General features: G+C 49.5%; 1 protein-coding gene and 1 long non-coding RNA gene across 20 annotated transcripts; one reads left to right on the top strand and one right to left on the bottom strand.

Moving 5' to 3' along the window:
• Positions 1-3,793: 3,793 nt before the first annotated feature.
• Positions 3,794-4,914, top strand: LOC122457083. Its single transcript, XR_006276404.1, has 2 exons — positions 3,794-3,955; positions 4,852-4,914. It is a non-coding gene; the product is annotated as an uncharacterized LOC122457083 (long non-coding RNA).
• Positions 4,915-33,385: 28,471 nt separating this feature from the next.
• ZNF362 (zinc finger protein 362) lies at positions 33,386-90,842 on the bottom strand. 19 transcript variants are annotated; one of them, XM_043500087.1, is made up of 10 exons: positions 90,181-90,228; positions 88,030-88,114; positions 82,322-82,540; positions 44,140-44,299; positions 43,171-43,417; positions 42,276-42,591; positions 41,100-41,324; positions 37,952-38,030; positions 37,263-37,421; positions 33,386-36,711 (listed from the first exon to the last, which is right to left on the bottom strand). In XM_043500087.1, the coding sequence occupies exons 4-10, from the start codon at positions 44,296-44,298 to the stop codon at positions 36,595-36,597; spliced, it is 1,302 nt and encodes a 433-aa protein (XP_043356022.1). In that variant the 5' UTR covers position 44,299; positions 82,322-82,540; positions 88,030-88,114; positions 90,181-90,228; the 3' UTR covers positions 33,386-36,594. The 19 variants fall into 19 exon arrangements, with proteins under 19 accessions (XP_043356022.1, XP_043356028.1, XP_043356020.1 ...); XM_043500093.1 differs by lacking the exons at positions 88,030-88,114; positions 90,181-90,228 and adding an exon at positions 90,824-90,842; XM_043500085.1 differs by lacking the exons at positions 82,322-82,540; positions 90,181-90,228 and adding an exon at positions 90,340-90,576.
• Positions 90,843-144,179: the final 53,337 nt, after the last annotated feature.

Here is a 144,179-nt window from a genome sequence, read left to right as displayed (position 1 = left end):
CCTCACTCAGGTGCTAATCACCCCGTGTTCAGGCATGCCTCTGGGAGCTGGAAAACCCCAGTTTAAGGCCCTGGAACAATAACTGGGAGCCAAGCACTCTGGGGCCCCTCTCCCTGATTCCAACCCAAAGGGTCTTCCTGGGAAAAGGTTAATCAAAACTGACATATTGCCCCAAAAAGTTTTGGTTTCAATGAAGCTGTGTTTCCCAGTGAAAAAGCTTTCCTCTGCAATTCCCAGCCAGCTCTCCTCTTTTTGCTGCCTGGCTCTGCCATGCAGAAGCCACTGAGGGAGGAACATTCTCCTGTCACAAGAGGCCTGAGAAGTTCTTTTCTGAGCCCTGCCAGAGATGTGGGTGACGGGCTCCCTCCCAGGGTTCGTAGTTGCTCTGTGCAGGTTTCTGTTCCAGCTGAGGGTGGGGGCAGGGGGTGGGGGCAGTCTGACATCCTGTAGCACTGAGGGAAGATGAGAACGTGGTAGATGCAGGAGTTCAGCACAGACCCAGAGTGTTGGAACAAGCAGCTCTCCCCCCCCTCTACAGAAACTGCGGGAACCTGGCCTAGCCTGGCTTCCACTGGCACAGAGGTGGTTGTTATAGTGAGGTAATTCACAGTGAGAATTCTCCTAAGTGGAGACAAGGCATTCCAGCAATAGCCAGGAGGATTTGAACCTGGCTCTGTGAGCGGGCAGCAGCAGTTCCACCCCACCTCCAGGCAGCCTTGGCTGAGCTGCGGTCAGTGCACTATACGGCACGGGAGACCAATCACTGCGGGCCGTCCTGCCCACGGTACAGCTGACGGGCAGCTCCTTCTGTGACCTCCAATTGGCTTATGCCTACTATTTAAGCCTGGAGCAAGAACTGGGATGTTTTCTATGTGTAACACTTCTGCCCTTCAGAGTTGGCAGCAAGAAGGGCCGGGTTCAGTATCTAAGGTTTCTGTTCCAATAACACAATGCAAAACTGGCTCGAGCTCCCACCCAGTGACCTGGGACAAATATATACCACCCCCTCCTGGGCGCCTCCAAGAGGCAATACTTCCCCTCTCGCAAGCACAGAGTCTGAGTGTAGCAAAAGCCTTTTAATAACAGAGAGAAACAATGTGGCATTATGTTGAGGAAACATCACCAACAGGATTCATAACGCAAACTATGAGCAAAAACCCACCCCAAGCAAACTGGGCCGTGTCCTTTCCCTTTGGTTCTTGAGTCCAGCAACCCAAAAGTCTCTGTGTCTGTCCTTAGTGAATCCAGAATTCAAAAATTCATCTGCAGAATAATCTTCATTCATCTCCCCCCCCAGCCTGTGTGGAAATGGGGGGGGGAGTAAAGGGGCACCTTACAGGCTCCGACAGCCAACTGCCCCGCCTCTCCATGGGTTTCTGCTGCAGCCTTCACCGTGAGCCGCTCCTCTCCACCAGTTGCTCCTCTCCAGTAGCCGTCCTGTGAGCTGCTCTGCCAGCTGCTCCTCCCAGGTAGCCATCCTGTGAGCTGCTCACCAACATATCTTCAGACCCCCTACTACTTAACACAGTACTCAGTGATTTCAGCTCTTTAGTAATTTCAGCTCATAGTAGGTGTCAAGGTTCCTTCCCCACTCTGAACTCTAGGGCACAGATGTGGGGACCTGCATGAAAGACCCCCCAAGCTTATTCTTACCAGCTTAGGTTAAAAACTTCCTCAAGGTACAAACTTTGCTTGTCCTTGAACCCTATGCTGCCACCACCAAGCGTATTAAACAAAGAACAGGGAAAGAGCCCACTTGGAGACATTTTCCGCCCAAAATATGCCCCCAAGCTCTACATCCCCTTTCCTGGGGAAGGCTTGATAAAAATCCTCACCAATTTGCATAGGTGAACACAGACACAAACCCTTGGATCTTAAGAACAACGAAAAAGCAATCAAGTTCTTAAAAGAAGAATTTTAATTAAAGAAAAAAGTAAAAGAATCACCTCTGTAAAATCAGGACGGTAAATACCTTACAGGGTAGGTACCAGATTCAAAACATAGAGAATCCCTCTAGGCAAAACCTTAAGTTACAAAAAGACACAAAAACAGGAATATACAGTCCATTCAGCACAGCTTATTTTACCAGCCATTAAACAAAAGGAAATCTAACGCATTTCTAGCTAGATTACTTACTAACTTAAGGAGTTATGAAGAGCATTTCTGATCTGTTCCCGGCAAAAGCATCACACAGACAGAAAGAATGACCCCCTGTTCCCTCCCCCCCCCAGCTTTGAAAGTATCTTGTCTCCTCATTGGTCATTTTGGTCAGGTGCCAGCGAGTTATCTTAGCTTCTTAACCCTTTACAGGTGAAAATGTTTTGCCTCTGGCCAGGAGGGATTTTATAGTTCTGTATACAAAAAGGTGGTTACCCTTCCCTTTATATTTATGACAGTAGGGGAGCCTGCTTCATGCACTGTCTGGCATGCCTGACCCCACCTTCCTTTCTCCCAGCATGCACCTACCGCCATCTGGTTTCAAAGTCACCCCCCACTCCATATGGGGCAACGGTCCCATGCAACCTTGTCTCCATTTTTGCATCCACAATTCATGTCATTTTGAGGCCCCACAAAGCTGTTACTCCAACATCTGAATGGTCTAAACTGCACAAACAATGACTAGTGGTGCAGAAATGGCAAGTGGCGTTTGAAAATCTGGCCCATTAGCTCTCAGTTAGTAGATGACCGGAGTTAATGGGGTTTGACGGGAATATGCTCATGGGACAACAGGATGGGCCACATGGTTCTGGCTGATGAATGGAAGGGAACAAGCAAGGTAACTTACTATAAAGAGGGGAGGATGCATCACTCCTAGAGGACAGGAAGGTGGATGGTTGCACTAAATGGAGCTTGATCTGGCTCCAGCCACATTAGCTGTGGATCTTGCCTATTTGCAGCTGTGATTCCTATTTCGCTGTGATCAGCAGGCGAAAAATATTTTGAAGTACAGGAATCATCTCATTAAGCAGGTGCTTAAATACCAGAAACAGACCACAACAGGACCCCCAACTCCAAACCCTGCAGATGCTGGGTAACTGCAGATCTGACACTATGAGTTTAGGTTGAATTTAGCAGCATTAGATCAATTTAACCCTGCACCCATCCACACGACGAAGCCATTTACTTTGACTTAAAGGGCTCTTAAAATCGATTTCTGTACTCCTCCGTGGATGAGGGGATTAGCGCTGAAATTGACCTTGCCGGGTCGAATTTGGGGTCGCAATTTGACAGCATTGGCATCCGGGAGCTATCCCATATGCTCCATTGTGACCGCTCTGGACAGCGTTCTCAACTCAGGTAGGCACTGGCCAGGTAGACAGGAAAAGGCCCGTGAACTTTTGAATCTCATTTCCTGTTTGGTCACCATGGCAAGCTCTAGGTGAGTGCAGATCTCATCAGCAGAGGTGACCATGATGGAGTCCCAGAATCGCAAAAGAGCTCCAGCCTGGACCAAACAGGAGATACAGGATCTGATCGCTGTATGGGGAGAGGAATCCATGCTATCAGAACTCGGTTCCAAAAGATGAAATGCCCAAACATTTGAAAAAATCTCCAAGGGCATAAAGGACAGAGGCTATAACAGCAGTGCTGTGTGAAACTTAAGGAGCTCAGGCAAGCCTACCAAAAAACCGGAGAGGCAAACGGTCGCTGGGGTCAGAGCCCCAGACATGCCGCTTCTATGATGAGCTGTATGCCATTCTAGGGGGTACAGCCACCACTACCCCACCCCTGTGCTTTGACTCTGTCAATGGATTATCATGCAACAGGGATGCACATTTTGGGGACAAGGAAGATGATGATGAGGAGGAGGTTGAAAATAGTGCACAGCAAGCAAGCAGAGAACCTGTTTTCCCCAAGAGCCAGGAACTGTTTCTCACCCTGAACCTGGAGCCAGTACCCCCCGAACCCACCCAAGCTGGGCTCCTGGACCCACTAGGAGGAGAAGGGACCTCTGGTGTGTGTACCTTTGTAAATATAATACATGGTTTAAAAGCAAGCGTGTTTAATTATTAATTTGCGGCCAGTACAGCTACTGAAAAAGTCTGTTAATGTGTCTGGGGATGGAGAGGAAATCCTTCAGGGATATCTCCATAAAGCTCTCCTGGATGTACTCCCAAGCCTTTGCAAAAGATTTCTGGGAGGGCAGCCTTATTGCGTCCTCCATGGTAGGACACTTTACTGCGCCAGGCCAGTAGCACGTAGTCTGGAATCATTGCATAACAAAGCATGGCAGCATATGATCCTGGTGTTTGCTGGCATTCAAGCAACATCCATTCTTTATGTCTCTGTGTTATCCTCAGGAGAGTGATATCATTCATGGTCACCTGGTTGAAATAGGGGAATTTAATTAAGGGGACATTCAGAGGCGGCCGTTCCTGCTAGGCTGCTTTCCTGTGGCTGAACAGAAACCTCCCCTGATGTTAGCCACGCTAACAGAGAATTGTGTGTGTGTGTCGGGGGGGGGGGGTTGTTAGTTGGGTTTGTGCTGCACATTAACCCGGAAACCGCAGCCCCTCCTTTTAAATGGCCAACCCAATGGCTGTTCAGTATGGGAAATGAGGGCGCTGCTGTTTGAAACCATTCCCACATGTTATGAAGGTTAAAGAAGCCAAAAAATTGTGGCTTACCATGGCTGCCTGCAAGCCGAATTCTGTTGCCCACCAGCCCTGCATGTGTGATCTCTCACACCATACTGGCAGACCCTCAATATAAGAGGCAAAATGCGACCTTGTACCGAATGCACATGTGCTATGTAATGTTAACTGCAAGGTTCACCCTGAAAAAGTCTACCCATTGTTCTCTAAAATGTGTCTTTTTAACTACTACTCTCCCTTTTTTCCCCTCCTGCAGCTGCAAATGTTTTAACGCTCACATTGTCATCTCCTTCCCAGAGGCTAGCAAAGATTACAAGGCGAAAAAAATGCACTCACGATGAAATGTTCTCTGAGCTCATGTAGCCCTCCTACACTGAAAAAGCCCAGCAGAATGAGTGGAAGCAGACAATGTTAGAGTTCAGGAAAGCACCATATGAACGCGAGGACAGGTGGCAGGTTGAAGATAATGAATGGCAGGTTGAAGATGATAAGTGGCGTCAGCTTGCTGACAGAAGGCAGGAGTCAATGCTGAGGCTACTGGAGGATCAAACTGATATGCTTCAGCATATGGTTGTGGTGCAGGAAAGGCACAGACTGCCACTGCATCCCCTGTATAAACAACCACCCTCCTCCCCAAGTTCCATAGCCTCCTCACCCAGACACCCAAGAAAATGGTGAGGAGCCTCCAGGCACCCAACCACTCCACCCCAGTGGACTGCCCAAGCAACAGAAAGTTGGCATTCAATAAATTTTAAAGTGCAGTGTGGTCTTGTCCTTCCCTCCTCCCCCATCCCTCCTGGGCTACCTTGGCAGTTATCCCCCTATTTATGTAATGAATCAATAAAGAATGCATGAATTTGAAACAACAACGATTTTATTGCCTGTGCAAGAAGTGATTGAAGGGGGGAGTGGAGGGTGGTTGGCTTACAAGGAAGTAGAGTTAACCAAGGGGTAGGTTTTCATCAAGGAGAAGCAAACAGAACTGTCACACAGTAGCCTGGTCAGCCATGAAACTGGTTTTCAAAGCTTCTCTGATGCGCAGCGCGCCCTGTTGTGCTCTTCTAATCGCCCTGGTATCTGGTTGCACATAATCAGTGGCCAGGCGATTTGCCTCAACTTACCACCCCACCATAAATTTCTCCCCCTTACTCTCACAGATATTGTGGAACACTCTCAACAAGCAGTAATAATAATGGGAATATTGGTTTTGCTGAGGTCTAACCGAGTTAGTAAACTGTGCCAGCACACTTTTAAATATCCAAATGCACATTCTACCACCATTCTGCACTTGCACAGCCTATAGTTGAACAGGTCCTGACTACTGTCCAGGCTGACTGTGTACGGCTTCATGAGCCATGGCATTAAGGGGAGTCTGAGTCCCCAAGGATAACTACAGGCATTTCAACATCTCCAATGGCTATTTTCTGGTGTGGAAAGGAAGTTCCTTGCTACAGCTGTTCATACAAACCAGGGGGCTGACGACATGTACCCAGAACCACTCACGACAATGTTTTTTACCCCATCAGGATCTCAACCCAGAATTCCAATGGGCTGTGGAGACTGCAGGAACTGTGGGATAACTACCCCCAGTGCAACGTTCCTGAAGTTGACGCTAGCCTCGGTATTGTGGACACACTCCACTGACTTAATGGTCTTAAGTGGGGACACACACAATCGACTGTATAAAATCGATTTCTAAAAAATTGACTTCTATAAATTCGACATAATTTCGTAGTGTAGACATAGCCTTAGTCTGATCTCCGCAAGTTGGCCTTGTCTCAAGGGGTGGCCAAACCAGAACTTCAGTTTCAAATCCCCATCGTGCTCTTTGAGGAGCTTTGAACCTGTACTTGACAACTTCTGTTAAAGGGAAATTGCAGTAGGATATCAAAAATCCCAATTGGGGTAAACCATGAGTAAATCACTGCATATAAAACATCAGCATGAAGCAGGGAGCTACCCTATTCTGAGGCTGACACCACCTATCAAAGCAGTGATCAGGGCTACACCTGGTTGGGAATTTTTCATTGAAATATTTTTTTGACAAAAAATATTGTTTTTGTCTGAAATGATATACTTCAAAATGCTGATTTTGGCCAAAAATTCATTTAGAAAAAACTTGAAGTGAATCATTTTGATAACGTCAAAAATGTTCTGTTTTGACATTTTTAGAAGGGACCGTTTCAATTTTTCAGTTCAAAATGACTTGTCTACACAGAATTCACTGGTTTATAGATGTATAGTTTTAAAAAAGTTTGAAAAGGTCAAAATTGGTATGGAATGTTTTGATTTTATTGCAACAAAACATTTTGATCAACCCTCAAATAAATTTTTTTTTGGGGGGGAGTAGGGGGCAGCATTTCATTTTGCTGGACATTTTGGTTTTTGGATTTCATTCTGTTTTGAAATAGGAAAAATACCCTGAAATTGTAGAACATAAAATTCAGCTCTATCCCACTTCTGACAAGAACTGCAGGAAGCTGCAACCGGACATGGGGTACAGCAGATTTCCACAGCTCTTTCCAGTTATAGACTGTGTCTTTCTTGGGCTTGGCTGCTGACTTTTCACACTTCTGGGTTTGTAGTAAGAGGAAAGGAAAACTGAGTTGGGGGTGGGGGAGAGGAACCAGGCAGCAGCCCTCGGTGTCTCTGGATCCAGTTCTGATCTTTCTGCCATGCTACATGTCACCAGGCTGCACTTCCTGTTGGAAGGATCATTCAAATGGCAGCCCAGAGCTTACCCAGGATCCAACATGGTGCATGGACTCACAGCCCCTTAGAGGGTCTGTTTTCACTGCAGTTAGCATGAGTGATCTGCACTCGAGTGACTCCTCTTGAGTTAGTCCTGCACTCACTCAGGTGTGCTGCTAAGGCTTCTGGAAGCATATCCCACAGTGCTAAGAACTGCAGCAAGCTGAGCTGCTGTATGAATTCTTTCCCAGTGAATTGTCCTTTCTGGCCCATGGGGGAATTGTGGGAAAGCACAGAAGGACTAATGGCACTCAAGTGGCACTAGACTGTGTCCACACTGCAGAGTAGTCACGTTAGCAGCTAATGAGTTGTGCTCAGACAAGTTTTAGCCTATTTCCCCCTATTCTTGGGCAGGCAAACTCGAGCTAAAAGCACCATTACACTAAGGTAAAGGCTTTTGTATGTGGACAGCACTTGAGTTTGGGACAACACTCAAGTTATAACTTTACTTGTCAGTGAAGACAGGCCCTTAAAAGGGAGATGTTTATTTAAAAAAAAAAAAATCTGAACTCCAGGCACAAACAAAGAGGTTTCTACACAGCCTGAATTTCAGCTTTGTTTCCCTCGTTTACTAGGGGCCACCACCGTGGAACTCCCTTCCGCACAGTGCGACATCTAGTGGCTGAATTATTGACTGCAAATGAATGTATTGTTACATATGTATTGTCGTCATCACCACCCCCTTCATTTCAAACAGTTGTGAGAAACAGTGAAGCTACTTTATGGAACCAGATAGCTGAACCAATAGTGACCAGCCCTTTTCCACTCAAATATATGCACATGTCACCACCCAAAACAAAGCCACATGCAAGGCACATGAGGACAGAGGGATTTCACTGGCTATTGTTTTGTGAGGTTTGTGTATCTGTGAGAGAGAAATAGGAGAAAAGGTATGGACTGAAAAAGCCAAGGATACAGTCAGAATAAGCATGAACCTGAGAAAAGCCAAGAGAGCTTCTGGGCAGAGGGCTAGCTGAAAGAGGCCTGGAACTATGAGCAAAGAAACTGCATCCTGTTGTTTGATTCCTCCAGGGTTCAAGGATTGTATCACAGAAAGAACCAATGCCTCCTGACAAAACAATCATGCAGTGACCCAGATGTGGCTAACTGCTTAGGTCATAAAGGGGTAACCACATCATTTTAGTGGTGAATGCCTTTTTCAGCATGAAGTGCAAACACTCGTGAGAAATGGGTTTTGAGCTACCCTGAAGCTGTCAGCACAAAGACCCTTCTTGGTCCATCCCTGCCTCCCTGTTCTTTAAGATGTCTCAAAGATGGGACCCCCCCAAAATAAGAGGCCACTTTGGAATAGGTGAGTGCAGGTGTTTTCCTTTCCCATGGGTTTCTGCACAGATTGCACCCCCAGTTGGACTGGTGACTCAGTAGCTAATTGTCTTTCTGGGGCACACAAAGCTTTCTAAAGAGGAGATTGAACTCAGGACTGTTCAGGGCATTTTAGCCCTGCGGACGAGCACACAGAGGCCTGGTTTTCTCCGGCATGACTGAATTTTGGATTCAGGCACCATTTGCTGTGTGAGGACCATGGGGAGCATCTGTAGCTTCTGGTCCATCTCTGCTGGAAAGCCCCAAATTGGTCCCCCTGCCACACAACCTGCTCCAGTTGCACTGCAAGAGCGTGAGAGGTTTGGGGTCAAATTCTGATGGGGATTAGTGCTTGTTTCCCATTTTGCAACTGGAAACATGGAAATGTTCTGTAGTGATGATCTTGGGTCCAGGCTGGATTGAAGCTGGTCCAAAGTTCAGGGGTGTATGGATTTGGGATTCTGGATCAGGCCTCGTCTCTAGAAATATATTTTAAACCAAGTAATTTAAAATCTGACTTGGATAGTCTCCCTCATGCTGCTTTGGTCAGACAGATGGATGCTCTAAGAAATTTATCTACATTAAAAATAAAACCTGTATTACTTTTGGGATTCATTTAATGCTGACACTAGATAGTTCTCCCCCTCCTCATGGTTGATAGTGAGTAGTGGGTGGGTGTGGAAATGGAAGGAAGCCTTCAGAGGATACAGATGCACCTTTGTACTCTGTGTGCTGTGCCTTTACATGTGTATACAGAGATTGCAGGCATTTTGGCTTCAGTGTTGTTGCAGTCTGTTCCCAAGGAGAGGCACACACTATGCTCTCTCCTGTAGATTGTATGTTCGTTCTTGTCTTGTGGTTTCCTCTGGTCTAAACTGTCATTTTTAGACTTTGATAAGGAAACACAGACATGTTTTTTGGGGCCGGTGTTGGCACCTTGCATCTGACTGCTCCTTCTTTCTCCTGGGTTCTTCATGAACGTGAAGTGGAAGGTATTACTCAATCTCTGCGTGGCTCTGCTGATTTGCCTGTATGGTTTTGATACCCTCAGGTAAGATCCACTCTGAATCCTGGGCTGCCAACTCCCACAACCCCTCCTTAGCCCTTCTCTGTGGTGCAGTTTTGCCCTACAGAGACTTGGGTTTCTGTGATTTGGGTCACTGCTGATGGCTGTTGGACAGATCCTCTTCTGCAAACCAATCTCAGCAATGGACTCCTTGCAAACAAATTGTCGGGCTGGTGTCTTTGGTCATTTGGTATTGTTTCTGCTCCCCCATTGTATGAATACAATGCTGTGAACCAGAGAATAAGGAATAGTGAGCGCTTTTGTTCGTGCATGAATCTCCATTGTCATGTTGGAGGGGGTTATCCGCAGGAGGAACAGCCATTGCCCATATACCCGTGTGAGCAAAGCCCCTTCACAAAGCAAGGCTAGTCCAGGGAAGGACCAGGGCTCGCTTGGACAGCTCTTTGGTATAGGAACAAATGCTCGTAAATGCAGTGTTTGCAGAATTTCCCCAGCTCCAGTGGGCTGGGCTGGCCAGGGGGATTGTGGGTATATCTTGGAGGATTATGGGTATAATGTCAGAGGCAGGCAAAATGACTGGCCACTGGTTTTTTTTACCAGTTTCAGTCTGCAAGCTACACCCTGGGAGCAGAGGGAACTCTCTGGTTATGCCTCATCTGGAGTTCCTGATGAAGTCAGCAGCACAGCTCTATAAAGCACCTCACTTATTGCAGGTACATGGAAGGTTTCATCCCCATGGGGGACTGTCCATTACTATGGGATGCTCATTTCCATCATCCTGGCATGGACTCACACAGCTCCCTCAACATCTGGTAGGGAACTTCTTTCATAGAATCATAGAATATCAGGGTTGGAAGGGACCTCAGGAGGTCATCTAGTCCAACCCCCTGCTCAAAGCAGGACCAATCCCCAACTAAATCATCCCAGCCAGGGCTTTGACAAGCCTGACTTTAAAAACTTCAAAGGAAGGAGATTCACTTTCTCTTTGTCCTCCAGTCCACGTCAGAACATAGGATTTAGAATAATAGAAGATCAGGGTTGGAAGAGACTTTAGGAGGTCATCTAGTCCAACCCCCTGCTCAAAGCAGGACCTACACCAACTAAATCATCCCAGCCAGGGCTTTGTCAAGCCGGCCTTAAAAACCTCTTAGGATAGAGATTCCACCACCTCCCTAGGTAACGCATTCCAGTGCTTCACCACCCTCCTAGTGAAATAGTTTTTCCTAATATCCAACCTAGACCATCCCCACTGCAACTTGAGACCATTGCTCCTTGTTCTGTCATCTGCCACCACTGAGAACAGCCGAGCTCCATCCTCTTTGGAACCTCCCTTCAGGTAGTTGAAGGCTGCTATCAAATCCCCCCTCACTCTTCTCTTCTGCAGACATGCTCTCTGCACTGAAGAGTTTATAGTCCAAACAGAGGATGGCAGAGAGCCCGAGGGAGAAGGACATTTCCCAGGGCACCCAGCAGATCAGCAGCAGAGCTGGGAATGGAACCTGTGCCTAGGCTGGAATTCAGTGCCTAGCTCAATCTGCATTTTTGGCTGAAAAAAGTTTGGATTAAAAATTTGACCCAGTTTAAGTGGACTTTGAACACACATCCCTTCCCCCACCCAGCATTGCTGAGCCATAGCGATGGGAGCTTGGACAGAGAGTTATTTAGGCTCTGTGTTTGCAACAAATACAGAGACAGAGGAGGGGCAAATAAAGACCAGGGCACAGAAATGCCAACATGGTGGAAGAGAGAGAAGTGGATCTATAACTTTCATTCAGTGCAACAGGACTGCACTAGGGCTTGGTCACCTTTCAGGTGCCAATCAAGCTATATGGCCAGCTCCTCAGCAAGGGTAAATTGGCTTAGCCCTGGTCTACACTACAAGTTTAGATCAAATTTAGCAGCATTAGATCAATTTAACCCTGCACCCATCCACACAACGAAGCCATTTTTGTCGACTTAATGGGCTCTTAAAATCGATTTCTGTACTCCTCCCCGACGAGGGGATTAGCGCTGAAATTGACATCACTGGGTCAAATTTGGGGTAGTGTGGACGCAATTTGACGGTATTGGTCTCCGGGAGCTATCCCAGAGTGCTCCACTGTGACCACTCTGGACAGCTCTCTCAACTCAGATGCACTGGCCAGGTAGACATGAAAAGCTCCACAAACTTTTGAATTTCATTTCCTGTTTGGCCACTGTGGCAAGCTGATCAGCACCGGTGACCGTGCAGATCTCATCAGCAGAGGTGACCATGGAGTCCCAGAATCACAAAAGAGCTCCAGCATGGACCGAACGGGTGGTACTGGATCTGCTCACTGTATGGGGAGACAAATCCGTGCTATCAGAATTCTGTTCCAAAAGATGAAATGCCAAAATATTTGAAAAAATCTCCAAGGGCATGAAGGACAGAGGCTATAACAGGGACCTGCAGCAGTGCCATGTGAAACTTAAGGAGCTCAGGCAAGCCTACCAAAGAACCAGAGAGGCATATGTCCACTCCGGGTCAGAGTCCCAGACATGCTGCTTCTATGATGAGCCGCATGCCATTCTAGGGGGTGCCCCTACAACTACCCCAGCCCTGTGCATGGACTCCATCAATGGACTCTCACGCAACAGGGATGCAGATTTTGGGGATGAGGAAGTTGATGAGGTTGAAGCACAGCAAGCAAGCAGAGAAACCATTTTCCCCAACAGCCAGGAACAGTTTCTGACCTTGGAGCTAATACCCTCCCAACCCAGGCTCCCAGACCTTGAAGGCAAAGAAGGGACCTCTGGTGAGTGTACCTTTCTAAATATAATATATGGTTTAAAAGCAAGCGTGTTTAATTATTAATTTGTGGCCAGTACAGCTACTGGAAAAGTCTGTTAATGTGTCTGGGGATGGAGCAGAAATCCTCCAAGGACATCTCAATGAAGCTCTCCTGGATGTACTCCCAAAGCCTTTGCAAAAGGTTTCTGGGGAGGGCAGCCTTATTGCGTCCTCCATGGTAGGACACTTTACTGCGCCAGACCAGTAGCACGTAGTCTGGAATCATTGCATAACAAAGCATGGCAGCATATGATCCTGGTGTTTGCTGGTATTCGAGCAACATCCATTCTTTATCTCTCTGTGTTATCCTCAGGAGAGTGATATCATTCATGGTCACCTGGTTGAAATAGGGGAATTTAATTAAGGGGACATTCAGAGGTGGCCATTCCTGGTGGGCTGTTTGCCGCTGCTGAAAAGAAGTCATCCCTGCTGTTAGCCACGTGGTGGGGCAAGGGGTGAAGTTATCATCCCAGAGAATTGTGTGTGTGGGGGGGGGGAGGGTGTTAGTTGGGTTTGTGCTGCACATTAACCCGAAAACATCAGCCCCTCCTTTTAAATGGCCAATGTGTCTTCAATTTTAATTTACCTTTTTTTCCTCCCGCAGCTGCAAATGTTTCAATGCTGCCACTAGCATCTCCATCCCAGAGGCTAGCACAGATAAGAAGGCGAAAAAAAGCACACGCACTCTGAGCTCATGCAGTCCACCCAAACTGAAAGAGCCCAGCAGAATGCGTGGAGGCAGACAATGGCAGAGTCCAGGAAAGCATAAAATGAACGCAAGGATAGGAGGGACGAGCGAGAGGATAGATGGCTGGAGCAACAGGAGAGGTGGCAGCAGCATGATGAAAGGAGGCAGGATGCAATGCTGAGGCTACTGGAGGATCAAACTGATATGTTCCAGCGTATGGTTGAGGTGCAGGAAAGGCAGGAGAAGCACAGACCGCCACTGCAGCCCCTGTGTAACCAACCACCCTCCTACCCAAGTTCCATAGCCTCCTCACCCAGACGCCCAAGCACCAGGTACCCAATGACTCCACCCCAGAGGACTGCCCAAGCAACAGAAGACTGGCATTCAATAAGTTTTGAAGTGCAGTGTGGCCTTGTCCTTCCCTCCTCCCCTCATCCATCACCCCACCCAGTGCTTCCCTTCTCCCCCACCCCTCCCGGGCTACCTTGGCAGTTATCCCCCTATTTGTGTGATGCATTAATAAAGAATGCATGAATTTGAAACAACAATGACTTTATTGTCTGTGCAAGCGGTGATTGAAGGGGGGAGTGGAGGGTGGTTGGCTTACAAGGAAGTAGAGTTAACCAAAGGGGCAAGTTTTCATCAAGGAAAAACAAACAGAACAGTCACACAGTAGCCTGGTCAGCCATGAAACTGGTTTTCAAAGCTTCTCTGATGCACAGCACACCCTGCTGTGCTCTTCTAATCACCTGGTATCTGGTTGCGCGTAATCAGTGGCCAGGCGATTTGCCTCAACTTACCACCCTGCCATAAACTTCTCCCCTTTACTCTCACAGATATTGTGGAGCACACAGCAAGCAGTAATAATAATGGGAATATTGGTTTTGCTGAGGTCTAACCGAGTCAGTAAACTGCGCCAGCGCGCTTTTAAATATCCAAATGCACATTCTACCACCATTCTGCACTTGCTCAGCCTATAGTTGAACAGCTCCTGACTACTGTCTAGGCTGCCTATGTACGGCTTCATGAGCCATGGCATTAAGGGGTAGGCTGGGTCCCCAATGATAACTATCAGCATTTCAACATCCCCAACAGTTATTTTCTGGTCTGGGAAGAAAGTCCCTTCCTGCAGCTTTTGAAACAGACCAGAGTTCCTGAAGATGCGAGCGTCATGTACCTTTCCCGGCCATCCCACATTGATGTTGATGAAACATCCCTTGTGATCCACTAGTGCTTGCAGCACCATTGAAAAGTACCCCTTTCCGTTTATGTACTTGCTGCCTTGGTGCTCCGGTCCCAAGATAGGATATGCTTTCTGTCTATCACCCCCACCACAGTTAGGGAATCCCATTGCAGCAAAGCCATCCACTAGAACCTGCACATTTCCCAGAGTCACTACCTTTGATAGCAGCAGCTCAGTGGTTACACTGGCTACTTGTATCACAGCAGCCCCCACAGTAGATTTGCCCACTCCAAATTGATTCCCAACTGACCGGTAGCTGTCTGGCGTTGCAAGCTTCCAGAGGACTATTGCCACTCGGTTGTGAACTGTGAGGGCTGCTCTCATCTTGGTATTCTGGCACTTAACGGCAAGGGAAAGCAAGTCACAAAGTTCCATGAAAGTGCGCTTATGCATGCGAAAGTTTCACAACCACTGGGAATCATCCCAGACTTGCAACACTATGCGGTCCCACCAGTCTGTGCTTGTTTCCTGGGCCCAGAATCGGCATTTCATGCCATAAGCCTGCCCCATTGCCACCAGGATGGCAAAATTGCCAGGGCTCATGCTTTGAGAGAGGTCTGTTTCCGTGTCCTCATCACTCTTGTCACTGCGCTGCCGTCGCCTCCTCACCTGCTTTTGCAGGTTCTGTTTCTGCATATACTGCAGGATAATGCGCAAGGTGTTTACAATGCTCATAACTGCTGCCGTGATCTGAGCGGGCTCCATGCTTGCCATGGTATGGCATGAGCAGGAGAGCAGAGTTGCAGGGAAAGCAGTGGTTGGATGACCAGTTTTGCAGACCTGCTGCACCGTCTGCTGCCAGGACACAACAGCTGAGCAGGCTGCACGCTTGCCGTGGCATGGCGAGACAAAAGCAGCCGAGCAGAGTTGCAGCGGAAGCAGCGGATGATGACGGTCATATAGAGGACCTGTGAGGTGGATTCATAGCACTCAATGATGATGGTTTGCAGCCCTGCTGCACCGTCTGCTGAAAGCAGTATGGCACCCGCACAGAAAAAAGGCACAAAACGATTGTCTGCCATTGCTTTCATGGAGGGAGGGATGACTGACAACATGTACCCAAAACCACCCAGGACAACGTTTTTGCCCCATCAGGCATTGGGAGCTCAACCCAGAATTCCAATGGACAGGGGAGACTGCGGGAACTGTGGGATAGCTACCCACAGTGCAACGCTCTGAAAGTTGATGCTAGCCATGGTACTGTGGACGCACTATGCTGACTTAATGCGCTTAGTGGGGACACACACAATCAACTGTATAAAATCACTTCCTAAAAATTGACTGCTATAAATTCGATCTGATTTCATAGTGTAGACGTACCCTTAGTTCCACTGAGGATATTGCCCAAGTTAGAAGCTGAAGTAATGAAAGGCAGAGAGACAAGTGAAGCCAGTGACCCACAGGGCTAAACCCTCATGCTTTATGCTAGGATCTGAGGCATGAATTTCTCACCCTTAGAGCACAGCAAGAATCAGACAGGTGCACTATGGGATGTGACACACTGTACCTCAAAATAGCACTCTGGAACCCCCACATTCACCACAGTGATATGCTTATGGTATGTTTTGTACAAAGTATGCTGGCTGAGGTATCACTGGAAAAAGTCTTGATGTGTGGAACATTGCTCTCCTGTTGCATTGTGGGTACTAGCCTTGTATGTGAAGTTAGGAAGTGTTGCTGTATTTGTTACTGAAATGTGTGGCAAATGGAAAACACCCACAGCCTGCCTCTTAATGGCAAAGGAGCAACTAGCACTGGCCAAGACAGATTTACATTGAGATGGGCCAGACAGGTGCTGATGGCCTGTTAAGGGGAATCCACCCTCCCAATGGCCATCCCTGAGACTCCTCAGAGGGCAGGTACATGATGGACTCAGCCTAACCCCAGTGATACAGCAAGGAACTTTCTAGCAGCTGGAAAAGGGACAGTGACATCACCACTTGGCCTCTCTACTTCCCCACCTACTCTGAAGGAAACAAGAACCTTTGGAAGAAAAGACTTTGTCCTGGGGAGATTGAACAAAGAATTCAGCCTGTGTTAAGAACTGTGACCTTCCTGTAACATCCAGGGAGGGAGGGGCAGGGGAAGCTGTTTGATTCAAATATTGCTTCATCTGATAACGTTTAGAATTTAGACTGCGATTTCATTTCTTACATAACCAACTTTGACCTCTGTGCCTAACACTTATAATCACTTAAAATAAATTTTTCTGCAGTTAATAAACTCATTTTAATGTTTTATCCTTACAAGTGAGTTTGTCTAAAGTGCTTGGGGAACCTGCTCAGATTACAAAGGCTGGTGCATGTCTACTATCCTTTGACGAAGTGCTGAACTAATTAATGAGCTTGCATTGTTCAAGACAACACCTTGAGCAGTGCAAGGCAGTACCTTTCTGGGTGCAAAGCTGGGGGCCAGGAGGTATTTGCTGGTGTTTTTGTATCATTCATGAGTGGCTTAGAAAGCATGCATGCAAGTGAGCTGGGTATGTCTCTGCATGCATGGTAGTGGTCGGGGACATCCATCTGCCATCCACACTGTGAAACTTGAGACGTGTGCTGCTTGCCCGGAGCTAGAATTCAGGATGTGATGGAGTGTTTGCTGAGACTGATCAAGCCCTCGGACCACTATCCCTTCTTACTTCTCCACATGAGCACCAGTGATACTGCCAAGATGACCTTGAGTGGGTCACTGCAGACTATGTGGCTCTGGGAAGAAGAATAAAGGAATTTGAGGCACAAGTCGTGTTCTCGTCCATCCTCCCTATTGAAGGAAAAGGCCCAGGTAGGGACCATTGAATTGTGGATGTAAATGTGTGGTTACACAGATGGTGCCAGAGAGAGGGCTTTGGATTCTTCGACCATGGGATGTGGTTCCAGGAAGGATTGCTAGGAAGAGATAGGATCCACCTAACAAAGAGAGGGAAGAGCATCTTTGCAGGCGGGCTTGCTAACCTAGTGAGGAGAGCTTTAAACTAGTCTCGCTGGGTGTTGAGACCTAAGCCCTGAGGTAAGTGGGGTAGTGGGATACCAGGAGGAAACACAAGTAGGAGGGTGGCAATAGGGGAGGCTTCCTGATTCATACTGAGAAAGCAGGGCAATCGGCTAGTTATCTGAGGTGCCTGTACATGAATGCAAGAAGCCTGAGAGACAAGCAGGGAGAACTGGAAGTCCTGGCACAGTCAAGGAACTATGATGGGATTGGAATAACAGAGACTTGGTGGGGTAACTCACATGACTGGAGCACTGCCATGGATGGATATAAACTGTTCAGGAAGGACAGGCAGGGGAGAAAAGATGGAAGAGTTGCACTGTATGTCAGGGAGCCGTATGGTTGCTCAGAGCTCCAGTATGAAACTGGAGAAAAGCCTGTTGAGAGTCTTTGGGCTAAGTTTAGAGATGAGAGCAACAAGGGTGATGTCCTGGTGGGCACCACTATAGACCACCGGACCAGGAGGATGAAGTAGATGGAGCTTTCTTCAGACAACTAACAGAAGTTTCCAGATCACAGGCCCTGGTTCTCATTGGAGACTTCAATCACCCGACATCTGCTGGGAGAGCAATACAGCAGTGCACAGACAATCCAGGAAGTTTTTGGAGAGTGTTGGGGACAACTTCCTGGTACAAGTGCTGAAGGAATCAACTAGAGGCCATGCTCCTTTTGACCTGCTGCTCACAAAACAGGGAAGAATTGGTAGGAGAAGTAGAAATGGTTGGCAATCTGGGCAGCAGCGACCATGAGATCGTCAAGTTCAGGATCCTGACAAAAGGAAGAAAGGAGAGCAGCAGAATATGGACTTCAGAAAAGCGGACTTTGACTCCCTCAGGGAACTGATGGGCAGGATCCCCTGGGAAACTAATCTGAGGGGAAAAGGAGTCCAGGAGAGCTGGCTGTATTTTAAAGAAGCCTTATTGAGGGCTCAGGAACAAACTATCCCGATGTGCAGAAAGAATAGCAAATATGGCAGGCAACCAACTTGGCTTAACAGAGAAATCTTCGGTGATCTTAAACACAAAAAAGAAGCTTACAAGAAGTGGAAACTTGGACAGATCACTGGGGAGGAGTCTAAAAATATTGCTCGAGCATGCAGGGATGTAATCAGGAAGGCCAAAGCACAGTTGGAGTTACAGCTAGCAAGGGAGATAAAGGGTAACAAGAAAGGTTTCTACAGGTATGTTAGCAACAAGAAGAAGGTCAGAGAAAGTGTGGGACCCTTACTGAATGGGGGAGGCAACCTAGTAACAAATGATGTGGAAAAAGCTGAAGTATGCAATGCTTGTTTTGCTTCAGTCTTCACAGACAAGGTCAGCTTCCAAACTGCTGGACTGGGCAGCACACTATGTGGAAGAGGTGAGCAGCCCTCAGTGGTGAAAAAACAGGCTAAGGACTAATTAGAAAAGCTGGACATGCACAAGTCCATGGGGCCGGATGCAATGCATCCAAGGGTGCTGAGGGAGTTGACTGATGTGACTGGAGAGCCATTGGCCATTATCTTTGAAAACTCGTGGTGATTGGGGGACATCTCGGACAATTGGAAAAGGGCAAATATAGTGCCCATCTTAAGGGAAGAAGGATAATCCAGGGAACCAGAGACCAGTCAGCCTCACTTCAGTCCCCAGAAAAATCATGGATCAGGTCCTCAAGGAATCCATTTTGTAGCACTTGGAAGAGAGGAAGGTGATCAGGAACAGTCAACATGGATTTACCAAGGGAAAGTCATGCTTGACGAACCTGATTGCCTGATGAGATAACTGGCTTTGTGGATATGGGGAAAGCGGCGGATGTGATATACCTTGACTTTAGCAAAGTTTTTGATATGGTCTCCCACAGTATTCTTGCCAGCAAGTTAAAGAAATATGGATTAGATGAATGGGCTATAATGGGGATAGAAAGCTGTTTAGATCATCAACTCAATGGGTAGTGATCAACGGCTCAATGTCTAGTTGGCAGCCAGTATCAAGCGGAGTGGGTTGGTCCTGGGGCTGAACACAACACCATCAACAGCCTCAGGAACAACTCTGACATCATAATCAAAAAGGCTGACAAAGAAGGTGCTGTTGTCATCACAAATAGGTTGGAATACAAACAAGAGGCTGCTAGGCAGCTCTCCAACACCACTTTCTACAAGCCATTACCCTCTGATCCCACTGAGGGTTACCAAAAAAAACTACAGCATTTGCTCAAGAAACTCCCTGAAAAAGCAGAGGAACAGATCTGTGCAAACACATGCCTAGAACCCCGACCAGGGGTATTCTATTTGCTATCTAAGATCCATAAACCTGGAAATCCTGGATGCCCCATTATCTCAGGCATTGGAACCCTAACAGTAGGATTGTCTGGCTACGTGGACTCTGTCTTCAGGCTCTATGCTACCAGTACTCCCAGATATCTTTGAGACACCACTGACTTCCTGAGGAAACTACAATCCATCAATGATCTTCCTGAAAACACCATCCTGGCCACTATGGATGTAGAAGCCTCTACACCAACATTCCACACAAAGATGGACTACAAGCCATCAGGAATAATATCCCTGATAATGTCATGGCAAACCTGGTGGCTAACCTTTGTGACTTTGTCCTTATCCACGACTATTTCACATTTGGGGACAATATATACCTTCAGGTCAGCGGCACTGCTATGGGTACCCGCAGGTCCCCACAGTATGCCAACATTTTTATGGCTGACTTAGAACAACGCTTCCTCAGCTCTCATCCCCTAATGCCCCTACTCTACTTGCGCTACATTGATGACATCTTCATCATCTGGACTCATGGAAAAGAAGCCTTTGAGGAATTCCACCTTGATTTCAACAATTTCCATCCCACCATCAACCTCAGCCTAAACCAATCCACACAAGCGGTCCATTTCCTGGACACTACTCTGCTAATAAGCAATGGTCACATAAACACCACCCTATACCGGAAACCTATTGACTGCTATGCCTACCTACATGCCTCCAGCTTCCATCCAGGACACACCACACAATCCATTGTCTACAGCCAAACTCTAAGATACAACCGCATTTGCTCCAATCCCTCAAACAGAGACAAACACCTACAAGATGTCTATCAAGCATTCTTAAAACTATGATACCTGTCTGCTGAAGTGAAAAAACAGATTGACAGAGCCAGAAGAGTACCCAGAAGTCACCTACTACAGGACAGGCCCAACAAAGAAAATAACAGAACGCCACTAGCTGTCACCTTCAGCCCCAACTAAAACCTCTCCAGTGTATCATCAAAGATCTACAACCTATCTTGAAAAATGAGCCCTCACAGATCTTGGAAGACAGACCAGTCCTCACTTACAGACAGCCCCTCAACCTGAAGAAAATACTCTCCAGCAACCACATACCACACAGCAAAAACACTAACCCAGGAACCTATCTTTGCAACATAGCCCATTGCCAACTCTGTCCACATATCTATTCAAGTGACACCATTATAGGACCTAATCACATTAGCCACACCTTCAGAGGCTCATTCACCTGCACATCTACCAATGTGATATATGGCATCATGTGCAGGCAATGTCCCTCTGCCATGTACATTGGCCAAACCGGACAGTCTCTAAGCAAAAGAATAAATGGATACAAATCTGACATCAGGAATCATAACATTCAAAAACCAGTAGGAGAACACTTCATACCTCTCTGGCCACTCATTAAAAGACTTAAGGGTGGCAATTTTGCAACAGAAAAGCTTCAAAATCAGACTCCAATGAAAAATGGCTGAGTTTGAATTAATATGCAAACTAGATACCATTAACTTGGGTTTGAAGAGAGACTGGGAGAGGCTGGGTCATTACACATATTGACTCTATTTCCCCATGTTAAGTATCCTCACACCTTCTTGTCAACTGTCTGCATTAGTAGGAGCATTGCCAACAGATCGAGGGAAGTGATTATTCTCCTCTATTTGGCACTGGTGAGGCCACATCTGGAGTATTGCGTCCAGTTTTGCCCCCTTCCCCCACTACAGAAAGGATGTGGACAAATTGGAGAGAGTCCAGTGGAGGGCAACAAAAAGAATTAGGGGACTGGGGCACATGACTTATGAGGAGAGGCTGAGGGGTCTGGGCTTATTTAGTCTGCAGAAAAGAAGAGCGAGGGGGGATTTGATAGCAACCCCTACCTGAAAGGGGGTTCCAAAGAGGATGGAGCTTGGCTGTTCTCAGTGGTGGCAAATGACAGAACAAGGAGCAATGGTCTCATGTTGCAGTGGTGGAGGTGTAGGTTGGATATTAGGAAAAACTATTTCACTAGGAGGGTGGTGAAGAACTGGAATGGGTTACCTAGGGAAGTGGTGGAATCTCCTTCCTTAGAGGTTTTTAAGGCCCAGCTTGACAAAGCCCTGGCTGGGATAAGTTAGTCGGGGTTGGTCCTTTGAGCAGGGGTTGGACTAGATGACCTCCGGAGGTCTCTTCCAACCCAAATCTTCTATGAGTCTATGCTGTTGGCTGAGTAATCACAGCACATGAAAGGATTTGCTGCTTGTCAATAGCATGGCATTGTAAGAGACAGCCAGGGAGGAGAGTTAAGGAGGCACAGTGGTCCTACAGTTCCGAGTTGCACTCCTGGAGTATGTCACAGAGGGTTCTCTCTTACTCTGCAGCATCAGGTTGAGACAGGATATTGGGCTGGATGGATGAAGGACCAAAGCATCAAAGGGATTCCAATGGAAAATAGGAGCCAAAAGAACCTTTAGGATTTGGGCCAAATAGTCTAGCCTGACCCATTTGGCAAGTGGCAATGAAAGAACCAGGCTAGAAGGATGAGGGTTTGAGCTGGTAGGTCAGAAGGTGTACACTAAATGAGATGGCCCAGTGGTCTGATCCCTGCCTGTTCCTGAACCATGGGACCATCTTTCTTCCCTGGGCAGTCCCAGACGCCTGGAGCCAGCTGGGCCCCCTAACCCTCTGCTACCTCTTGTGCAGGTACCTGGCTAAGTGTCTGGGCATTTCCTGGTGACGGCTGAGGAACACTTAATGGTGGGCTGGAGGGTGATCTACTACGTCTTCACAGACAGGGTGGGCGCAGTGCCTCAGCTCCGCATGGCCACGGGGTGGCACCTGCAGACCGATTGTGAAGAACCAGAAGTGCTAGCAGGATGTCTCCATGATGAGGATACATTGGCTCAGCCAGGGCCTAAACCCTGCTATCTGCAGGGAGGCCCAGTAAGTTTTCTGCCTATATGTCGACCAGTTCTTTGTTGGAGCCTTCGGGCTAGGAGCGCTGGCCGAGTCCGTTGCCCTGCTCCATTCCTATTTCAACCTGTGGACCTGCTTCTCCTCCACCTCTGACCAGAACCTCAGACCAGCTGCCTTTCTGGGCCCAGGTGCAGGGGACTGCCACTACCGCACAGCAGTGTTCAGGGGTCATGCCCACAGAGAAGAACCTGACAGAAAGCTGCTTCCAGGACAAGAGGAACAGTGTGGAGGCCCCGCTGGTGTGACAAGAGCCACCTCAATAAGTACTTCCAGTTGCACAAGCCAGCCAAGATCTTGTCTCCACAGTACTGCTGGGATGAAGCCCTCGGGCCATGTGGAGACATCCACATCTCTAGGCTCCTATGGGCCAAGAAGCAGCGCAGCGTGGTGCACTCAACTGATCAGTGACTCCACCAGCAAGATCAGGAAATAGTGTGTCTGTGCGGATTTATTCTTGTGCTTTTTCAGGGAGTTTCTTAAGCAAATGCTGTAGTTTCTTTTGGTAACTCTCAGTGGGATCAGAGGGTAATGGCTTGTAGAAAGTGGTGTTGGAGAGCTGCCTAGTAGCCTCTTGTTCATACTCTGACCTATTCATGATGACGACAGCACCTCCTTTGTCAGCCTTTTTGATTATGATGTCAGAGTTGTTTCTGAGACTGTGGATGGTGTTGTGTTCTGCACAGCTGAGGTTATGGGGCAAGTGATGCTGCTTTTCCACAATTTCAGCTCGTGCATGTCGGCGGAAGCACTCTATGTAGAAGTCCAGTCTGCTGTTTCGACCTTCAGGAGGAGTCCACCCAGAATCCTTCTTTTTGTAGTGTTGGTAGGAAGGTCTCTGTGGGTTAATATGTTGGTCAAGACCTCAGGAAGTCATCTAGTCCAACCCTCTGCTCAAAGCAGGACCAATCCCCAACTAAATCAACCCAGCCAGGGCTTTGTCAAGTCTGACCTTAAAAACCTCAAAGGAAGGAGATTCCACCACCTCCCTAGGGAATCCATTCCAGTGCTTCACCACCCTCCTAGTGAAAAAGTTTTTCCTAATATCCAACCTAAACCTCCCCCACTGCAACTTGAGACCATTACTCTTCGTTCTGTCATCTGCTACCACTGAGAACAGTCTAGATCCATCCTCTCTGGAACCCCCTTTCAGTTAGTTGAAAGCAGCTATCAAATCCCCCCTCGTTCTTCTCTTCTGCAGACTAAACAATCCCAGTTCCCTCAGCCTCTCCTCATAAGTCATGTGTTCCAGTCTCCTAATCATTTTTGTTGCCCTCCATTGGATGCTTTCCAATTTTTCCACATCCTTCCACCCAGACAGCCAATTAGCTGTAAAATCCCGCTTGGTAGCTGTTCTCTGCTTGCTTTACCTGTAAAGGGTTAAAAGCCTCCCTGCATAGGTACAAAAAAGAAAAAGAAAAAACCAAAACAAAAAGGAGATGGGCACTTGACCAAAAAGCCAATGGGAGGACTAGAACTTTTTAAAATTGGGAAAAACTTCCCTTTGTTGTCTATTCTTCTCTCTGGGCTGCAGGGACACGGAGCAGCAATGCTATAAGCAGGAATGCTGTATAAGGTTTGAACCAGGATGAAAAATTATCTTCCATACCTAGAAGGAATCATGGGGACAGGGAATGTTTAGATAGACGCAATCAGATTTATTTCTTTATTTTGGCTTGTGGATTTCCTCTGTGCTAACCCCAGCTGCTTTTGTTTGCTTGTAACCTTTAAGTTGAACCCCCGAGAAAGCTTTAGAACATAAGAATGGCCATACTGGGTCAGACCAAAGGTCCATCTAGCCCTGTATCCTGTCTTCCAACAGTGACCAATGCCAGGTGCTCCAGAGGGAACGAACAGGCAATCATCACTGGATCAATCAGTGAAACACTGGAATGTGTTACCTAGGGAGGTGGTAGAATCTCCTTCCTTAGAGGTTTTTAAGGTCAGGCTTGACAAAGCCCTGGCTAGGATGATTTAACTGGGACTTGGTCCTGCTTTGAGCAGGGGGTTGGACTAGATGACCTTCTGGGGTCCCTTCCAACCCTGATATTCTATGATTCTATGATTCTATCAAGTGATTCATCCCATCGCCCATTCCCAGCTTCTGGCAAACAGAGGCTAGAGACACCATCCCTGCCCATCCTGGCTAATAGCCATTGATGGGCCTATCCTCAATGAATTTATCTAGTTCTTTTTTGAACCCTGTTATAGCCTTAGCCTTCACAACATCCTCTGGCAAGGAGTTCTACAGGTTGACTGTGCATTATGTTAAAAAATACTTTATTTTGTTTGTTTTAAACTTACTGCCTATTAATTTCATTTGGTGACCCCTAGTTCTTGTGTTATGAGGAGTAAATAAGAAAAGGAGTACTTGTGGCACCTTAGAGACTAACAAATTTATTTGAGCATAAGCTTTCGTGAGCTACAGCTCACTTCATCGGATGCATTCGATGAAGTGAGCTGTAGCTCACGAAAGCTTAGGCTCAAATAAATTTGTTAGTCTCTAAGGTGCCACAAGTACTCCTTTTCTTTTTTGCGAATACATACTAACACGGCTGCTACTCTGAAACCTATTATTATGTGAGGAGTAAATAACACTTCTTTACTTTCTCCACACCAGTCATGATTTTATAGACCTCTATCATATCCCCCGTTAGCCGTCCCTTTTCCAAGCTGAAAAGCCCCAGTCTTATTAATCTCTCCTCATATTGCAGCCGTTCCATACCCCTAATAATTTTTGTTGCCCTTTTCTGAACCTTTTCCAATTGCAATATATCTTTTTTGAGATGGGATGACCACATCTGCACACAGTATTCAAGATATGGGTGTACCATGGATTTATATAGAGGCAATATGATATTTTCTGTCTTATTATCTATCCCTTTCTTAATGATTCCCAACATTCTGTTCACTTTTTTGACTGCCACTGCACATTGAGTAGATGTTTTCAGAGAACTAAACACAATGACTCCAAGATCTTTCTTGAGTGGTAACAGTGTTTAGAAAGATGCGATCAGGTTTATTTCTTTATTTCGGCATGTGGATCTCCTCTGTGCTAACCCCAGATGCTTTTGTTTGCTTGTAACCTTTAAGCTGAACGCCAAGAAAGCTATTTTGGGTGCTTAATTTTTGGAATTGCTCTTTTAAAATCTAGCAAAAGCCTAAATTCCAGATGTATTTTTTTTGTTTTTAATAAAATTTACCTTTTTTAAGAACAGGATTGGATATTTGGTGTCCTAAGAGGTTTGTGAATGTCATTTAATTAGCTGGTGGCAACAGCTAATTTCCTTTGTTTTCTTTCTCAGCTCTTCCTCGGGGGGAAAAGCAGCTTTGAGCACTGTAACTCCTGAGGCGTACACACTGCCAAGCCACTTAGCATGCAGAAACTGCACAGTTGCAGCACTATAAAAAACCCACCCTGACGAGAGGCGTACAGCATTCTGCGTCAGGGCTACAGTGCCGTGGTGCCAGTGTAGACACCGTTGTCGATTACAGTGCTGCAATTGGCCTCCGGGAGGTGTCCCACAATGCCTGTTCTTGCCACTCTGGTCATCGGTTTGAACTATACTGCCCTGCCCTCAGGTGACCAACTGTGAGCCTCACCCCTTAAATTCCTTGGGAATTTTGAAAGTCCCCTTCCTGTTTGCTCGGTGACATGTGCAATGGTCTCAGTGCATCTTTCCAGGTGACTATGCCTGTGCCACGCACCAGGCAATCCCCGCTTGGAGCAGTGCCGAGCTGCTGGGCCGCATCAGCATTTGGGGAGAGGAGGCTGTCCAGTTCCAGCTGCGCTCCAGCCATAGGAATTATTGGTTTGGTTTGAAAGCAAACTTCATTCCATTAATGAAAGCAGAGCCCTGCAAAGCAACAGGCAATTTTCTGAAACCTTCACAGTGCATCATCTGCACCAATCACAACCACCTCCTAGCACTACAAGCGCTGCACTCCCAAGCATAGCAACAAATATAAGTGGCTTTCAGCTTCAAATTTCTGCCTCAAGGCATCCCTGATCCTTATGGCCCCGCGCTGCACCCCTCTAAACAGTCTCTGGCTGTTCAAATTCAGCTTCCAGGTGCTGAGCCTCAGTGGTCCAGCCCAGAGTGAAGCTTTCACCCTTCCCTTCACAAATATTATGAAGTATACAGCACGCAGCTATAATCACAGAAATATTGTCATCAGCCAGGTCCAGCCTCCGATATAGGTAGCGCCTTTAAATGGCCAAAAGCACACTCAACAGTCATTCTGCACTTGCTCAGCCTGTTTTTGAACTGCTCCTCGCTTCTGTCAAGGTTTCCTGCATATGGCTTCATAACCCACAGCATTAAGGAGTAGGCAGGGTCTCCCAGGATCACAATGGGCATTTTGACTTCCCCTATGGTGATCTTCTGGTCTGGAAAGAAAATCCCTACTTGCAGCTTCCTGAACAGGCCAGTGTTCCTAAAGATGCATGCGTCATGTACCTTTTTGGACCAGCCTGCGTTAAAGTCTGTGAAATGCCCAGTGGGATGCACAAGCACTGGGAGAACCATGGAGAAATACCCCTTCCGATTAATGTACTCTGGTCTGGTGCCAGAATTGGAATATGTGCACCATTTATCGCCCCTCCGCAGTGAGGGAAGCCCCTTTATTCAAAGCCATCCACTATGTCACGCACATTGCCTAGATTCACGGTCTTTCGGAGCAGGATGCGATTAATGGCCCTGCACATTCCATCAACACGAGTCCAGTGGTCGACTTTCTCACTCCGAACTGATTAGCAACAGATCAGTAGCAGTCTGGAGTAGCCAGCTTCCACATTGCAATCACCACGCACTTCTCCATGACAGGGCAGCGCTCATTTTCATGTCCTTGTGCCGCAGGGCTGTGGTGAGCTCATCACAGTCCCATGAATGTGGCTTTCCTCATCTGAAAGTTCTGCAGCCACTACTCGTCATCCCAGACCTGTATGACGATGTGATCCCACCACTCAGTGCTTGTTTCCCAAGCCCAAAAGCAGTGTTCCACTGTGGTCAGCACCTCTGTGAATGCCACAAGCAATCTCGTGTCATAGCTACTATGCGTGGCGAGATCAATGTCAAACTCCTCTTGCCTTTAAGGAATAACTCCATTGCCACTCGTGATGTGTTCGTGAGAGCGAGCAGCATACTGGTCAGCAGCTCGGGATCCATTCCTGCAGACCGAAGAATCATAGAATCATAGAATCATAGAATATCAGGGTTGGAAGGGACCCCAGAAGGTCATCTAGTCCAACCCCCTGCTCAAAGCAGGACCAAGTCCCAGTTAAATCATCCCAGCCAGGGCTTTGTCAAGCCTGACCTTAAAAACCTCTAAGGAAGGAGATTCTACCACCTCCCTAGGTAACGCATTCCAGTGTTTCACCACCCTCTTAGTGAAAAAGTTTTTCCTAATATCCAATCTAAACCTCCCCCATTGCAACTTGAGACCATTACTCCTCGTTCTGTCATCTGCTACCATTGAGAACAGTCTAGAGCCATCCTCTTTGAAACCCCCTTTCAGGTAGTTGAAAGCAGCTATCAAATCCCCCCTCATTCTTCTCTTCTGCAGACTAAACAATCCCAGCTCCCTCAGCCTCTCCTCATAAGTCATGTGCTCTAGACCCCTAATCATTTTCGTTGCCCTTCGTTGTACTCTTTCCAATTTATCCACATCCTTCCTGTAGTGTGGGGCCCAAAACTGGACACAGTACTCCAGATGAGGCCTCACCAGTGTCGAATAGAGGGGAACGATCACGTCCCTCGATCTGCTCGCTATGCCCCTACTTATACATCCCAAAATGCCATTGGCCTTCTTGGCAACAAGGGCACACTGCTGACTCATATCCAGCTTCTCGTCCACTGTCACCCCTAGGTCCTTTTCCGCAGAACTGCTGCCGAGCCATTCGGTCCCTAGTCTGTAGCGGTGCATTGGATTCTTCCATCCTAAGTGCAGGACCCTGCACTTATCCTTATTGAACCTCATTAGATTTCTTTTGGCCCAATCCTCCAATTTGTCTAGGTCCTTCTGTATCCTATCCCTCCCCTCCAGCGTATCTACCACTCCTCCCAGTTTAGTATCATCCGCAAATTTGCTGAGAGTGCAATCCACACCATGCTCCAGATCATTTATGAAGATATTGAACAAAACGGGCCCCAGGACCGACCCCTGGGGCACTCCACTTGACACCGGCTGCCAACTAGACATGGAGCCATTGATCACTACCCGTTGAGCCCGACAATCTAGCCAGCTTTCTACCCACCTTATAGTGCATTCATCCTGCCCAAAAGAGGCAGGGGGTGCAGTACACAAACTGTTGAAAGATGGCGCCAAATGCAGATGGAAGCACAGGGATTGCTGGGATGTGAAGCAATGCATCACGGAGCATTGGGACAGGACCCAGGATGCCACACAACCCCCTCCGCCATCCCACAACTCTTAGCAGCAGAAGAGGAAGAGCTGCCCAGAGTGCAACACTCTGAATACCGCTGCAAGTACTGCAAGTGTGAACACACTATTGCGCAGGCAGCTGACAGTGTGAACACACAACTGCGGTTTCCCTTCAGTGCTCTGAGAGGCGCTGGAACTGCCGGTGCTGTCACTCTGCCAGTGTAGACACACCCTAAGTCTCCCCACCTACATTAATTATTTCCATGAATCTCCTTTTGTTCTTGTATGCTGATAGTCTTCAAATATGTTCTGGGTTGTTCATAGAACCAGGGGGTTAGAAGGGACCGCAAGAGTCATGTAGTTTAACCCCCTCCCAAGATGCATGGATTTGTTGTGTCTAAACCATCTCCAGTGAAGAAGATTCCACAACCTTCCTAGGTGTCTGTTCCATTGTTCTGCTGTTCTTACAGTTAGGAAGTTTAATCTAAATCTGCCATGCTGTAGTTTGTACCCATTGCCTCTTGTCCTGCACTTTGTGGCGAGAACAACTTTCGCCCATCTTTTTTGTGGCAGCCTTTTAAGTATCTGAAGGCTGCTATCATGTCTCCCCTTAATCTGCTCTTTTCCAAATTCTGTCCCTTTGATCATCTTTGTCGCTCGCCTCTTCACCCTCTCCAGTTTCTCTACATCCTTTCTATGCATTGCTGACCAAAATTGGACACAGTACTCCAGCTGAGGCCTAGCCAGCACTAAGTAGAGTGGTACTATCACCTCCTGTGAATTGCATGCTATGCCTCTGTTAATGCAACCTAAAACTGCATTTGGGTTTTTTGCAACAGCATCACATTGCTGACTCACGTTGAGGTTGTGATCCACCATAACGCCCAGTTCTTTCTTAGCAGTGTTGCTGCCAAGCCAGTTATCCCCCATTCTGTATTTATGCATTTGGTTTTTCTTCCCTAAGTGTAGCACTTTACATTTGTCTTTGTTGAATTTCATTTTGCTGTCTATAGCCCAGTTCTCCAATTTATCCAGATCCCTCTGAATTTTAGCTCTGTCCTCCAAAGTGTTGGCAACTCCCTCTAGCTTTGTGTCATCTGCAAACTTGATCAGTGTGTTCTGTATACCTACATCCAGGTCATTAATAAAGTTATTAAATAACACTGGACCCAGAAAAGATCCCCATGGAACCCCACTTGAAACCTCCCTCCAATCCAACATCATTCCATTAATAGTGACTCTGTTTGTGGTTGTTTAGACAATTACACATCCACTTAACTTTAAGTTTTGTTGAGTCTGAATTTCTCCAGGTTACTTATCAGAATGTCATGTGGGACTGTGTAGGAAGCCTTGCTGAAGTCCAGGTATATTATGTCCACCACATTCCTCCATTGGCCAAATTAGTTACCCTGTCAAAGAAGGATTCAAGCTGGTTTGGCAGGGTTTGTTCTTGGTAAATCCATCCTGGCTGCTAGTGCTCACCCCTTCATCCTCCAGGTATTTGCAAGTTGAATGTTTTAGACATTGCTCTAGTAGCTTTGCAGGTATCGAAATCAGGCTGACTGGTCTATAGTTCTCCAGTTCCTCCTTTTTAAAGATGGGCACTATGTTAGCCCTTCTCCAGTCCTCTGGGACCGCTCCTGTCATCCATGAGTTTGCAAATATTATTGCCAATGGCTTAGAGATTCCTTCAGCCAATTCCTTCAGTACCCTGGGATTAATAGCATTAGGCCCACTGACTTGAATTCATTCAAACTGGTTAGAAGATCTCAGATGGGTTCTTTACTTATCCCAAACTGCATCAGTTCCCCTTTATTGTCTATGGTAACTTTGCTAATAATCCAGTCACATGTTATTATCACATGTTGTTATCAAGAAGATGGCGATCAATTGTTCTCCATTTCCACTGACAATAGGACAAGAAGTATATAAGAATGTCATTACTGGGTCACACCAATGATCCATGTAGCCCAGTATCTGGTCTTCTGACAGTGGCTGGTGCCAGAAGCATTAGAGGAAATGTACAGAAAAGGGCAATTACCAAGTGATCCAGCCCAGCTTCTGGCAGTCAGAGGTTTAGGGACACCCAGAGCATGGGGTTGCATCCCTGACCATCTGACCAATAGCCATTGATGGTCCTATCTTTCATGAATTTATCTAATTCTTGTTTGAACCCAGTTATGCTTTTGGCCTTCACAACATCCCCTGGTAACGAGTTCCACAGGTTGACTGTGTGTTGTGTCAAGAAATACTTCCTTTTGTTTGTTTTAAACCTGCTGCCTGTTCATTTCATTGGGTGACCTCTGGTTCTTGTGTTATGGGAAGGGGTAAATAATGGGTTTAAGCTGTAGCATGGGAGTTTTTTAGGTTAGATATTACGAAAAACTTGCCAGCTCTAACTGTAGTTAAGCTCTGGAACAGGCTTCCCAGAGAGATTGTGGAATCCCCATCATTGGAGGCTTTTCAGAACAAGTTGGCCAAACACCTGTCAGGGATAGTCTAGGTTTACTTGGGCCTGCCTCAGTGCAGGGGGCTCGACTAGGTGACTTCTCAAGGTCTCTTCCAGCCTGACAGTTCTGCGATTCTACACATTCACTGTCTGAGAGCCCCCTCAAAGTAACAAAGCCCTACAGGTGCATCTGAAGAGTGCATACCTTCCCTTGTGCCTGCTCAGTGGGTTCTCTCTGCCAGGTGAGCTGCTGAGAGACAGCAAGTTCTAGTACTGCAAGCCAGGACAGGAGGGGAGCAGGGATGATGGATGACTGTGGGCTGATTCCCTCTGCCTCACACCTTGTGTCATATTCACATCCATGGAAGGGGGTAAAAAATAGAACTCAATCTGCATTCTCTGCTCACCTCAATGGGAGCCTCTTTTGCCCAGTGTAATTTACACTTCCAATCCTGTACAGCACCCTGCACATAGTGCCCAAGACGGTCAAATCACACTTCCCCTTCCAGTCTCCTCCATGCATCTCAAAGCACTGTTCAGCAGTGGCCCAGTTTCATCATCTCCATTTTACACACGGGGAAATTGATTTGGAGGCAAAATGACTCTGCCAGGGTCATACAGCACAGAGCAGAGAACCCAGAAGCTCCGATTTCCACTGCCATACTATGGCCCCAATTGGGTCTTCACCGAGTTACCACCCTGGCTATCTCAGAACAAACCAGCCTTACAGCTGCCAGGCCTTCAGAAGTTTGCATGTACAGTTTATTTTGTTTCACAACAGAAATACAAAGAGAAAAATTGTTTTGAATTTTTTAAAACTTTTTTTCTTTTAAACATAATGCAAACTTTCGATATGGAAGCCACAGACTCCTCATGTCTTTCCGTTAACCACAATGCGAGACAGAGAGAAGGGGGAGGGAGAATCCTTCCCCCCCCCCTTTTTTTTTTAATAAGGTAATAACTAGATCTAGAGACACGTGGCCTGGATTTTCATATAGAAAAAAAAAAAGAAAAAAAAGGTGTGTTAACAGTATGTATAAGAGGCATATTTACACAGTATTAACATGCTGACAAAAAGGTTACAATATTGAATATCGTACAACATCGATTCAGAAACAAAGGTCAGGGCAGAGGGCAGGGTAAAAAGAGAATCAAATTAATAAACAGAGTAGGCAATAAACAAACAACCTGGTAAAACAATGATATAGTTAAGGCTTAAAAAGTGTATAAAAATAACACAGTTAATATCCAAAACGGAACCAAGGAGTACATAATATATATGAGTTTTTGTCTAGTCTTTTTTGGAGGGCTGAGGGACATGGGGCATTCTTCCTTCTCTATACATAGGTGTTATGTGTGTGTGTGTATACCCACACACACACACACACACACACACACACACATACACATATAACTCCATGTATCCATCCATACACACACAGGCATGGGCATGGCTTTCCAAACAGGGAGGCTGGTAAGGAGCTGGGCAAGCCCATCTGCTTGCTGCTTTTTAATACTATATTGAATTGGTTTCACCCAAAAGGAAGGGATCTATGATTTGCTGCTGGGAGGGGAAAGGGATGGGATAGATCCACTCTGCTTTTATAAATCTCTCATGGTTGGGAGGGTTTCTGTTCTGGCAGTGAAAGGCTTAAGTGGCCACAGGTGGCTGTATCACCTCCTGCTTGGGAGGATGTTCTCTCTGGCAGTGCACAGCACCTCCTGCTGGGAGAAGCTGGGTTAGCATGTGAGCAGCCAGCCAGTGCTTCCAGCTGGAGCAGTGGTGAGCTCTCCATCAGTCTCAGCTCCTACCTAGACCCTACCATGGCCCTGCTGAGCTGAGCTAGCTCTGAGCTCCCACTCAAGAAACGCTGCCCTAGTGTATTTGTTCCCTGCAGGGCCTGCTGCCGTCATTGACTCTGGCTGGGCCAGGCCGCTCCAAAGCTGCTGCATTGGAGGTATTTACACATGGCGAATCATTCTTCCTGCTGCGTTTGCTTCTTGGTGACTGGTATGTGGGGTTATGCAAGGCAGAGAGGCAGATCCATAGCACCCTGGGCTAGGGGAATCTCCCTCCGGTCCATCTGGCCTGAGAGCAGGCTCTGCAGCTCCCAAAACAGATAAGTGCCCCCAAAGGCCAGAGATCAAGCTGGTGCCCCAGCTGTCCCGAGGGAATCACATGGAGGGCAGTGGGATCCATACCTGGGGTACCTCTACTGTACCCAGTGGGGTGACCCCAGGGAAGGGAAGGGCCTCGTGTCTCACATTGCTGGATTTCTCCCTCCTAAGCTTGCTCCAAGGTCCCTGCCATGAGACTGCACTGCTGGGGGGCTGATTTCCAGGAGGTGCCAGGGGAGGTGGGGAAGGAACTCCGCTCCGGGAATACAGACCGCTCTGCGTTTCTCCCATCGCTCTTCTGACCAGGCACACGGTCCCAGGACAGAGTAAGCCAACCCCCTCAGGCACTGCCAGTCCCAGCGATTGAGCACAGCCTCCAGGGCACACCGGCTTTCTTCTTCCCCTTTAGTGCTTTAGTTTGCTCGGGAGGGAGCTGGTTTGTTACCTGCATCCTAGGAGGGCTCACGGCCTGATCCTGCCCCACTAACCTCTGGAAGAGCTTTGTCATGGCAGCAGAATCAGATCCCAACAGATCAGAATTTCAGATTCAAGTGGTGCTAATGTCACAGCTCACCTCTGATGCCAGCAACAGGGAGCAGGGGCAACACAGGCTGTCCCCTGCACTCTCCTGCTGATCTCCCCAAGTCCTGCAGAGCCCTACTGTGCTCAATACAGCCATTTGCAGGTGACCCTCAAATCTAATTCTAAGTGGCCCTGTTACACACAGCACAAGCTAAAACCCAAACTACGGTGCCGGCTCAGCCCAGGTAGGGTCAGCCAAGTTCAGAACAAGTGACTTGTGCTGACAGGTGCAGCTGGGCCAGAAATGGAGCCAGTCACAGGCCCTGGTGTGCACAGGGCGAATGGGAGCTGTGCCCCGCCAGCAGCTGTTCCAATGAGCACCAGGCCAGCCCCCAGGTGCATCTGCAGGCTGGCGTGGGAGTCACTGCCCCAGGCAGCTGTCTCCCAGCTGTTACTGTGCCAGCCAACAGGTGCTCTGCAGGTGGGCTCATTACCATCCTGCACAGACACGGCAGGCGCCACAGCAACCGACTGCTCCAAAGCCCCAGAGACTGAGCTGTTCAGGGCACGGAGTCAGCGCTAGCCTCGCCGCAGGGTTCAGGGACCCAGTGAGAGGCAGGGACCGGCACCAGACGAGGTTTCTATGTGAATCCTTTGAAGGTGCAGAAAGAGCTTGCCAGTGCCCTGCTGGGAACCTGGAGGGAGGAGCAGAGTTAAGGGAACCCTTAGCTCGGAGGGGCAGAGCTGGCGTGCAGGAGCCCGTTGTACTGTATTGCACAGGGGGTGGTAGCTGGACGTCTGGAGGGAGCTTTCCTATGGGGCGGACTCCCCTCTCCCACATGTAACTCTCTGCCTGGGGCCCATCCCCTTGATAAGCAAACACAGGATCCAGGAGGTAATTGTGAGAGAGGAGACCCCAGGCTGCCGCTACTCTGGAAACCCTGGTAGGCTGCTGTGGTGCCCGGGCTTCCAGAGCAGCAGCACTAGATGCCCATAGTGGGGAAGAGAGATTGAAAAATAATCCACGTCAAAGAGCATAACCTGCAGCGAGCCCCCCGCACCCATCTCTCACACTCGCTCTTCTGTAGCAAACGCCCCTTCATAGCTCAGGACAATCCCTAGTTAGCACCATGCAGACTTGGGGGAAGGTGACAGATCATGGGCAGCTGAGGCTCCCAACCCCCCCACCCAGATCCTCAGCACCATGGCCAAAGTGCTCCTCCACTCCCATACACCATGGCTGGCCTAGCAGAGCTGGAGTCTGGAAAGGGGAGCTCCACAGCTGGGCCTATACCAGTACTGGCCACAGTCTGCCTGACTCCTGCCCAATCCTATAGACTACAGCTCCCAGTAGGCAATGTGCTTTCCCGATCTGGCGGGATACTGCTTAGCTCACACTAGAGCACAGCATGTTGGGACCTGTGGTCTTCATGGGCTGCATCTCTGGATTTCACATAGGCATGACCAGCCCTGCCCTCCATGAACTTGGCCAGCCCCAGCTATGTCCCTGTCATAGGCTGAGTGCCTCCTCCGGCAGCCACCACACTTACCCCCAGCTAGGCGGAGCCCCAGCTGCGATTCCTCGCGCCGCCAGGGAAATGTGCACGGACCATGGCGTGGCCGCAGGGACAGCCAGTCCTGTGCAGCTCCAACCAGGACAAATGAAACAAACAAAAGGAAACAACCAAAATGTCCCAACGAGGTTAGACAAAGTGGCAGAGGACAAGCCCCAGCGGGGAACAGCGACGTCTGTGGAACAAAGGTCTCCCTCCTGCAGCTGCTGCTCCAGCGCCTGTCCCCGCACCAACAGCGCCAGTAGATTTCACCTCTCCAGCCAACAGGTTAACCCATTCCCCCCTCAACTGGCCTCATGCTGGCTCCCAACGGAGAGTCCAGGAGGGGCAGCAGATACCAAGCACCAGGCTGGGTACGTCCCAGAGTCTCATCCTGAGGCTGAAGGAGCCCGAGCGCCAGGCCCTGGATCCTGCCCGCCACACCATCCAGCGCGTCTCTGTCCAGTTTGGGTTTTCGGTTTTAGCAGCACCAACTTCTTGGCCAATCTCTCTCTCTCTCTCTCTCTCTCTTTCCTTGTATCCAAAAGAGAGCAGAAAGGAGTATGGAGGATGGGGCAGAAAGAAGGGAAAAAAAGAAAGAAAATGAAGAAACCAAACAGAGATTCAAAGTGCTCTGAAATAGTCTTTGGATGTCACCAAAACTGTGGACGAGTCCCTGGCTCTCCCGGCAGGGTGCTGGGGGCGGGGCCAGGGCCGAGGGGTGTTTTCCAAACATTAATTCATTCATTAATTTCTCCCAAAAGATGAGTGTCTTCACAGTCGCTCCCCGTGACTCGGCAGGCACGGGCACTCAGTGGCGGTGCTGGGGGGGGTGGTCCGTGTGATCGTCTCCAAGCTGCCCCCTGGCGATCCGGAATTGGGGGGAGGAGAGCTGCGTAGGGTAGGGGTGGGCAAGGAAGCCCCAGATTAGATGAGCGAGATCCGCACTGGGATGCTGGGTGACTCCGTCCTTTGAGGTGAGTGCTGGCTCACTAGGTGTTCCACCACGGTGTGTTTGGACATGTGCTTCATCAAATACGTCTCCTGCGGGGAGAGAGATCCGGGAGCAGGGTAAGCGCTGCAGCTAGGAGGGTTGGGCCCACTGCCTGCCTCCAGTGGGGATGGAATTGACCCGTCCCCAGCACCCCCTGTGCCCAGAAGGGAGCCCCCACCCCATGCCCCCACCCAAAATCCATCCTCATTCACCCGTCTGGGAGAGCTACAGGACAACTCAAAGGTGACAAGCTGATTGGCTCTCCCAAGGGATCCGCCTCCACCTGGCGGGAAGAAGCCCAGGCTTTAGGCTCTAGCCAATAGAAAGCAATTTTCTCTTACCAGCTGGTTTGCGAGTGACTGAAGCCTGATCCCTGCAGCACTGTAAGAGCCTCCCTCCCAGTGCTGGGATGACTGCTGCACTAAGGAGCTCCTCACCCAATGAGCACCTGGCTGTGGGCAGAGAGACCCTCCCTTTCTCATCCCGCATGGCTGAATTGGCGCAGGCTGGGGGCATGAGCTGTCTCTGGAACAGACCCTGCCCGTGGCACCATCCCCGCCTTGGCTGGTGCTTGGCTCCCCACGCCGCCTGCCACACTCACCGAGGTGTAGGCCCTCCCACACATGCTGCAGCAGTAGGCCTTGGCGTGTTTGATAGCGTGTGCAGAGAGGTGGATCTGCAGCGATGCTGAGTCCGAGTATGCCCGGTAGCAGTTAGGACACTTGTAGGGCTTATCCTTGTTGTGCTGTCGCTGGTGTGACTGTGAGGGCGGGGAGGAGGCACGGGCAGCGTTACGTAGCACAATCCATGGCAGCTCTTGGGCTGTGCCCCCACCCCATGGGGACACCATGCCCAGCGGCTGGGGGGGGGGATCATCTAGAGCAGGATCCACACCAATGGCAGACCAGACACCCCTGTGGGACAGGGGCCAACGATATCGATCCCCACAGCCCCCTGCAGAGCTCAGGGCATCGGCACCACCTCCCCCCCAGAGGTCCTAGGTCCCCAGACACTGACACTGCTCTCTGGAATCACATCCATTGGGTTGGAAGAGATGTCTCCCCCTTCCCTTCAACTGCCCAGCTTCATGACCTACGCCAGGGGTTTACTCCTCTTCCCCTTCCCCCATCAGCCTCTTAGTTTCTGCTCCCCACCCCCATCAAGAGCTCTCTGCCCCACTCCATCCCCACCCTGCAACCACTTGTGTCTCCCCACCCCATGGGCTCGGCCCCCCCATGGGCTGACCCCACTGGGCTGGGAACATGCCGGGCCCCCAGCCAGGGCACTGACCTGGAGGTTGGAGAGCTGCGTGAAAGCCTTTTCACAGCCAGGGTGTGGGCACTTGTAGGGTCTGTCGCCTGTGTGAATTCTGCAACACAGCAACAGGTGTGTCAACCCAAGCCCTGCCTAGAATGGGATCAAACCCCCTGCCCTACTCTACCGTGGGGATGCACCAGTCCTCTAAGGCCCCAGCACACACAGCGTACCCGAACAGCTCCCTTTTCTCCCGCCCCACTCAGTGAGCAAGGGGGTGCAAGGTGGCTCTGTCCCCCAAAATGGCCGCGTCTGTTAGCATGCTGGATTCCAGCCCTGCGAGAGCCACATACACAAAAGCAGGAGCCAGCCCCCTCCCGCAATGGGGTGGAGCCGGATCACCCCAGCTGCAGGGCAATGGGCCCCCAGCATGCTGTCTAGCCAACACCAGCTTGGGGCAAGCCTCCCTTTGCCTTCCCTGGAGTGAGAACCCGAATGTCCCGTTCGCACAAACTCCTTCACTCAAGTCCAGTGGTGCTTTTAGCTCAAGTTGGCTGGCCCGAGACGTGCACCACTCGTCACCTCCCCTGCTGTGGGGCCACAGACTAGTGCCACTCAAGTGCTGCTGGTCTGCCACGGCCTTCCCACCATACTCCCCTGTTCTTGGAAGGACAGATGAGTTCTTCCTCAAGCCACTGGGAACCTATTGACAGAGCCGCCCAGCCCCCTCAGCGCGAACGCCTTGGGCTGTGCCTCCAAAAGTCCTAGCACCTCACACGAGCGCGGGCAGTGCCAGCGCAGACCTGGCAGCGGGAGAGCTCTGACACAGCCTGGCCGTGCTCACGGGAGCTGGGATCTCTCAAGAGGAGTCACACAAGCTAACTCCGTGGTGAAGACAGACACTGCAAAAGCATTGACACCACCTGGCAGTTTAGTTATTTCCTGATCAGCAAGATCATGGAGTCTGACTTGTTCAGCCCGGAGGGAGGGCAGAGATGCCACCTCTGAGGTACAAAAACCCAGGACAACCAGGATGCTCCTGGGCCCATTAGACTGGCCATGTACTGAGCACCCTGACATTTCTCCCAGCACAGCTACCTCAAAAGAGGGATGATCCTGGGCAAACCTGGACAGGTGGCACCCCTAAGGGAAAGGGGGAGGGAGGTTTATAGGGCCAGTCCAAGGAGGTAGGCAGAGGATGGCTGGCCTGTCCCAAGGGCTCACAGGAGGCAATTGTCCCTCAGGCTTCATTCCACGCAGGCGCCCAGAGTAGAGGGGCCAGCAGGTGCTTTCCAAAGGCCGCCTGCTCCTTCATGTTTGATGCTAGGGGGCAGTGCAGGAACCCAGGGGCATAGGGAGAGGAAGCCAAGGACGGGAATAGGAGTCAAACCCTGTATCATTCTAGGGGTCCTGAGGTGGCCAGAGAAACGCTCTCCCAGACAGGCCCAATGGGAAGCCTGGGCTAGATTGCAGCCTTCAACTACCTGAAGGGGGGTTCTAAAGAGGATGAAGCTAGGCTGTTCTCAGTGGTGGCAGATGACAGAACAAGAAGCAATGGTCTCAAGTTGCAGTGGGGGAAGTTTAGGTTTGATATTAGGAAAAGCTATTTCACTAGAAGGGTGGTGAAGCACTGGAATGCGCTACCTAGGGAGGTGGTGGAATCTCCTTCCTTAGAGGTTTTTAAGGCCCAGCTTGACAAAGCCCTGCCTGGGATGATTTAGTTGGGGTTGGTCCTGCTTTGAGCAGGGGGTTGGACGAGATGACCTCCTGAGGTCTCTTCTAACCTTAAACTTCTATGATTCTAGATTCCACAGCTCCATGCAACAGGATGGCTGGGCACCTGTTCACAGGCAAAATCTGGCACCTGGGCATGAGACACCAGGGGCACGTGCCACACACCCACTGCATGCAAACACTGGTGTAAGGGGTGCAGACCTATCACCACTGAGCCAGGTCTCATAGGTTCTGGTGAATTTTTACATGGCCATCGGGGAGCTCAAGGCTGAACACACCTCAATGGTACAGATGAAGCGGGGGCCACCAGCAGCTGGCTCCTGACAGGACAGCAGAGGCATGCCCAGGCTGTGCTTATCCTAGTGCATTCTGGGACTCCTGAGGCTGCTATCCCATAGTTAGGACCCTACCAAATTCACAGCCATGAAAAAACGCATCACGGCTTGTGAAATCTGGTCTCCCACTGTGAAATCTGGTCTTTTGTATGCTTTTACCCTCTACTATACAGATTTCACGGGGGAGACCAGAGTTTCTCAAATTGGAGGTCCTGACACAAAAGCAGGGTTGCCAACCTTCCAGGATTGTTCTGGACTCTCCAAGAATTAAAGATAATATCATGTGATGAAACCTCCAGGAATTCATCCAACCAAAGCTGGTAACCCTACCCAAAAGTGAGTTGCGGGGGGGGGTCGCAAGATTATTTTAGAGGGGTCGTGGTATTGCCACCCTTACTTCTGTGCTACATTCAGAAGTGGTAGCCAGAGAGTGGGTGGCTGTTGGCCAGGTGCCCAGCTCTGAAGGCAGCACCCCGCCAATACCATACCATGTCACCCTTGCTTCTGCGCTGCTGCTGGCTGTGCCTTCAGACTGGGTTCCTGGCCAGCAGCCACCACTCTCCAGTTGCCCAGCTCTGAAGGCAGCACCAGTGCAGAAGTAAAGGTAGCCATATGAACCCCCCCCTTCAATAATCTTCTGACCCCCCCACAACTACTTTTTGGGTCAGGCCCCCTACAATTACAACACCCTGAAATTTCAGGTTTAAATAGCTGAAATCTTGAAATTTATGATTTTTAAAATCCAATGACCATGAAATTGACCAAAAAGGACCATGAATTCGGTCCCTCCTCTACCCATAGTGCCCGACACTGTTGATGGGTGAAGGTGGCTAGGGGTAATCTCCCCATAGAAAGCACTGCACTGCGGGACCATTGGGGGGGGGACAGAGGAACTGGTGCGACTACAGCTTCCTAGCCGCTCTGGGACAAAGGCTATGGGACAAAGCAGTTCAGCCAGACAGGAGTTACAGGTTTGGTCCTGCTGTCAGAGGCCTGTTTGCTCTGGGATGCCACGGAGCATGCAGGTGGCACCTGCTCAGAGCCAGCCAGGCATTGGCCATTGCAACGCTCCCCAGTCAGCTGGGCCCCGTTCCCTGGGCAGCCCCGCCCCTCACCTGGTGTGCTGCTGGAGATGGGAGAGTTGGCGGAAGGATTTCTCACAGTAGGAGCAGTGATACGGCTTCACGCCCAGGTGGATGCGCAGGTGCTGGGCCAGGTAGGAGGCATTGGCGAAGGATTTGGAGCAGTGCGGGCACTTGTGGGGTTTGGCCTCTGTGTGTGATTTGGAGTGGATCTGCATCTCCGACTTGGTGAAGAAGGTAAGGGGGCAGACTTTACACCTGGGAAGGGACAGCGAGAGGGTTCCGGGGGCATCAGGCAAGGGAATGGCAAGCAACATGCCCCCCCGCCACACCCTGCACCTTGGAGACATGCTGCCAGCTCTAGGACGGAGTGCCCTGCAGCACTACAGGGACCGGGGTCTGAGAACAGGACATGAGGCCATTGCAGCCCTGGCCTGCCCTGGGAGTAACTCCGGCCTGGCTGCCATGGGCCAGATCCACCGAACAGGCCTGGCTTCCTACCCAGGACTTGTCCCATTCCCCGGCGATGGGCACACAGTTCTGTAGGCTGCAGGGAGCAAGGGGAAAGTCCATGGGAAGCGAGTGTGGTGGGGCAGGGCAGCCAGTCTCTGATGGGTCCCACAGCAGGGTCATGGCTGCAGAAGCTAGCAATGCGGAGACTGAGGACAGCTGGAGGGGGGAGCACAGCTTCCGCTCACCAGCACTGGGTCAGTAGCCAAGAAGACCATCTGACCTTTCAGTCCATACAGCTGTCCCCCACGAGACAGGCAACTGTGAGCCCCACATTCCACGGAAGGGGAAAGTGAGGCACAGAAAAGGGAAGCGACTTGCCCAAGGTCACCCAGGGAATCACTGTCAGAACCAGGAACAGAAGGAACCCAGCCACCCTGATTCCCACCCCCCTCCTAGGGATGGGACTAGGACACAGGAGTCCTGGGTGCCAGTCCTGTGCTCATGCCCCACATTGGCAGAGAGGGTGGTGCATGGAGGGTGGGGCCACACCCCAGCAGCAGAGGCCTGGCCAAACGAAGGCCGTAGGGTGGCACCCGAACAGAAAGGGGCTGTTCCCATGCCAGGTGCTCTCCTTCAGCAGAGGGAAGGGAGTAGCCAGCAGAGCCAAACTGGGAGTGCCCGGCTGGTGTGGGGGCTGCCTGCCAGCCCAGGGCTCCTGGGGCTAAAGAAGTGGCACTTTGCTGCGTATGTTCCAACCTGTAGGTTTTGCCCTCTTTAGCAGTCTCGCCTGAGGCCAGGATGGGGTAGGGCACCACGAGGACGGGCGGCCCCGACGGGTTCTCCGCCTTGATCTTCTTCCGCCCTCGCTCTGACTTGGGCGCCCCCAGCAGGCTGTGGCCCTGGATTGTCTTGATGGAGTCCAGGAGTGGGGGGCTGGTGATCCCTGAGATGAGGGTGGGCGATGAGGCGATGAGTCTGCTCTGGCTGGTGGAGGTTGGGGTGGAGGGGGTGCTGGTGCCAGTGCTGGATTCCGAGGTGCTGACTACGGGGGCACGGGAGGCCAGACCCAGACCTGAAAGGTAAAGGGGGAGGGTGGGGGGTCACTGGCACAAAGCTTCGCAGGGATGGAGCTCGCCCTTCTACCCCAGGGGGCAGCCAGCTTTGGGATACTAAGCCCCCATCACAGGAAGCTCCCCAGACAGGTGTGGCTTCCCCGATACAGCTGATCCCACTTAGGGGACCTGAGCCATGGGAGGGGGGCTGACCCATTGCCCCCCAAAACTCCCAGACCCTGATAATGGAGGCAGGAGGGGACCCCCTGCAGCTGTAACATAGCACAGGGGGGTTCCATATGACAGAAACATAGCACTGAGGGGTTCTGTACCCCGTCGGCAGAAAGGGCAGTGGGTGAAACAGACCATCCTGCCAAGGGGGTGAGCCTGGCCTGAGAGTGGGGGGCAGAGCCAGCCTCTGGCTAGGGATCCTGCCAGGTAATCTGGGTTCCCTCAAACACAGGGGGCCCCCCTCCTCTGGAGTCCTGTCCCCTCCTGCCTGGGCAGAGATGTACACCCCTGCCCCTCTAACCCTGCTCGGAAGCCCCTCCCCTCCCCCCCCCACGCTGCTGCCCACAGTGCTGCTGGGCTGTGGTTACCTGTGACCGTGCTGGTGGCCGGCCGGGCATGCAGGGCCACGTCAGGCTGGGGGACGGCCTGTGGGTGCAGCCCTGGGACCTGCTGCAGTTTGGGGAGGGACATGATGGACTGGCTGCTCTCCGCAGGCGAGGGGGGCACCAGCAGGGGCTGCTGAGAGGACACCGAGGTTGGGGGCAGGTGAGGGGGCCGGATCTTCTCTGCCATCAGCTGCTCCTTGATTTTATTGATCAGAACCAAGTTGTCCAGCTGGGACGAGGAAAGCAAGACGCACATGTCACTGCCAGAGGCACAGAAGCACGGGAGGTACTGGCCCCATGGGGAAGCTGCCAGCCCCGGCACAGCACAGGCGAGGAGACACTAGCTCCCACCCACCAACTGTGCCACTGTTCTGGGACATGGCCCCTCCTCTGCAAATGCACAAGTGGAGAGGGGAAGGGTGCTCCCACACGCGGCCCCACCTCTGCGACTGCTTGGGGGAAAGAGGGCCAGACTCTTGCTGGAGCTGCATGCTTCCCAACATGCAGTGGGGCCCCCAGCGCTGGCAGATCTTATGCCAGCATGTGGCACTGAGCTTCCACCCACCCACCTAGCTAGCTGGCACGCTGTTCTGCGCTGGGATGCCTGCCAAAGGCTGCCCCTCTCCCAGCCAGCCACAGCTGGGGTATCTACCATAGACACTGAAGAAGAGCAGAGGCAATAGCTCATCTAATGCACTCTCGCACACACACCCTGGGAGCTCAGGGTCGGATTGTCCCGTCTATCCCTGAGCCTCGCAAGGGGGCTCCCTTCCCTGGCTCCCCAGCCCAACAGCTCCGTGGGTCCTGAAACGTGGTTTCTCATCACCACTTGCCACAGGACTTTAGCAACCTTAATCTCTCCCCAGGGGTCAGTCCCTCCCGGCCATGGCCCTACCCACTGCTCTTCCCAGGGTCTCGGCTGGCCCTGCCACAGCTCCCAACAGCCACTACCTGGGATCGTGCTGCTCTGCAGCTGGACCTCACCCACGACTGCAAAAAGCTGCCCCTCCTCGCTTCTCTTGCTTCAGGGTAGGGAGGGGGTCTTACCTGGCTGGGCATGGTGGGAGGGGGCGGCCAGAAGTAGGGGTTGTTAAAGCGAGGCTCCGCCATCCTGTAAGGAGGCAAACAGAGAGAGGGTCACAGTGTGGCACTTGCTGCTGGGCTCCGTTACCCCCTCCACACCTCAGTAGGTGCCACACAGTAAGGTCTGGCTAGGTCATGCACCCACCCACTCCCTGCCAGGCCCAGCCTCCTCCTGACGCAGGCAGATGGTGCTAGAGCTGGAACTTTGACATGACACGAGAGCTTTATCCAGAGCCTGCTCCTGGACACTGCTACGGGCCTGGGACCGACTCCATGGGGCAGGGGCACGGGAGGTGGTTTTTTCAACACATCTGTGCATGGTTTATCCTCTCCTGCTCCACACACCAGGCCCACGCCCCAGCCCATCTCGTCAGGCTTAGTGCATGAAATCAGTGTTGGGGCCTTTGTTTCAGGGCAACCCTTCTGTCCCCTGTAGACACCAGGTAACAATGTAGGGGTCCTGCCCCCAGGTGCCAGCTGACAGCAGCAGAAGGCTGCCCCTCCTGCCCCAGGAAGGGCGATGGCCTGGTTGTGTTGATCTTTTATAAAAGGGCCTGTGAGGCAGCAGGGTGCCCCCTCCCCCACCAGCATGGCCCGGGGTTCAGTGTAGTCGTTATCTCGGGCAGCAGGGCTCCCACAGCCATAAGGATCCCCCCTTCACTCCCTAGAGACCACCCTCTGGTCCCTTCACTGGAGCCATCCACCTCCAGTTCAGGGGCCTGGGAGCCCTGTGATGCTGCCTAGCTGGGGTGAGCCGCAGCACCTCCAGGCCTGGCAATCAAACCCAGATCCTGATGGAGCTAGAGGGTGCTAAGGAGCAGCTGCTCTAGGATCCTTTTGGCCGGAAAGATGGTGGCAACAACACAACCTTTGAGGGTCGAAGGCAAAGCAGGGCCAGGTGGGAGGAGTCCCCAAGGGGTCAGAGTGGGATGAGGAGGCACCCCTAAGCCCCATGCAGGAAAGCCCTGTGGCTCCCACGGGGTAACCAAGATGGAGGGTGCCTTCCCCAGACCATCCCGGCACAGAGAGTGTGGGACAATGGAGGATCACAATAGACCTGGAAGACAATGAATCAATAACAGCCCACACCACCTCATACCCCTTCATGGCTCAGCAGGAACCCAGTGCCCCACCAGATCTCACCAGCTCCTCTCAATAGAGAAGCAGAGACTAGTTAGGGCCCATCTAATCCAGCACGAGGGGGGTGGAGAGGGAGAGAGAAGAGTAGGCAGAAGAGTCCCTGCCATCGGCTCCCTGGGCTTTGCGCAATGGAATGGCAGAGCGCCCAGCAAGTAGGTTCCCAGAATGTCCCCAGGGAGATGATGGTGCAGCCAAATAGCTCCGACATGCCCATTTAGGAGGAACACGGTCCCTCTCCTCACAGCACAGACCCCCAATGTTCTTCCCACTTCCTTGGCAGGATGGATTTCCATGGGGCTGGCCCTGCACTTCTTCTCTGTCCCGCTGTCTACCCATGGCTAACACAGCTAGCCTAGCCCTGAGGTTACACCTTGCCGCCTCTCATCCCATTCCTCAACAGCAACATTTTGGCCCCTAACACACCTCTGGTCATTGCAACTGGGGGAGCACAAGGGTGGCCACGGCATGTGTTTTTCTTTAATCCTGCACCCCATCTCTGTACTACACTGCTCCCCCTGGCAGGGAATGAAGAGTCAGGCAGGTGGGCCTACATCTTACCCACAACCACCAGCCGGAACAATCATTCCTTCTCCCTCCTTGGGTTTTACACCCACAAACGCCTGTGCAGGGTCACCATGGCCATCTCTCTCCAGGAGATGCTCTGCTGAGTCGTCAGGCAAGAGATCTCTTAGCAGCTCTCCCTCCTTACCAGGGAGTCCCTCTGGGGATAGGTTTCAGAGTAGTAGCCATGTTAGTCTGTATTCGCAAAAAGAAAAGGAGTACTTGTGGCACCTTAGAGACTAAAATTTATTAGAGCATAAGCTTTCGTGAGCTACAGCTCACTTCATCGGATGCATTCAGTGGAAAATACAGTGGGGAGATGATTTATATACACAGAGAACATGAACAAGGGTGTTACCATACACACTGTAAGAAGAGTGATCACTTAAGATGAGCTATTACCAGCGGGGGGGTAGGAGAGGAAGTAAACCTTTTGTAGTGATAATCAAGGTGGGCCACATCTACCAATGTGATATATGCCATCATGTGCCAGCAATGCCCCTCTGCCATGCACATTGGTCAAACTGGACAATCTCTAAGTAAAAGAATAAATGGACACAAATCAGATGTCAAGAATTATAACATTCAAAATCCAGTTGGAGAACACTTCAATCTCTTTGGTCACTCGATTACAGACCTAAGAGTGGCTATTCTTCAACAAAAAACTTCAAAAACAGACTCCAATGAGAGACTGCTGAATTGGAATTAATTTGCAAACTGGATACAATTAGCTTAGGCTTGAATAGAGACTGGGAGTGGATGGGTCATTACACAAAGTAAAACTATTTCCCCATGTTATTCCCCCCCCATTCCTCAGATGTTCTTGTCAACAGCTGGAAATGGCCCACCTTGATTATCACTACAAAAAGGTTTTCTTCCTCTCCCCCCACCCCGCTGGTAATAGCTCATCTTAAGTGATCATTTTCCTTACAGTGTGTGTGGTAACACCCATTGTTTCATGTTCTCTGTGTATATAAATCATCTCCCCACTGTATTTTCTACTGAATGCATCTGATGAAGTGAGCTGTAGCTCACAAAAGCTTATGCTCAAATAAATTTGTTAGTCTCTAAGGTGCCACAAGTACTCCTTTCCTCTGGGGATACAAGAAGGGAGGATTTCATAGGTCCAGCCCCGAACGCTATCTACGCTCACCCTCGCACACACTACCTCAAAACCTCACTGACAGCTCTGTTTGCACGTGACCTCTGCTTTTCGGTGCCTTGACTCGGCATTGCCTGACATGAGACACCCTGAGCCGGATTTCCAGCACTTACAGCTCCCACTGACAACGTCTGAAGATGTGGGTGCTCAGCGCACTTGCAAGTCTGGTCATAGGTGTCTCAAGCTGGGACCAGAAATCAAGGCAGGCACCCAAAAATCAGAAGCTACTTGAAAACGTGGTTCTTCATGTCCATCCCTTGTAAGGCTGAAGGGCCACAAAGCTGGAGAAATAATGCAAATGCCACTGTCTAATTTGCATAGTTGATGAATACGCATTTCTTCATTTACATGCAGATCAGAAATTAACTGAGTTATAATTTTTCAGGATCATAACACATCACCCACTGCCTGTCTGCCCTGAGCTATTTCTCTCTCCCCTCTTCTCAGTCATAAGTTTCTCCCTGCAAGGAGGCAGCTGTGGGAGTGACCTGATACCCGCATGGAGACAGCTGTGGACCCAAGCGGCACCTGGACACCTTGTGGCAACTGAAGTTGGATCAAAAAATTACATGAGTAAATAAATAAAATCTGGGCTGCCTGATGAGATGTTAATGTTGCCAACAATCATGCAAACAACAGGATCTGGGCCCCTGCTATAGATATTTGTTGAGATAACTGGCTCTGTGGATAAAAGGAAAGCGGTGGATGTGATATATCTTGACTTTAGCAAAGTTTTTGATACAGTCTCCCACAGTATTCTTGCCAACAAATTAAAGTATGGATTGGGTGAATGGACTATAAGGTGGATAGAAAACTTGCTAGATTGTCAGGCTCAACTGGTAATGATCAATGGCTCGATGTTTAGTTGGCAGACAGGATCAAGTGGAGTTCCCCAAGGGTCGGTTCTGGGGCCGGTTTTGTTCAACATCTTCATTAATGATCTGGATGATGGGATGAATTGCACCCTCAACAAGTTCACGGATGACACTAAGATGAGGGGATTCACTGGAGGGTAGGGATAGGGTCCAGAGTGACCTAGACAAATTGGAGGATTGGGCCAAAAGAAATCTGATGAGGTTCAACAAGGACAAGTGCAGAATCCTGCACTTAGGATGGAAGAATCCAATGCACCGCTACAGGCCGGGGACTGACTGACTAAGCGGCCATTCGGCAGAAAAGGACCTGGGGATTACAGTGGACGAGAAGCTGGATATGAGTCAACAGTGTGCCCTTGCTATTAAGAAGACTAATGACATATTGGGCTGCATTAGTGGGAGCATGCCAGTAGATCGAGGGAAGTGATTATTCCCCTCTATTTGGCACTGGTGAGGCCACACCTGGAGTATTGTGTCCAGTTTTGGTCCCCCCCACTACAGAAGGGATGTGGACAAATTGAAGAGAGTCCAGCAGAGGGCAACTAAAACGATCAGGGGACTGGGACACATGATTTATGAGGAGAGGCTGAGGGAACTGGGCTTATTTAATCTAAAGAAGAGAAGAGTGAGGGGGGAATTTAATAGCAGCCTTCAACTACCTGAAGGGAGATTCCAAAGAGGATGGAGCTCAGCTGTTCTCAGTGGTGGCAGAGGGCAGAACAAGAAGCAATGGTCTCAAGTTGCAGTGGCGGAGGTCTAGGTTCGATATTAGGAAACGGTATTTCACTGGGAGGGTGGTGACGCACTGGAATGGGTTACCTAGGGAGTTGGTGGAATCTCCATCCTTAGAGGTTTTTAAGGTCAGGCTTGACAAGGCCCTGGCTGGGATGATTTAGTTGGGGTTGGTCCTGCTTTGAGCAGGGGGTTGGACTAGATGACCTCCTGAGGTCCCTTCCAACCCTGATATTCTATGCTTCCTCTGAGGACATGAGAAATCTTGGCTTTCACAAGATTTCAGGGAAGCAAAGTACAGTGAGTGAAACTCCTACATGCCATGCCCAGGAGACATGGGGAGGGCCACTAAAATACAAGCTCAGAGACCATGAGTTCGAGCCCCAGCTCCTCCGCTGCCTGCTGTTGCAAGTTCTATGCCCTTTCTTCACCCTTATTCTGAACCCAGCTCTCATAACATCATTCACCCATTTTACAGGCCAGGTTGACAGTAAAAAGTTGTGCTTGCAAAGCTACGTTGGCTAGTCACACCCCTAGGTGACACATGCTGGCAGAGCCCTCAGTGCAGCTAAGCCAACAGGAGAAAGTGCTTCTGTTGACGCATCATTCAGGGAGGTAGTGTTACTTCCGGGCAGAAAAGTGCCTTCTGTTGACATTCCAGGGGTCATGCTGACGTGGGCCCTGTAGCGTAGACATGGCAACAGATAATTGAGCTCGAGTGCTCGTTTTCACTCCCCTTCTGCCCCACAGTCCCCTACACACACAAAACCCCTTCGTGAGTATGAAAGCACTTTTAACTCCAGTTGGCTGGCCCATCGGCGTCTGGGCTATCGTTCGAATTAGCACAACCACACTGCTGCTAATCCAATCACTCTGGGCAAGCTGTGAGTGACTTCACAGCGTAGCCACTCTCCCTTGAGCTCGGTTAACTTGAGCAGCATTAACTCATGTGTAGATCATGCAAGTGACCTGTTAAGACCTAGTGTAAGAACTTGCCCACTTCAGGCAGAATAGGAACAGAATCAGGGCCCTCCTGTAACACAGCCAAGTCTCCTCCACTTTGCCACGTAGGATCTGTCTGCTCTGCAGAGTTAGGGCATGTCTACACTACAATTTTAAGTTGACCTACGTTAGGTGATGTCCACACTACTCTTTTTCTGTTGGTGGTTCCACTGACCGAAGAGAGGCAGCCTGGGGGACCGAGCGCCAAGGCTCCATGCCAGGAGCCCAGCTGCCCCCGAGCTTCTTGCCCCCCACCCCCAGCTTGGAGCAGGGAGTAGTTCTGGAGCCGTGCAATTGACAAGACAGCCAACGATGTAAGGAACGCAGTGTCTCACCCTAACTACACCAACATAAAAGTCCTGTGGCACCTTATAGACTAAGAGACGTATTGGAGTATGAGCTTTCATGGGTGAATACCCACTTCATCGGATGCACGGCACAGGACTTTTTGCCGCTTTTACAGATCCAGACTAACTTGGCTACCCCTCTGATACTATGTCGGTGTAGTAAAGCACTTACATCGGCAGGAGCATGACTGTAGTGTAGACACTGACATAGTTAGGTTGACATAAGCTGCCTTATGTTGACCTAACTCTGTAGTGCAGACCAAGCCTTATCCTGGCTTCTTACCTAGGTGCTTGCCTGCCCCCCCCCCATTGCCCCCCCCCAAATCCCTCTGGTCTGTGTGTGGCACTGCTTTCACCCCAGGCTAGCTGGCCCATCTTGGGGGAAGGGTTAGAACCCAGGTTCCACTAACACTGGTAACCTACCCACTTTGTGACGACGATGCCACACAGGTGCTGCCAGTCCTCCAATGACTTCCCACCATGCCCCTCACATGACAGGACAGAGAAGGTCTCCCACAACTCATGGGGAAAGAATCACAGAGTGGCTCAGGTTGCTGCAGCACAAACCACCATGTGGATGTTCCCCTGACATCCTAGTGACACAAACAGGGAGTGCAGCATCTGTGAGGACATAGTAAGCCAGGTAGGGTTTTGCAGTGCAGCTGCTCACACCTGGGCTATGCCAACCCAAGTGCCAATCATATGGGATAATTGCAGCGAAGACAGACCCATAGACTGTTAGAAGGAACATGGCAAATTAGAGGCTTCTGAAACCCACAGTAACAAAGGACAGCTTCGTGTTACGCTCTAGCCACTTGTCCACATAGATGTTTGTGACTCTCATACTACATCCCTGCTAGCTTCAGTGGTACAGCTCCTATGTTTGCACTCAGAGCTCCTAAGCTCAGTCCCACAGGTAACCCAACTGGGGAGTGTTGTGAAACTTGGCTCTGCTGTCTGGAATCACTAAACTGCTGTCTGCTCCCAGAGCCAGGAATCCTGCTGCCCAGGTGAGCCATTGCCAGCTCACACACCTGTAACCCACCAGCAGTGTGTGTGCTGTCTCCCCATGTACCGGCTGGTCCACACAAGGGGAATAACACATCTTCCCAAGCAGTTACTTCTAGAGCTAACGGGAAACAGGTCTGTGATGTGGATCTGAAGAGTGTGGGTTTAAACCCTGTTGATGACTCACTATGGAGGAGAAAAAAATATATTTACCTGGGAAGCTGGCTTAGCTGTGGGAAGAATTTTATATGGCAAAGCACTGCTTTTAGCAGTGAATTCAGATGATCTAGTAAAAGGTGTTTCACTATTGCATTTGTTTGTTATCAGTGGGAGCTGTCCCTTTCAGAACCAGCGGGAGACAGAGCAGAGAGTGCAGGAGATGTTTCCTGTGCCCAGAGAGGAGCAGACCCTGCCTGTGACAGGGCCACAAAAGGGCAGAACCTGATTTAATACATTCATTTTCCCACCAAGCAGCCTCATTCCCCAAGGTGTAACATGGGTCTGGGTTCCCTCAGGGCTCTAAGAATCCTGGGCCCGTAGGTCACCAGTGCGAACCCAGACTGGGCCCAGCCAATGGCTGTTTGGGGAGGATCTGTTCCAGCTCCTACACCCCAAACTCACCATCATGCTTTGTACTAGACTGCAAGCTCTTTGGGGCAGGGTCTGTCTCCTATAAGGTGGCCATTCACCCAGAGACTCTGGTACCTCTGGGAATGGTGTAAGCCTGCCCCTGCCAAGACCCTACCCAGGTGACCTCGGACTCACAGTGTGTGCGAGGTCACGCTATGTGGGGGTAGGGCGTCATGCTCTTAAAAATGGCGCCCACCTCCTGTGCAGTGGGACCTCGCACGCAGGCCACGTGGAGGGGAGGGGCATTTTTTACTGCTCCACTCCTGCCAGCATGACCGTCTGTGCGTGGTCACGCCAGCTGGGGTGGACTGGCATGCTCTTTAAAATGGTGTCCCCTGTCTGATGCCTCAGGTCTGATTCTGTGCAAATACTGGACCCTGCAAAAGCTGGCCCAGAGAGGCTTGCCTGGTATCTTCCTGTGTGTCTGTGCAGTGCCTAGCAAATGAGCCCAGTCTCAGCAGGGGCCGCATGGGAGTGCCTCATTTACTATGAATGTAAGAGAACTGGCAGCCCTGACCCCATGGCACACACCCCAGTTACTCGGTGCCTGGGAGAGCATGCCAGAATCAGGAGCATCCCTGGAAATTGGGCATTGCATGTTACCAAGTCACCCACTGACACTCCCAGAGAGTCACATTTTAGCTCCACCCACAAATAATTCTCTAAACCCCACCCTCAAGGGATGGCCTCAGCAAGCAGGAGGAAAGAGCAGCAGCCTTTAAACTGGTTGCTGGAGTAAAATGCAGTGTTATTGCAAGTAAACTACATAGGAGAGTAGCTAAGAATCCTGCCTAGCGACCTAAAGGAAAGCTGATGTCCTATCCCGGACCTAAATCCAAGGACACGGAACAATGGCAGCTTGTTCTAAGAACTGGGATCACTTCATAACTTTCCAAGCAGTTAATACTGATGTTCCAGCCGGGGTAGGATTAAAAACCATAAACTCAGGGCTTGTCTACACTTAAAATGCTACAGCGGTGCCTCTGTAGTTCTTCAGTGTAAACATACCTACACCGACAGGAGGGATTCTCCCATCGGCATAGGGAATCCACCTCCCCTAGAGGAAAAATTCTTCCATTGACCTATTGCTGTCCTCATAGGGACTGAGGTTGGCTTAACTAAGCCGCTCGGGGTGTGGATTTTTCACATCCCCGCCTGATGTAGTTAACGTACCTAATTTTCTAGCCTCAGTTTCAAGGCTGTTTGCTGCAAATGCCCCGATATCACATATGGGTTGAATGTGACATGATAGGACAGAGGAATCAGCAACACTGGTGATCCATCCAGGACTAAATAAATAAATAAATAAATAAATAAAATCTATTTGCCCTGAATGAAAAGATAAAAATTGAGCTTTGTAAAATGCAAAAGCTTGGGGCTGTAAAAAATCCAAATACCCTACATCTCGGGTTCATTCTAAGGCTGTAACTGAAAAGCCAAACATAAGCGCAGATATGCTCTGAACTGTATGATTTAAATAAAGACATAAATGAAAACATAATCTACTGAAAACTGTTCAAGGAGCAGCAGCTAAACTCTCTCAAGAAAAAAACGCAACATTCTCAGTGTTAGATGCAGGATATGCATTCTGGCAAGAGGAGTCAGATCAATCAAGCACTAAGCTATTAACTTGTAATATGTCATTTGGATATTAGAAGTTGCAATGAATTCACCCCGTAGGTATTAGTTCTGCTCCTGTAGTATTTCAAAGTGTTACCGCACAGACTTTTCAAGGATTACAAGGTGCTCAAGTTATAAAGTGAATAATGTTTTAATTTGGGCTGGGCAATGAAAGACTTGGGCAAGTTTGGCAGACAGCAAGGGAGACACACCAAAACTCAAAAACTCTTTCAAAACCCCAAAACCAAAGTCCAACTGAAATTTACCTCAATGGCTGATCCAGATAAATTGAAATGCCTCATCTCACAATGTCAATTGGAGGCAAAAATTCATGGGGATGATAAATTATTTGGAAAAATTCATTCCAAATCTATCATTGGCTAATAAAAACCATTTTAGAGAAGCTCAGAAAAGTGTAAACAACATAATGACTTGACATAAACAGCAGTTTAAAGCCCCACTTCTGTGAAGCTCTTAAACATGGGCTTAACCTTATTAAGCACATGAGCAGTCTCACTGAAGTCAATAGGACAATTCACATGGGTAAAAGATAAATGTATGCATAACCCTTTCCAGGATCAAGGCCTGCATCACTGATTACTAATCTGCTAGTTTTAAAAGAGGGTTTAATTAAGCCAGTTGCAGCTGCCACTTCGGACAGACTGAATGCAGGCCCCTTATACTAGAACAGTAGCCACTTGCATTTACACTGAGAACCCTAAACGAAGGAGAAGGAAACAGTCCAGATTGAAAAGGAGAGGTTGAGTATTGCGATTTACTGTTTGAAAAAGTCATACACAGACAGGATGGATTAGATTAGCTGCATGGGAAAGGAAACAATACTGTAGAATTGATCACAAGCCATCACAAAGTTTCTTTTGCACTAACTACAATCAAAGACGTGACCTCCACGTGGAATATAAATCAGTCAAGAACTGGATTCCCTTACTAGGGAAGTAAATAGATCAACATCACCTGATGCCAAGACTGATTAACATGAAAGTCAAGTAGGGAAGCATCTGACTATTAGTATTTCAAAAATTAGTAAAATCTCACATTAAAACAGAGAGTGAGTGTGAATCATCAGTTTGACAAGGAAAGGCCAGCAGCATGAGATCTGAAACTGAAACCACACTGGCCAGTTAGGGAAGGCAACAAAAAAAGACTTGACTGTCCCAAAAGCTCTGGGAAAAGATGCTCAGCAAAAAACCAAAACAAAAAAACATTGCCATCATCGAGGTATCGAGAAACGCAAGCGAAGGCCAAGAGAGATTTTTTTCTTGCCTGAAACAATTGCTCAAATAAGAGACATGCCTGCTTGCTGTAATGCATGTAATCATTTCCCAAGAGCAAAACCAAAATGAGGCAATACAATATCAAAACGCGCCAGAGAGACTGAAGCAAAAGCCGGGGAGAGATTTATTTCAGGTTGGCAAAGTACCCATTTATTCATTACTAGCGAATTCATGGAGACATCAAACTATCGGACACAAGCAGTACTCAGTGCTTACCCAGATCCTATCACAATCAGCAAGACCTGAAATTACCAAAGCCTCTAATTACTGACCCACTTTCAGGGGCAGAATCTCAGAAATTTGTCCTGACCTGCCATCACCTCCTTGCCAGTGTATCCCAGGGTAACAGGACAGCCAAGAGAGTTATCCAGACAGTGAAAATCTCCCTCAAAGAAACTAACCGAGACAGAGGTCTGCATCCAGCCCTGCTGGAACTCAGAAATATCCAGAGAAAAGGATCTATTTTCCCAGCACACCTGCTACCAGCCAGACAAGGTTTTGCCTCCCATAAGACTGCAGTTGCTCAAAAGCTACAAAAAGAACAGACTAGACAAATACACACTGGAAGGAAAGCAAGAGAGACAGAAATTTGCCTAAGACACACACACAAAGCCACTGTCCATGCTGCCGTCTGGACATGCCGTCTACCTGGGAACAGCAGGAAGGCAGCAAAAACTGTTACCCCACAGCAGAGACACAATTACAAGCTGTGGAAACAGACTGTCTGTCTGGGCCGGAGAGAGATTTGCCTGAAATACCCGAGATGTGCCAGATACCTGCTGACACAGGAGAAAAAGGTGATAACTGGATTCCTCAAGGAACAGAGGATACAAGAGGCTCTGTATCAGCAACCACAGGAGCACACTAGGTACCGGTATCACCAGGAAGAAAAGGAGTACTTGTGGCACCTTAGAGACTAACAAATTTATTTGAGCATAAGCTTTCGTGAGCTACAGCTCACTTCATCGGATGCAACCCTAAGGTGCCACAAGTACTCCTTTTCTTTTTGCGAATACAGACTAAACACGGCTGCTACTCTGAAACCTGTCATTATGCAAGGTATCACCAGGGTTATCATGTGCAAATTATCCAGATTCTCAGGTAGTGCTTCACTGAAGCCTCACTATTAAAGGGGGCACTCTCAGAAATTGGGTTTGAAAAAAAAAAAAAAAAACCTATCTAGTGAACAGCTTTTCACCTGCACATCTCAGAGCACTTTCCAAAGGCAGTCAGTGTGCCCATCACCACCATACAGGTAGAGACACTGGCGCACAAAGAGGGGAACTGACTTGCCCAGGTACCCAGTAAATCAGTGGCAGAGCCGGGACCAGAACCCAGGTCTCTCAAGTCACAATCCTGGGCATTAGACACTAGGCCATACTGCCTCTCCAGTAGGGGAAAAAAATCATAGTTGACATTGGGCAACTCTCCAGGCTGGATTTTTCCCCAACATTTGCCCGTTGGGTGGAAATCATATCCCCTGACCCCACCCCAGACACTAGGACCATTAGCTTGTGACTTGGGCACTCCAATCCCGCTATGGCTATTTATTGCAAATAGGACTCCCAAGACCCATTATGGATGTTAAAAATGTTGCTAAGAGACCATCCCCAGTGGAAATGACAGTGGGTCACTCCAGCCAATCAGAATGTCTGCCCCCTCTTTCTGAATGATCTTTCTAATCCACTCACATGGTTTCATTTACCATCTTTACACTGATGACTCAACAGCTGCCTTTCCATTCCTGACTCATCTCCCTCCATCCAGTCCCTGGCTCTTTGACATCTCCGGGATGTCTTACTGTCAGGTTCATCTTAAAATGTCTTTCAGCCCGGCCTCACCCCACTCTCTCCATCACTGTTCAAACCCCACCATCCTCCCTGACTACAGGCCTGAGGGACATCTTCCCCCTCCTGACACATCCGAGCCGTGTCCAAGCCCTGCTGTTTCCTGCTCCTCAGCATCTCCATGTTTTCCCACCCAGACAGCCAAACTCAAATTGGAGGATTGGGCCAAAAGAAATCTGATGAGGTTCAACACGGACAAGTGCAGAGTCCTGCACTTAGGACGGAAGAATCCCATGCCCTGCTACAGACTAGGGACGAGTGGCTCGGCAGTAGTTCTGCAGAAAAGGACGTAGGGGTTACAGTGGATGAGAAGCTGGCTATGAGTCAACAGTGTGCCCTTGTTGCCAAGAAGGCTAACGGCATTTTGGGCTGTATAAGTAGGAGCCTTGCCAGCAGATCGAGGCATGTGATCATTCCCCTCTATTCAGCATTGGTGAGGCCTCATCTGGAGTACTGTGTCCAGTTTCGAGCCCCACACTACAAGAAGGATGTGGACAAATTGGAGAGAGTCCAGCAGAGGGCAACAAAAATGATTAGGGGGCTGAAGCACATGACTTATGAGGAGAGGCTGAGGAAACTGGGATTATTTAGTCTGCGGAAGAGAAGAATGGGGGGGGGGATTTGATAGCTGCTTTCAACTACCTAAAGGGGGGTTCCAAAGAGAATGGATCTAGACTGTTCTCAGTGGTAGCAGATGACAGAAAAAGGAGTAATGGTCTCAAGTTGCAGTGGGGGAGGTCTAGGTTGGATATTAGGGAAAAAGATTTCACTAGGAGGATGGTGAAGCACTGGAATGGGTTACCTAGGGAGGTGGTGGAATCTCCATCCTTAGAGGTTTTCAAGGTCAGACTTGACAAAGCCCTGGCTGGGATGATTTAGTTGGGGATTTTTCCTGCTTTGAGCAGACGGTTGGACTAGATGACCTCCTGAGGTCCCTTCCAACCCTGATATTCTATGATTCTATGATAGTCTGAGGCCTCACCAACACCTGTCCTTATCTCCAGTCCATAAAAAATGCTGCTGCTAAAATAACCCTCTTTGTCCATCACACCACCCATGTCACCCCTTCTGTGAACTCTTCCACTGTGCAGAAGATTCAGGTTTCTTGCCATCATATCAAGGCCCTGACTAACTCTGCTCTCTTATCTGCCCCCTCGGCTCCCCAAGCAATGACAGCCTTGAGTGCCATCTCTCAGCTTCTCCCACCATCTGTTTTCTCACACACTACCCTTATGCCAGAAGTGCCACCCCTGATCTATACGACTGTTACCCTTCCCAAAACCCACTTGTGCACAGATGCCCACAATCTCCCAGTAACACTGGCCAGCTTGCAGGGCAGCTGGGCAGAGCTGAAATTAGCTACTTAGCAATAGAAGGAGAGAAAGTGCTTTCAAATGATTCAGCCCCATTAAGGAATGCACAGAGCTTATCCATGGGACCTTTATCACTGTCCTCTGTGCTTCCCTCCTACTGTGGGGAGTCCTGGTTTAAATTACATTATGTGCCCTTCAGGGCAGGGACTGTGTCTTCATCTGCTTTTGTACCCACCCTGCATAATGGGCTTTTGGGCGCTTGGCAATGCAAACAGAAGTGACTGGCCCAAGGCCACACACTGAGCCAGTGGCAGAGGCAGAATTAGAGTACAGGCGCTCCTGGCTCCCAGCCGGGAGAGCGGCAAAGGAGACACCTCTCGTGACATCAAAGGGTGTTCAAATGCTAAGGAAGCCTGGATTTAAAACACTTTTCAATAAGTCAATCCCAAGGAAGCAAGGTGCCCTATTTCTGTCCAGCTGGGGACCAACTCTGCATCTTTCCCAGACTCAGTATGCTGCACCCAGCTGTCACAGAACAGATTTCCAGCTGCCCTCATCCATAGCACAAAAGTGCACGCCAGAGAGACTGGATCCCAGCATGCATGACTGCCCACAGACCACCCTTCCGGATCACAGACAAGGTGGCTGCAGGCTGTACTGTACAGCTCCAAGGATCTCTGTCTCGGAGCTGCATGTTAGCAATCCCTGTTCTGTTAGGCACCAAATGCCTGGGATGGCCTGGCCCAGCAGCTTGGCTCTGCGCTGAACTCTGGGGGCAGTTGAGGAACACAGTGATTTTCCAGGAATGGCTTAATAAGCATTTATTTTCCCCGATGGCCCCTGCATCCTCACTCCAAATCCCAGCCATCAGAGCAACCATGGCTCTCCACACAGCCCTCTCCAGTCCCATTAATCACTCCCCAGCTCCCACCCATCTGCTGCGCGACTCACGCAACCAGTCTGTGAGAGATCCTGGTGGGCAATGGGGAAGACTGCGGAGATACTTTTACTGATTAGCAGATCAGCTGAGGGCACTGCTGAACCTCATGCCAGCAGCCCTTAGAGCTGGGAAATGCAGCTCCTGGTGACAGAGCAGGCACTGGGAGCAGGAAGGGGGAGAGGAACTTGTTGGTGGGGCTATTCGGATGCCATTCCTACAGCATCCTGCTGCCAGGAAAGGTATTTATACTCATCTGCTATTACAACAATGCACCTCTACAGCTACTGACCAGAGTGGCTGGCTTGTGTTTCCTGCAGCCTGGGGGACTGGCGTCTCCCCGGCAATGAGCTGGTGCTGCCCAGACACCACAGCACCGGGAACAGATCTACAGTCTTAGTGCAGCCAAGAAGAATTCCACTCCCTCTCTGGGATTTTCCTACACAGGGTTTTCCCCACTATCGTCAAGGATGTCCAAGTAGATTTTGCTCCTGGGCTAGTGAAAGGTCATGGCAGCTCTGCAGGCTGCCTGGTACTTTGCTCCTCCCTTTGCACCTTTCATTCAAGGATTGAATTAAGTCTCCCAATAAACCCTTAGAAGGCGAGGACAAGACCATAGGAACTGCCTGAATGGATCCAACCTGGGGTCCATCTAGCCCAGTATCCTTTCTGCAACAGTGTCCACTTCCAGATGCTTCACTGGAAGGTGTAAGAACCCTGGAGGAGCAGATGTGGGATAATCTGCCCCCACATAACTCTCATCCTGATCTCTAATATTAGAGGTTGGCTTAACCCCTAAAATATGAGGGTTAATATCCCTTCCACAGCTGTTGTTAATTATGACAACTCAAGATGTTCTTGTCATCCATATAAATGCCCAATCCCTTTTTGAATCTTGTTAAGTTCCTGGCCTTTATTTAGTATTATTCTCCTCATTTGAGATGGGGAAACTGATGCCCAGAGCGGGGCAGTGACTTGCCCTAAGTCACACAGTGAGTCAGTAGCAAAGTTAGGAACCCAGGAGCCCTGATTCCTAGTCAGGATGAAATATTATAAATACAGAACAACAACTATGGACAAAACGAAAGTTACCAAAAAAAAAAAACTAGTATGAAAACTACATCTCCCTCCAAAGTAAGTGTGAAAATAAATATCCAAGAAGAGCCAGATCCTGGGAAGTGCTGGGTCCCCACAGGTGTGCAATATCTGTGTCCTAGCCTGTACCGCACCTAGTCTCAGCTCCTCCACATCGACCTGACCCAAGGCCCAGGGTAGCAGCGGGGGCTGCAGATCTGCTGAGTCACCTCCTATGTTCCCAGAGTCCCTATTTATTGTTGGGAACAGATTTGTTCCTATGTATGTCTATTGGCTGCTCTATTCTTACACTGTGCTCCCCGCCGTCGTGTCTCAGTGCCAGTGCTAGGGAGAGAAGCCAGTTCTCTGATTTCCCCTCCTGCTTCTCCTCTGCCAAGGACTCCCCAAGCCAGACACATGAGCTGGGGAAGCTGAAAAGCCCAACACAAACCAGGCCAGGCGAGAAAGAACCAACCCCTGAAATTCAGCCGCAGCTCAGGTGCCTGAGAATGCGCCAAATCCAGCCTGACTCCACCCCTTCCTAAATGGGGGAGCCCCCTTCTGCCTCTCCAGTCTCCTAAATGATGAGGCTCCCTTGTCCCTCATCCTCCTCAAAGGGGGACCCCTAATATTTTGTATTCAGAAGCAGATCCCTGGCTGGGCATTTAGCTATAGCAGATCCCATTCAGGAGCATGAGAGAGTTTTGAAGTGTCTCCACCAACCCAGCCTTGATAGGAAAGCCCTGGGATGTAAGCACTTTCTATTGGGGGGCAGTGGAGGAGGGCACCCCCAAGAGGGGTGATGGAGTCTTCCTAAAAGTGGGGGGCATGGCCATGAGGCCCTGCCCCTTCCATGGCCCCACCCTGTCCCTCCTCTCTCCCTCCCCCCTTTCCCCCCCAACAAGGTCCTGCACCCTGGCCAAGCCAGAAGCCAGAGCCAGGCCAGGCTGGGAGGGCCCGAGAGCAGCCCCTGGCCCATGTCCCCAGACCCCCACCTAGGGCAGATGCAGGGTCTGCAGCTCTCCAGAGCTGTCTGGGCTCCCTGGGCCAGGCTCCAGCTTCCAGCCTGGCCGGGGGGGCAGGGCCTTGGGTGGAAGAGGAAGAGCAGGGGGCGAGGCCGTGGTGAAAAGTGGAAGAGCCATGGCCCCTTGGCCCCCTTGTTCCAGCACCCCTGGCCCCCAAAGCAAAGAAACATAAAAAGGAGACTCTCAAGAGAAGGACGCTGTCTCCCCGGCTGGCCATGCTTGGGCGAGGGCAGAAGGCAGGCAATTAAACCGTGGTGTGCCTCCCCCAGCCCAGGCCTACATCCTGCTGCTACAAGTGGTCAAGTTAGCAGGAATCCAGCCAGCTCCCCACAAACCAACAGGCATTCCCCGGGACCAGGATCCAGCCTGCAGGGCACAAGCTGCTTTTACCCGAGGGACTGGGATCCCATCCACTCCTAGGCTGGTGGCCAAGACAGGCTTGTTCACCAACTGCAGGGAGCCAAAGCTGGAGTGACAGCCTCCGTGCCCCATCCCTCCAGATGCTGCACAGCTCGTCTGGCTGTGGATTCGCCCACTTCCTCCAGCAACAGAGAGCGACCACATGGGCACTCCAACACCCACGGATGCTGCCTGCTGCCCAAACATCGTGTGGAGAATGAACAAGAGAGTAAATGTGGCACGTAAAGGGAAGGGGGAGAACGAATGGATGGATGGATGCACTGAATCAACACGACAAGACTAACAAATTTTTTGAGCATAAGCTTTCGTGAGCTACAGCTCACTTCATCGGATGAAGTGAGCTGTAGCTCACGAAAGCTTATGCTCAAATAAATTTGTTAGTCTCTAAGGTGCCACAAGTACTCCTTTTCTTTTTACGACAAGACTGCATCAGGTGAGAAGAAGGAGGAGAAGCATAGAATGGAAGCAGCACAAAGCCCTAGTGAGATGCAGGGCACTGTTTTTAGGGGGTCACAGATGGGAAATCTGGGGGACATACTATCTGATTTAATGATGATTTCTCACACAAACAAAGAGTGAAAATGTCCCCCAGGGTGGGCCAGGGAGAGGGGGACATCAGCAACCCCCAGATCTACCCGCCCCCCTTCAGCTGCTGGAGCTCCCCACTGAAGCCTAGTAAGTGGAAGGCCTATAGCACAGGAAGCTGAAATGTCCCTGGGTCCCTCCTCAGCCCAGGCCGCAGGTTCTGGAAAACAGGAAGTCAGGGCTATGATTAGAAAAGGTTCTTGGAACCAGCCCAGGTTAACAGGGCTGGACAGCAGCTCCTCTCCCCTGAGGAGCAGGTGATGAGCCACACGCCTCTCCTTGTGGCACAAAGAAGCCCTGCACTGCCCCTCACCCAGACCCAGCCCTCTCCTGCTACCCAGCCCAGCTTCACAGCTGCTCTGCCCTGTTATTTCTACCATGCTATGAACATGGTTACACCCATTCCTCTCCAGCACGACTGAAAACACAGATTGGTTATGTGGGGTTTTAAACATGCTCCTGAGCTGTGCTACAGATTTGGGCTGGCAAAATTGCAAGGCTCCTGCATGGCTGATGCAAGGATCACCGGGGAACATGCAAAGGCATCTTTAGCATGTTCATTGCATGAAACACACATCTTTGTATTGGCCAAACTATCTCACCACAGCAAAACCGGCAACCGCCTCTTGAGGCGCACACACCAGCCCTATTTAAAGGTCAACTGTCAGGTCAAGTTTAGCTCCATAATTTAAGTTTGGTAAGAACAAGCTGCTAAGGAATCCAAGACCTAGAGAAATAGCTCTGCAAAATGGAACGGAAATTCCAATGGACGCAAAGAAAGCTCCCCCTACAGCACTTGCAACCCAAGCGTTGCTGCAGGCTGCTAGCACAGGAAAGCCACAAAGCAAAATCAACTAAATACTGATACTGGAACAAAAGTGACGGAGACCCATCAGTTTTCACTAACTCCCCCATCGAGAGGGGGCACAGAAACACGCACACTGAAAAACTACCTGAGGAGTGAAATCCTGGCCCATTGAATTTAATGGGTGTTTTGCCACTCACTTCAATGGAGCCAGGATTTTACCCTGAACGTTTCCATCATTCTTGCAGGTTTGAGAATCTGAAATGCCATCAGCTCAGGGCAGGGAGACGGCATCCTGTAAGATCCTGTCTGCATGACAACTATAGCCAAAGCAGAGGGATCTGGTTACAACACACAAAATTAGTATAGATGGACCCTACCCACATCACTGTAACTGGGCTAACATGTTGGGCTGGTTCTGGTTTTAACCCAGTTATGGGTGTCCAGCTACACTGTAACCATCTCCTCTGTCCCATTGGAAAGCTCCTCTCCCTCGATAGTCCCAATGTTCTCAGCCCCGTAGTGTTGGGTGACTCGGAGGCACTAACAAATGTTCTCTTCACCACCCCGCTGGGAGGCAGGGAAGGGTTATCATGGTTTTGCATCTGGAGAGAAGGCACAAAATGGATTAAGTGACTTGTCCAAGGTCACACAGGAAACTTGTGGCTAATCCAGGAACTGGGCTCAGGGGTCCCGAGTGTCGGACAAGTGCTGTAACCACTAGGCAATCCGTCCTTCCCCCACAGGTTTATACCTGGCATGAGTCCTGCTCCTAGACCAGCAAGTTACAATGGAGCTTAATGGCAAATCCCTCCTGAGAGCTCTCCAGCCCTGGCAGGTCCATGAGGAACAAAGCCAGAGTTTGAGCCACAGCCTAAAAGTCCCCTGCGGAGTCTCAGGACACAGAAATCCCAGTGCAAGGAAAGTTCACCCTGAAAATGAAAAGTGGTCGCTGGGCAGCTCCCTCCCTTCCCCTCTGGGCCAGGATGTCTGGGCTTGGGCCTGGCACCAGCCCCACGGCTCTGGCAGGAAGCATTGCCCTGGGAGAGAAACAGCGAGCGAGTCCCCTGCCCCGTCCTCTGATAGGCATCCAGGCCCAGCCCTGGAGCATCTGCCACGAGGCTGGGCCTAGCTCGGAGCCTGGAGCTCACAGGCCCGGCCCTGCCCTGCTGGGACCTAGCTCAGCCCAGGCCTCTTGCTCTTTATCCACCAAGCAAACCAACACGGGAAGTGAGGAGACACGGTCCCCACCCCCTCCGCTGCCCAGTGCCCTGGGCAGGGCCTGCAGGAAACCTGGGGAGGGGGAGTTCAGTCCCCAGGGCTTGGGCAGTCCTCACCCCTTAGTCCTTGTGCAGTGCAGCGAGCCGTGCCCAGAGCCAATGCCAGAACCAGCTGCTCCCTACCCACCACTTGCCTGGCGAGTGTCAGCTAGGACCCCAGCTCCCCAGGGAAAAGGAGCCATGTTCCAAGCAGGATGGGAAGAGCTTCTCAAGCTCCCTTCACCTTGGGTGTTGCCCCACATCCTGTCCCCCCCAGTTCTCACCATGCCCCCCGCTCCTCTCCTCTCCCCTTTGTGCTGCTCTGCACCATGTGCTCCTCCTCCCACCCTGCACCCCCTCCCCACACTGTCCTCCTCCCTCCACTGCCCTGTACCCCCACTGTGCTCCTCAACCCCACTGCCCTGCACCCTCTCTCCCCACTGTGCTCCTCCCCACACTGCCCTGCACCCCCTCTCTCCATGGTGCTCTTCCCCTCACTGCCCTGCACCCCCCCGTGCTACACCCCTCCCCCATTGTGCTCCTTCCCCCCCACTGTGGACTGCCTCCCTCCACTGCCATGCACCCCTCCCTCCACTCTACTTCCCCCTCCCCACTGCTCCAAGCCCCTTCAGCTTGGGGTGGTCTTGGGCTGTGAGTTCCCTGCACTCTCTGGCCTCCTTTCAAACCATGCCAACTGGCTCCTACCTGACAAGGGTAGCAGCCTGTCTGCTTCACATCCTGCATTCTTCCCCAGGACCCAGCACACAGAGCCAGTAGCCTGCTGCACACCTCACTTTACCGTCTGGTGCTGCTTGGGCCATAGGCACCCCAGCAAACCCAGCAGCTGCCAGCCAGCAAGCAAGCTCCACCCCGGCCCCCCCAAAACTCACAAATCAGGCTGGGGCAGCTGAGGAGGACAGGGTGACTATTAAACCCCTGTGGGGCAATCACCCAGGAAATGAATTTGGTGGGTCTCAGAAGGTCAGTATGGAGCATCTGTCTGCATCCTCCAAGCCTACAGCTGCGTACAATGCCGTGAAAGAGTCACCTGTGTGCTGCAAAAGCCCAGGATCTCTGTAGCTGGGGGCCTGCAGGGCAGGCTTGAGGGTCAGTGACTCACCATGTGGGGCTCAGAGCGGGACTAGGGGATCCCGCCCCTTAGAACTGAGGCACACCAGGGGAGCCTTGTGTGTGTGGGACTGGAATAGCAGGGGTGCTGCAGATCAGGATGGAGATGCATTGGCTGAGCTTTCTGTGGGGGAGCTATCACAGGGCCTGCTTGTCCTGTCCCTGGCAGCTGTCAGGGTTACTAGACTATCCCTTCCCTGGACCCTACAACTCAGAACCGAGGGAAAGCCCATTTCAGGAACCACCCTCCTAGCCATCAGCTTAGCAGCAAGTCACTGCACCGCCCACCAGTTTCACAAATCTGATCGTTATAAAAGCTTTGGGTGTCCCCAAGTCAATCGAAAAGATGAGAGATTTACTAGGGCTACTACTCAGACTGCAGCTGTGCTGTGCAAAATCCCCCACGAGTGAAACATACAGGGACCAAACTGCCTCGTGATCCATTAAGGTTGAGGTACATGGGCTGGATGCCAGGGAAGCGTGTGGACAGAGGGCTGCAGTGTCTAGCGCTGGCACGTCTTACCACCTCCGACCTCACACAATACTGATTTGTAGATGACGTGCCAAGGGCTATCCCAGCTCCATCCAACAAGGCCTGGGAGTTTTCTAGGGCCTGCTGTACTAGTCCCTTAGGGGCAGTGCAAAGGGAGGAGCTTTGGGCTTCATTATGTACATCAGCTGGCCAGAGCCCCCTTCGGTTTTCCTCTCCAGCTCATTGGGGCAAGGACTGAGTCCGTCGGTCACTGCCCTTCACCTGGCTCACATCTTCTGGCTTGGGAAATCTCTCTTGTTGCCCACCACTTCTCTCTAGGTCCCTCTCCACCCACTAGCCACTCCTGGGGGCCCCAATACACCTGTGTATCCCTTGCACAGCAGCAGGCTAATCTCTCCCCACCCCTCATCTCTCCACCCTGTCAGAAGCAGGGACTGGAATCCAGAGGGGAAAACAAATGCCCAGTGCTGCTGTAGCAGCACCGCAGCAGCCAAACCCTGCTACAGACACACCCCACAGAGCAGCTGAAGAGGGAACCCACTGCTGGGATCCCTTCTTCTGCAGGGGGAAGAGCAGAGTTGCCCCTACAGCCTACTCTTAAGGCTCCAGATCATCTTGAAATTACTCAAGGGATGGGACTCGCAGCTCCTCTCTTGGGCAGATGGTCGGGAAACTTTTTCCAGTAACCCCCGGCCCCATGTCCCTTTGCTTGGTTCCCAGCTTACCCCTGTTACATCCCCTTTGGGCTGCCTTAAATCAGCCTCCTCCATCATTGGTGCTTGCGCCATCATGGAGCTGGAGGGGCTCACCTCACCTGACACCCCACCTCCAGCCCCATCTGAACCAGCCAGCAAAGATCCACCAAAGAGCCAAACTTGACTCCTCCAGGAAAGAGCAGTTCTAGGCACTCTCACATCCCAGCCACTCAGGGCTAGACCACAGTCCAACTACCTGGCACCACAGGACCTCACCATCCCTACACACCTCGGGGGCAGTCTGCAGCTGTAAACACTCTGCCCCAGATTATGCCCTTCCTTTTGCTTTATGCACTCAGTCCTGGAACTGCTAAGCACCCACAGAGTGAGGGAGGGATAGCTCAGTGGTTTGAGCATTGGCCTACTAAACCCAGGGTTGTGAGTTCAATCCTTGAGGGGGCCATTTAGGGATCTGGAGTAAAAACTGGGGACTGGTCCCCCTTTGAGCAGGGGGTTGGACTAGATGACCTCCTGAAGTCCCTTCCTACCCTGATATTCTATGACACACCGGAGCCCAAGGGTCCAGCCCTGCTACTGCTGAAATATCAACAGTCCTGAGCTTCTATCGCAGAAGCCAGTAGCAGCTGTGGTTGCTCAGGGCTTCAGAGGCACTTTTCCTAACACTAAGAACATCTGCAAAGCTGGCAACGTGTGGGCCCAGCCCTGCAATCCTGAGTGCAGAGCCCGTACCAAGCCCTGTGCGCTGCTTCACACACTGCTGAATGCATGTCTGCAGGGTCTGCTCAACTTCCCCCCATGGCCACCGGGGGCAGCAGGTATCGGGCCCCACAAGAGGGAATCAGTCTTTCTGGGCCAGATCCTGGCTCTGATTTTAATGGCGCTACTCTGAGCTGACACCAGTGTATTTGCCCTAGTGGGCCTGAGCTTATCAAGTGATTCTCAACAGTGCAATAGGAGTTGCTTTCAGACCAGGATCACAGCACCAGGCCTACTCATTATAACTGTAATGTTTGCTTGTTGGCCAGGCAACAGCTAAAAATTACTAAGACAAACACCCCCCAATACATACACACAGTGTTTTCAGATGCTTAGACATACTGAGTCAGAAATTTTCCCAGGCAATAAGATAAACTGCTGCAGAACTTCAGATTCCATTACCAAAATTACTCTTTGTGGTTGTGAAGAAAATCTACCAAATTTGAACCAAATACAACCAATCCAGCCATGTCTGCCTGAATCTGCAAACAGATTGTTAAGGTTCCTTCTCCACTTTGAATTTTAGGGTACAGATGTGGGGACCTGCATGAAAAACCCCCTAAGCTTATTTTTACCAGCTTATGTTAAAAATTCCCCAAGGTACAAACTATTTTACATTTTGCCATTGGACTTTATTGCTGTCACCATTAAGCGTCTAACAAATATATAACAGGGAAAGAGCCCACTTGGAAACGGCTTTCACCCCAAAATCCTCCCAAATCCTACACCCCCTTTCCTGGGGAAGGCTTGATAAAAATCCTCACCAATTTGCATAGGTGAACACAGACCCAAACCCTTGGATCTTAAGAACAATGAAAAAGCAATCAGGTTCTTAAAAGAAGAATTTTAATTGAAGAAAAAGTAAAAGAATCACCTCTGTAAAATCAGGACGGTAAATACCTTACAGGGTAGGTACCAGATTAAAAACATAGAGAATCCCTCTAGGCAAAACCTTAAGTTACAAAAAGACACAAAAACAGGAATATCCATTCCATTCAGCACAGCTTATTTTATCAGCCATTTCAACAAAACAGAATCTAACGCATCTCTAGCTAGATTATTTACTAAGTTCTAAGACTCCATTCCTGTTCTGTTCCTGGCAAAAGCATCACACAGACAGAGAGAACCTTTGTTTCTCTCCCCCTCCAGCTTTGAAAGTATCTTGTCTCCTCACTGGTCATTTTGGTCAGGTGCCAGCGAGGTTGTCTTAGCTTCTTAATCCTTTACAGGTGAAAGGGTTTTTCCTCTGGCCAGGAGGGATTTTAAAGGTGTTTACCCTTCCCTTTATATTTATGACACGCCCCCCATATCACAGATAGGGTGAAATGCTGGCTGTGATTTTTTCCTGGAGCTTTAGGAGAAAACAGAGTTAATAAGGCACATGCACCAAGTATATAAAGACTAACAATATTTTTCACATCTCAAGGATGATTTTCCCAGTTGATTTTGGGAAACTTTCACATATGTGCATTAGCCACTTCGTTAGAAGCTTCTGAGATGTGTTGATGAAATCAAAATCTTGGAGAGCTAAACTCCACTGAATAATTTTTTTGTTATTTCCCGTGGCGGTATGAAGCCACTGTAGCACAGCATGGTCGGTTTGCAGGTGGAAACGCCGTCCCCAAACATATGGGCATAGCTTTTCCAGAGCATAGACAATGGTGTAACATTCTTTTTCACTGACTGACCAGTTGCTTTCCCTCTCAGACAGCTTCTTGCTAAGAAACACTACAGGGTGGAATTCTTGATCCGGTCCTTGCTGCATTAAAACTGCTCCCACACCACGCTTGGACACATTCATTTGTGGTTACTAGGAACGGTTTGTTAAAGTTTGGGCCCTTAGCACAGGGTTAGACATGAGTGTCACTTTAAGCTGGTTAAAGGCCTTTTGACACTTTTCGGTCCACTGAACTGCATTTGGCTGGTTTTTTTTAGTTAGATCTGTCAGTGTCAGATTTGGCTGTATTGCGGTACAAATCGCCTATAATATCCGGCCAAGCCTAAGAAGGATTGGACCTGTTTCTTTGAATTTGGGACAGGCCACTTTTGGATAGCATCCACTTTGGCCTGTAAGGGGTTGATAGTTCCTTGACCCACCTGGTGTTCAAGGTAAATCACTCTGTTTAGGCCTATTTGACACTTCTTAGCCTTAACAGTTAGTCCTGCCTCCTTTATGCGCTTGAAGACATTTTGTAGATGTTCCAGGTGTTCTGCCCAGGAATTCGAAAATATGGCCACATCATTAAGGTAGGCGACGGCATATTCTCCCAATCCCGCTAGGAAACCATCTACAAGTCTTTGGAAGGTGGCGGGTGCATTCCGCAGCCCGAAAGGGAGCACATTAAATTCATACAGCCCGACATGTTTGGTGAAGGCTGACCTTTCCTTGGTGGATTCATCTAGCGGTACCTGCCAGTACCCCTTGGCTAAGTCCAAGGTAGAGATGAATTGGGCCTGTCCCAGTTTCTTTAATAGTTCATCTGTGCATGGCATTGGATAGTTGTCTGGGCGAGCTACAGCATTTAGCTTACAGTAGTCCACGCAAAAACGTATTTCCCCATCTGGTTTAGGGACTAGAACCACTGGAGATGCCCATGCACTGCCAGAGGGGTGGATTACACTCATCTGTAACATATCCAGGATTTCCCATTCTATAGCAGTATTAGCTTGAGGAGACACCCGGTAAGGCTGGACTTTAATTGGGTGAGCATTACCTGTGTCAATGGAGTGGTATGCCCGTTCAGTCAGTCCTGGGGTGGCTGAGAACGTCAGCGCATAGCTAGTGCACAGTTCCTTGATCTGTTGTCGCTGCATACGCCCAAGGGTCATGGAGAGGTTTACCTCTTCCACGCCACCAGCACTTTTCCCTTCGTAGTAGACACCTTCAGGCCACTTAGCGTCATCTTTTTCCTGGGCTGTAAACTGACAAACCTTTAATTCTTTGGATAAAAGAGCTTTAGAGAATTAATATGGTACACCTTAGGCTTTCGGTTGGAGGTGGGGAAGGCTCTGAGATAATTAACAGCTCCCAGGCACTCCTGGACTGTGAATGGCCCTTCTCACAACGCTTCCATTTTATGGGCCTGGAGCACCTTTAAAACCATGACCTGGTCCCCTACTTTGAAGGAACACTCTCTGGCATGTTTATTATACCAGGCTTTTTGCTCTTTTTGAGCATCCTGTAGGTTTTCTTTAGCAAGGGCTAAAGAGGTTCGGAGGGTGTTTTGTAGGTTGGTTACAAAGTCCAGAACGTTAGTTCCTGGAGAAGGTGTAAACCCCTCCCATTGCTGCTTCACCAACTGTAATGGCCCCTTAACCTTGCGGCCATATACAAGTTCAAATGGTGAAAACCCTAAACTGGGATGTGGTACAGCTTTGTAGGCAAAGAGCAACGGCTGCAACACTAGGTCCCAATCATTGGAGTGCTCATTTACGAATTTACGTATCATGGCCCACAAAGTTCCATTAAACTTCTCCACCAGGCCATTTGTTTGATGGTGGTAAGGAGTGGCAACCAAGTGATTTACCCCATGAGCTTCCCAAAGGCTTTCCATAGTTCCTGCCAGAAAATTAGTTCCTGCATCTGTGAGGATGTCGGAGGGCCACTCTACCCTGGCAAAAATGTCTGCTAGTGCCTGGCACACTTTTAGCCCTGGTGTTGCTTAGAACTACTGCTTCCGGCCATCGGGTGGCAAAATCCAGGAAAATCAGTATGTACTGCTTCCCTCTGGGTATCTTTTTTGGAATAGGACCCAGGATATCCACAGCTACTTGCTGAAATGGAACTTTAATGATGGGAAGTGGCTGGAGGGGGGCTTTGACCTGTTCTTGGGGTTTTTCCACTCTTTGGCATACCTCACAAGACCAGACATAGATAGAAACATCCTTGCCCATTTCCTCCCAGTGGAATGACCTCCCCAACCGGTCTTTGGTCCTGTTCACCCCAGCATGGCCACTAGGATGATAGTGGGCTAAGCTCAAGAGCTTGACCCGGTACTTAGTTGGAACTACCAACTGTCTCTGAGGATGCCAGTCTTCCTGGTGTCCACCAGAAAGAGTTTCCTTGTATAAAAGTCCTCTTTTTACAACAAACCTGGATCGATTAGAAGAGCTGAAAGGCGGTGGGGCCGTCCAAGCTCTCTGGAGGCTTTCATTTGCTTCCTGTTCAGTCTGGAACTGTTCCCTTGATGCTGGAAACATCAGTTCCTCATTGGATTGTGGACCTAGGATTGGTCCCTCTGGAAGCGATGTAGGGGATGGGGCTGTTTCCGTTGACTGTGAACTGCTCTCTGCTTGTGCACTGTGTTGGGGTTCTGGCTTCGGCTGAGCCTCTGGTGTAGGGTTATTGGCTGCTGCCAGTTCAGGTTCGCTGGGGTCCTCTGGTGTTGGGGTTGCAAGTACTGGATTCAGTGCTGGCAATGGGTCTGGTGCTGGTTGTTCCGCCGGTTCCGGTTCTGGGACTGGCTCTGTCTGGGTCTCTGGGACAGGATCCACTACTGCTGTTGCAGACATTGGCCTGGGGTCCGGGTCCATCACCTCTGACCAGGTCCCGGTAGAAGTTTCCGGAACAGAGCTGGGCATGATGGCTTGTATAGCCTGGCTGCGGGTGACCATTCCCACCCTCTTGGCTAACTTCACATGATTGGCCAAGTCTTCCCCCAACAGCATGGGATAATCATCATAGACTGCAAAAGTCCACGTTCCTGACCAGCCCTTGTACTGGACAGGCAACTGGCTGTAGGCAAATTGAAAGAGTTGGACTTGAAGGGTTGAATTGTCACTTGAATCTCTGGGTCAATTAAATTTGGGTCCACTAAGGAAGCATGGATAGCCGACACTTGTGCTCCGGTGTCCCTCCATGCGGTGATCTTCTTCCCACCCACACTCACAGTTTTCCTCTACTCCAAGGGTATCTGGGAGGTATCTGGGCCTGAGGACCTTTGGTGTGATTCCAGTGCAATGAATCTGTATCTGTTGGGATTCTTGGGGCAGTTGGCCTTCACATGCCCCGGCTCGTCACATTTAAAACATTGTCCAGCTGATGGATCACTGTGGCGAGGTGGGTTGCTGGAGAACGGTGTGGCAGGACGATAAGGTGTCTGGAGTATTCCTTGGTGTGTAGTTGGGCTGCCTCCGGTAGTAGGGTGTGGTCTGAGGGTGTCCCCGCTGGTATACACTCCAACTGTGACCAGGGTTGTTCCTCTCTCCTCCCTCCACCTGTTTTGTTCCAGCTTGCCCCCCCCCTCTGGCAGTTTGGGACTGCTCGTATCGATCAGCATAAGAAGCAAGACTTTCTGCTGAGTCCATTTCCTTATCCCATAAACACTGTTTTATTTCCTCCTTGGACATATTCAGTAATTGCTCCTGAGCTACCAAATCACATTCCGTTAAAGCTAGTGACACCCCTTCCTTGGGCCCATTTATCTAACAGATCCTTCATCTGGTTTAGAAAAGCCACATTATTTAGTCCAGGCCCTCTCTTAAGGGTTCGAAATTTTACTCTGTACATTTCACATGTAATTTGAAATTGCTTTAAAACCAAATCCTTGAACTTATTATAGTCAGAAGCCTCATCAATAGGCATCTTATTGAATATGTCCAGTGCTCTTCCAGTTAATTTTGCGACCAATGTGGTCATCTTGTGAGCTTCAGGAATTTTATGGAGAGTGCACAGTCTCTCAAAGGTGAGAAAATATTTAGCGATATCACTGGATTCATCATACTGTGGACATAGTCGCTCCCATTTGTGGATTGTTGGGGAAGGATGGTTAGGGTATCCAGTAGATTCAGCTCAGCCTTTGCCTTCTCCATCTCCAGTGCATGCTTCCTCTCTTTTTCCTTTTCCTCCATTTCTTTTTCCTTTGCCTCCATAGCTCTCCTGTGACAGCCTCTTGGGCTTTTTTCTTTTCCTCCATTTCTTCTTCCTTTGCCTCCATAGCTCTCCTGTGGCAGCCTCTTTGGCTGTTTCTGCTTTGGGCTCTGTCATGTTTGCCTCTCTGTTTTTAACTAACTTTACACCAGAGAGTTAGAACTAAAACAAACAAACAAACAAAAAACTTGGCTTGTCAAAACAAAAATAAGTTGTGCTGTAACCGGATACCCATGTTCTCTGATAATGATTGTCAGTCTACAGAAAAATCCTTTAAAAAAAAAAAAAAAAAAACCCTAACACCTTTGTCTCCAGGCAAATAGACAGAAAACCCCTCTAGTTGCTCTCAGGTAAAAAAACAACTTCAGGTCTGTGAAGACTTCTGAATTTCCCTGCAGGAGGTTAACTACCCTGCCTTTAGGTAGAGAAAACTCCAGCTCACAAAAGACAACTCCCTTTTGTCTCTGCTCTGGCCCTCAAGCAGAGGGAAAAAAAAAAATCTCTAACTGCATTCAGCTGAAAACCTGCTTTCCAGCAGCCCAAAGGGAAAAAAAAATGTCCTTTTTTAAAATCTGTGCTTCTTCTTCAAAAAAATCTCCAATCGATCTCAAAATGATTTCAAGTTAATCCCACCGCTCTGCCACCATGTCAAGGTTACTTCCTCACTCTGAACTCTAGGGTAGATATGTGGGGACCTGCATGAAAACCACCCTAAGCTTATTTTTACCAGCTTAGGTTAAAACTTCCCCAAGGTACAAACTATTTTACATTTTGCCATTGGACTTTATTGCTGCCACCATTAAGCGTCTAACAAATATATAACAGGGAAAGAGAAAAGGAGTACCGGTGGCACCTTAGAGACTAACAAATTTATTAGAGCATAAGCTTTCGTGAGCTACAGCTCACTTCATCGGATGCATTCGATGAAATCCGATGAAGTGAGCTGTAGCTCACGAAAGCTTATGCTCTAATAAATTTGTTAGTAATGCATCCGATGAAGTGAGCTGTAGCTCACGAAAGCTTATGCTCTAATAAATTTGTTAGTCTCTAAGGTGCCACCGGTACTCCTTTTCTTTTTGCGAATACAGACTAACACGGCTGCTACTCTGAAACAGGGAAAGAGTCCACTTGGAAGTGTCTTTCCCCCCAAAATCCTCCCAAACCCTACACCCCTTTCCTGGGAAGGCTTGATAAAACTCCTCACCAATTTGCATAGGTGAACACAGACCCAAACCCTTGGATCTTAAGAACAATGAAAAAGCAATCAGGTTCTTAAAAGAAGAATTTTAATTGAAGAAAAAGTAAAAGAATCACCTCTGTGAAATCAGGACGGTAAATACCTTACAGGGTAGGTACCAGATTCAAAACATAGAGAATCCCTCTAGGCAAAACCTTAAGTTACAAAAAGACACAAAACCAGGAATATCCATTCCATTCAGCACAGCTTATTTTATCAGCCATTTCAACAAAACAGAATCTGACGCATCTCTAGCTAGATACTTACTAAGTTCTAAGACTCCATCCCTGTTCTGTTCCTGGCAAAAGCATCACACAGACAGACCTAGACCCTTTGTTTCTCCCCCCTCCAGCTATGCAAGTATCTTGTCTCCTCACTGGTCATTTTGGTCAGGTGCCAGTGAGGTTATCCTAGCTTCTTAACCCTTTACAGGTGAAAGGGTTTTTCCTATGGTCAGGAGGGATGTTAAAGGTGTTTACCCTTCCCTTTATATTTATGACACAGATACAGGGCCATCCTTAGGCATACACAGCTGCATAGGGCGCCGGAAAATTTGGGGCATCATTCCCCTCACTGGCCGTGGCTGGACTCCTTTCTTCTCCAGCCCTTCCCCCGCACTGGGTTGGCAGGCTTCTTTCCTCCCCACCCCAACGCCCCCTTCACTCGCTCCTCAGCCGGCCAGCTGAGGGCTCCAGCCTCTGGCTCTGCTGCCCCAGCCCCAGGGAGCCCAGAGCGGCACGGCAGCACGGCCCACTGCTGCCAAAGCAGAGTCCCTCCCTGGACCCTGCCTACCCCGCTTGGTCTCCGGTGGGGACGGCCCAGGGCCAGGACAGGAGGAGAAAAACTTTCCTGTGAGTGGGGGTGGAAAGAGCTGGGCCGAGTGGGGGAGGGAGAAGGGGGGGCTTAAAGTGACAGTGCACCGTCTCTCACACTTCCCTAACACACACAGTCTCTCACATACACACACATGCATTCTGCCTCTCACAATCCCCCAACACAGATTGTCACACACACAGTGTCACACTCCCCAACACACACACTGTCACACAGTCCCCCAACAGTCACACACCCACACCCACACGCACAGTCTCTCACTCTGTATCTGTCACACGTACTGGCTCTTTCTCACACACACGTACACATACTCTGTCACGCGCACACACACTTGTATTATTGTTGTTGTTATTACTGCTTGGTACTTCCTGTCAAAATGCTTGTGGTGAGCCAGGAGTGGCTAGGGGCTGCAGGAGGCCCATGGGCTTTGGCAAGATGCAGCCCCCATGTGACAGCGTGAAGTCTACCTTGAGCCACCGCTAATGTGTGTCAGCAATGGGGGGGATTCTGGGGAGCCGCAGGCAGGGTGGTGGCTGTGCCCACTTTACATGATGGGGTCAGTGCCGTCAGCAGGGGACCACCTTCAGTGGTGCATAGGGCATCAGTTTAATAATACTGCGTAGGGCCCCAAGGACAGCCTAAGGGCCTAGGGCCCCTAAGAATGGCCCTGGACAGACAGCACCAGTGCCTCTGCAGTTGCTCAGAACTCTACCAAGTTACAGTTCAGTGCAAGCTAACCAAAGCTGCAGTTTCGATGCCACTATTCAGAACTGGGCAGGCAGCTTGGGCAGCTGTGAAACTGACAAAAATCAGGTCAGTTTCACTCTGCTTGGGAAGTGCAAGGAGTACTAGAGACAGGTAGACACTATACTACCTGTCCTGAGCCACCAGAAAGCCACTACCCTATCCTCACAACAGCTAAAAGGGCCTGGAACAGGAGGGTGGCAGGGTTAATCCTGTTGCTACTGGGTGTCTGGTAAAATTTCCCAGCCCTCTGCATAAGTGGGCATGAGAATGGGAGAGAGAGACAGGCAGGATAAATCAGACAGGAGAAGAACAGCAGAGAAACAGAGGGCGTGGGAGGAAAAAAAAAAAGAGACTTAAAAAAATGAACTGGGTCTCATCTTGCTCCCTAGCAGGGGCTAAGTGACCATAATCACTCTGCTCCGCTATTGTTTAGCCCACTTGTTTGACTTGTCGTAACTTGAGCGCTGTGGGGCTTGGACCATGTCCTGTATTTGCAAACACACAATTAGCCCATGGAACTCACTGCTACAAGATATTGTCAAGTCAGTTGCTTAGAAGGATTCAGAAAGGGATTAGACATTTATAGGGATAAAAGGACAATCAGAGTTAAAACCATAAATACTAAAGGATGCTTTGGAAGGGATACAAACGCTCCATCCTTGGGGCATGAGCTACTGGGGGTCAGGAGGAAGCTTCCCCTGGACGCTGGTTACTCCATAGCTGCTACTGCAATGTGTCTTCCCTCTGAAGCAGCTGGTGCTGGCCACTCGCAGAGCCAGGCTCCTGGGCTAGGTGGACCCCTGGTTTGATCCAGTCTGGTAACTCCAGTGTACCCCGTCTCTGTTCAGCATCCAGCGCAATGAGACCTGATCCCAACTGGGCCGCTAGGTGCAACCATAACACAAGCAAGTAAAATTCCGCTAAGGGAAGTGGGAACATGTACAACGTAGAGAAGGGAAAAGACAGAGAAGGAAACAAGGGAGCAGATCCTGAGTTTCACAAAGGCTGCACAGCCTTTCCTATGCCAACTCTGCTCCTGGGCTCCAGGCAGGAGATGTAGCCGAAGGAGAGGTAGCCCAGTTACAATTTCCCAACATCCCTGGCAATCTCCAGTTTCCACAATGTCCCCCTGGGGGCACGGGCAGCCAGCATAATATACAATGGGCAAGTAGAGAGTACCCAGTGGCCATATGATAGGAGCCAGTGCCTTGCTGCTCCGGGCACACCTGGTCAGGGCTCTAAGAAACTGGCCCATAAGGGAGCAGCAGGAGAGAGATGGAAAAGCAGAAAAGACACTGAGGACACCACTGGAAGATACTCCACAGGAGAGAATGGAGTGAAGCCACAAGAGGAACAAAGGTGCAAGGGACACAGGACAGGAGGATGGCCCAGCAGTGCTCTCGTATATTACTCAGCTAACTGCGCTGTTATTAGCAAATAATCGACTTGGCAAAATAGGGATTCCATCAGCTCTGCAGCTCATCAGCACATTGGTGATATCGCTCATCCCCTGTATTGGGAACACATCAGCCAACTGTTCAACCCCCCCCCAGGAGTTATGCTTTGTAACAGGAATTATTAAACAGGGAGCTGACGGCCACTCTTACAGCTCAATGCAGAGCTATCCCAAGGCCCGATTCTGCAAACACCTGTGCACTACAGCAAATAATTACGTGAGTTAGCCCCATTTACTTTGATGGGACAGCTAATGCAAGAGAAGTTGTGGGATAGACCCTTGTTCCTTTAGCCCTGGTCTACACTGGGGGGGGGGGGTCGACCTAAGATATGCAGCTTCAGCTACGCGAATAGCACAGCTGAAGTCGGCGTATCTTAGGTCGACTTACCTCGCTGTGAGGATGGCAACGAGTTGACCGCTGCCGCTCTCCCGTCGACTCCGCTGCCGCCTCTCACAAGCTGGAGTTCCGGAGTCGAGGGGGAGCATGTTCTTGTCTAGACGAGATGCGATAAATTGATCCCCGATAGATCGATCACTACCCGCTCATGGGGGGGGGGGGGGATAGTGAAGACCTGCCCTTAGATTGCAGGGGCATGGCCTCACAGGTACTTTTCACCGTGGCTAACAGACTCAGCAATCAGAGGCAGCACATGCAGACAGACCTGATCTAGCTAGCCTGGGTACTGACAGCAGTGAAGCCACGACAGCAGAGGCTGGCTGCCTGGGAAGGTACCCAGGGTCCCATGCTGAAGTCCATGCTGTCACAGCTTCACTTCTATAGGGACTCCCGCAAGCTAGATGAAAGCTGGCTTGGGTATGTCTATATATGCTGCATTCACATCCCCAATTGCAGAGCAGACATACCCTCAGCCTTTGGGTTCATTGGCATACATTTTTCAATCCCTGGGCATGACTTTTCAGAAAGGCGTATCAGGAGCTGAAATGGTCTATGCCATATTTCAGGCAGAAAGACAATATCACCATTCGGTGGTCAGCAGGGAAGGAGAGCACCGAATGGCACAGTTGATGAATGCCTCACCAGACCCCAAACACATTGCTCACCCTGTCTGCGGAGGGCCCAACGCACTCCCAGTTATACCAGCATTTAGCTTCACTAACTTGACTCCATATAGTCACATAGAATTTGGCTCAAAATAAGGCACAGAACCACTAGCCCCCTGTGCTTCATTCCCTACATGTCCCATCTTATTCCCTGTGCAGGGCTCCTGAGGAATTACCAGCATGTGGTTATGCAATTAAAGCCTGTACCACGATGGGCAGAGTTACGAGAGCAGGGACAACCTTTACAATGACATTTCCTGACTGCTGAGCCCTCACTTTACAATCTTAACTTCCTCTGAATAGATTTTCATTCAGTCAGTTTCCTAGATCTCCGCCCTCAAAGGACCCTCCCGCCCCGATCCCACCCACCCAAAGAAGTCTACAGTGTAGAAGGATTTGTGAGTGAGCAGCAGATGATTCTGCTTAGCAGAAGATGTGCATTCACCATCTAAGGACATTTACATTCTGAGAATCGTGGCACAATTCAAAAAGAGGACGATCTTGGTTAAAGCACTAGCCTAGGACTCCAAACACCTGGGCACAATTTCTGGCTCTGCCACAGACTGAATGACCTTGGGAAAGTCACTTAGACCCTGATCCTGATCCACTGAAGTCAATGGGAGCTTTCCCAGTGAGTTCAATGAGCACAGGACCAAGCCTTCAATCTCTTTGGCTTAGCTTTAGACATGAGTTTAAATTCTTTGCGGAATCAGGGCTTTGTGCCTTCATTCCCCATGTACACAATGGGAATAATACTCCTTCCTCTCTCCTTTGTCTGTTTTGTCTGTATGGACTATAAACTCATGGGAGCCAAGACTGCCATGTACTTTATGCAGCACCTAGCACAACAGGGTTTTGATCTCAATTGCTGCCTCTAGGTGGCACAGTAATACAAATACGAGCTGTATTTCATTCAGCACACGTTCACATGGTGCTGTCTTATTCCATCTGCACCTTCCAAGACCTAAGAGCATTCACTCCGCTTTGCAATGCACAGGGCCAAGAGAAGACAACTGTCAAACCACTCTTGTTATTAAAAAATTGCCACTCACATGTCATGTGTATTTTCAATGCTTTATAATTGAACCAAATCAAAATGGATTTTCATCACACCTCTGAAAGGCCAAGTCAGACCTAGGAACTCTCCCCCAGTCGAATTTCATTTTTCAATCCCAACCTGCTGATGTGCCAACACTGTTCAGAAATAAACATTGTTACAGCCTCTTAAAAACAAGGATCAAATTGTATAATTTTTCCATGACTCAGAAACAGCTGAACCATTTTTGCCCAAACTTTCAACCACAATAAAAATCACCTTTGGGCAGAGAGTGAATGTCTGAGGACATCATCAACCCGTCAGAACGGAAAGGCTTACACTACAGGAGCAGCTCTGATTTGCATACTCCCATACTCCCACCGCCATACAATCCCTGCCACACAAGCCTGACATGGAAACTTGTCTCCATCACCAATACCTGCTCCCCCACCTCCACCGATCTATTTCTGTAGGGTGGCTCGGAGGAGTCAAGCTGCAAAAAACTGGCTTGGCTTTGCAGGATCTCTCAAGACAGCTGGTAACGAGCACACCAGTATGTTATCCTGGGGTAACCAGTGAGCTCCAGGCTGCATAGACTGGCTTTTATTATTGTAGGGGTGGTTGTAAACATTGGGGTTGCTGGAAGCTTTTTTTCTTTTTAAGATTAAAATGCAACTTAAAAAAAAAATCCACAGAAAGGAAGACACAGCCTTTGCAAACAGAGAAAGACCCTCCAGAAGAGTTGCTGTATGGGCCTGACCCCAGAAGGGGGGGTCTCTTTAATAATGCTGCTGCTACGATGGCCAAACCTGTAATGTCTGAAGATCTACAAACCTGCTGAGAAGAATCATCAAAACAGAACAACAATGTCAAGCAATCGATTTCTGTCCCAGCTCTATTTTACAGTATTTCATTTGGAACAGATGGGATTGCCCTCCCTCCCCACACAGGCTGAAAAGATTGAGGCTCAGCTTAGATTTGGGGGGGAGGGAGATGTGTGTGTGTGTGTGTGTGTGTGTGTGTGTGTGGAGGGGAGGTCTAGAGGTAAATAAAACAGATGGAAAATATATTAATTCCCTCTCTATATTTCCAGCTAAATATGAAAAATGGAAGCTGACACACAGCAAAAAAAGCCATTAAAATGGAAATGATAGGGGGTGGGAAGCACTGCAGGAGATATCTCCCCCAGGCCTGCGGGAGATGCTGCAGCTCCCAGCACCCGCTCGGCTTCTCTCGCCCACAGCCAGCACTGCCACTGGCGGCACCACGCAGGCAGGGCACCCCAGCCACCTGACTGCTCTGAAAAGCCACTCCTGCCACTGGCAGTCAGGAGAGAGGGGCTCAGGCGGCATCTTTCCACAAGAGAGCCCCAAATGCCTGGTACAGCCAGCGCCCGGTGCCACGCACCCTCTGTCTACAACACGCGCAGGGGAGCGGGAGGCAGGGAGACACGCACGCAGGGCTAAGCCCAGGCAATTAGGCTCGCAGAGACAGGCAGAGAGATGCACACACACAGGGACGCGCTCAGAGTCAGGAAGGGTCACGCACACACACAAAGCAGACACAGGCATGCACACACTTAGGTATGCACAGCGAGGCATGGACAGGCATGCGAGCTTCCATCCATGAAGGGATCAGCTCCTCACCCTGCCTATTCTCAAGGCAGACACAGCATTGCTGAGACCTCAGTGCACCCTGTAGGACCCTGGCTCTCGCCTCCTCGTTCCCAACTGGAGTCCCAATCCCGAGCCATCCTCCCGCCCGCAGCCTGCATCTGCTGAGCGGGCTGGATGAGCCGGGCACAGAAGGAAACAGCCCTGCTGATGGAAAGGCCGAAGCTGGGGCCAAGCAGTTCTTTTTCTGGGGTTGCTGGCTGTCGGCTGCCCCAGGATCCCCCAGAGTGGGAGCAGTGCAGGGCACTAGCCTCATGGAAGGCACAGCCAGGACAGAAGAGAGCCACATGGGGAACTGCCCACAGGGGATTCCTGGGTTCAGGGACACCTGAGCTGTCCCTCACCCACGGCTCCCGAGTGGCTCATCTATGAGCTCAGCTCCTGCCCCTCCCTACACACAGGGGAGGGGCCCTGGAGTCCTCGCTGCCTGTGAGATGGTCCCAGACAGCAGCCATGGACAAGGCCAGCACTCTTCGTGGCAGCCTTCAGGATGCAAGGGAAGGGGCTCCTGAGAGCCAGGCCTGGGGGAGGGGAGCAAGCTGCAGTGCGGGGGGAGATGTGGCTGCCCCTGCAGAGAGCAGAGCTCATGCTGGGGCTGGAGGCTGCATGCTCTAGCCGTGCGGGGAGCTGCCCCATCACAAGGGGACAGCATTGCTCCTTAGAGACAGAGGCTGATCTTTCTGCTGAGCACAGAGGGCAAACTGGGGGCAGGATGCTCCTAAAGCAGGGGGCCAATAGGAATCGCTGGATAAAAAAGCATTCAAGCCCCAAAGTCCAGATAGCACGGATACTTGCCCCAGGCCTGGCACAGGTGGGCATGGGAGATCTCACCTCCCTATGTCTCACCCAGACATCCAGGGGGGCAAGGACACAGATCTGCTCCCAGGTCTTCACCCAGTGACTGGGAGGTGGATAACAGAAAGAGCACTGCAGAAAACCAGCCCCACAGGACAGGGCAACAGCTGGGGAGAGGGAACCTAGGGTAGCCACAGGGAGTTTGGAAGCACTCTGGGTAGCACGGGGAAAAGGAGCATGGAAAACAGCACTGATAGGGCCCGGAGTTAGGAGCATGGTTTGCAGGCAGGGCATAGGAGAGGAGCTGTGGTGGCCACAGGCTATGGGGTCTGGGTGGAAGTCATGAATCCAGGGTTGGAGGGGAGTTCAGATAAGGCAGCTGCAGCAGAGGGGACCTGTTGCAGCCCCAGGGCAGTGGTGTGAATAGAAGCCCCAAGGCAAGAGAGTGTGAAAAGCAGCTGGCACAAGGGGATCTGCACAGCCCCAGGGGAGGGGATGGGAGGGGAGGGGACGGAGCCCTGGTAAGGGGTTCAGAAGGCAGCTGCAGCAGAGGGACCTGTCATGGCCCCGCAAAGGGAAGACATTATGTGCACTCGCGTTTCAGTACTCACAGGCTGGCCTCAGAAGCCAGGTGGCCGCAGCTGCCTGGGGAGACGTGTAGATGATGCTCCAGGCTGGCGGAGGTGGACGATCCCTCCTGGCGCAGGCGGGCAAAAGCCCCAGTCCCAGAAGCACACTAGCCTTCACCAATTCCTACCACTGCCGTTAACACAAGCTACACTTCTATCGGGGACTCCTCTACTTTTGCAGCCCCCTGTGTCTCGTCTTTGCTGAAATAAAAAGAAACAAGAGATTCTTTTCATGGAAACTGCAAGGCAGCACATGGCTGCGTATGCTCCTGGCTAGTGGAGTCATCACAGCGGTAGAGGCTGAGACACCAGTGCCACTGACCCATCCAGCCACCTCCGGGGTGGAATGTGGTAGCTGATTAACAGCACCCAGTAGCCCTACGCAACAGTTTGGGGCAAGGAAGGAAGAGCCTGTATCTGTTTTAAACTGCAGGGGGATCTAAGGAGGCAGGGAGAAACTATCCCCAGCTGCAGTCTGGCCAGGATAGCTGGACTAAACACACCGCTCCTGGGGAAAGTGCCATGGGATCTTTAACAGCCAGAAGGAGTCAGAACTTGGGGCTGTCTTTTGCATGGCAGGCTGTGTCAACAGAGCATCCCTGAGTACCATACAGGAGCTCATCAGCACAGACTCAGAGACGCCAATGCGATTTCCTGCGGCACTGCGCTCCGGAGTCCACACCAGAGTATTGGGGAGGGGTGAGCCACCTACTGAATTGCTAGTGAGCAGCAATCCCAGGCCTCAGCCAGTCCAGGGAAAGAAGGGAGGATGTAAAACCGTAGGGATGGGGGAATGGGATCTGGAGTCCCATCTCCGTGGAGACGTTGAGATGCCCGGCCTGAACAAGCACTGATCCAGCTTCTCTCAGGACTCGGAACTGGTCTAACTCACTGACAGCAGATCATGCTCCATTCAAATGCCACGTGCCCAAAGCACCAGTTCCAAAGCACCATCCATCAGCTCCCAATGATGCTCCTGTTTGTTCCCTGCTGTGGGCGAGGAAGAGCCCCGGAAGCCAGTAGGAATAGCACAAACCAGTGGTCACAAGCAGGCTACCGCCCCAGCCCCCTCCACAGCAGCTCTGGGCTCCCGTGACCAGACCCCAGCCAGAGCCAGGCCTACCAATACCCCAAAGCAGGTGCCCCCCCGGCACTGCCAACACATTTCCTGCAGCCTTTTCTCTGTTCTCTATCCATCAGCTTAGTCCCTTCTCCCCACATCACTCACACCCTCTGCAAGTTCTCACCCTACCCAAGAAGAGACTGAACCAGTAGTTACAACAGAGGACTAGATACAATGACTCCTAGGTTCCATTCCCAGCTCTCCCACTGACTCACTGCGCAACTATTGGCAAGTCACTGTCCTGCTCTGTGCCTCAGTTTCACCATTGGTAAAATGGGGATAACGATTGTGACTTTACCTCATTGTAGGGCTTCAGCTCCTCACTCCACGTAAAGCACTGGGGGAACCCCAGGAAGAATGGGCTGAATATCATTCTCCTCCCCCCTTGCCCCCATTGGGAGTTCAGCCTCAGGCAGAAGTGAGTGGGATGGGGAGTGGAGGGGGAATTGGCTTACTCTCCTGAAAGGGATTTGTATCAGAGTTTTAATTTTTCCCAGAGCTCCATGATTATGGCAGCCAGCATTCAACAAGGCTGTACGATCTTTGCGGACAGGCACAGGGAGGAATGGTTCACCTTGGGAGTGAACTGGCCTTCCCAAATGAGCCTTCAGCTATGGTGGCCTTGGCACTGGGAAGCCCTTTCTGCAATGGGAACTCGTGGCCTCCTGAAAGCAGTTGATGAGGAGACACCGTGTGGCTCTCTACAGCAATGGCTGTGAAATCACACAAGAGGTCCTCTTCCTATATACACACCAACCCTACTTCTCACATGCAGAAGGAATTTATACCAAGGCAGAGACACCAGAAAGAATAACAGCCACGAAAGCAAAAAAAACAACCCCAAAACCAAAAACAGAATCCCAGCCAGAAAACCCGGGAGAACAAGTCTAAAAACCCAGCCTCAAGATCTTACTTTTCGGAAGAAGCAGTCATAGGGATCCTGCACCAGAAGAATTCCACCGAATATGGAACCAAATTAAGCCCTGTGTTTCTGCCTCCTGAAGGTGTTTTCATTCCAATTTCCTCTCCTGATCAAAACCGACAAAAGCCCCAAAACAAACTCCCTCCCCCCTCTCATGCACCCACCTCCTCCCTGACAGCTGGGGGCATTCCCAACCTCCTGGCAATGCAGAGGTCTTCAGCAGCCCCCCTACAAGGGGACCCTATCACCCACCCTTCCCCTACTTCTGGAAGCCACCACCACCAGTGTACCATACACCATCAGGAAAGCCCCAAAGCCAGAGCCATCTCCTTGTGCAGCCTTGAGCACGTATGTGAGCCTGCTGCCAGCATACCGGCTGCTCAAGCCCTTGTGAGAGCTCTCCAGCACCTCTGGGGAGAGTTTTTAAAAACAAACACACACAGGGCAGCTCTTGGGGGGAATCACAGACCAGACTGGAGGCCTGACACAACCCTAATAGCCACAGCACAAACATAGACTAGCGAGAAAACTCATCTGCTGTAGGTGGCCCATCAGGACTAGGATGGCAGTGATTTTGTCTGTGTTGGGCACTCCCATGGCCCCCCATCGCTGCAGTCCCTGAGCACCTCACAAGCGTTAGTGGATTTGTTCTTACACCCCCTGTGAGGCAGGGCCTGGCTAATATCACCAGCCCCACTGTACAGAGGGGAACATAGGCACAGAGCCTCAAGACCACCCAGGGAGTCTGTGGCAGTGCCAGGAATCAAACTCCTGTCTCTCAAGTCTCAGGCTGGCCCCCTCACCACCAGGCCAAGCTCCAGCTCCAGCCATCCTTTGGTAAGCAGAGGCCCACATTCTTGGGGTGGTGTGAGGCGCCCAGGCTGGGACAGCTGTGGACGCTGCAGATCAGGACTGAAGGACGCTGGCAGAGCTTGCACAGCACTGCCCACGCTACCCCCATCGCTGATGGTTGTGTTAACCCTGGGTGGCACCAGCACTGACACCTCTATTTCCAAAGCCTTAGAAGAGTTGCCCTCTCCATGTGCACACCTCACAAATCACAGAAACTAAGAGTGCCCTCTAGGGCAGGAACCAATCCTTCCCGCTTTGGCTGAGGGAGTCTAGTGCAACAGGGCCCTGATCCTGAATCTGGCTTCCTGTAATACAGGAATGCCTCCACCACAAACCACATGGAACGTATGCTGTGCAGAAGACTGGCTCCAGAATGACTTGTGAATCTTACAATGTGGAAGTGACCAGACCCCCTCCCACCCTGTCTGCCCCAGTCCTTCTGCCCTCACCATTTGTAAGGAGAGAAAACAAACACACACACCGAGGAGCAAAGGGGACATGAGACAATAAGGTACAATTGAGGCGAATGGCCTCCCTTACAACATGTATATTGAAAATTGTGTCAGCGCCAGCACTGGGAAAATGTGACTATCCAGCACAGGATGAAATGGCCAGGTCTCTGCCCACAATGTTTATTAGGAAAATCAAGGCCCAGGAAAATGCATGCAGCATGATTCCTGCATTTGCTTCAGATGCGTTTGAAAGATGGGGAAAATCTGCAGCCAGAGGTTGAAGCTGGTTAGTTAGCAGAGCTATGGAGGCACACAGGCAAAGAGCACGGTTCAGGGCTACCATCCTCAGAGCTGGCGCAGCTGTGGGGTTTCTAATGCAGAGGTTCAGCGTGCAAGAGACAACTGAATGGCAAGGTCTTGTGTTTAAAATCCATTTACCTGCCACATTACGCTCTGGGTTGAATTCGCCGGTGTCAAAGCATTGGGGTTGGCAGCAGGAGGCATCCAACAGGTGGTGAACAGTTAGGAGAAAGCAGAGGCCTAACTAGACCCTTTCTACCAGCAGACAGAGCAAGGCTGGCAGGGGTGACCTGCAATAGCCACAAGACTCAGCAGCCACTGAGGGGAACCTGAGACACCAACAGGCCCCATCAAGCGTATCAGACTAAAATAAAAGCAAAGCCACAAAGCTTAGAGCTGGTCTGGTACCTCTGCTCTAGACCCCAAAGTCAGACTTGCATGTCCCCTCACAAGTTCAGTGCATGGCACCAACAAGCTCTGGTGGAGGCACAGTCCACACCGGGGAAGATTTATAGAATGAAAGTGACTTATCCCAGGAGAGATGTTACTGGAATTTTGTGCATTTCCACTCCAGAATGGCAGATCACAAAGCAAGGATCCAAAAACTACTGGGTCCTAATCCCAGCCCTCACACTGACTCCCTCTGGCTGCAGCACCGTTTACTACTGGTGCATCTCCATTGGCAACAGCAGAAGCACTGGTACGAACAGGGTAAGGTTGGCTATCACCATACTGTGAAGGTCAGACAATAAGCCACTAAAAACACCTGAGCCCTGTCTACACTAGTGCTTCTACCACTACTACTATCAGCAAAGCTGCCCCCCTGGTGAGTTACGATTTATATATTTAATTATAATACAACATGGGTGTAAAACACTACTAGAGCAGAATGGCAGAGCAAGGGTGTATCACACTCAAGGTGTTACTATTTCTGTGCTACTGTAATAGAAATAAATAACGCCACCACCCCACATCAACAAGGAAGTGTAAAAGTTTAGTGTAATCAGAGTGCACAGGCCAAAGGGAAATCTTCATTACAGCACCCTCTCTGCCAAAGCAAACCCTCCAGTTCAGCCCTGTTCTCTCCCCTCGGGTGCTCCCTGGAAAGTTAACACACTCACACAGGCATTTCTGTCACACTCCTGAGAAGGCAGAAGTCCTGCCCAAGCCCTGAACATTACAACAACAAAGCCATCTAAGAAGTCCACACCACGTTAGTGTCTAGCTCTGGGCACCAGGCCTCGTTAGCAATTTGGATCATCACAAAAACTTCCCTGCACGCAGAGTTTTTGTGCTAATTAGGAAAGCGTCTTTTGGACACATCAAATTCCCAGTGCTCACTGCGGAGACAGCAGAAATCAGGACAGTGGGTGAAATTACAATGCCATGTTATCTAGCAACAGGGTGTGTAGATGCAGCACAGTCGTTTTCCGCAGCTGCACAGTGCATAGATAACAACACCAACACTTAGCACTTGTAGAGGCCCTTTTCATCCAGAGAGCTTGAGGCGCTTTACAAAGAGACAAGTATCACTGTACCAGTCTTACACACGGGGAAACTGAGGTCCAGAGAAGTTAAATGACTTGCCCAGGTCCCACAGGAAGTTGGTAGCAGAACTGGGACTAGAACCCACATCCGCTGATTCCCAGCTCTGTGACAGACAGACAGACATTATACACACATGCACTTGTGAGTAATGTTTAGATGTGCTGATGGCTAACTTGCAGTTTGATGTACTTCTGCTATTGAGGAAGGTGTTTTGTTTCATTCCAAATAGTTTTTTCAGACTGTTTTGGGATCAAGATTTGAACAATCCACAGACTTACAATGAAAAGGATTCCTAGAGGGGCTGGATCCAGCAATCAGCAGGAAGCCCTCAAAGGACATTCACCAAGGTCCACATGTGGGCGGCTTGGGAAGATCTCCAGCATGGACATGGGGTCTGATTTGTCACCCCCCTACTTTTGAACAGCTTCATGCACTTTGGTGGGTTACTAAAACACATAGAAATCTGTCATTGAGCATAACTCAGTGTGCCCACCTCTGTATGTACTGTCGGTGCTTCCCCTGACATCTGTCCATCTCCAGAGATAGCAGAGCACAGATGTTGCGCGCAAGGTGTTGTTCTATAAGGGACAAGGAGGACAACTTCACACACACCCCAATACACACATCCCAAATACACAGAAAACACCCCCGAAATGAGCCCAGAAAGACACACCTGGGGACAACAGATACTGCCTTCAAACTAACATATCCATGGGAATGCTGCATTCTCTTTAGAGAAAATAAACGAAGGGCTAAATTTCTCCCTGTAGTAGCTCCACAGAAGTCATCCCAGGAACAGGACTGGACTAAACTATTTAGGAATATTTGGACAAAAGCAGAACCAGCCGTAGGGCTGGGGCCAGATTTCATCCACCCCCTCCAATCTTCTAAATCAGGATTTTAAAAACTTTTGCCTCTTCCCCAAAATGTGACTTTTGTTTAAGCTGACCCATCTGCTATCAGTCACAGAGCAACAGTAACAGAACAGCTCAAACAGGCATTTGAGAAATTGTCCTTCACTTTTCCAAGACGGGCAGCAAATAAAAGTGCAAGATTACAATACCATATAAGAAGGATGTATGCTCTTGACTACACTGGTACAATACTTCTGAATGAGCAGCTTGTCTAAAAATAAATCATTTATATCCTAGAATACTTCTCTTAGTCTGACTCCTTTTTAAATATTCTAGAACAATCCAACATGTACTTAAAATTATGCATGTATTATAGTAAATGCATGTACACACGATGCACATAGCACACGCTAAATACATGTTCACATATGCACAGATCTCTCTATAGAACGGCACGAAAAATTGTGTCAGTTTCTAAAGCTGCAGATTCCACACTCTGAAAACACTACATTCCTGCTAAAGTGCAATTGCAAAATATTCCTGGTTAAACATTCCTTTTAGAATATTCCTTTCCATCTAAATTTAAAAAAAAACCTTTTCATTACCACCCCCCCAAAAACTGAATCCCTTTTAACCAACACGCAACATTCACAACAATCTGTTTTTTTAAAAAATAGCTACATTCAGATTCAATTAACTTTTCCATTAAATTATCCAAAGGGAGAAAGAGAAAATACAAAGCAGGGTTTTTCATTGCGTTTTTGTTTTAAAAAGGCTGTTTAAAAAAAACTTTTGCATAAGTTAACTTTAAATCTTAAACCCCCTTCCACAGAAATGTTTGACTCTTTCCTTTTTTAAAAATCCAATTACATTGTATCCCCCCGTGCAAGCAAAGATCGTTGCAACAACACAAAAACGCAAAGCAAAGAAAAAAACCACCCCTTTAGGTGCCCCTTTTGCCTTTCAGCTGCCTCTCCCACATTCTCAGACAGTTTTATTAAAATTTTCAGACAAAAGAAAAACAAAAATGGCAGCCTGGCTTATTTTTAAAACAGGACAGGGACGCCATATTCTGCAGATCTGCAAAAAAAGACAGAAATCTGAGGCTTGGCCACTCAAAAAAAATCAGGCAGCTGCAAAGTGCAAAGGGAAAGCTCCATTTACAATCAGTTTATTTGCATTAAGCCCCATGAATCATTGTTTACCGGAGAATTGCACCAAAGGGGTTTTTTGAATAACCCGGCTTAAAAAAAAAAAAAAAAAAAAAAAAAAAAAAGCAGACACTTCCTATACCAACAATCATGCTCCCTTGGCAAATTGCAATCCAGCCAGCGATCCGTCTGCAAGGAAGAAAATGGGCTCCCCCCTTTAGCTTCCTCTCCTCCTCCTCCTCCACCCGCCCAGGCTTTAGTGCGGGGGGGGGCACTGAAAAGACAGAGCCCCCCACACAGCCGACACTCATCGGGATCAAATACATGCATCAGATAACAAAAAAAAAAGGGAGAGAGAGGGGGGGAAAAGCCCCTAAAACCCTCCTCTCGCCAGACTCCAGCAGCCGGAGCCCGACCCAGCAGCGCTCGCTGGGAACTGACATGCGATTGCAGTTTGCAAAGGAGACCAAGAGCGACAGAAAACTACATGCAACTTTTTCTTGCGACCCCATCTTAAAAAAAATCCCCCCTCTCTTTGCGGCTCCCCTTCCATGCTCCTTTCTTTTCTGGGAGAAGGGAGCCCCCCCAACCCCCACCATCACCACGGCTCTCCTGGGGGAAGGGTTGTTGCATACAGACCTTGGTTTGCCTTAACTGCAGGTTTTTTGGATTTTGTTTTGTTTTTTGGCAAATAGACATAAAAAAAGAAACCCCCTGTCCCCAGCCCACCCCCCGCCCCAAAGCCGAGGTTGGGATGGTCTTTCTGGCTTTGCTGTGTGTTAAAGGCTTAGTTCAAACCTTCCGGGTCGCCTGCTGTTCACTTCTGGGTTCTGCAAGCTCCAAAGCAACGCAGCTCGAGCCGAGGCGGTAGGAAGTGCACGGACCTCCTTTGGAAGGGAGGTTTCGGGGGGTTCTTCTCCTCCTCCCTCTTTGCTGGTGTCTGGGAGCCTCCTCTTCTCCCCCCCATCCCTCCTTCCGGAGCCTGGGAGAGAGCTCCCAAAAATGGGCAGACACAATATTCTAATACGAGATGGGGGAGGGAGCCTTTGGAAAAGAAAACAGAGGGGGAGAGCTGCTGATGTGTGCGAGAGGAGCGGGGGAGACGGGGGCCTGCAGCCGAGCAGTGCCCTGGCAGAGTTTACAGGGCTGTGGAGGCCGGGCTTGGGTCCCCCTCCCAGGCTCTTGACTCTCCTTGATTATTTCCCCCCGAAAAAAGTTGCCCAGTGTTTCCCTTCCTGGCCCTAGAGCCAAAGCCCACCACACAGGAGCTCTGATCTGTCACCTCGCCCAGAGTCTTGGGAAGCCAGGATCCTACACAGTTCTCCATGGCTTCTCTTGATACACCATGAGAACAGTACACTTTGCGTGACAGTAGCCCCCTTTTCTGCAGTGCCTCACCAAACTGGGGAAATGAACACACTCTTTGAGATGTGTCCGACTGCACCTAGCATAATGGGGCCCTGGTCCATTGCTAGTACATAAAATAATAATTCTTATCCCCATTTTTCAGATGGGGACACTGAGGCACTGAAGCGTTATCTCCACAGGGAGTCAGTGGCAATGTTGGAAATAGAACCTAGGTGTCCTGCCCTGTATTCCCCAGCTCTATTTGAAAAATGAGAAAATGCTGCCCATTTTCGTCCTGATGAAAGACACCCTTCCTGGCACTGTCCCAGCTTTTCTTACTGTTTGGAAAGATATAGTCACTTTTAAAATTTATGCAAATTACTTTAAGTTTCCCTGCACAGTTCTTCATTAGAACCTGCTTGGAAGTTGGCTAGAGAGTTGGATCGTGGTTCTGCAAAGTTACTCCTGGCAAGCAAATCCACAAGCCCATGCAAAGCCCCATCCATTTTAATTTATGCTTCACATGGGCACAACCCCTCCTCAGGGCAGTTCCTTGAAAGATTGGGGCCACAGACTGAATCAGTTTCTCTCTCTCTCTACATTTCCATTGCTGCAATATCTGTGCATGGTTATTCATGAGCTTTGTTATTTAGTATTTATTTAGTGCAAAAAATGTGCTAGTTACTTCAGAAGCAGGTGCTAAGCCAGAAAGTTAAGAATCACTGCAAATTATCTTCAAGGAGCAAAATTCTGTGCCCGTCTGCAGCCGCATGCTTCCAAATGGGTTCTTTCCTCTGTAGGCTGCTTTGTTACTGTTCACGGGTGCACTGCTTACTGTCCACATGGGGTAGTTACCAGAGGGACATTCTTTGGGAGTGGATTGGCATGGAGCAGGCAGGATGGCGTTAATTTATTTTATAAGGTTTAAAGAATTCCTTTGGGAAAGACTCTGACCAAAGTAATTATATGCACTTCACTGTGGCAGAGAGAAAGGTAGGTTTCTGTTTGCTTGTTGGAGCATTTTTAGTGTCTGTCTCAGGTTCTTAGCATGCTCACAGCTCCAGCTGTGGGATAGTGGGCTGAGCATGGAGTTGGGCATCCAGAATTAATAAAAAAGTGCTGGATAAGCACAAAATATTAATAGAACCCCATTCTGAGTATCCGCTCAGCTGCCACTTGCTACAGAATGTTCTAATCCATGGGGCATTTTATTTTGTCAAAAGATTTTTAAATCGCCTTTAAAATATGGCTTTTGATCACTATGCAGTGGATATTTTCCATCACATTTCTACTACTCCAGTTCCCCACCCAGCGCTCCAGTCCAGCAATCCCTTCCTCAGGCAAGTGAGGATTTCAGGGATCAAGTACTATCTACCTTTGTAAGAACAAACCTGCCAGAATCTCAGTGTAAGGCTAAAGAAGACTCTGTTAGACTGTAAATCCTAGAATCATAGCAATGTAGGACTAGAAGGGACCATTCTAGGTCATCTAGACCAGTCCCCGGCACTGAGGCAGGACTAGACATTATCTAGATCATCCCTGACAGGTGTTTGTCTAACCTGTTCCTAAAAAACCCCAGTGACGGAGCTTCCACAACCTAAGTAATTTGTTCCAGTGATTAACTATCCTTACTGCTAGGAAATTTTCTCTAATGTCTAACCTATATCTCCCTTGCTGCAATTTAAGCCCATTACTTCTCCTGTCTTCAGTGGATAAGGAGAACAATTTATCACCCTCCTCTTTATAACAACCTTTTATTTGAAGACTGGTATCATGTCCCCCTGTTAGTCTTCTCTTCTCCAAACTAAACAAACCCAGTTTTTTCAATCTTTCCTCATAGGTCATGTATTCTCTGCAACTTTAATCATTTTTGTTGCTCTCCTCTGGACTTTCTCCAGTTTGTCCACATCTTTCCCAAAGTGTGGTGCCCCAAACTGAACACAGTACTCCAATTGAGGCCTTATCAGTCCTGAGTGAAAGAATTATTTCTCATGTCTTGCTTACAACACTCCTGCTAATACATCCCGAATGATGTTTGATGGGTTTTTTTGCAACAGAAGTACATTGTCCTTTACTTTTGTTGACTCATATTTAGTTTGTAACCCACTGTAACCTCCAGTCCTTTTCTGCAGTACTCCTTCCTAGACAGCCATTGTCCATTTTGTATTTGTGCAACTGATTATTCCTTCCTAAGTGGAGTATTTTGCATCTGTCCTTATTGAATTTTTATTTATCCTATTTATTTCAGACCATTTCTCCAGTTTGTCAGGATCACTTTGAATTCTAATCCTGTCCTCTAAAGTGCTTACAACCATAGACGCCGACTCCTACTGGCGCGGGAGGGTGCTCGACCCCCCTCTGCGCCCGGCCCTGCCCTGACTCCATCCCTCCCCCACCCCTTTTCCAAACCCTTCCCCAAATCGCCACTCTGGCCCCACCTCTTCACCACCTCCTCCCCTGAGCGCGCCGCGTTCCCGCTCCTCCCCCATCCCTCCCAGAGCTTGTAAAGCCACAAAACAGCTGTTTTGGGGCAGCAAGTGCTGGGAGAAGAAGTGCGGACATGGCAAGCTCAGGGGAGGAGGTGGAGGTGAGGGGGGAGCTTGGCTGCCGGTGGGTGCAGAGCACTCACCAATTTTTCACGGAGTCAGCAACTATGCTTACAACCCCACCCAGCTTGGTATCATCCACAAACTTTACAAGTATATCATCTGTGCCATTATTCAAATCATATATAAAGATATCGCATAGAACCAGACCCAGGACAGATCCCTGTGGGGCTCCACTCATTATGCCCTTTTAGCTTGACTGTGAGCCATTGATAACTACTCTCTGAGTACAATTTTCCAACCAGTTGTGCAGCCACCTTGTAGTAGGTTCATCTGGGCTATATTTCCTAGTTTGCTTCTCCAAAGGTTATGTGAGACAGTATCAAAAGCCGTCCTAAAGTTGAGATAAATCACATCTACTGCTTTCCCCCATCACAAAGCTTGTTACCACGTCAAAGAAGGATATTAAGTTGGTTTGACATGATTTGTTCTTGACAAATCCATGTGGACTCTTACTTATCACCTTATTATCTTCTAGGGGCAAACTTTTTGGCCTGAGGGCCACATCGGATTTTCAAAATTGTACGGAAGGCTGGTTAGGGGAGGCTATGTCTTCCCAAACAGCCAGGGCTGGCCCGGCCCCTGCCTCCTATCTGACCCCCCCATTTCTCGCCCCAGACAGCCCCCCCAGGACTCCTGCCCCATCCACCATCCCCGGACCCCCCACCCCTGACTGCCCCCTGCCACCCTATCCAACCCCCCCCATTCCTGACTGCCCCCCTCTGGGACCCCTGCCCCATCCAACCCTGCCCTCTGACCGCCCCGACCCCTATCCACACCCCCGACCACACCCCTGAACTCCCCTGCCCTCTATCCAACCCCCCTGCCCTCTGCCTCCTTACTGCGCTGCCTGGAGCACCAGTGGCTGGTGGCGCTACAGCCGTGCCACCCAGAGCACCGGGTAACTCTGCAACAGCGGCGCGCTGAGACTGCGGGGGAGGGGGAGAGCAGTGGGAGAGGGGCCAGGGGCTAGCCTCCCCCGCCAGGAGCTCAGGGGCTGGGTAGGAGAGTCCCGTGGGCTAGATGTGCGGGCCGTAGTTTGACCACCTCTGTTCTAGGTGCTTACAAAGGGATTGTTTGATTATTTGCTCCATTACCTTTCTGGGTACCAAAATTAAGCTAAGGTCTATAATTCCCTGGGTTGTCCTTATTCCGCTTTTTATAGGTAGGTACTATATTTGTTCTTTTCCAGTCTTCTGGAATCTCTCTTATCCTCCTTGAGTTCTCAGAGATAATTGCTAGTGGCTCAGAGATCTCTTCAGCCCAGCCAGTTTCTTAAGTATTCTAGGATATATTTTGTCACGCTCTTCCACATTGAAGACATCTAACTTGTCTAAGGCCAGGTCTACACTAAACAGCTTGGACATGGCTACATTTGCAGATGTAGAGTGCTTTGAGTTAAATCAGCTCTCGGAGACCGCAGCAGAGAAAACGATGCAGCCTGTCCACACTGACAGCTGCAAGCACACTGGCGTGGCCACATTTGCGGCACTTGCAGCGGCATTGGGAGCAGTGCATTGTGGGCAGCTATCCCACAGAACACCTCTTCCCATTCAGGTGCTGTGGCTTGTGGGAAGGGGGCGGGGAGTGCGGGGCATTCTGGGTGATGCATCCCGTGATGTGATCCCGTGATGCATCAGTTCTCATCCCAGCAATTCCTGTCCTTCCGTCCATATTTGGCACCATCTTTCAACGTTTTTGTACTGCGCGCTCTGTCTTCCCTTTCAGTCTGTGGGAATGGAGCCCGAACTGCTGAGGAATATGCAGATGAGTCTCGCCACCACATCACGTTTGGCAGTCGACTTACTCCTTAAGATCCAAAGTGACAGCGAGGACTTTGATAATGACATTGACTTGAGTAACGCATATGACACGAGATTGCTTGTGGCATTCACGGACATGCTCACCACCGTGGATTGACGCTTTTGGGCTCGGGAAACAATCACTGAGTGGTGGGATCACATCGTCAGGCAAGTCTGGGATGACGAGCAGTGGCTGCAGAACTTTCGGATGAGAAAAGCCACTTTCATGGGACTACTTGTGGCACCTTAGAGACTAACAAATTTATTAGAGCATAAGCTTTCGTGAGCTACAGCTCACTTCATCGGATGCATTGGTGAAAAAAACAGAGGGAATGCATCCGATGAAGTGAGCTGTAGCTCACGAAAGCTTATGCTCTAATAAATTTGTTAGTCTCTAAGGTGCCACAAGTACTCCTTTTCTTTTTGCGAATACAGACTAACATGGCTGCTACTCTGAAACCTTTCATGGGACTGTGTGAGGACCTCGCCCCCACCCTACGGCACAAGGACACAAGATTGAGAGCTGCCCTGATGGTGGAGAAGCGGGTGGCTATTGCAATCTGGAAGCTGGCAACTCCAGACAGCTACCAATCAGTCACTAAGCAGTTTGGAGTGAGGAAGTTGAACGTTGGAATCGTGTTGATGCAAGTTTGCAGGGCTATTAATCGCATCCTGCTCAGAAGAGCCATGACTTCGGGTAACGTGCATGACATTGTGGCTGGTTTTGCACAAATGGGTTTCCCTAACTGCGGAGGGGCGATAGATATTCCAGCTCTGGCACCAGCCCACCTAACCTCAAAGTACGTAAATTGGAAGGGCTATTTCTCTATAGTTCTCCAGGCACTTGTGGATCACCGTGGGCGTTTCATTGACATAAACGCAGGCTGGCCCGGAAAGGTGCATGATGCACACATATTTCAGAACACTGACCAGTTCAGGAAGCTGCAAGTCGGGACTTTTTTCCCAGACCAGAAGATCACCATAGGAGAAGTCGAAATGCCCACTGTGATCCTTAGAGACACTGCTTACCCTTTAATGCCATGGCTCATGAAACCCTATACAGGGAGCCTTGACAGCAGCAAGAAGTGGTTCAACAACAGGCTGAGCTGGTGCAGAATGACTGTGGAGCGTGCTTTTGGCCGTTTAAAGGGCTGCTGGCGCTCTCTGCATGGGAAGCTGGACCGATAATAGCATCCCTGTGGTTATATCCGCGTGCTGTACCCTCCATAATATTTGTGAAGGGAAGGGTGAAAGATTCACTCAGGTATGGAACTCAGAGGTTCAACACCTGGAGGCTGAATTTGAACAGCCAGAGAGCAGGGCTATTAGAGGGGCCCAGCATGGGGCTGCAAGGATTAGGGATGGCTTGAGGGAGCAATCTGAGGCTGAAAGATACCAGTAATGTCTGATGCCCTGCATGGGAGTGAAGTGCAGTGGTTCCAATGTTAGTAAGAAACTGTGTTTGCTACATATGATACACTGACTTGCAGTGCCTGTTGCTTTTCTGGGCTAAGGTTTCTTTTACATTATGCAATAATAAAGAATTTTTTCAAAGCAAAAACATCCATTTAATGAAAAGAAAATGCACTTATTGAAAAGAAACAAGTGCTTGGGAAACACAAAGGGCAAGGGAGTGGGGTGGGGGAACGGTACAATCACAAGTTTGCATATGTCTTGTTATCATACTGAGCCTTCCTGTTTGGAGTGCTGTGCAATGGGTGCTGCACTTCAGGGTGGCTAAACTGCCTGGTGATGGGGGTTGAGTGCAGTGGGTAAGGGTCGTAGTTTTCAGGGCTGGGTGGTGAAGCTACCAGTGTTGGAGGCAGCTGGTGGCGATAAGAACCCGGATGTTGGGGAAAGTGGGTTGGAGGTGACATGACGCACAAGGGAAAGAGTCCAGCTCTTTGTAGAAAGGGCAGGTCAAGGGGGCAGCACCGGAGCAGCTGTTTGCCTCGTGGTAGGCATTCTACAGCTCTTTCACTTTAATCCTGCACTGCAGTGCGTCCCGCTCATGGCTCCTTTCCAACATGTGCCTTGATATCTGCCCGAAGGTATCGTAATTCCTACGGCTGGAGCACAGCTGGGACTGGACAGCTTCCTCCCCCCAAACACTGATGAGGTCCAGCACCTCGCCATTGCTCCTTACTGGGGATCGGCTGGCGGGTGGAGGCATAGTCACCTGGACAGATGTGCTGAGAGCACTCCACGCCTGGCTGAGCAAACAGGAAGGGGATTTTCAAAATTCACAGAGAATTTAAGGGTGGGTCTGATGGATGGTCACCTGAGAGCAGGACAATAGAGTTCAAAGTGATGACCAGAGTGGCTAGCAGAGGCATTGTGGGACACTTCTGGAGGCCAATCAGAGCGTACTAACAGACCAGGGCATCCACAATGGCGCCGTGGTGCTCCAGCGGGGGCACACCAAACGTTATTCCACTCGCCAAGGTGAAGTACCAGGAGTGCTGTAGCCGTGGAGTCAGAGCACTCTACGTGCCTTGCCAGTGTGGACACGTCGTGAGTTAAGGTGCCCTGGGCTGCTTTAATGCGCTCTAACTCCCAACTGTAGCCATGCCCTTAGTTTGACCCAACTGTGTCACTCAGGGGTGTGAAAAATCAACACCCTAGAGTGATGTAATTAAGCTGACCCAACCACTTGTGTAGACAGTGCTAGGTTGATAGAATAATTCTTCCACTGACCTCTCTACTGTCTCGTGAGGAGCTGGATTAACTACAGCAATGGGAGAACCCCTCCCATAACTGCAGTGACTGTCTACACTGAAGCACTGCAGTGGCACAGGTGCAGAGTCTCCAGTGAAGACATAACCTAAGTAATTCACTTGTTCTTTCCCTCTGATCCTACCCCATTCACTATGTGAGCCGTCCAGTCACTGCTACCCTTTTGTGTGAGAACTGAAACCAAAGTCATTTAATGCTTCGTCCATTGCTGTGTTTTCTGTTATTGTCTTTCTCTCCTCATTCAGTAATGGGCCTGCCCTGTCCTTGAATTGTAGAATCATAGATCCAAAGGGTAAGAACAGACCATAAGGGTCATCTAGTCTGATCCCCTGCCAAGATGCAGGATTTGTTGTGTCTAAACCATCCAAGACAGATGGTTGTCCAGCAAAGGAGCTTCCACAACCTCCCAAGGTGTCTGTTCCATTGGCCAACTGTTCCTACAGTTAGGAAGATTTTCCTGAGATTTAATCAAAATCTGCTCTGATGTAGTTTGAACCCGCTGCCTCTTGTCCTGCCCTCTCTGGCCTTGGCCTTCCTCTTGCTTCTCCTGTGTTTGTAAAATGTTTTCTTGTTACCTTTTATGGCCCTAGCTGGTTTAAGAGGACCCCGAGCCTAGTGTGCATGGGGGTGTTTTGGTGGCTTCCATGACAGGAGAGGGCTATACGACAGGATGGGCCAGGTCCCATGAGATTTCCAGCCCCCACAGGACTTTCAGCGTAGGCTTGAGGTCTTGTGGGATTTGGCATGAGAGTTGGCATGAGAGAAGCCTGTGCACAGGGCCACCTCTTGTTTGCTGGTTTCCAGCGGCCTTTCCACCCTCCATCCCTTATCTAGGGGGCTGTGCTTGTCACAGCTTTGGGGCTGGGAAGGAATTTTTCCCCATATCCCCAGACTGGCTGGGGCTTTTTGCCTTCCTTGTGGCAATGCCTAGGGGTTGGGGCAGTCAGAGAGCTGGGTTCTCTCCCTCCCCAAGGGCACAGTTTGGACCCGTAAGACAGCCATTTAGTTGTCACAACTTATGGCTGGAGCCCAGTGCAGGAACTCAATGATTGAAGCGCCATATCCAAATGTAGCATAGTGGGCATCCTAAGGGCATCTTTTTATGAGAAGTGAGCATCATGTCTAACCCCCTAGGCACAAATGTGATCCAAGGGCTGTAGCACAACCCTGGGGGGTCCACCCCACCAATGTGCTTGATGGTGATGCTGGCTGGGGGGCAAGGTCCCCTCTCCCCAAAGCCCAAGAAAGGAGGAGGAATGCAAGTGGGTGAGTGGAGGCAGCCAGAGACCCTCCTAATGTGATAATTAGCTCCTCTGAGTTGGGAGTTGCCAAGAACTGGCTAAGGATCAGTGGGGTGCAAGTGACTGTGCTGAGCTGTCTGCCACAGGAACCTTGGAGGTAATCTGACTAATAGCACTGTGGGCTGGATAACCCCACTTTGCATGTCTTTACCTCCTTCTGCACCATTCTAATTTTGTCCCTACACACTTGTGTTGGTTTTTAGTATTCATCCATTGTGATTTGACTTAGTTTCCCCTTTTTTCATGACTCTTTTTTGACTTTCAGGTCTTTGGACATCTCCTGGTTAAGCCAGGGTGGCCTCTTGCCATACTGCCTATCTTTCTGATGGATTTTTTGACAGGGTAGCAAGCCCTGTGGATGGGGGTAGGGGGGAGAAGCGGTAGACATGGTAGATCTTGAATTTAGTAAAGTTTTTGATACTGTCTTGCATGAGCCTCTCATAAACAAACTAGGGAAATACAACCTAGATGGAGCAACTATAAAGGTGGGTACATAATTGGTTGGAAAATCATTCCCAGAGTAGTTATCTGTGGTTCACAGTCATGCTGGAAGGGTATAACGAGTGGGGTCCCAGAAGGATAGGTTCTGGGTCTGGTTCTGTTTAATATCTTTATCAGTGATTTAGATAATGGTATAGAGAGAGTACACTTATAAAGTTTGCGGATGATACCAAGCTGGGAGGGGTTGCACGTGCTTTGGAGGATAGGATTAAAATTCAAAATGATCTGGACAAACTGGAGAAATGGTCAGAAGTAAATAGGATGAAATTCAATAAGGACAAATGAAAAGTACTCCACGTAGGAAGGAACAATCAGTTGCACACATACAAAATGGACAATGACTGCCTAGGAAGGAGTACTACAGAAAGGGATCTGGTGGTCATAGTGGACCACAAGCTAAATATGAGTCAACAGTATAACACTGTTGCAAAAAAAAAAAAAAAAAAAAAAAAAACATAATTCTGGGATGTGTTAGCACAAGTGTTGTAAGCAAGACATGAGAAGTAATTCTTCCGCTCTCCTCTGTGCTCATTAGGCCTCAGCTGGAGTATTGTGTCCAGTTCTGGGCACCACAATTCAGGAAGGATGTGGACAAATTGGAAAAGTCCAGAGAAGAGCAACAAAAATGATTAAAGGTCTAGAAAATATGACCTATGAGGGAAGATTGAAAAAGTGGGGTTTGTTTAGTCTGGAGAAGAGAAGACTGAGAGGGGACATAAGTTGTCAAGTATGGAAAAGGTTGTTACAAGGAGGAGAGAGAAAAATTGTTTTCTTAACCTCCTAAGGACAGGACAAGAAGCAATGGGCTTAAATTGCAGCAAGTGAGGTTTGGGTTCTACATTAGGAAAAAATTCCTACCTGTCAGGGTGGTTAAGCACTAGAATAAATTGCCTAGGGAGGTTGTGGAATCTCCATCATTGGAGACTTTTAATAGCAAGTTAAACAGACACCTGTCAGGAATGGTCTTTATAATTAGTTCTGCTTTGAGTGCAGGGGACTGGACTAGATGACCTCTTGAGGTCCCTTCCAGTTCTATGATTGGGGTAGTTTGCTCTTGTGCCTGTAACATCTCTCCTGAAATCTTTTCCCTTAGACTTGTTTCCCATGGGATCTTACCTACCAATTATCTGAGTTTGCTGAAGTTTGCCTTCTCAAAGTCCAGTGTCTCTATTCTACTGTTTTCTCTCCTGCCATTCTTTAGAATCATGAATTATTATGTCATGATCACTTTCACCCAAACTGCCTTCCACCTTCAAATTCTGAAGCAGTTTCCCCCTAGATTTGATTCTGACAATTAGAACAACTTTTCACCTAGTCACTTTTTCTACCATCTGTAATAAAAAGTTGTCTCCAATGCATTTCAAGAGCTTGTTGGATAATCTGTGCCCTGCTGTATTATTTTCCCAACAGATGTCAGGGGAGTTGAATTCCCCCATCACCACCAAGTCTTTTGCATTGGAAGATTGTATTAGTTGCCTAAAAAGAGTCTCATCCACCTTTTCTTCCTGCTTCGGTGGTCTATAGTAGACCCCTACCATGACCTCACCCTTGTTTCTATTCTTTTATCCTTACCCACGAACTTTCAACAGATCTATCTCCCACTTCTATCTCAGTGAAAGTGTCTATATCTCTAACATAGAAAGCAAAACCTCCACCTTTTGCCCCCTGCCTAGTCCTTCCTAAACAAGTTGTACCCTTCTATACCAGTATTCCAGTCATGTGAGTTATCCCACCAAGATTTGGGCAGCCAGGCATTCGCCTGTAGGATGTGTCTGTCTCCGACTGTCTCCCTACCCTTGATCAGAATATAGTAAGAATTTGTTTTGAAAGGAACACACAATTGACAAATCACACTTTTACCTCCACCCATCCAGCTCTCTCCCAGTCTAGCAGTAGCCGCAGGCTCATTAGGGATCATGCAAGTGCTTTTCAAATCATACTTTTATCTACTCTTATTACAAATTACACTTAATGCCCTGATCCTGCAAACTCCTAGGCATCTGCCTAACTTTACTCAGGTGAGCAGTTCCATTGAGGTCAGTTGAACTACTCCCATGAGGAGTACAGGATATGCATACACTTTTGTTAGCATCAGTGTCACAGATTTCTGTGACAATTAACTTAGGCTTGAATAGAGACTGAGAATGGATGAGTCATTACACAAAGTAAAACTATTTCCCCATGAAGAAAAGGAGTACTTGTGGCACCTTAGAGACTAACAAATTTATTAGAGCATAAGCTTTCGTGAGCTACAGCTCACTTCATTGAATGCATCCGATGTGCTTTTCCTAAACCTGGAATCCCTAGCACAAAGACAGATCATGCCCTCCCACGGGGTAAGGGCAGGGGATTGCCCTGCCCTCTCCCACTGAAAGGCCACAGGGACCATATAGGTCCCCAGGGATCAGCATAACCATGGAGATCTATGGGAGGCTATGGCTGTGCAGCAGCCACACACCCCGACAGCTCTCCTAGAACCATGCTACCAGGGACTTTCCCATGCAGCTTCAGCTCCTCTGTCCCTCTCAGTGGGAAGCTTGTCCCAAAAGAAATACAGCCCCAGGGAATGGTCATAGGGCTGAGGGATATGGTGTGCATACTCTCTGGCTCTGCCCCTGCCCCCCAGCCTACCTAGTCTTCACCTTGTGCCCCATCCTCTGCATAGTGCTGTGCAGGCAACCAGAGGTTCCCTTTCATGCACAGATTCTGGGGGTTGGGAGGACAATCTGGACCACTGGGCGTGAACGTCAAACATCTACCATCCTATTCCAGGAGCCACAGTAACATTCATATATCATTTCCCTTTCAAATATTCTGTTATTTTTCATCTCATTTCTAGGCCCCCAACCTGCTATCACAGTCTTTGGCAGATCCAGTCCATTAAGTGCAAGAGTTAATGGGATAAACCAAAAGCCCTCATCCACCTGCTAGCCTGGAAGAGCTGGAGTGCAGCAGATGGGTGGGTGAAAGGTGTTGGGGCCTTCAAACAATTACTTTTTAGTTAAATCACGTTTTTTAAAAAGGATAGTTTTAAAGGGGGCTCCAAAGAGGTAGGATACACAAATCTGAAATATCCATATATATTCACACTGTTTGGGGAATATATATTAAAATTAAACTCACAATTTGAGAAGCATGGGAGCACATTTTGCTGGTCACTATGCACACTTTGAGCCTCAGCACTCCAGAAGTTAATGTATATTAATCCCCTGAAGCATGCTGTTGCATTGACATTAAGGAATCCCAGCTTTAAAACTGATCAAAGGAAGTAACTTTTGCCTACAGCACACAGTTAGCCCATGGAACTCACTGCCACAATATATCACGGTTTAGTAGGATTCATAAAAGGACTGGACCTTTATGTGGTGTGGCAGAGCTCTGACCTTGTCCCTGAGGGTCCCACACTTCCAGGCAGTTTATGCTAGTTTCAGAGGCTCACTGCAACCCTCCATGTAGCCCTTCTCTCTCTCTAGGGCTAGGGATACAGTCTACTGAGCCTTGTTCATCATAAGCCAGCAATGGAGGTTGGTGAGAGAATTCTCACAGTCTCTGTTGCTCCTACAGCCTCATGCCAAAACAGTTTAGCCTCCTGTCCTGACAGGGGCCTGTTTTCCCCTCCCAGGAGGTGTTTCTGTAGTGGTGGGCTGGGGGGAACCTGGGCCCACCCTCTACTCCAGGTTCTGGCCCAAGGACCCTAATGGTAGCAGCTGTTGGCAGCCAACCTTTCACTGCCAGAGTTGCTACATTTCCCTGGGCCACTTCCCCACAGCTCTCCTGCTTCGCCCTTACCAATGACTTGAGAGTGTCTTCATTAACCAACCCTTCAGCCACACTTCCTCTCCTCTGACTCCTCCCTACCTGACTGGAGTGAGCCCTTTTATATTCTCAGAGGGGCCTTAATTAGAGTCAGGTGGTCACATTAGCTTAATGGCCTCACCTGACTCTGCAGGTTAATTGGAGTCGGGTGTTCTCTTTAGCCTGGAGCAGCCTCTGCTTTGGTCAGTCAGAGAAAGGATCCCTGTTCATCCAGTGACCAGTAGACCCGCCTTCGGCTCCTCTGCTGAACCCAACTGTCACTCCCAGAGGATAGCCCCCAGAGGATAGCGCCGAAGACAGCTGGCGGCTGGATTGGGGGGACAGGGTCTACTTTAGCCATCTCACAGTTCGTACGGCTAGAGTGGCGACCCTGTTCTCCCCCGACCTATGGCTCGAGGTGCTGGGGGTCGCTGAGGCTGTGCCGGGACACCTGCTGCACCTCCGGGTCCATATGGAGGGGCTCATGGTCAATCTTGTCAACATCTATGCCCCGACATCGGGTCCGGAGTGGCTGCGTTTCTTTCAGCAGGCGTCTGCCTTCCTCGGCACCTTGGATCCTTGCGAGTGCCTGGTCCTGGGCGGGGACTTTAATACGACCCTCAAGGAGCGGGACCACTTGGGGACCGAGCAGTGCCCGGCCGCCGCGGATGTCCTCTGGGAGATAGTCGACCATCACTCCCGGGTGGACGTCTGGCGCAACCACCACCCGGACGACGTCTCGACGTTCACCTTTGTCCGGGTGGAGGTCCATCGGTCGCGCCACTCCCGGTTGGACCGCATCTACTTATCACGTTTCCACCTTTCACAGGCCCACTCCTCCAGCATTCGGCCGGCCCCATTCTCCGATCACCATTTAGCCACTGTGACAGTCTCTCTCTGTGCAGAGAGGCCGGGGCCGGCCTATTGGCATTTTAACAACAGCTTGTTGGAGGATGTGGGCTTCGTGACATCCTTCTGGGAGTTCTGGCTGGCCTGGCGAGGGCAGTGGCGTGCCTTTCCCTCGGCGCAGCGGTGGTGGGACCTAGGGAAGGTGCGCGCCCGGCTCTTCTGCCATGACTACACCCACGGCGCCAGCCAACAGAGGGATGCGGCGATAGGGCAGTTGGAATGGGAGGTCTTAGAGCTGGAGAGGCGTCTCGCCGCCAGCCCCGAGGATCCACCCCTCTGCGGAGTGTGCCGGGAGAAGTGGGAGGAGCTCCGGGACCTTGAGGACCAACGGACCCGGGGTGCCTTTGTTCGATCCCACATCCACCTCCTTCGGGAGATGGATCGCGGCTCCCGCTTCTTCTACGCCCTGGAGAAAAAGAGGGGGGCTAAAAAACATGCCATCTGCCTACTTGGCAGAAGATGGCACCCCCCTCACGGATCCGGTGGAGATGTGCGGGAGAGTGAGAGCCTTCTACGCAAGCCTTTTCTCCCCGGATCCGACCAATCCTAATGCTTGCAGAGTGCTCTGGGAGGAGCTCCCGACCGTCAGCGCGGGTGACCGAGACCGGCTAGAGCTGCCTCTCATTCTGGCCGAGTTCTCGGAAGCCCTCTGTCGCATGCCCACCAATAAATCTCCGGGCATGGACGGGCTGACCGTGGAGTTCTACCGCGTGTTCTGGGACGTCCTGGGCCCAGACCTAGTCACCATCTGGGCAGAGTCTTTGCAGAGCGGGGTCCTCTCTCTTTTGTGCAGGTGAGCTGCGCTTGCCTTATTGCCAAAGAAGGGGGACCTCCGCGATTTACAAAATTGGCGTCCCGTCTCCCTCCTCAGCATGGACTACAAAGTCATGGCAAAAGCAATCTCGCTGTGGCTAGGGTCCGTGCTGGCGGACGTGGTCCACCCAGACCAGACCTACAACGTCCTGAGCCACAGCATCTTCGACAGCCTATATCTGGTCCGGGACCTTTTGGAACTTGGGTGTAGGGATGGTCTGTCGTTCACCCTCCTGTCCCTGGATCAGAAGAAGGCATTTGACAGGGTGGATCTCCTGAGCACTCTGCAAGCTTTTGGCTTTAGACCCCAGTTTGTGGGTTTTCTCCGGGCGCTGTACGCCTCTGCAGAGTGTCTGGTCAGGCTCAACTGGACCCTGACCGAACCGGTCAGCTTCGGGCGAGGAGTATGGCAGGGGTGCCCCCTCTTGGGCCAGCTGTACGCTCTGGCGATCGAGCCCTTCCTCTGTCTCCTCCAAAGGAGGTTGACAGGGTTGGTGCTGCGGGAGCCGGAGCTGCGGCTGGCGTACGCTGATGACGTGCTCCTCGTGGTCCAGGACCCGGGCGACTTGGCGCGGGTGGAAGCTTGCCAGGCCGTTTACTCGGCAGCCTCCTCCACCCGGGTCAACTGGGTTAAGAGCTCTGGCCTGGTGGTAGGGGACTGGTGGCAGGCGAGCTCCCTCCCACCCGCGCTTCAGGCCATCCGGTGGAGTGCGGTTCCATTGCTCTATCTCGGCGTTTACCTTTCTGCCACGCATCCCTCTCCGCCAGAGAACTGGCACGGTTTAGAGGTCAGGGTGGTAGAGCGGTTCCAGAGATGGACAGGACTACTCTGGTGTTTCTCCCTTTGGGGGAGGGCGCTGGTGCTTAATCAGTCCTTAATCAGTTAATTAGTCCTGTCCATGCTCTGGTACCGGCTCAACACCCTGGTCCCGGCCCCAGATTTTCTGGTCAACCTCCGGCCGTTGACTCTGGAGTTCTTCTGGTCAGGACTGCACTGGGTCTCTGCAGGGATCCTCCATCTACCCCTGGAGGAGGGAGGGCAGGGCCTGAAGTGTTTTCGCACTCAGGTCTGTGTCTTCCGCCTCCAGGCCCTGCAGAGGTTCCTTTATGTTGCAGGTAGTCCAGCATGGAGCGTATTGGCGCACACCTTCCTGTGCCGCCTCCAGGGGCTCCGATACGACCGGCAGCTCCTTTATCTCCATCTGAGAGGTCTTCCGCGAGACCTCTCCGAGCTGCCGGTTTTCTACCAGGACCTCCTCCGGACCTGGAAACTGTTCGCAATGACCAGGTCCATGGCGGCCTCCGTGGGGGCAGATCTCCTCGCAGAGCCCCTGCTACACAACCCCCAGCTCCGTGTGCAGGTGGTGGAGTCCCCCGCGGTGCGCCGGAGGTTGGTCCTGGCAGAAGTCACCAGAGTCAGAGACCTCCTAGACTACGACCGGGGAGACTGGCTGGATCCCCTGATGCTTGCTCAGCGCATGGGGCTCTCCAGACCTCGTACTCCCCTGCGCGTACTTCAGGAGATGGGGATATCAGTTGGTGGCTCCTTCACGGGGCCGTGAGCACGGGTGTCTTCTTGGCGCGGTTCACCCCAATCCCGGAAACCTTCCCCTTTTGCAGCATGAGGGAAACCCTGGCGCACATATACCTGGAGTGCGCCAGGCTTCAGCCCCTATTCCGGCTCCCCACAAATATTTTGTTAAGATTTTGGTTACACTTTTTCCCTCACCTCCTTATCTATGCACTCCCTATCCATGGCCCCACTAAGTCATGGGACCCCCTGGTCAACCTCCTCCTGGCCCTGGCTAAAGTGGCCATCTATAAAACCAGAGTGAGGAGGTTGGCCGATGGAGTCTCCTGTGACTGTGGGGCCTATTTCCGATCCTCCATCCGTTCACGTCTCCGGGCAGAGTTCCTCTGGGCGGCGTCTGCTGACTCCCTTGACACCTTCGCGGAGCAGTGGGCGCTGTCCGGGGTTCTCTGCTTGGTGTCCCCGTCCGGTTCCCTTCGTTTGACCCTTTGACCGCACCCATGTCCCTGTTGTTCATTAGTTGTCCTCTGTAATTATTTGGCTTTCCAGGTCTTGTGGACCCCCCTCTTAGGCTGGGAGGGATCCTTTAGCAGTGGATGGGCTTCGCCCGCCCACTTCCTGGATCCCAATACGGCTCCTCTGCTGAACCCGACTGGCTGGAGGGAGATTCCTGCTCCTGCTGCTGGGCCTTGGGCTCTTGCTGCTGCTGCCGCCGCTCTAGCTGCTCCCCTTGCTGGGCCAGACACCACCCCCACCCTCTCCGTCTCCGCTCCCTGGATGCTGGCCAGCTGCTGGAACCCCCCTCCCCACCCTTGGTTGCTGCTGCTCCAGCTACAGCCCCTTGCGGGGGGGCCTGCTGGCCCACTCCCCGGAGGAGGGGAGTGAGGGACCCCAGCCCTAGCTGTTGCTGGTATGGACGCCACCACCATCACCACCTGTGAGGGGTCCTTTCTGCCAGCCTGGCCACCGGGCTGCCGCCTGGAGCTGCTGCTGCCTTTGCTGCCCGGGAGCTGCTGGCGCCCCGGGGAGGAGAAGAAGAGGAACATCTGCTGCTGGGGGAGCGCGCAGGGACTCTGCCAACCACTGTGGAGGGGGCCTTAAGACTGAGTAACTTTTGAACTGTGCTCGGGTGGTGGGGGTTTTGACTGTGTTTGTGGGGACACAGGGGGTGTGGTGTGGAGCCTGCCCCCTAGTCCATCCGTGTCTCTCCCCACCACCACCACCACCACCACCAATGTCATCACTGCCCCCTCCACCACCCACTGTGGATGCTTATCATCTGCCTCAAGCTCCTGCCCCTGGGACTCGGCTGCTTGCTGGGCCGGCCGCGCCCTTTCCCCACCTTTTGGGCCTGAAGCAGCAGCCAGCCCAAACTGACTTTGTGCAAGCGCACATGAGCGCACGTGCCCCCCCTTGGGCTGACCCCCCTTCAGGAAGCCCCAAGATTTGTCCCTTGCTACCTGTCCCATTTGGCCCTTGCAGCCTTTTGCCCCCCTTTACCCCAGCACCTCGCTAGCTTCAGTTTGTTTGCCTGCCCCGCCCTTTTCCCTCTGCAGCTTTTGTTTCTTTGCCCCTCCCTGGCCTCTGAGCTAGCTCCTTGGTTCCCTGTCCCACCTCCAGCCTGGTTCTCCTCCCTCCCCACGTGGTACCCCTGCCCTGATTGGCCCCTTACTCAGTACGCCCATGCCCCCTCCCAGGCGCTTGTGCACTTTCCCTCTTTAAGCTTGCCCCTATCTCACTGCACCCCCCTAAGTTTGTTATGACCCCCCTCTCCTAGTGCAGCTAGAGGAGCCGGATTCCCATCCTGAGTCAGTGACTGCCCCCCACGAGCACATGATAGCCCCCCTGTCCAGCCCACCCCTTTTGGCGCCCTCCACCCCTGCCTGCAGCCTAGCGGGGAGGAGTGGTCGACCTGCCTTCCCTTCCCCTTCTCTCTCTGGTGTTTTCCCCTCCCTCCACGCTCATTATGGCAGGAGACATGGTGGGAGGGGCCCCTCCAGCAGCCACAGCTGCCCCCCCATCTGCCTCTCCGTCACCCCCCCAAGCATCTACCTCCACTGCCAAACCATCTTCCACAGCCCCCGCTGGGGCGCCAGCAGCGACGGGCACAGGGGTGACCTCCGCTGCTGCCACGTCCTCCCCGCCTCAGATTCTGGGAGAGCCCCCCAGCCAGCAGGAAGGGCCAGGGGGAGAAGAAGGAGAAGGGCCACGCTAAAAAGACCAGGCCCTCCATGGCAGGGGCTGCCCCCAATGCCCAGGCCCCACCACAGGCTGGGGCGTCCCTCCCCGCTGTTCCCTCCACCAGCTCTGCGGGTGTCCCTCCCCGAGCCCCCAGGGCGTACGCCCAGGTGGCGGCAGCCCCCCCACCTGCCGTTACGTCATCTCTCCCGCCCATCACCTCCACTACCATCTATAGCGGCCGGGACCCCTTTCCCACCATGACCAGGAAGCACGGCATCAGTTGTCTCCTGGTGCCTGCCTCGCCCCACGTGGAGGCTTACATGCAGGCGTTGGCGAGGGTGGTGGGGCCCACAGCTATTGTGGCGGCCTCCAAAATGTATGGCAAGGTCGTCTTCTTCTTAACATCGGAGGCCGCCGCCCAGGAGGCGGTGGAGAAGGGCCTGGCGATGGGGGGACTGTTCATCCCCCTGGAGCCGCTAGAGGACCTGGGCGTCCGCCTGGTCCTGACCTCCGTCCCTCCCTTTCTCCCCAATTCCGCCCTGTTTCCCGCCCTTTCTACCTTGGGAAAGCCCATCTCTGTCATCAGCCCTCTCCCGTTGGGCTGCAAAGACCCCGCCCTCCGTCACGTCCTCTCGTTCCGCCGGCAAGTGCAGCTTCAACTGCTGCCAGTGGTGCATGACAGAGAGTTCTTGAGGGGTCATTCTTGGTCGCCTACCAGGGGGCCCATTACAGGTGCATTATTCCATGGGGGAGGCCCGGTGCTACCTTTGCCGGGTGATGGGGCATGTCCGGAAGGACTGCCCCTTGGCCCGGCAAGGAGGGGCATCTGGGACCCCCGAGTCCCAGCAGGGCGCCAGCCCCGTCATCGCCATCACCCCGGCGCCCGGAGCAGCCCCTCCTACTCAGTCCACCAGTGCTCCCGCTCAGGCCCAAGGGGTGCTTCCCCCAGCACGACCAGACGAGCAGGAAAGCCCCACCTCTGCTGCCTACAGTCCAGCGGAGCCCCTAGAGGAGGGTGTGGTAGGGATACCGCTGAGCGTGGGAGAGGGCCCACCCCAGGGGGATTCTTCCCTCCCTCATGCTGCTCCACCGCTGCCTCCCATGGTCCCTGAGCCATCGCCCCTGCCCCCCGATCCGACCCCTGTTAGCTGGCCCCCGGATGATGCCATGGAGGGGTGGGCCCTAGTTCAGGGGAAGCGGGGCAAGCGGAAGGCTCAAGCTCCGCTCCTTTCCGCCAATCCAGAAGCCCCCTGGAAGACCAGAAAAGGGGGCACCAATGCTGAGCCTTCTGCCTTGCCCACTGGTACCGGCTGGGGAAGACGTGGCAGCACGGGAGGGCAGTACCACTCCTCCATTGGAGTCCCTTCCCTCCAAGGCCCCCAACGGAGCCCCTCCTGCCCCGTTACCATCTGGAGTCCCTGTGAGCCCCGAGGCGAGCATCACTTCGGACATTGGCAGGGGGAACTCCAGGGTAGTGGAAGGAGAGCTCCTTTTCCATCTACAAGTTGATCGAGACCCTGGGTCTGACCCCGGTCACCCAGGGGGAGGACGACCCTCTGCCAGCGGACCTCGATCTGAGCAACCTCACCCGGCCCCCCCTTCTCCATGCTCGCTAACCGTTGCTTCCGCTCCCGCCTCCGAGGGTTCCCTGGGCTCCTCCATCTGTCCGGCCACGGGTGACACCCTGCTGACGGTCACCAAGCCTACTGAGGCAACGGCCGGTGCCATGCGGCTGGGATCCAAGCCCCATGGGATGTCCCTCATGGGCGTGGGGCAACCGACCTCCTTCCTGGGCAGGGACCCCACTGACGATGCCGTGGCTACTATGCTGGCCATGGAGCCAGAGCCCGACATCACGGAGAGCCCCCTTCCCACCCCCCCAAATTCCTGAGCTTGACCGAGAGGGGCCATTTCCCAGTGGCCTGGCTACCGGGGCCCAGGATCTTGCCTTTGCCCCTCTCCCTGACTCTGCTCCTGATCCCTGCCCTGCTCCTATTCTGGATCTCTGCCCTGCCCCTGATGCCAACCCCGTCCCTGTCCCCTCCACCTCCCGTGAGACCATTGCCACCTCTGAGGCCATCATCTCCTTGCTCCCAGAGGATAGCCCGCAGGGAGGGACCTCTGTATTTCCCTGTTCTGACTCACCGGGGCTGCTATCTTCCCTCTGCCACCCACAATTGAGCCGGGGTTTGAGGGCAGCCACGTGGCGCCAGCCCATCGGGCGCCACTTCAGGGGTCCACCCCTTGCCTGCCCATTTTGGTGGGCCATGGGGTTGTGTCAGTGTTCCCCCTGGAGGAAAGCCGGGGGCTAGTGACCCCAGCCCCCCATACACTGCAAGAGGAGCTGCGGGAGTTCCTTGAGAACGTCCGTGGTTCCGGTAACAAGGTGCAGCTCTCTCTCCAGCGATGGGGGGACTTCCATCAAATCCTCCAGGCCGCGAGGGCCCTCATGGGGGAGGGTAAACGGACCGGGAAGCAGGGCACTGCGGCCTACCAGCAGGTCCGCCTCTTCCGTGACTCTTTACTCACCTACGGGGTAGGTCATGGACTGTTGCGCAGCCCTTTGGGGATCCCCTCCAGCCCTCCTCATAACACCTCTTACCATCGCAATGTTGAACACCTGCGGCTGTAGGATGGGTCTCCGCAGGTCCCAGGTGCTCTCCTTCCTTCGGGGGGGGGGGGTACTCTGTGGTTTTCCTTCAGGAGACCCATACGGTTCCGACCGCCGAAGACATCTGGCGGCTGGATTGGGGGGACAGGGTCTACTTTAACCATCTCACAGTTTGTACGGCTGAAGTGGTGACCCTGTTCTCCCTTGACCTACAGCCCGAGGTGCTGGGGGTCGCTGAGGCTGTGCCGGGCTGCCTGCTGCACCTCCGGGTCCGTATGGAGAGGCTTGTGGTCAACCTCGTTAACATCTATGCCCCAACATTGGGCCCGGAGCGGCTACAATTCTATCAGCAGGTGTCCACCTTCCTCGGCACCTTGGATCCTCGCGAGTTCCTGGTCCTGGGAGGGGACTTTAACACCACCCTCGAGGAGCGGGACCGCTTGGGGACCGATCAGTGCCCGGCCGCAGCGGACGTCCTCCAGGAGATAGTTGAACACCACTCCCTGGGTGGACGTCTGGTGCGACCACCACCCGGACGACACTTGCACGTTCACCTTTGTCCGGGTGGAGTGCCATTGGTCGCGCTATTCCCAGTTGGACCACATTTATTTTTCACGCTTCCACCTTTCACGAGCCCAATCCTCCAGCATCCGGCCGGCCCCATTTTCTGACCATCATTTAGCCACCGTGACAGCCTCCCTCTGTGTGGAGAGGCCGGGGCCGGCCTATTGGCATTTCAACAACAGCTTGCTGGAGGATTCGGGCTTCATGGCAAACTTCCAGGGATTCTATCTGGCCTGGCGAGGGCAGCGGCGTGCCTTTCCCTCGGCACAGCGTTGGTGGGACCTTTGGAAGGTGCGCGCCCAGCTCTTCTGCCGTGACTACACCCAGGCGCCAGCCGACGGAGGAATGCAGCGATAGAGCAGTTGGAACAGGAGGTCTTAGAGCTGGAGAGGCATCTGACAGCTGCAGTGGCACAGGAGCTAGCAAACAGAGCTGTAAACAGGGGAGTTTGAAAGGGGAGTTTGTATTGTGGTGCTTGTTTGGGGTTTGCTTTTGCTGGGGGGGGGTCTTTTTGGTGTGGCTTGTGTTTCCCAGATTATCAGGACTTAGGTGGGAAGGCGATGACAGATACGGAGGCAGCTGTGGGAGTGACTCCTGTAGTGGAAGACACATTGAGGATGACTGGATGTGGAAGCTGTGGTATGTACGTGATCCTGGAGGGAGGACCTGGTAAGAGTTTTTTCTGCATGAAATGCCGTCTGATAGAGCTGATGGAGGAAAAGATCCGAGGTTTGGAGATGCAGGTGGAAAGTCTGGTTGAGTTTAGGAAGGGGTTTGAGCAGATGATGGAGCAAAGATATGAGGTATCTGAAGGGAAAAGCTCAGACTTACAGATGAAAGCAGGGTTGGGGAATTTTGAGGGGAGACTGGGTGAGGAAAGTGATCAGTGGAAGCATGTGACTAAAAGAACCAGGCAGAGGAAAAGACGGGCGAGTGAAGGAGAAATAGAGCTTAGGAATAGGTTTGCAGAGTTGGAAAATGAAGAAGGGGCTCAGCAGGTACTTGTTGAAGGTGGAAGGGTAAGGAAGAAGAGAAGAGAGGCTAGTCCTATAGGAAAAGCGGAAGAGTCAAGGGAGACTACACCAAATATGAGCCCCAGGAGGATACAGGATGGGTTGAAGAGGATTATAAGGGAAAATAGGAATGGAAAGAACTTGCAGCCAGAGGGAACAGGGGAGAGACTGGAGAATAGCACCGTCACCAGGAAAAGGCAGGTCTATGTGATAGGGGACTCTTTATTGAGAAGAATAGACAGGCCTGTAACTAGAGCTGATCCTGAGAATAGAAGGGTGTGCTGTCTTCCAGGTGCTAAGATATGGGATGTAGACCTGAGGTTGAAAAGGATCCTAAAGGGAGCGGGAAAGAATCCCCTAATTATCCTTCATGTGGGAACAAATGATACAGCTAGATTCTCGCTGGAAAGTATTAAGGGAGACTATGCTAGGCTGGGGAAGATGCTTAAGGAAATTGAGGCTCAGGTGATCTTTAGCGGGATCCTTCCTGTTCCTAGAGAAGGGTAACAAAGGTGTGACAAGATTATGACTGTCAACAGATGGCTTAGGCAGTGGTGCTATAAGGAGGGCTTTGGGATGTATGGCCACTGGGAGGCATTCACAGACAGAGGACTGTTCTCTCGGGATGGACTTCATCTGAGTAGGGAAGGAAATAGACTTCTAGGATCGAGGCTGGCACAACTGATAAAGAGAGCTTTAAACTAAGAATTTGGGGGAGATGGTTGGGAGATGTCCAGGTAATCTCCACGCCAGATTTTAGCATTGAGAGGGAAGAAGACGAAGTAAGAAAGGATACAGCCGTGGGTAGGAGAATGTATATAAGGAGCGAGGGCGGTGTGGATACTAGTCTAATAGGTTATACTGGTTGTAGAATGACTGTGCCTAATATGGTACAAAATGTGAGCGAGACCAAACAGCAAAAATTAAGATGTTTGTACACCAATGCGAGGAGCCTAGGTAACAAAATGGAGGAACTAGAGCTACTGGTGCAGGAAGTGAAACCAAATATTATAGTGATAACAGAAACATGGTGGAATAGTAGTCATGACTGGACTACAGGTATTGAAGGGTATGTACTGTTTAGAAAGACAGAAACAAAGGTAAAGGTGGTGAAGTAGCATTGTATATCAATGATGAGGTAGAATGTAAAGAAATAAGAAGCGATGCAATGGATAAGACAGAGTCCGTCTGGGCAAAAATTACATTGGGGAAGAAAACTAGTAAAGCCTCTCCTACGATAGTGCTTGGGGTGTGCTATAGACCTCCGGGATCTAATTTGGATATGGATAGAGCCCTTTTTAATGTTTTTAATAAAGTAAATACTAATGGAAACTGTGTGATCATGGGAGACTTTAACTTCCCAGATATAGACTGGAGGACCAGTGCTAATAATAATAATAGGGCTCAGATTTTCCTAGATGCGATAGCTGATGGATTCCTTCATCAAGTAGTTGCTGAACCGACTAGAGGGGATGCCATTTTAGATTTAATTTTGGTGAGTAGCGAGGACCTCATAGAAGAAATGGTTGTAGGGGATAATCTTGGCTCAAGTGATCATGAGCTAATTCAGTTCAAACTGAATGGAAGGATTAACAAAAATAAATCTGCAACTAGGGTTTTTGATTTCAAAAGGGCTGACTTTCAAAAATTAAGGAAATTAGTTAGGGAAGTGGATTGGACTGAAGAATTTATGGATCTAAAGGTAGAGAAGGCCTGGGATTACTTTAAATCAAAGCTGCAGAAGCTATCGGAAGCCTGTATCCCAAGAAAGGGGAAAAAATTCATAGGAAGGAGTTGTAGACCAAGCTGGATGAGCAAGCATCTTAGAGAGGTGATTAAGAAGAAGCAGAAAGCATACAGGGAGTGGAAGATGGGAGGGATCAGCAAGGAAAGCTACCTAATTGAGGTCAGAACATGTAGGGATAAAATGAGACAGGCTAAAAGTTGAGTCGAATTGGACCTTGCAAAGGGAATTAAAACCAATAGTAAAAGGTTCTATAGCCATATAAATAAGAAGAAAACTAAGAAAGAAGAAGTGGGGCCGCCAAACACTGAGGTTGGAGTGGAGGTTAAAGATAATCTAGGCATGGCCCAATATCTAAACAAATACTTTGCCTCAGTCTTTAATAAGGCTAAAGAGGATCCTAGGGATAATGGTAGCATGACAAATGGGAATGAGGATATGGAGGTAGATATTACCATATCTGAGGTAGAAGCGAAACTGAAACAGCTTAATGGGACTAAATCGGGGGGCCCAGATAATCTTCATCCAAGAATATTAAAGGAATTGGCACCTGAAATTGCAAGCCCATTAGCAAGAATTTTTAATGAATCTGTAAACTCAGGAGTAGTACCGAATGATTGGAGAATTGCTAATATAGTTCCTATTTTTAAGAAAGGAAAAAAAAGTGATCCGGGTAACTACAGGCCAGTTAGTTTGACATCTGTAGTATGCAAAGTCCTGGAAAAAATTTTGAAGGAGAAATTAGTTAAGGACATTGAAGTCAATGGTAAATGGGACAAAATACAACATGGTTTTACAAAAGGTAGATCGTGCCAAACCAACCTAATCTCCTTTTTTAAAAAAGTAACAGATTTTTTAGATAAAGGAAATGCAGTGGATCTAATTTACCTAGATTTCAGTAAGGCATTTGATACTGTGCCACATAGGGAATTATTAGTTAAATTGGAGAAGATGGGGATCAATATGAACATCAAAAGGTGGATAAGGAATTGGTTAAAGGGGAGACTGCAACGGGTCCTACTGAAAGGCAAACTGTCAGGTTGGAGGGAGGTTACCAGTGGAGTTCCTCAGGGATCGGTTTTGGGACCAATCTTATTTAATCTTTTTATTACTGACCTTGGCACAAAAAGTGGGAGTGTGCTAATAAAGTTTGCAGATGATACCAAGCTGGGAGGCATTGCCAATTCGGAGAAGGATCGGGATATTATACAGGAGGATCTGGATGATCTTGTAAACTGGAGTAATGGTAATAGGATGAAATTTAATAGTGAGAAGTGTAGGGTTATGCATTTAGGGATTAATAACAAGAATTTTAGTTATAAGTTGGGGACACATCAATTAGAAGTAAGGGAAGAGGAGAAGGACCTTGGAGTATTGGTTGATCATAGGATGACTATGAGCTGCCAATGTGATATGGCTGTGAAAAAAGCTAATGCGGTTTTGGGATGCATCAGGAGAGGCATTTCCAGTAGGGATAAGGAGGTTTTAGTACCGTTATACAAGGCACTGGTGAGACCTCACCTAGAATACTGTGTGCAGTTCTGGTCTCCCATGTTTAAAAAGGATGAATTCAAACTGGAACAAGTACAGAGTAGGGCTACTAGGATGATCCCAGGAATGGAAAACTTGTCTTATGAAAGGAGACTTAAGGAGCTTGGCTTGTTTAGCCTAACTAAAAGAAGGTTGAGGGGAGATATGATTGCTCTCTATAAATATATCAGAGGGATAAATATAGGAGAGGGAGAGGAATTATTTCAGCTCAGCACCAATGTGGACACAAGAACAAATGGGTATAAACTGGCCACCAGGAAGTTTAGACTTGAAATGAGACGAAGGTTTCTAACCATCAGAGGAGTGAAGTTTTGGAATAGCCTTCCAAGGGAAGCAGTGGGGGCAAAAGATCTATCTGGTTTTAAGATTCTACTCGATAAGTTTATGGAGGAGATGGTATGATGGGATAATGGGATTTTGGTAAGTAATTGATCTTTAAATATTCAGGGTAAATAGGCCTAATCCCCTGAGATGGGATATTAGATGGATGGGATCTGAGTTACCCAGGAAAGAATTTTCTGTAGTATGTGGCTGGTGAATCTTGCCCATATGCTCAGGGTTTAGCTGATCGCCATATTTGGGGTCGGGAACGAATTTTCCTCCAGGGCAGATTGGAAGAGGCCCTGGAGGTTTTTCGCCTTCCTCTGTAACATGGGGCATGGGTCACTTGAGGGAGGCTTTTTTGCTCGTTGAAGTCTTTAAAGCATGATTTGGGGACTTCAATAGCTCAGACATAGGTGAGATTTTTCGTAGGAGTGGGTGGGTGAGATTCTGTGGCCTGCGCTGTGCAGGAGGTCAGACTAGATGATCAGAATGGTCCCTTCTGACCTTAGTATCTATGAATCTATGAATCTGGCCACCATCCCGAGGATCTGCCCCTCTGCAGAGCGTGCTGGGAGAAGCGGGAGGAGCTCGGGGCCCTTGAAGATCATCGGGCCCGAGGCACCTTTGTTCGATCCCACATCCATATCCTTCAGGAGATGGATCGCGGCTCCCGGTTCTTCTATCCCCTGGAGAAAAGGAGGAGAGCCAAGAAGCACCTCACCTGCCTTCTAGCAGAGGATGGCACCCCCTTCATGGATCCGGTGGAGATGTGCGGGAGGGCGAGAACCTTCTACGTAAGCCTTTTCTCCCCAGATCCGACTGATCCTAACACTTGCAGAGTGCTCTGGGAGGAGCTTCTTACGGTCAGCACAGGCGACCGAGACTGGCTAGAGCTGCCTCTCACTCTGGTCGAGTTCTCAGAAGCCCTCCCTCACATACCCACCAATAAATCTCCGGGCATGGACGGGCTGACCGTGGAGTTCTACCGTGTGTTCTGGGACATCCTCAGCCCAGACCTAGTTACCATCTGAGCCAAGTCTTTGCAGAGCGGGGTCCTCTTTCTTTCATGCAGGTGAGCCGTGCTTGCCTTATTGCCAAAGAAGGAGGACCTCCACGATTTACGAATTTGGCGTCCCCTGTCACTCCTAGGCATGGACTACAAAGTCGTAGCAAAAGCCATCTTGCTGCGGCTAGGGTCCGGGCTGGCGGACATGGTCCACCCAGACCAGACCTACACCATCCCGGGCCACAGCATCCTTGACAACCTGTACCTGGTCAGGGTCGTCTTGGAACTCTGGTGTAGGGATGGTCTGTTGTTCACTCTCCTGTCCTTGAATCAGGAGAAGGCGTTCGACAGGTGGACCACGGTTATCTCCTGAGGACTCTGCGACCATTTGGCTTCGAACCCCAGTTTGTGGGTTTTCTCTGGGTGCTATACGCCCCCGCAGAGTGTCTGGTCAGGCTCAACTGGACCCTGACCAAACCGGTCAGCTTCGGGTGAGGAGTACAGCAGGGGTCCCCCCTCTTTGGCCAGCTGTACACTCTGGCAATCGATCCCTTCCTCTGTCTCCTCCGTAGGAGGTTGACAGGGTTGGTGCTGCGGCTGGTCCCGTCAGCATACGCCGACAACATGCTCCTCGTGGTCCAGGACCCGGGCGACTTGGCATGGGTGGAGGCTTGCCAGGCCATCTATTCAGCAGCCTCCTCCGCATGATTTAGAGGGCCGGGTGGTAGAACGGCTCCAGAAATGGACAGGACTACTCCGGTGTCTCTCCCTTCGAGGGAGAGCTCTGGTGCTTAATCAACTAGTCCTGTCCATGCTCTGGTACCGGCTCAACACCCTGATCCCGGCCCCGGGTTTCCTGGCCAACCTCCGGACATCGATTCTGGAGTTCTTTTGGTCAGGACTGCACTGGGTCCCTGCAGGAGTTCTCCATCTATCCCTGGATGAGGGAGGGCAGGGCCTGAAGTGTCTGCACACTCAGATCCATGTCTTCCACCTCCAGGCCCTGCAGAGGCTCATTTATGGTGCAGGTAGTCCGGCGTGGAGCATACTGGCGCACGCCTTCCTGCGCCGCTTCCGAGGGCTCCGATATGACTGGCAACTCCTTTATCTCCATCTGAGAGGTCTTCGGTGAGACCTCTCTGGGTTGCCGGTCTTCTACCAGGACCTCCTCCGGACCTGGAAACTGTTCTCAGCGACCAGGTCCGTGGTGGCCACCATGGTGCGCTAGAGGTTGTTCCCCCTTGGTGCGTCAAAGGTTGGTCCTAGCAGAAGTCACCAGATTCGGAGACCTCCTGGACTATGACCGGGGAGACTGGCTGGATCCCCTAATGCTCGATCAGCGCATGGGCTCTCCAGGCCTCATACTCCCCGACGCATACTTCAGGAGGTGAGGGCCGCTTTGCCGCCCGCGGCTTGAGTTTACCTCGACCAGGTCCTAAGAGAGGGCGCGCCCCGCCCACCCCAGGCCCTTCGGACCTTTGATTGCGCCCATGCCCCGTGGACCCAACCGACCCGCTCCCCCCCATCCCTTCACTGTGAGCCGGCTGCACGATTTGCAGCCGGTCCGTTTCCAGACCGTGCCAAGGAAACATCTATACACGCTCGTTGTCCACACCCTTTGCGCCCTCACCCTCATGTGCCGCCTTGACACAAAGTGGCGGGACCTCCTGCCACCTTTAGAGGGTGAGACTCCCCGGTGGACTAGCCTATATTCCTCCCCGGTCCTGAGGCCCACCGGGGATATCAGTTGGCAGCTCTTTCACTTGGCATGAGCATGGGCATGTACTTGGCGCAGTTCACACCTATCCCAGACACCTGCCCCTTTTGCAGCATGAGGGAAACCCTAGCACACATATACCTGGAGTGCGCCAGGCTGCAGCCCCTATTCCGGCTCCTCACAAATATTTTGTTAAGATTTTGGTTACACTTTTTCCCTCACCTCCTTATCTATGCACTCCCTATCCATGGCCCCACTAAGTCATGGGACCCCCTGGTCAACCTCCTCCTGGCCCTGGCTAAAGTGGCCATCTATAAAACCAGGGTGAGGAGGTTGGCCGATGGAGTCTCCTGTGACTGTGGGGACTATTTCCGATCCTCCATCCGTTCACGCCTCCAGGCAGAGTTCCTCTGGGTGGCATCCACTGACTCCCTTGCCACCTTCGAGGAGCAGTGAGTGCTGTCCGGGGTTCTCTGCTCGTTGTCCCCATCCAGTTCCGTTTGCTTGATACTTTGACCACACTCCTGTCCCTGTTATTTCATTAGTTGTCCCCCGTAATTATTTGGTTTTCCATGTCCTGTAGACCCCCCTCTTAGGCTGGGGGGGTCCTTTAGCAGTGGATGGGCTTTGCGCGCCCACTTCTTGGATCCCAATAAGGGCTACTCTGCTGTACCCAACTGGCCTGGGTTTATCACAGTGGATATAAACACTCATGCTTTAGGGAGGGGTTCTCAATGTCTTTTTGCTGGGACCCCATCAGCAAACACAGAGAATTGGTAGGTAAGATCCCATGGGAAGCAAGTTTAAGGTAAAAGATTTCAGGAGAGTTGGCAGTTTTTTAAAGAGATGTTACAGGCACAAGAGCAAACTACCTCAATCATAGAATCATAGAACTGGAATGGACCTCAAGAGGTCATCTAGTCCACTCCCCTGCACTCAAAGCAGGACTAATTATCTAGACCATCCCTGACAGACATTTGTCCAACCTGCTCTTAAAAATACCCAATGATGGAGATTCCAGAACCTCCCTAGGCCACAGGCGCCAACTTTTGTCGGCGCTGGTGGGTGCTCATGCCCACCCCTGCCCCCTCCACTCCACCCCTCCCTACTGGATCCCTCCCCAAACTCCTGCCCCAGCCTCACCACCTCCCCCAAGGACACTGCGTTCCCCCTCCTCTCCCCTCCCTCCCATGCTTGCTGCGCAAAACAGCTGTTTTGCAGTGCAAGTGCTGGGAGGGAGGGGGGAGAAGCAGGACCCAGCGGCACGCTCAGGGGAGGAGGTGGAGCGAAATGGAGGTAGAAGTGAGCTGGGGCAGGGTGGGGAGCTGCCGGTGGGTGCAGAGCACCCACCAATTTTTCCCCATGGTGCTCCAGCCCCGGAACACTCACAGAGTCGGCGCCTATGCCCTAGGCAATTTATTCCAGTGCTTAACCACCCTGACAGTTAGGAAGTTTTTCCTAATGTCCAACCTAAACCACCCTTGCTGCAATTTAAGCCCATTGCTTCTTGTCCTATCCTCAGAGGTTAAGAAGAACAATTTTTCTCCCTCCTCCTTGTAACAGCCTTTTACATACTTGACAATTGTAATCATGTCCCCTCTCAGTCTTCTCTTCTCCAGACTAAACAAACCCCACTTTTTCAATCTTCCCTCATAGGTCATGTTTTCTAGACGTTTAATCATTTTGTTGCTCTTGTCTGGTCTTTCTCCAATTTGTCCACATCTTTCCTGAAATGTGGTGCCCAGAACTGGACACAAGACTCCAGATGAGGCCTAATCAGCGCAGAGTAGACCAGAAGAATTACTTTTCGTGTCTTGCTTACAACACTCGTGCTAACATATCCCAGAATGATGTTTTCTTTTTTTGCAACAGTGTTACACTGTTGACTCATATTTAGCTTGTGATCCACTATGACCCCCAGATCCCTTTCTGCAGTACTCCTTCCTAGGCAGTCATTGTCTATTTTGTATGTGTGCAACTGATTCTTCCTTCCTACATGGAGTACTTTTCATTTGTCCTTATTGAACTTCAGACTATTTCTCCAGTTTGTCCCGATCATTTTGAATTTTAATCCTACCCTCCAAATCACATGCAACCTCTCCCAGCTTGGTATCATCCACAAACTTTATAAGTGTACTCTCTCTATGCCATTATCTAAATCATTGATGAAGATATTGAACGGAACTGGACCCAGAACTGATCCCCACAGGACTCCATTCGTTATGCCCTTCCAGCATGACTGTGAACCACTGATAACTACTCTCTGGGAATGGTTTTCCAACCAGTTATGCACCCACCTTATATTTGCTCCATCTAGATTGTATTTCCCTCGTTTGTTTATGAAAAGGTCATGTGAGACAGTATCAAAAGCCTTACTTAAAGTCAAAATATACTATATCTACCACTTCCCACTGATCCACAAGGCTTGTTAGCTTTCTTTGGGTATCAGATTGATTTGACACTATTTGTTCTTGACAAATCCATGCTGACTGTTACTTATCACCTCATTATCTTCTAGATGTTTGCATATTGATTTCTTAATTATTTGCTCCATTATTTTTCCAGGTACAGAAGTTAAGATGACTAGTCTGTAATTCCCCGGGTTGTCCTTATTTCTCTTTTTATAGATGGGCACTAGATTTGCCCTTTTCCAGTCTTCTGGAATGTCTCTCTGTGACGTTGCACTATATATGTTTGTTTATAAGTGTGGATATGATGTAACTGGAACATGCTTTATGCAAAAATTCTCTTAAGGTATCATTACAAAGTTTATGATCTACTGAGTGTGTTCATCCTATTTGTATGTATGTATCATTTATCATCTAAAACTAGAAATCAGAAGTATAACACTGAGGTCCTTTTGTAATTATGCAAAATGTGGGCCATTAATGGTGGCTTAGAATCTTGATGACTCCCATTGTCTGGGACAATTGATTGTAGATGTCTCTGTTTACCTGCAAGTCTCCACTGTATACATGCGGGCCAGTCCTCGAGGAATGGAGGGGGCTCACAGGACATGTGATCATGTCACCTGAACTGGAATCCATCTTTAACCTGGTGCTTTTCCATTTAGAAGGAGATGTGGGAACCCAGAGAGAGACAAAGGATTCCCGCCTTCTGCCAAAGCTATAAAAGGTGGTGGGACAGAGCAAAGGGTCCCAGTCATTTGGAATCTTCTGCTTTCCACCTAAGATGCCTGCTGGAACTAACAAGGTCTGTATCAGGCGAAAGGATTGGTCTCAGACTAGGAAGGAGTCTAGTCTGTGAAAGAAGCTTATTGGAACATCTCTGAGGGTGAGATTTACTTGCACTCAGTTTCTTAATATATTAGGCTTAGACTGGCGTATTTTGTTTTATTTTGCTTGGTAACTTATTTTTTCTGTCTGTTATTACTTGCAACCACTTAAATCCTACTTTTTATACTTAATAAAATCACTTTTGTTTATTAATTAACCCAGAGTAAGTGAGTGATACCTGGGGGAGCAAACAGCTGTGCATATTTCTCTATCAGTGTTATAGAAAGCAGACAATTTTATAAGTTTACCCTGTATAAGCTTTATACAGAGTAAAACAAATTTATTTGAGGTTTGGATCCCATTGGGAACTGGGTGCTGAAGATAGGGGGACCTGCTGAGCAGTTTTTGGCTAAAATCTGCAGCTTTGGGGGCATGGATCAGACCTAGGTCTGTGTTTGCAGCTGGCTAGTGTGTCTGACTCAACAAGGCAGTGTTCTGGAGTCTCAGGCTGAAAGGGAAAATGGGCTCAGAGGCAAATTCAGCACATCAGGTGACAGTCCCAAGGGGGGTCTCTGTGACCAAACCCGTCACGCTCCCATCTTCCATGACTTTTCAAAGATAATCACTAATGGCTCAGATATCTCCTCAGTCAGCTCCTTGAGTATTCTAGGATACATTTTCATCAGGCCCTGGTGATTTCAAGACTTGTCTAAGTAATTTTTGATTTGTTCTTTCCCTATTTTTTAGACTCTGATCCTACCTCATTTTCACTGGCATTCATTATGTTAGATGTCCAATCACCACCAACCTTCCAGGTGAAAAACGAAACAAAAGTCATTAAGCACCTCTGCCATTTTCACATTTTCTGTTATTGTCTTTTCCCCCCACATTGAGTAACGGGCCTACTCTGTCATGTGCTCCAGCCCCCTAATCTTTTTTGTTGCCCTTCGCTGGACTCTTTCCAATTTTTCCACATCCTTCTTGTAGTGTGGGGCCCAAAACTGGACACAGTACTCCAGATGAGTCCTCACCAATGTCGAATAGAGGGGAATGATCACGTCCCTTGATCTGCTGGCAATGCTCCTACTTATACAGCCCAAAATGCTGTTAGCCTTCTTGGCAACAAGGGTACACTGTTGACTCATATCCAGCTTCTCATCCACTGTACCCCTAGGTCTTTTTCTGCAGAACTGCTGCTTAGCCACTCAGTCCCTAGTCTGTAGTAGGCATGGGATTGTTCAATCCTAAGTGCAGGGCATTTATGATTACGGGGCCGGAGCACATGACTTATGAGGAGAGGCTGAGGGAATTGGGATTGTTTAGTCTGCGGAAGAGAAGAATGAGGGGAGATTTGATAGCTGCTTTCAACTACCTGAAAGGCGGTTCCAAAGAGGATGGAGCTAGACTGTTCTCAGTGGTAGCAGATGACAGAACAAGGAGTAATGGTCTCAAGTTGTAGTGGGGGAGGCTTAGATTGAATATTAGGAAAAACTTTTTCACTAGGTGGGTGGTGAAGCACTGGAATGGGTTACCTAGGGAGATGGTGGAAGCTTTTTCCTTAGAGATTTTTAAGGTCAGGCTTAACAAAGCCCTGGCTGGGATGATTTAGTTGGGGTTGGTCCTACTTTGAGCGGGGGATTAGACTAGATGACCTCCTGAGGTCCCTTCCAACCCTGATATTCTATGTCCTTGATCTTCCTCTTGCTTCTAATGTACTTGTAGAATGTTTTCTTGTTATCCTTTATGTCCCTAGCTAGTTTGATCTCGTTTTGTGTCTTGATCTTTCTAATTTTGTCCCTACATACTTGTGTTACTTGTTTATATTCATCCTTTGAAATTTGACCGAGTTTCCATCTTTTGTAGGACTCTTTTTTTTTTTGAGTTTTAGATCATTGAAGATCTCCTGGTTAAGTTTGGGTGGTCTCTTGCCATATTTCCTATCTTTCATACACAGTGGGATAGTTTGCTCTTGTACCTTAATAATGTCTCTTTGAAAAACTGCCAACTGTCTTCAGTTGTTTTTCCCCTTAGACTTGCTTCCCATGGGATTTTACCTACCAACTCTCTGAGTTTGCTAAAGTCTGCCTCTTGCAATCCATTGTCTTTAATGTGCTGTTCTCCCTCCTACCCTTTCTTAGAATCATGAACCAGCCTCTCCCCTAGTAGCTTTCTCCACCTTCTGAAATAGAAAATTGTCTCTATCCAACAAACTCTTGGAATGTATCAATCTGTGCCCTGCTGGGTTATTTTCCCAACAGATGTCTGTGGAGTTGAAGTCCCCCATCACCACCAAATCCTGTGCTTTGGATGATTTTCTTAGTTGTTTAAAAAAAGCCTCATCCACTTCTTGTTCCTGCTTAGGTGGTCTGTAGTAGACCCCTACCACGACATCACCCTTTTTTTTAACCCCTTTTATCCTTACCCAGAGACTTTCAGCAAGTCTGTCTCTTATTTCTATCTCAACCTTAGTCCAAGCATGTACATTTTTAATACATAAGGCAATACCTCCTCCCTTTTTCCCCTGCCTGTCCTTCCTGAGCAAGCTGTACCCTTCTCTACCAATATTCCAGTCATGCATATTATCCCAAGTCTCCATGATGCCAACTATGTCATAGTTGTGTTTATTTACTAGCATTTCGAGTTCTTCCTGCTTATTCCACATACTTCTCTCATTATTATACAGATATCTAAGATACTGATTTGATTTCCCCTCACCCTCAGTTCTGTCTTGTCTCTCCCTTATTTCTGCTATAACAGCCCATGCTCCCCTCAGATTCTGACCCTTCTCCCAGGTCTCCATGTTTTTGACTTGCCTGTGGGCTTTGGTCATCTGATCCCATTGAACCTAGTCTAATCTCTATTCTACAGACAGGAAACTGAGGCATAGAGTAAATGACTTGCCTATAGTCGCACGAGAAGCCGCCTCTCCCAGGTCCTAAGCTCGTGCCCTCACCACTGGGCTTCTTCTCCTGTTAGATAAACCCAGCATCCATCTGAGAGAGTCAGGCAGAACCCTCTCTTCCAGGATGTTATTCAGTAAAACTCCATTACTGGGCTTCTTACACCTTCCTGTGAACCAGCCAGTACTGGCCAGTGTCAGAGACCCACTGCTCCAATCCCAGATGGTGTCTCCGATGTTCCTAATGCTGCCTGCCAGTGGCTGTGGTGGTGTCCTGGGGATGCACCTCAGATTGTATCTGCTCCTCTTCATTTAATCACAAAGTATGTGATTTTCAGGGTTGTTGAGTGACTGAGAGCACGTGGCCCCATGGTCCCTGAGGTGTGTCTGAAACCTGCCCCTGGTCTGTCTTACTTTCCCTCTCCCGACAAGGCTGAATGCCCCATCAGGGAGGAGGACGGTTGCCTGAGACAGTGCTGGAACTAGGAGCTGAGTTTTCCCTCTCACAGAGCAGAGCTAGGCAGATGGGCTGGCCAGTAGGCCCGCTGTCTGAATTGTTATTATTGTTAAATGCGATATAACCGCATTTGCTCCAACCCCTCAGACAGAGACAAACACCTACAAGATCTCTATCATGCATTCCTACAACTACAATACCCACCTGCTGAAGTGAAGAAACAGATTGACAGAGCCAGAAGAGTACCCAGAAGTCACCTACTACAGGACAGGCCCAACAAAGAAAACAACAGAACGCCACTAGCCATCACCTTCAGCCCCCAACTAAAACCTCTCCAACGCATCATCAAGGATCTACAACCTATCCTGAAGGACGAGCCATCGCTCTCTCAGATCTTGGGAGATAGACCAGTCCTTGCTTACAGACAGCCCCCCAATCTGAAGCAAATACTCACCAGCAACCACACACCACACAACAGAACCACTAACCCAGGAACCTATCCTTGCAACAAAGCCCGTTGCCAACTCTGTCCACATATCTATTCAGGGGATACCATCATAGGGCCTAATCACATCAGCCACACTATCAGAGGCTCGTTCACCTGCGCATCTACCAATGTGATATATGCCATCATGTGCCAGCAATGCCCCTCTGCCATGTACATTGGCCAAACTGGACAGTCTCTACGTAAAAGAATGAATGGACACAAATCAGACGTCAAGAATTATAACATTCAAAACCCAGTTGGAGAACACTTCAATCTCTCTGGTCACTCGATCACAGACCTAAGAGTGGCTATACTTCAACAAAAAAGCTTCAAAAACAGACTCCAGCGAGAGACTGCTGAATTGGAATTAATTTGCAAACTGGATACAATTAACTTAGGCTTGAATAGAGACTGGGAATGGATGAGTCATTACACAAAGTAAAACTATTTCCCCATGGTATTTCTCCCCCCACCCCACCCCCCACTGTTCCTCTGATATTCTTGTTAACTGCTGGAATTAGCCTATCTTGCTTGTCACCATGAAAGGTTTTCCTCCTTTCCCCCCCCTGCTGTTGGTGATGGCTTATCTTAAGTGATCACTCTCCTTACAGTGTGTATGATAAACCCATTGTTTCATGTTCTCTGTGTGTGTGTATATAAATCTCTCCTCTGTTTTTTCCACCAAATGCATCCGATGAAGTGAGCTGTAGCTCACGAAAGCTTATGCTCTAATAAATTTGTTAGTCTCTAAGGTGCCACAAGTACTCCTTTTCTTTTTGTCTGAATTGTGGTCCCTCAGACATCTTGCCATTTAAAGGCGTGCAGTGGCAGAGCCACTGCCAAAGAGAATGGGCTGGAAGTGGCTGGGCCGCTGTCAGAGGTGTCAATCTGAGGAAGTTGGACTGTGTTTGCGAATGGACCTTATTTCCTAGTCTCCCCTCGTTCGGCGATCCTCCTCCCTGTTTGCCAGCAGCAAAGGAGCATGATGTGTGCCCAGGCCATTTATGCCTTAGATCAGAGCCTTGGCTCCCAGGTCTTCACATAGTGATGGTGAATCATGATGGGCAGCATAGACTGCAGTCCCTTAGGCTAAGTGTCTCAGCATTTATCTTTGCTGGTGCCCACACATCTGGGTGATAGGCACATTAAAACTTTGGGTCAGATACTACAGAGGCAGAGTGAAAGACTCTGGGATATGGTAGATCAGATAGGAAGACTTTGTTGGGTGAGAGACAGATTAGACACAATACTGAATATAGAAAGATTGCATTAGCTAACAGACTGCAAGGAGAGGTGATAGGTGAATAAATAAATTAGGATATAGTGAGATGCCAACATTCAGTAAAAAGGAAAGTCAGCCAAAGAGACTCTTTTGGGGGAACATGTGACGAGCAGTTTTAAGAGTTACCATTGATGAGCTGGAGTGCAATAGGTTACGTGTCCAATGGGTCCAGGGATGTTAATTCTATTGCTGCCTCACTCAATGTTCATGCCTATTGGAATGAACTAATCCATTAAAGTCCATCTTTGCCAGTGCCATGGCCTGTGTAGAGGATGCTCTTTCACTCCCACTAGTGGACCTGTGACCCAGGAGCCTCTTAGTGCCAACTGGCAATGGGCACAGATGGGGTGCTGGGGGTTACAAGGAACTCCTGAATCTGGCATGTACATTTTAGTTTGCCAAAGGGTGTCCTGTGAGGTCTCAAGTGAAAGCCTGTGTCCCACTGGTCATCAGTATCATTGCAAAACACACATACAAATGTTGTGTGAAGAGTTATGTATATACACTGAAAATTGTGTTCTTAAAGTCTATACCTTGGGCGTGGTCACCTGCAAAGTGGAAAAAAAAGTTTTGTCTCAGACAAGAGATGCTTATCTATCTGGCAGTTTACATTTAAATTAAGTATTGTGTGTTTCACAAGGTGTCTCCTCTCACCAGTCTGAACCTAATGCTAATGAAAGATTGTGGAAAAACTTCAAAGAGAGAAAAATAACAAGAAGAAGCAAATGGTGTGGGGGGGGGGGGAGATGAGGTGCACATCACAGGTTTGCTCTACTATTTTGGGGGATAAAGATGACACCCTGGCATCTCTCACCTTGGCAGTAAATGGACAGCAAATGTGCCTCCTGAAAGTGGAATCTTAAGCAGCCTTGGCTGAGAACACTGGAGAGATCTTTAGGTGAGATGAGTTTCTTTAGACGAAAGGATAACTCGTTAGTTAGGTTTAGTCTAGAAAGTGTGTTATGATTTTCTTTCATATGGAACCATTTGTTTCCAATATTCTTACTCACTGTTACCTCAATGTCTGTTCTGTGGTAATTAACATATCCTTATTTTCACAACAAATATGTCTCGGTACTGTGGTGTTTGTTGCCCCAGAATGGAGGGGTGGTGTTAGCCCAGATTTTGATCAAGCTAATTGCAACCATATTGTGTGCATTCAGCTGCCATAAATTAATAAAATAGAACACCATCTAGTTAAGGGTTAACTTGAACAATCAGGGCTTCTGAGGCAAGATCAAATGCTAGCTGCAGGTTTGCAGTTTCTGCTAATCAGAATGGGAGGAGTGGAGAAAAGAGTCAACAAATTGAGACTAAAAGAAAATAAGTGAATAGAGAGGTTGAGTTTGAGCTCCTTTGATTTAGAAGCTTCTTATGACTAAGACTGTTAGGAATGTTTGTTGATAAGTAGTTTATTGAAGTGAGAAGAGGTGATGACCCAGTAGGGGTCACTATGAGCTGTATGTTTTGTAAAAGTTAGTTATAAAAAGACTAGACCAGGGTGGCCAACCAGTGGCTCCGGAGCCACATGCGGCTCTTCAGAAGTTAATATGCAGCTCCTCGTATAGGCACCGGCTCCGGGGCTGGAGCTACAGGCGCCAACTTTCCAATGTGCTGGCAGGTGCTCACTGCTCAATCCTTGGCTCTGCCATAGGCCCTGCCCCCACTCCATCCTTCCTGCCACCTCCCCTGAGCCTGCCGTTCCCCCACCCCTCCCTCCCAGACTCCCCTGCATGCCACAAAACAGCTGATTGGGAGATGTGGGGAGTGCTGCGGGGAGTGGGTGGGGAGGGAGCTGGTGTGGAGGCCGCTGATGTATTACTGTGGCTCTTTGGCCATGTACATTGGTAACTTCTGGCTCCTTCTCAGGCTCAGGTTGGCCACCCCTGGACTAGACAATAGAGTGTACTTTGGAGCAGTCCTCTGAAGTGATCCTGAGAGACTTTTCTGACCCCATACTCCCCAGCAGGGAAGTGACCGGCCATTGCGGAACTACTGTGAACAACTGCTGTGAACTACTCAACACCATCTCAAATTCTAGGTAATGATTTGGGATGTTCTAAACCAATTGCTTATGTCTAAGTGTGCTTAAATCTAATAAACTGATGGTTTTAGATAAAAGCCATGCTTACTTGCATTAATCTTTCATCAGCCGGAAGCGCTGTGTTCCCACAATTTATTCCTGGCACTGCCTGTGGTGAGACCCTTGAGTTGCCCCTGCTCTGGGCTCTGGAACCCTGAGTCACAGTGTTAAGCAAAGTGCTGGGCCTGAGCTGAATCTCACAAGCTGGGTATTCTGCTTCCTTGGGAACAGTGGCCTGGTGGTTCTGGGAGTGTCTGTGGCTAAGGGGCCGGACACCGTGGGGCACTCGGGGCTGCTGTGCATCTGTCACAGCCTGCACAGAGAGAGCGAGACCTGGAAGGTAGGGCTGGTGCTGCCAGAGGCTGGGGGCTTAAGGGAGCTGCTGGCACAGACAAGATTTTCTCACTCTCAGGGCAGGTGCTGGTGGTCACAGACCCCTCTGCCCATAGCCCACAGGCTATATTGCCTTTCCTGCAGCCAAGTCAGTCCCTCCCCTTTGATTTCATGAGTAATTCAGTGCCCACAGTAACAGTTCATTTTAATTCACTATCAGCCACTGGTAAAAAGGACAGGGAAATTCGAGCACTCTGACTGGCCAATGGAGTTAGAGCAGGGATGTTAATTAAGGGGCAATTTTGATTGTGAATAACACACCAGACAGTACAGCTGCTGTGGAGGCTGGCTCGGGGGGCAATTACACTGGTACCCAGCAGTATGCTGTACTAGTGTCTCTTTATTAGGCCCATTGAATCATAGAATATCAGGGTTGGAAGGGACCTCAGGAGATCATCTAGTCCAACCCCCTGCTCAAAGCAGGACCAATCCCCAATTTTTGCCCCTAAATGGCCCCCTCAATAATTGAACTCACAACCCTGGGTTTAGCAGGCCAATGCTCAAACCACTGAGCTATCCCTCTCCCTTAATGAAGTCAACCCTCTATTTGATTATTAGACAGAACCAAAACCTCTATTAGATTATTATGTATATAGCACTGTAACAGATGGGCCCCAAGCAAGACTCAGGCCCCACTGCCAGACAAGACAGACCCAGCGTGGGAGGGGAAGCAGAGGCAAAATTACTCACCCAAGGTCACACGGCAGGTCAGTAACCTAGCCCGGGTTCCTGATTCCCAAGCCTGTGCTTTATCTGGAGGTGCTACCTCTCATGCAAACATTGCACCTCTTCAAAGAAAACCTGATGAAGGAGCCCCAGGGCAGCACTATCAGATAGAATCTGCAGCTAGATGGACAGTCAATGGCTCTAAGAGGTGTAAACTGCTCATTGCCCTACCTAATCTAATCTATTTTAAGTTTCTCTGTAGCACCCATTGCAGTCCTTTCTATGCTCATATCAGATGTGTGTTGACTCTGAAGCCTTATGGTGACAATATAAATGTCAGCACTATTAATTATTTAATCCCTGAGCTTTTTAGCAAAAACACCTGGCTCCTCAGTGCTGGTGGATGAATCTTGGGATTGTGGGCAGAACTGGAATAGAATGCTACCGATTTTTTTCAAGTTGACATGAGCCTGGGAAGGAGCGACCAACTCTCAACAGGCGCATCCCTGGGTGGTAGATGGGGAATGTCTTGCAGATGCAAGATAGCTGCAAATATCCAATAAGCAGTTAAAGAGCATCTCTCAGCAGGGTGTGAGGGTAGCTGGTGGCACAGTTACCTCTATAAAATGCTACTGAGGCCCTATGCTGAGGATATCAAGGCAAATACAAACTGCCTTAAAATAAGTCCTGCCAGGCCAGATGGGGTTTGGTAGCCTCAGTAAGCAGCTCACATTAGAGAAGGGAAACTCCAATTTCAAACCAAGGGTGTCAGGCCTGTACAGCTGATCTGTAAAGCTCATCCAATAGATATGCTCATGTGAACTGATTCCCTGCAAGTGATGCACAACAGCCTTGTCTGACTGTTGTAACAGGGCAAGGACCACTACAGTTAAAGGAGCTAGTGAGTGGACTAAGCTGAGATACAGCTGTTGGAACATAGCAACTCTGACTGGAAGAAGCTTGGAACTATGTGAGGTCTTAAAGAGAATAGGTCTCCCTGGGCAGCATTATCCCCTCCCTGGGTCTGGGAGACTGGTTTGCCACCCTCGACCTGAAGGACGCATTCTTCCACATAGCGATTTGTCCCGCACACCAGCGCTTCCTATGCTTCGTGTTCAACCACAAGCATTACCAATTCACGGTCCTACCATTCAGCTTCTCAACAGACCCTCAAGTGTTCACAAGGTGCATGTCAATCATGGCTGCTTTTATCCATCAGAGACAGGTGCAGGTATACCTCTACCTCGACCACTGGCTGCTCAGGGGCCGCACCAGGGGGCAGGTGCAGTCCCAGATCCATTTGGTCAGGTGCACGTTCGAGCGACTGAGTCTCCTCCTCAACTTGGGGAAGTTGACCTTGGAACCGACCCAAAAAATAGAATTCATTGGGGCAGTGTTAGATTCAATTTAGGCATGAGCTCTTCTGACAGAGACCCGATTCTGAGCCATCACGGACATAATTCAAAGCCTACAGTAATTCCCAACCACAACAGCAAGGAGGTGCCTGAGTCTCTTTAGCCACATGGTCGCTTGCACTTATGTGACCTGGCATGTCAGGCTGCAGCTCAGACTGCTGCAGGCATGGCTCACCTCGGCCTTGCGCCCAGGGTGCGACAGCTTGAATTCAGTGGTCACGGTGCCAGGGCAGGTCCTCACATCCCTCCAATGGTGGCTCAACCCTCAAGCGCTGTGTGAAGGAGTCCCCTTCCACAACCCTCAGCCTTCCCTGTCCCTGGTTACAGATGCGTGAGCTATGGGATGGGGGGTACATCTGGGAGACCTCCAGACACAGGGCCTGTGGTTGCAGGATGATCTCTCCCTCCATATCAACGTCAGGGAGCTGAGGGTGGTGCGCCTTGCTTGCCAGGCCTTCCACACCCGACTGCAAGGCCAGGGTGTGGCTGTTCTAACGGACAACACCACCACCATGTTTTATATCAACAAGCAGGGTGGAGCCCATTCCTCTCCCCTATGCCAGGAAGCCCTTCGGCTGTGGGAGTTCTGCATAGCCCACTCCATTAACCTGGAAGCATCCTTTCTACCAGGAATTCAGAACACACTGGCAAACCGTCTCAGCAGGTCCTTCCACACTCACAAGTGGTCCATCCGGCCGGATATCATACCCCTCATTTTCCAAAGGTGGGGGTTTCCCCAGGTCGACCTGTTTGCCACCCACCGCAACAGGAAGTGCCCAATGTTCTGCTCTTTCCAGGGTCACAGCCCAGGCTCCCTCATGGATGCATTCCTGCTGCCCTGGAGTGGTCACCTGCTCTATGCCTTTCCCCTCTTGTGCACAAGGTCCTGCTCAAGATCTGCAGGGAAGGGGCAGAGATAATTCTGGTGGCCCTAGCGTGGCTTTGGCAACACTGGTACACCACACTACTGGAGCTGTTGGTGGACACACCAGTCACATTGCCTCTCCTCCTCTTACTCACTAAGGACCACGGTCACCTCTATCACCCCGACCTGTGGTCCCTCCACCTCATGGCTTGGAAGCTTCATGGCTGAATCCCATGCAACTTCTGTGCTCAGAACAAGTAAGGGAGGCCCTCCTTGGCAGCAGGAAGCCCTCTACTAGAGCCACGTATTTGGCAAAGTGGAAGAGATTCTCGTGTTGGTGTGACCAGTGTCACCCCCCCCCCCCGCTCCAGGCGCTGGTACCTGTCATCTTGAGTACCTCCTGCGCCTGAAACAGCAAGGCCTGGAGGCATCCTCCATAAGGGTACACCTTGCTGCTATCTCGGCCTTCCACCCAGGAATTTCCAGTCGATCTGTCTTCGCTAACCCTATGCTTGGTCACGTCCTCAAAGGTCTGGACTGCCTATATCCCCAGCTCAGGCAGCCTGTCCCTGAGTGGGACCTTAACCTGGTCCTCTCCAGGCTCATGGGGCCCCCTGGAGACTTGAGCCACTGGCGACTTGCTCCCTTCTGAATCTGTCATGGAAGACAGCTTTCCGGGTTACCATTACTTCAGCGAGGATGGTGTCTGAGCTAAAGGCCCTCACCTCGGAACTGCCTTACATAGTTTTCCACAGCGATAAGTTGCAACTTAGGCTGCACCCGGCCTTTCTCCTTAAGGTGGTGTCGCATTTCCACACCAGCCAGGTCATTTTCCAACCCATCTTTTACCCTAAGCCTCATGCCAGTAACCAGGAGCTGCAGCTGCACTCCCTTGATGTTCGGTGAGCACTAGCTTTCTACATCGAGTGCACTAAGCCATTCAGGAAGTCGAACAAGCTGTTCATAGTGGTGGCAGTGCTACAATCAGCATTTCCTTCACTCCAATCCCATTGTGACATTCCCATGATGTTATTTGTACTGGTGATCTGCTAGGTCACTCCAATCCTCGACTCTCGGAGCCAGCCTTACCCTGCTCTGCTGTGAGAACCCCCACTCCTGGGCTGTTCACACACAGTCTCTGGCATGTAAGCTGCTCCTTGGATTGTGCAACCGAATGACACTAGCCAATATCTCCGGTCTCAGATACAACCCTAGGAACCTCCGTCTTGCAGTGTCCAGTTATGCCTGCTGGACTCTGCAAGCTTATATGAGTTCATCAGTTTAACAAAGAAATTGATATCCCCCAGGCTTGTTATCCCAAGGGGAGTCTCTGACATGCTTCAAACCAAACTCACTGCTTCAGATAAAATAAACAAATTTATTAACTACAAAAGATTGACTTATAATCACTTAAAATCTAAGCACAACAAGTCAGATCTGGTCAAATGAAATAAAAGCAAAACGCATTATAAGCTGATCTTAACACGTTCAGTGCCCTTATAAACTTAGATGCCTCTCACCACAGGCTGGCTGGTTGCCCTTCAGCCAGGCTCTCCCCTTTGATCAGTGCTTCAGCCGCTTGGTGGTGGTGTCTGTAGATGGAAATGGAAGAGAGCGGACACGGCAAATGTCTCTCTTTTATGTCATATTCTTTCTTCCCTCTTAGCTTCCCCCCCACACACCTTCAGAGTCAGGTGACCATTACCTAATCGTAGTCCCAAACTGACCAAGGGAAGGGGGATGACTCACTCGAGAGTCCATCAGATCCTTTCTTGCTGCCTAGGCCAGTGTCCATTTTTTCTGTGAGGCTGGGCTGGGTTTGTCACATACATGTCTTGATGAAGTGTGAACTGCCCCTCTGCTCCTGGAGAGTTTTGCGTGGGTTGGTTTAAGCCATGAGGACACATTTTTAGCCTCATGACCATATACATGAAATTACAACCTATAACATCACTATAACAACAATGTTCAGTTCATCATGAGCCTTCTGAAGACACCCGACATGACAAACTTTGCATTGGATACCACACAATCATATTATAAGGATGAACATGGGGGTGTAGGGTGTTCCCCGAAGGCAGAGTGTCACACCCACCACCTAGGTAAGGTTTGGAAGTCACCTGATTGGAGTCTGTTAAAAGCTAAATCCCCACTCTGGCACTTCAGGTGCAGAAGGTGTGGGTCTGCAAGAATTCAAAAAATTAATACTGGCCATTCCCAGTTTATAGTAAACTCCCATGGTTACAGCTTTTCTCTGACCTTGGATGGGTAGATGCTGCCACCACCCAAGTGCAAAACCCCTTTGAGAACCCAGGAAGGCACACTTGGGAATTCCTTCCTGTGGGGTACCCTCAGGCCTTTTCACCCCTCCTTCGGCAAAGAGCTGAGAAAGAAAAAACAAAGGAAATCAGCTGTTGCTACCAGCTAATTAAACAACATATGCACAAACCTCTTAGGACAGAAAAATCCAATCCTGTTCTTTAAAAAGGTAAATGTTATTAAAACAAAAAGAAAGAAAATACATCTGGAAACTCAAGCTATTGCTAGATTTAAAAAAAGAGAGAGAACCTACAAGGTTTAAGCACCAAGAATAACTTTCTTGAGGTTCAGTTTAAAAGTTACAAGCAAAACAAAAGCACCTGGGGTTAGCACAGAGAAGTCCACAAGCCATAAATAAATAAAAAGAGATCAACCTAATTGCATCTTCCTAGACATTTCCTGATCTACTTATATATCTGGGGTTTTAAATGAGTAGTTTCTTACAGCATAGTTGCTGCCCTGTTCCCTCTCTCCGGGAGAACAACCACAGACAGACAAAAGGGGAGTCTTGTTTCAATTTTTAAAAGTTCTAGCCTTCGCATTGGCTCTTTTGGCTAGGTGCCCACTCACTGCCTTTTACCTAAGCATGGCAGTGAGACTTTTAACCCTTTACAGGTAAAGCAAGTAGAGAACAGCTACTAAGAGGGATTTTATAGCTAACTGGCTGGCTGGGTCCATAAAAGGGAGCTACCCCTCTCCCCCTTCATTTATCACATGCCCCCCAAATCACAGACAGTGCTGGCTAGCCTGGTTCAGGTTGGGTCCACACCAGCTAGGATTTCTTCCTGGAGGTTTAGGAAAACAGTTAATAAGATACATGCCCCTTTAATTTTATTAATAATTACATGAAGAACTAAACAGTATTTTCCATATTTTAAGGACTACAATGACTTAGAATACAGTGCTTCTTGATTGGGCACTTAACTTGCAAATTCCTTTCTAAAGAAGCTGACCAAATGCCTTACTAAGGTTATTTAAAACCAGACAAGTATACAGCCAATATTCATAACTTTGAATACAACAATGACACATGCATACAAATAGGATGAATGTATTAAGTAGATCTTAATCTTTACATAGATATATTACATGGCATATGTAGCATAAAACATATTCCAGTTATGTCATATATACATTCATGAGCATATTCCCATAAAGCCTTATGGGGTGCACCATGTCACACACCTCTCATAACTGTTGTTCTTCGAGATGCGTTTCTTATATCCACTGCTCAGATCCGCCCATCTTCCCCTCTGTCGGAGCAGCCGGCAAGGAGGAATTGAGGAGGCGCAGGGTTGGCAGGGTCACATATTGAGCGCCATGAAGGCGCCACTCCAGGGGACTCCACAGCCGACCCGACAGGTGCTGCCAGGGGAAAAACTTTCCGGCGTGTGTGCGCCCCGCATGCACAGTCCTAATTGGAATGGATGTGAGCAACACATCTTGAAGAACAACAGTTATGAGAGGTGAGTAACCGTCTTTTCTCTTCCCTGATCCCATTCTTTTCCCTCCCAGACATTGCCCCTCATCTTTTACCCTCTCAGCCCCTGCCCCTATTACCTCCCTTTCCAGATTCTGCCCCCCCCCCCGCATCTCTCCCCTCCAATCCCCAGCCCCTCCCTACCAGCTGTTGCCTCCTCACTGCGGGGCGAGGGGGAGGCTCACACCCACCTGGCACCATCATAGGAGCAGAGGAAGGGGAAGCAGAGAAGCTGTCTGGCTGCCTGAACCCCCGGCGGGCCAGTGGCCAGGAGAAGAAAATGCAGTTGCTCGGGCCAAACACAGCTGTGTGAGATCCCAGTGGGCACTTGAGAGCCCTGCTCTCCCTGCCCACCCCCTCATCCACTGCTGCTGGCCCCCACCCACAGTGGCCACCCCCTCCACTGCTTCCTGGTTTGGGAGGCCCCAGCCAGCTGCTACAGCTCTCCAGCTGGCTGAGGGATGGGGATGACACTGTCCCACTGCTCCGGGCCTGCTGTCAGGCTGTGTAGGAGGAAGCTGGCTCACCACTGCTCCCAGTCTCGGGCCCACCGCCACCACAGGCCAGGGAGGAGGAGACCTTTGTATGACCCCAACAGGGCCCAGCCTTCAAAGGGTGTCAGAAAGGGAGGAGGACCCTAGCTATCACTGCTGCCTCCTCAACTATAGGTCAGCTCTGATTGGCAGAGTTGGGATTTGAACCTGGGAGTCCTGCTCTCCAGCTCCATGCTAAAAGGGCTGTCATGGCACTTTCCAATCTGTCACTCACTGGGAAAGGCCTGTTTCTGTAGAAAAAAGAATGTGGTTTCTTTCCCTAGAGGGCGAGTGTGAACCTGCTATCTGGATAGGTTAGATAGATCAGATCTCTTCTTCATGTCTGGGATTGAAGAAGACTTCTGTGGAGCTTGTCTCTTTCTCCAACAGGAGTTGGTCCAATAAAAGATATTCCCTCATCTACTTTGTCTTGCTCATATCTTGGGAATAACATGGCTACAACAACACTCCTAAGTCACTTATGCAGTTTTGAAAATTCCACTCTTAACCATTTGTGCAAATAACCAAAGCTGGCAGTTCCAAAGGATCTGGACAAAAATTCATAGATTCATAGATACTAAGGTCAGAAGGGACCATTCTGATCATCTAGTCCGACCTCCTGCACAGCGCAGGCCACAGAATCTCACCCACCCACTCCTATGAAAAACCTCACCCTTGTCTGAGCTATTGAAGTCCTTAAATCATGGTTCAAAGACTTCAAGGAGCAGAGAAGCCTCCCTCAAGTCAACCATGCCCCATGCTACAGAGGAAGGCGAAAAACCTCCAGGGCCTCTCCAATCTGCCCTGGAGGAAAATTCCTTCCCGACCCCAAATATGGCGATCAGCTAAACCCTGAGCATATGGGCAAGATTCACCAGCCACATACTACAGAAAATTCTTTCCTGGGTAACTCAGATCCCATCCATCTAATATCCCATCTCAGGGGATTTGGCCTATTTACCCTGAACATTTAAAGATCAATTACTTACCAAAATCCCATTATCCCATCATACCATCTCCTCCATAAATTTATCAAGTAGAATCTTAAAACCAGATAGATCTTTTGCCCCCACTGCTTCCCTTGGAAGGCTATTCCAAAACTTCACTCCTCTGATGGTTAGAAACCTTCATCTGATTTCAAGTCTAAACTTCCTGGTGGCCAGTTTATACCCATTTGTTCTTGTGTCCACATTGGTGCTGAGCTGAAATAATTCCTCTCCCTCTCCTGTATTTATCCCTCTGATATATTTATAGAGAGCAATCATCTCTCCCCTCAACCTTCTTTTAGTTAGGCTAAACAAGCCAAGCTCCTTGAGTCTCCTTTCATAAGACAAGTTTTCCATTCCTCGGATCATCCTAGTAGCCCTTCTCTGTACCTGCTCCAGTTTGAATTCATCCTTTTTAAACATGGGAGACCAGAACTGCACACAGTATTCTAGGTGAGGTCTCACCAGTGCCTTGTATAACGGTACTAAAACCTCCTTATCCCTACTGGAAATGCCTCTCCTGATGCATCCCAAAACCGCATTAGCTTTTTTCACAGCCATATCACATTGGCAGCTCATAGTCATCCTATGATCAACCAATACTCCAAGGTCCTTCTCCTCTTCCGTTACTTCTAATTGATGTGTCCCCAACTTATAACTAAAATTCTTGTTATTAATCCCTAAATGCATAACCTTACACTTCTCACTATTAAATTTCATCCTATTACTATTACTCCAGTTTACAAGGTCATCCAGATCCTCCTGTATAATATCCCGATCCTTCTCCGAATTGGCAATGCCTCCCAGCTTGGTATCATCTGCAAACTTTATTAGCACACTCCCACTTTTTGTGCCAAGGTCAGTAATAAAAAGATTAAATAAGATTGGTCCCAAAACCGATCCCTGAGGAACTCCACTGGTAACCTCCCTCCAACCTGACAGTTTGCCTTTCAGTAGGACCCGTTGCAGTCTCCCCTTTAACCAATTCCTTATCCACCTTTTGATGTTCATATTGATCCCCATCTTCTCCAATTTAACTAATAATTCCCCATGTGGCACGGTATCAAATGCCTTACTGAAATCTAGGTAAATTAGATCCACTGCATTTCCTTTATCTAAAAAATCTGTTACCTTTTCAAAAAAGGAGATTAGGTTGGTTTGGCACGATCTACCTTTTGTAAAACCATGTTGTATTTTGTCCCATTTACCATTGACTTCAATGTCCTTAACTAATTTCTCCTTCAAAATTTTTTCCAGGACTTTGCATACTACAGATGTCAAACTAACTGGCCTGTAGTTACCCGGATCACTTTTTTTTCCTTTCTTAAAAATAGGAACTATATTAGCAATTCTCCAATCATTCGGTACTACTCCTGAGTTTACAGATTCATTAAAAATTCTTGCTAATGGGCTTGCAATTTCAGGTGCCAATTCCTTTAATATTCTTGGATGAAGATTATCTGGGCCCCCCGATTTAGTCCCATTAAGCTGTTTCAGTTTCGCTTCTACCTCAGATATGGTAATATCTATCTCTATATCCTCCTTCCCACTTGTCATGCTACCATTATCCCTAAGATCCTCTTTAGCCTTATTAAAGACTGAGGCAAAGTATTTGTTTAGATATTGGGCCATGCCTAGATTATCTTTAACCTCCACTCCATCCTCAGTGTTAAGCGGCCCCACTTCTTCCTTCTTAGTTTTCTTCTTATTTATATGGCTATAGAACCTTTTACTATTGGTTTTAATTCCCTTTGCAAGGTCCAACTCTACTCGACTTTTAGCCTGTCTCACTTCATCCCTACATGTTCTGACCTCAATTAGGTAGCTTTCCTTGCTGATCCCTCCCATCTTCCACTCCCTGTATGCTTTCTGCTTCTTCTTAATCACCTCTCTAAGATGCTTGCTCATCCAGCTTGGTCTACAACTCCTTCCTATGAATTTTTTCCCCTTTCTTGGGATACAGGCTTCCGATAGCTTCTGCAGCTTTGATTTAAAGTAATCCCAGGCCTTCTCTACCTTTAGATCCATAAATTCTTCAGTCCAATCCACTTCCCTAACTAATTTCCTTAATTTTTGAAAGTCAGCCCTTTTGAAATCAAAAACCCTAGTTGCAGATTTATTTTTGTTAATCCTTCCATTTAGTTTGAACTGTATTAGCTCATGATCACTTGAGCCAAGATTGTCCCCTACAACCATTTCTTCTATGAGGTCCTCGCTACTCACCAAAATTAAATCTAAAATGGCATCCCCTCTAGTCGGTTCAGCAACTACTTGATGAAGGAATCCATCAGCTATCGCATCTAGGAAAATCTGAGCCCTATTATTATTACTAGCACTGGTCCTCCAGCCTATATCTGAGAAGTTAAAGTCTCCCATGATCACGCAGTTTCCATTAGTATTTACTTTATTAAAGACATTAAAAAGGGCTCTATCCATATCCAAATTAGATCCCGGAGGTCTATAGCACACCCCAAGCACTACCATAGGAGAGGCTTTACTAGTTTTCTTCCCCAATGTAATTTTTGCCCAGACGGACTCTGTCTTATCCATTGCATCGCTTCTTATTTCTTTACATTCTACCTCATCATTGATATACAATGCTACTCCACCACCTTTACCTTTGTTTCTGTCTTTCCTAAACAGCACATACCCTTCAATACCTGTAGTCCAGTCATGACTACTATTCCACCATGTTTCTGTTATCCCTATAATATCTGGTTTCACTTCCTGCACCAGTAGCTCTAGTTCCTCCATTTTGTTACCTAGGCTCCTCGCATTGGTATACAAACATCTTAATTTTTGCTGTTTGGCCTCGCTCACATTTTGTACCCTATTAGGCACAGTCATTCTACAACCAGTATAACCTATTAGACTAGTATCCACACCGCCCTCGCTCCTTATATACATTCTCCTACCCACGGCTGTATCCTTTCTTACTTCGTCTTCTCCCCTCTCAATGCTAAAATCTGGCGTGGAGATTTCCTGGACATCTCCCATCCATCTCCCCCTAATTCCTAGTTTAAAGCTCTCTTTATCAGTTGTGCCAGCCTCGATCCTAGAAGTCTATTTCCTTCCCTACTCAGATGAAGTCCATCCCGAGAGAACTGTCCTCTGTCCATGAATGCCTCCCAATGGCCATACATCCCAAAGCCCTCCTTATAGCACCACTGCCTAAGCCATCTGTTGACAGTCATAATCTTGTCATAATCTTGTCACAATTCATTCTGGGCCAACCCCAAAACAAAGTGTTTCAGAATTTTTGGCAAATCAAAAAAATAGGGAAAAAATTCATTTTGAGTCAAACAAAACTTTTGTTTTGATTGGGGGCATTTTTTAACTTTTAAAATAAAAAGTAAAATAAAAGAAACTTTCTAAACAAAATGCTGTTTTGACATAAAAAGTCAAAATATTTCAACTTTTTGGATTTTTTTTTTAAATTTCCTGACCAAAAGAATTTTCTGAAATTGACACAAATTCAGGAAATGTTTCAGTCGACCTGAATCAGCATTTTTCTCTCTCTCAAAAAATAGTTTGTGTCAAAATACTCATCCTGCCTGAGCAGGAACATCAACACTTCTATTTTTAGCCCGGGGAGCCTGTCAGTTGACCTGAGCTCTGAAACTTGCTGCCATAGGGTCTTTTTTGCAGCACAGCCGTACCCTGAATGATTCCTGCATCTAGTCCATAACTGCTGACTGAGCTACAGCATATCTTTTCAAAGGACATGCCTTCTCTATTTAAAGACTTCGAGTGATGGAAAATGCACATCCCTAGATAAGTTGTTCCAATGGTTGATTACCCTCACTTTTAAAAATGTGTGCTTTATTTATATCTGGATTTGTCTAGCTTTAACTTGCAACTTTTGGATCTTTTCCTGCCTTTGTCTGATAGATTCTTTGCTATCAAAAATTTCCTCCCCATACAGTTTCTTATAGACTGTGATCAAGTCACCTCATAACCTTCTCTTTGTTAAGCTGAATAGATTGTGTTTCTTTAGGTCTTTCCTTGTAAGGCATGTTTCCAGACCTAAAATTGTTCTTGCAGATCTTTTCTGAACTCTTGTCAACATTCTTGTTAAATAGTGGACACCAAAACTGGACCCAGTATCCAGTAATATCTCGCTAATGCCATATGCAGTGGCATCAACACCTCACTACTTCTACTTGGTGTTCTCCTGTTTATACATCCAAGGATCACATTTGCTCACCTAGGCACCAATTTGCACTTGGAGCTCACATTCAGTTGGTTTCCACCATGATACCAAAGTCCTTTTTTAAGTCTCTTTTTTCCAAAATACAGGCCCCCGTGCTATAAGTGTGCCCTATGCTCTTTGTTCCTAGAGCTATGATCTTGTATTAAACATATTGAAATGCATGTTGTCAAAATGAGCCGTGCAACACAGATTGTTCTGTAGAACTGCCCTGTCCTTATCATAGTTTTCTACTCCACCAACTTTTATATCATCTGAAAACTTTACCAGCAATGATTTTATATTTTTTCCAGCTCATTGATAAAGCTATTGAGTAACATTGCCAAGAGCAGATCCTTGTGTGACCTCACTAGAAAACCTCCCTTAGATGATGATTTTCCATTTACAGGTATTTTTGAGATCTGTCATTTAACCCATTTCTACTCAATTTAATCTGTGCTGCATTGGTTTTGCTACTTTTTAATCAGAATGTGGGATAATGCTAAGTCTTACAGAAGTCTAAATATATTATATCAAGGGGTTTCTTTGTTGACCAAACTTGTAATCTGAAAAAAACAAAACAGTAACAAGTTTGACAAGATCTATTTCCATAAAACCATGTTGATTGGTATTAATTATGCTTCCATCCTTAAATTCTTTACTGATTATGTCCCATATCAGCCTTTCCATGATTTTGCTGTGGATCAATGTCATGCTAACTGGCCTATAGTGATTGGGCCATCCTATTTACCTTTCTTAAATATTGATACAACATTAGCTTTTTTCTAATCCTCTGGAACTTCCCCAGATTTGTTAAATATCAATATCAATGGCTCAAGGAATATTCCTCAGCCAGTTCTGAGTGCAAGTTCTCTGACACTGCTGATTTTAAAATGTCTAACTTTAGCAGTTGCTGTTTAACATCCTAACTAGTTATAGTTAGAATAGAACTTATGTCATTATCACTGTAAACTATGAATACATCATCTAGTTTCTTTCCAAGTACAGCTTAGAAATATTTATTGAATGCTTCTGCCTCTTATGCATTGTTATTGACAGTTTAACCTTTTCTACCTGGTAACAGTCCTGTAGGATTTCCTTTGTACCTGATCTATTTTTTAAAAACATTTTTATTGTCCCCAGCCCTATGACAGTGTGCACAGCAGCCTGTTAGACTAGCTGTGGACTCACCCTCCACTGGGAATACACAACACTTGTAATAAAACAAGAATAATGTTTTTACCAAAGCACAGAGATCTCAGTGATACGAAGCAAGAATAAAAGAGACGGGTCTGG

Source organism: Dermochelys coriacea, chromosome 18 (genome assembly GCF_009764565.3).
Source record: "Dermochelys coriacea isolate rDerCor1 chromosome 18, rDerCor1.pri.v4, whole genome shotgun sequence".
In the NCBI taxonomy this organism is placed as follows: domain Eukaryota; kingdom Metazoa; phylum Chordata; order Testudines; family Dermochelyidae; genus Dermochelys; species Dermochelys coriacea.
The sequence above is the reverse complement of the archived record's forward strand: the minus strand, read 5'-3'. Positions and strand labels throughout refer to the sequence as shown.

What these genes read in the sequence shown, in the direction of transcription:
- ZNF362 (XM_043500080.1), bottom strand. Translation starts at nt 88,406, where the DNA reads ATGAAATCTGGCCCCAGCCCTACGGCTGGTTCTGCTTTTGTCCAAATA. An exon ending in GGCCACCAGCACGGTCACAG is followed by an intron (nt 42,592 to 43,170) that starts GTAACCACAGCC and finishes TTTACCTTTCAG; the next exon opens with GTCTGGGTCTGGCCTCCCGT. An exon ending in CGCAGCTCTCCAACCTCCAG is followed by an intron (nt 37,422 to 37,951) that starts GTCAGTGCCCTG and finishes CCGCCCTCACAG; the next exon opens with TCACACCAGCGACAGCACAA.